Below are 144,179 nucleotides of genomic sequence, written 5' to 3'. Positions count from 1 at the left end.
TTATTTTTTTCAGGAAGAGAAGGAAAAGAGATGGAGGCAGACTTTAAAGGGGCTACATAGAATGAAAAGGAGTTGGTCAGGACAAAGCTTATTCAAATTAAGATTCAAACACTCTAAGACATTAATAAAAGAATTTGAAGAAGACATAAATAAATGGGAAGATATAGTCTATGCTCATGGATAGGAAGAACTGATATTGTCAAAATGGCCATCCTACCCAAAGCAATATACAGATTCAATGAAATCCCTATCCACTTATCAATGGCATTTTCCACTTAACTAAAGAGAATAATCCTAAAATTTGTATGGAATCACAAAAGACCCCAAATAGCCAAAGCAATCTTGAGAAAGAAGAACAAAGCTGGGATTATCACACTCCCTAATTTCAAGCTATACTACAAAGGTACAGTAATCAAAACAGTATGGTACTGGCACAAGAATAGATACATGGATCAAAGGAACAGAGTAGAGAACCCAGAAAAAAACCCATGTGTATATGACAAATAATATATGTCAAAGGAGGCAAGAATATACAACGAGGAAAAGACAGTCTCTTCAATACATGGTGTTGGGAAAATTGGACAGCTACCTGCAAGAGAATGAAACTGGATCACTGTCTTATATCATACACAAAAATAAACTTGAAATGGATTAAAGATCTAAATGTAAGACATGAAACCATAAAACTCATAGAAAGAAAATACAGGCAGTACACTCTTGAATATAAGCATAATTTTTTTCTGGGTATGTCTCCCTGGGCAAGGGAAACAAGCAAAAATAAACAAGTGGGACTACACCAAAGTAAAAATCTTCTGCACAGTGAAGGAAACCATTAACAAAATGAAAAGGTAGCTGCTTTTGATTTCCAAACAGCCCACTCTCCCATCTTGAGTGTACTTTTTATTTTAACCCAATAAATTCCTCACTGCTTTTCCTTGCTAAAAAATAAGGAAAGAAAGAAAGAAAAGGCAACATATTGTATGGGAGAATATGTTTGCAAATGATACATCTGATGACCGATGAGCAGTTAATACTTTGTATCCAAAGTATACAAAGAACTTGTACAAATCAATACAAAAAAACCCTTACAAATAACCCAACTAAAAAAGAGGTGTTAGACCCAGAGAGACATTTTTTTAGAGAAGACATACAGATGGCCAATAGGTACATGAAAGATGCTCCACATCACTAATCATCAGGGAAATGAAAATCAAAACCACAATGAGGTATCACCACACATCAGTCAGAATGGCTATTACCAAGATGATAAGAAATAACTAAGTGTTGGTGAGGATGTGGAAAAAAGGGAATCCTCTTACACTGATGATGGGAATGTAAATTGGTGCAGCCACTGCGGAAAGCAGTTTGGGGTTCCTCAAAAACATGAAAATAGAAATAGCATATAACCCAGCACTTATACTTCTGGGAATTTACCCCCCAAAAACCAGAATCACTAATTTGAAAAGATATACATACTCATATGTTTATTGCCATATTTTTTACAGTAGCCAAGATATGAAAGCAACCTAAATATCCATCAATAGGTGAATGGATAAAGAAGATATGATACATATATAAAATGGAATATTACTCAGTCATAAAAAAGAATGAAATGTTGCCATATGTAACAACATGGATAGACCTAGAGGGTATTATACTAAGTGAAGCCAAGCAAAGACAAATACCATGTTTTCACCCATATGTAGAATCTCAACAAACAAAAACAATGAATAAAAAAGAAATAGATTTATAGATATAGAGAAGAGACTGGTGATTGATATGGGGGAGAAAAAATGGAGCTGTGTGTGAAATAGTTGAAGTGGATAGAAAGGAACAAAATCCCAACTATAATATAAATTAGTCACAGGGATAAAAATACAGTATAGGGAATATAGTCAATAAATGTTGTAATATCTTTGTATTTGACAGATTAACAAATTTATTGGGGTGAACATTTAATAATGCAGGTAACTTTCAAAAAAAGGGAACTGGTCAGGACAGAACTTGTTCAAATCAAGATTTATCATTTTTCTTCCCAGGCTACCCCTTCCTCTTTCTATCTGTGGTGATATTCCCCTAGACAGCAGTGCTTTGATGACAATAGAAAATTATAGTCAGTGAGCATCTGGTAAATGCTGGTTAGAAAAGAATTGTTTGTGAAATTTTTCCAAGCTGTGGGGGTTTCTCCATTATCTTAAGTATCTTGGAGCCATAAAAGTTTGGGATCATACAATGAAAAAGAAACACTCCTTGCTAAAATGTCATAAGAAGCCAACTTCTGCAGTGTCCTTGGCCCCTGAGTGGGAAGACTACCTTTCATGTTGGACAGGGATTATATACTGACATCAGACATCTGTTTACATCTTGGAAATCAAATGTACTGATTGTTCTTCCAAGAACTGTCATTAATTCATTGTTTAATTAAACAAGTTCTGGACTTTGGTGTCTCTTTTGGTAAAGTGAGAACAGCATTTCCTACTGGCCAAAATAAGCAAAGGTCAGTACAATAAAAATTTAAAAACCAAGACATGTTGCCCTTCTTAGGTGAAAACTTCCATGTAAGTACAAAATATTGATTTATTTCTAAAATATCACTATCTTTATTAGAAACACACCAGAGGGCAAAATGCTTTGTTCACTTTGCAAATTAAAGAAAAGCACCAGTAAATATTGGCTTAAAAATGTAACTAACTGGGCCAGCTTAAAGACAATCACTCATGTCACAGACATTTGAAATAAAATAGTCATGTAAAAAGTGTTTCGGTTATTTGTGATGGGGAAGTACAAAGGTTAACTTCTTGGTCACGGAGCTTAATAAAGGTAGGAATCTGTGGATGCTTGGAGAAAGATGGGTTGACTAAACTACCTCTGGAACACTTATACTTGATATTCATTTCCACGTCTATTTTATTCTCTCTTTCATCAAACAAAATATCAGGGTTTTTAAACTTTATTACCTAGCTTTTATTATAAACCATTAGTTCTGCTCCTAAGAAGTTGCCTGGTCAAGTTCTCTCTGTATTTTATTGACTTGAATGACTTTAGTTGAATTACATTCAGACAAACTTACCAATTGTTATAGTCAGCCTGGAAGAATAAATGGTGGAGTGGGAAGCATATTGGACAAGGAATCTTAAGGACTGGGTTTGTGCCCCTGGTCTCTGGAATGCAGCTAAGTTATTTTCCTATTTGACCTCAGCTTCATTTGTCAAATAGGGAATGAATATACTACATCTATCCACCTTTGGGTGGCACTAAATGTAAAGGCAATTTTGGAAATTCGATAATGTTATACTGTAGAAGACACTAATTCATACTTAATTGCCCCTATCATGATACACATTTGTCAAATGAATTTAAACTTCATTTCCACATTAACTCCACTTTAACTCTTCAATTTCTGTCAGCAGTGGCCTACTATTCCACTAATTGTATAAGCCAGAGATTTTGTATTTATTGTTACCTTTTCCTGCTTGCTCCAATTTGTCATCAAGCATCATTATTTCTTCTCCGTGTCACAGCTCAGTTTTACTTTTTCATTTTATCATTGTTACTATCAACATGTTTTGAACCTTCTCTTCTTTAGTAGTAAGTCAGGTGGTAGGGTAGCAAGAACTGTTTTCAGCTTTTTTTCTACTTGAGAATCTTACCTCACAAAAGAGCCCTTAACTAGCTGCATTTTGACTAAATCTTCCCAGTAGAAAGCAGAGTATGGCTCCTATTTTGGTGGACGCCTTTTGGGTATACCTGAACTTTCATGAAAGGAGGACATGGTATCCAGATGTTATGGTTGCAGAGTGTATAGAAGAGACAGAGGGGGAGATTCTCAAGATGGTGGCATGAGTAGGATGGCAGAAAACTCCTCCCCAAATCATACATATTTTGAAAATACAGCAAATACAACTATTCCTAAAAGAGTGACCAGAAGATACAGTACAACAGCCAGGCTACATCTACATCTGTGAGAACTCAACATCTCACAGAAAAGGGTAAGATACAAAACCATGACCTGGCGAGACACAAGCACTCCCCCCACCCCAGCTCACTGGCGGGAGGAAAGAGTTAGAGTGGGGAGGGAGTGGAAGCACAGAACTACTAAATAACCAGCCCTAGTAATCTGCACTGGGAGCACAGATGCACATTGGATGGTGTACTGGATATTAGAGGAACCGAAAAGCAAAATCCAAGACTAAAACTGTGAACAGGTTCCCATAGCTGGCTGCCCTGGGAAAAAAGAAAAGTGGCCACTTTAAAAGTCTTAAAGGGACAAGGGTTTAGCAGATGGACAAAATCATCCTGGTACACTCAGCCCAGCAGGCTGGGAACTTTAAGTAAATTTAGGTGCCCTAACCCCCTGGGGGGTAAGGTAGCTCCAAGGACCCTCATGGCAATAAGCAGCCTGCCATTCATTTCCCCGCACCGACACTGCAAGCAAACCAGCTGACCCGCCATTGTTGCTAAACATCAGGGAGCAGCTCCGCCTACAGCAACCACACAGCTTAACACAGAGGCTTCTCCCAGTGTGTGGCTAACCGGGCCAGACTACAAGACTGCCCCCTGCCCGCAGTTGACTAGTACAGACAGCAGAGACTAGCGTAGAATCTGGAAGGCAGAAAGGGGCTTTATTCTCATGGTGAACACGTGCTGCTCACCAGCAACCCCTGCCAATGCCCTAGGCCATCCTGAGAGCTGCCCCACCCACAGCAGCTCAGGGGATTAACTCAGAGGCTTCCCCCTGTGCACAGTGGACTGGCACAGACATAGGAAGCAGACGCAGAGTCCAGAAAGCACGTAAGGGCTCTGTTATCACAGAAAACACACACTGCTTTCCTGCAACAACCTCCAGTGCCCTAGGCCATCACAAGGGCCACCCCACACAGGGAAACTCAGTGGATTAACCCAGAGGTTGCTCCCTGTGTGTGGTTGACTGGCACAGGGAGCAGAGATGGGGAACATGACCAGCAAGCAGGAAGGGACTTTGTTCTCCCAGCTGACACATGTGCTGCTTGCCAGTGACCACATCCATCACCATGAAAAGGCAGAAGAACCTTTTTCAGTCAAAATCCCTCAAACACCAGAGAGGGAGACCAAAATCACCAATCTTTCTGAAAAAGAATTCAAAATAAGAGTTAAGAGCATGCAGATAGAGCTACAGAGAAGTATAGAAGAGCTAAGGGATGAATTCCAGAGGGAGATAATAGAAATGAAACAAACAATGGAAGGATTTAAGAGTAGACTGGATGAGGTGGAAGAGATTGTTAATGGAATACAACTCAGAGAACAGGAATACAGAGAAGCTGAGGCAGAGAGAGACAAAAGGATCTCTAGGAATGAAAGAATATTAAGAGAACTGTGTGACCAATCCAAATGGAACAATATTCACATTAGAGAGGTACCAGAAGAAGAAGAGAGAGAAAAAGGGAGAGAAAGTGTCTTTGAAGAAATAATTGCTGAAAACTTCCCCAATCTGGGGAAGAAAATAGCTTCTCAGACCATGGAAGTGCAAAGATCTCCCAACACAAGGGACTCAAGGAAGACAACACCAAGACATAATAATTAAAATGGCAAAGATCAAAGACAAAGAAAGAGTATTAAAAGCAGCCAGACAGAGAAAAAAGATCATCTACAAAGGAAAACTCATCTGACTATCATCAGACTTCTCAGTAGAAACCTTACAGGCCAGAAGACAATGGCATGATATATTCAATGCAGTGAAACAGGAGGGCCTCAAACCAAGACTACTGAATCCAGCAAGATTATCATTTAAGTTTGAAGGAGGGATTAAACAATTCCCAGATAAGCAAAAGTTGAGGGAATTTACCTCTCACAAACCACCTCAACAATGTATTTTAAAGAGAATACTCTAAATGGAAGCACTCCTAAGGCTAAATAGATGTCACCAGAGAAAATAAAACCACAGCAAAGAAAGTAGACTAACCTAATACTAACTAAATGCAAAATAAAATAAGCTATCCACAAAAGCAGCCAATGGGGAACACAAAAGAGTACAGAATAAAACACCTAATCCCATATAAAGAGTAGAGGAGGAAGAAAAATAAGGGAGACAAATAAAGAACCATCAGACTGAGTTTATAATAGCATAATAAGTGAGTTAAGTTAGATGGTTAGATAGTAAAGAAGCTACCCTTGAACCTTTGGTAACCATGAATCCAAAGCCTGCAATGGCAATAAGTACATATCTATTGATAATCACACTAAATGTAAATGAACTGAATGCACCAATCAAAAGGCACAGAGTAATAGAATGGATAAAAAAGCAAGACTCATCTATATGCTGCTTACAAGAGACTCACCTCAAACCCAAAGATATACACTGACTAAAAGTGAAGGGATGGAAAAAGATATTTCATGCAAACAACAGGGAGAAAAAAGCAGGTGTTGCAGTACTTATATCAGACAAAATAGACTTCAAAACAAATAAAGTAACAAGAGACAAAGAAGGACATTACATAATGATAAAGGTGTCAGTCCGACAAGAGGATATAATAATTATAAATATATATGCACCCAACACAGGAACACCTACATATGTGAAACAAATACTAACAGAATTAAAAGATGAAATAGAATGCAATGCATTCATTCTAGGAGACTTCAACACACCACTCATTCCAAAGGACAGATCCACTAGACAGAAAATAAGTAAGGACACAGAGGCACTGAACAACACACTAGAACAGATGGACCTAACAGACATCTACAGAACTCTATACCCAAAAGCAGCAAGATACACATTCGTCTGAAGTGCACATGAAACATTTTCCAGAATAGACCACATACTAGGCCACAAAAAGAGCCTCAGTAAATTCAGAAAGATTGAAATTCTACCAAACAACTTCTCAGATCACAAAGGCATAAAACTAGAAATAAACTGTACAAAGAAAACAAAAAGACTCACAAACACATGGAGGCTTAACAACATGCTCCTAAATAATCAATGGATCAATGACCAAATTAAAACAGAGATCAAGCAACTTATGGAGACAAATGAAAACAACAGCACAATGCCCCAACTTCTGTGGGATGTGGTGAAGGCAATACTAAGAGGAAAGTACGTTGAAATCCAAGCCTGTTTAAAGAAGTAAGAACAATCCCAAATGAATAGTCAAAATTCACAATTATTGAAACTGGAAATAGAAGAACAAATGAGGCCCAAAGTTAGCAGAAGGAGGGACATAATAAAGATCAGAGAAGAAATAAATAAAATTGAGAAGAATAAAACAATAGAAAAAAATTAATGAAACCAAGAGCTGGTTCTTTGAGATAATAAAATAGATAAACCCCTAGCCAGACTTATTAAGAGAAAAAGAGAATCTATACACATAAACAGAATCAGAAATGAGAAAGAAAAAATCAGTATGGACACCACAGAAATACAAAGAATTATTAGAGAATACTATGAAAGTCTATATGCCAACAAACTGGATAACCTAGAAGAAATGGATAACTTCCTAGAAAGATACAACCTTCCAAGACTGACAAGGAAAAAACAGAAAATCTAAACAAACCAATTACCAGCAATGAAATTAAATCAGTAATCAAAAAACTACCCAAGAACAAAACCCCTGGACCAGATGGATTCACTGCTGAATTCTATCAAACATTTAGCAGAGACATAACACCCATTCTCCTTAAAGTTTTTCACAAAATAGAAGAGGAGGGAATACTTCCAAACTCATTCTATGAAGCCAGCATCACTCTAATACCAAAACCAGGCAAAGACACCACAAAAAAAGAAAACTACAGACCAATATCCCTGATGAACACAGATGCAAAAATACTCAACAAAATATTAGCGAACCAAATTCAAAAATACATCAAGAGGATCATACCCCATGATCAAGTGGGATTCATCTCAGGGATGCAAGGATGGTACAACATTTGAAAATCCATCAACATTTATTCACCACATCAACAGAAAGAAGGACAAAATACACATGATCCTCTCCATAGATGCTGAAAAAGCATTTGACTAAATTCAACATCCATTCATGATAAAAACTCTCAACAAAATGGGTAAAGAGGGCAAGTACTTATACATAATAAAGGCCATATATGACAAACCCACAGCCAACCTCATAGTTAACAGCGAGAAGCTGAAAGCTTTTCCCCTAAGATTGGGAACAAGGCAAGGATGCCCACTCTCCCCATTTTTATTCAACACAGTACTGGAGGACCTAGCCATGGCAAATAGGCAACACAAAGAAACAAAAGTTTTCCAGATTGGTAAGGATGAAGCCAAACTGTCAGTGTTTGCATATGACATGATATTGTCCATCAAAAAGCCCTAAAGAATCCACTCCAAAACTACTAGAAATAATATCTGAATTCAGCAAGGTTGCAGGATACAAACTTAATACACACAAATCTGTTGCATTCCTATACACTAATGATAAACTATCAGAAAGAGAAATTAGGAAAACAATTCCATTCATAATTGCATTAAAAAGAATAAAAAACCTAGGAATAAACCTAACCAAGGAAGTGAAAGACCTATACCCTGGAAACTACAAGACGATCTTAAGAGAAATTAAAGAGGACAATAATAAATGGAAATGGGTGGGAAGAATTAATATTGTCAAAATGGCCATCCTGCCTAAAGCAATCTACAGATTCAATGCAATCTCTCTCAAAGTACCAACAGCATTCTTCAACAAACTGGAACAAATAGTTCTAAAAGTCATGTAGAACCACAAAAGACCCCAAATAGCCAAAGCAATCCTGAAAAGGAAGAATAAAGCAGGGGAATATTGCTTCCCAACTTCAAGCTCTACTACAAAGTCACAGTAATCAAGACAATTTGGTACTGGCACAAGCATAGACCCATTGACCAGTGGAATAGAATAGAGAGTCCAGATATTAACCCAAGCATATATGGTCAATTAATATATGATAAAGGAACTGTGGATATACAATGGGGAAATGACAGCCTCTTCAACAGCTGGTATTGGCAAAACTGGACAGCTACATGTAAGAGAATGAAACTGGATTATTGTCTAACTCCATACACAAAAGTAATCTCAAAATGGATCAAAGAACTGAATGTAAGTCATGAAACCATAAAACTCTAAGAAAAATTATAGGCAAAAATCTCTTGGACATAAACATGAGCAACTTCTTCATGAATATATCTCCCCGGGCAAGGGAAACAAAAGCAAAAATGAAGAAGTGCTACTATATCAAAGTAAAAAGCTTCTGTACAGCAAAGGACACCATCAGTAGAACAAAAAGGCATCCTACAGTGTGGGAGAATATATTCATAAATGACATTTGTGATAAGGGGTTGACATCCAAAATATATAAAAAGCTCACACACCTCAACAAACAAAAAGCAAATAATCCCATTAAAAATGGGTGGAGAATCTGAACAGACACTTTTCCAAAGAAGAAATTCAGATGGCCAACAGGCACATGAAAAGATGCTCCACATCACTAATCATCAGAGAAATGCAAATTAAAACCACAATGAGATATCACCTCACCAGTTAGGATGGCTACCATCCAAAAGACAAACAACAATAAATGTTGGCGAGGATGTGGAGAAAGAGGAACCCTACTACACTGCTGGTGGGAGTATAAATTAGTTCAACCACTGTGGAAAGCAGTATGGAGTTCCTCATAAAACAAAATAGAAATACCATTTGAGCCAGGAATTCTGCTCCTAGGAATTTACCCTAAGAATGCAGGAGCCCAGTTTGAAAAACACATATGCACCCCTATGTTTATTGCAGCACTATTTACAATAGCCAAGAAATGGAAGCAACCTTAGTGTCCATCAGTAGATGAATGGATAATGAAGAAGTGGTACATATACACAATGGAATACTATTCAGCCATAAGAAGAAAACAAACCCTACCATTTGCAACAGCATGGATGGAGCTAGAGGGTATTATGCTCAGTGAAATAAGCCTGGCAGAGAAAGGCAAGTATCAAATGATTTCACTCATATGTGGAATACAAGAACAAAGAAAAAAGTGAAGGAACAAAACAGCAGCAGACTCACAAAGCCCAAAAATGGACTAACAGTTACCAAAGGGAAAGGAACTGGGGAGGATGGGTGGGCAGGGAGTGATAAGGGGAAAAAGGGGCATTAGGATTAGCACACATAAGGTAGTGGAGGGGGCATGGGCAAGGCAGTATAACACAGAAGACTAGTAGTGATTCTATAACATCTTACTATGCTGATGGACAGTGACTGTAATGGGGTATGTGGTGGGTACTTGATAATGGGGGGAGTCTAGTAACCATAATGTTGCTCATGTAATTGTACATTAATGATACCATAATAAAAAATTTTAAAAAAAAGAGTTACAGGGAAAATGTTGGCATTCATGGTTGGAGAAGGGATTCTTTAAAGAACTGGCATTGTGCAATTCACCAACAGAGTATAACGTTATAAACCCTAGAAATGGTGTTGATATTTGGAAATCTGGAATGGGAAATAGAACCAAGGAAATCTGTTACCAGGGAGCAGAGGCTCAGGCAGTGAGCAGGAATCTAGAGCCTGGGAGAGGGAATGTTAAGAGCTGGTAGTGTTTCCAGCTGAGGATGAGGGATTGAGTGTACAAGAGTTTACCCAGCTATTAAGAATAAACAAGACCAGAGATGGATATCAAGTTGTTGAATTGAAAAGAAGCCAGGTTATCAGAATGGGAGAAAACAATGTAGCATCTTCTTTAATTCCAAGTGAATGATGCCAACCAAGTTCTACACTTTTGATTCAAAGTTCATGAAATCCTCTCTCCTTAAAGTCAGGTTTGCTTAGGCAGTGAGATGTTGCTGAGGCTAATTCAGCTATTCTCTAGAAGCTGGAAGTGAGGCAAGTTTGGCTGATAGCTGAGTTGTCAGGGAACGAAAACTGGCTTTGAAATCAAGATACCTGCATTCTTGCCCCATCTCACACCACCCTGTGACTGTGAGCAAGTTACTGAATTTTTCTGAGAATCAGTTCCCTCATTTATAAGGTGGGGATGATAATGTCTATGTAATAAAGGTTATTGTAAGACTTAAGTAAAATGTTATATAGTTTTGAGAAGTACACAGGACTATATATTCATTGACATTCTCATTGATTTTAAAAATGGTATTTGTATTACTTTCATGTGTGAGACAAGAAAAGAGGATTACAAAATTTTTTGAAACTGTATGCAAGAATGGCTTGGTTTTGGTTCAACTTACTCCCTTTGGGAGTCAGTTTCTTGAACAAAATTCAGTGGTTTTTTGAGCAAATGCTAACAAGTTATCATTTTATTCAATAAGCATCTTATCAATGAGTATCTGCTATATGTGAGGCACTGTTCTAAGTGCCTGGAACATTTCATAAACAAATCAAACAAAACTGTTAAAATGGAGCTTGCATTCTGTTGGGGAGAGACAGACTATAAATAATGAGTATAATACATATAATACTTGTAATACATACAATATACTATATATAAACAGCCTGTAGCATACAATATATTAGAATGTGTGAAGTGCTATGGAAAACACAAAGCAGGAGAAATAGCGAGTTGGATGATGAAATGGAGTAGTTAGGGTAGGCCTCATAGAAAAGATGATACATGAACAAGGTCTTGTGGAGGGTGAGTAAGCCATGTGGAGATTTGGAGGCAGTGTTCCTGGCAAAGGGAACAGCTGGTGCAAAGGGCCTTGAAGCGGGAGCTTCCCTGCCACGTTCTAGGGCAGGTATTAGAAATCTACAGCCTGAGAGCCACTCTGGCCCACCAACTGTTTTTGTTAATACATTTTATTGGCACACAGCCATGCTCATGGTTTTTTTAGTGCTGCAATAAAGCAGATGAGTAGCTGCATTAGAAAACTTAGAGCCTTCAAAAGCTTAACTATTTACTATTTGAAAAACTTTACGAGTTTGCCAACCCCTGCTATAGAAGACAATGCCTGTGTGAAATGAACAAATAATAAATTGCAACCTTTTCTTTTTTTGTGAAGGGAGGGATTTTTGAGAAACATTTCATTTATTTGCCATCGTTTTTAATGAAAGATCCTTTTTAGCTTACATAAACTTTGTCTAAACAAAACACATTATTAATAATATATATTAATATAAATGCATTTTTTTCAACAGACCAAATAAGGGACTTTACTACCTTTTATCACCTTTATTTTCCCTAACCGTGGCATTTATGCTTTTCTTTTTTCTTTAAATTTAGGTCATGAAAGGAAAATGCCTAGCTTTTTCGCAAACACTAGAAAAGGGTGAACAGAAGCGCGATACCAGAGTAGTCCAACAGGTGGCTGTATTTCTCAAAGTTTAAAAACTAGCCTGATGGCTTATAGTGTGCAAATTTAGATCTCAGTTTGCAGTTACCTCACGTTAATTCTGCAATTTCAAGATCATTAATTTTATGATAAAGGGCTAAGTAGTGGGAAAAAAGAAAGGTCATTACATAGCCAGAGATTATTTCATTGACTTTGTCCAGATCGGTGCTTCTACTGCTCATTCAACAGATGCATAACCAACATGTGTGCGTATCTGTGGTACTCTCTCAAATTACGTGAGGAATACACAGAAGAGCTGGGATACTGAGTGAGGCCCTGGAATCATCACATAGCAACTAAATGAATTTGGAAGTTTTTTGGTTGCTTGGAGTAATTTGATCAGTGGGACTTTAATAATAATTCCTACTTCATAGTATCTTCAGAGGCTTTATATAGGATGTTGGTGATGTTGGTGAAAGTCTTTAATTTTTATCAGGAGGTTTTCTATTAAATGTTATTATTACTATTCATTCTTCTTTTCTCTCTTCTTAAGTGCTTTTCACATTCTATTTTATTCTGTCAGAAGATGTCTAGATCTTAACAACTTTGAGTGATTTTTAAATGATTGTGTTGACCTTATTGTTAAAAGATTTTGATTCATTCTTAATCCCTCAGTGCCAGCATGTGGACATATGAGGCCATATCCTTCCTAATTATTCCCTAGGTATTTTCTCTTGAATGTTCCTATACTTGTGCTTGTCTCCTACACTGCCTCTGTCCAAAATGGAATCTAGGTTTACTTCAATTCACTGTTTTAAATATTTTGTTCAGGTTTGTGTGTCTTTCATCAGACATAGCCTTTCCAATCCTTATAAAATAATGCTATCCCAGACCATTATTTTGATATTATAAGTCAATGTATAAAAACTGAGATTCAGCAATTTGTAAGTTATGTATAAGACACTGTGCAAAAAGTTTTGGTATATAAAATTCTAACTCCAGGAAGGTAACACCAAATGGGAAATAGAGTACAAAAAGGAAATATTCTATGCTACAAGTCAGTGTGATCTTTTATTTTTTCAACTCACTTCATTACCGGATATCTACTTCCCATATTGCTCTTTCTTTCTTTACAAAAAAACTGAAGGCCAGTTGGTGGACATGAAAAATGTTGGCAGGCTGTCTGTCTACATTGGATTCATTCCTAAACATGTCAACTCACCACACAGCCCACATGCTCCTCCATAACCCTGTGCCTTATGGATTAATCATGAAAGAGAATTTTATTATCCAATCTATAGGGAAGTGAGTTCTACATTTCTCAGCCTTCAGAACACTGTGGCTTGCTCTGATTTTACTTACTACAGAATTTGAAAAAGTACAAAGACTAATCAAGGGCCCGTATTGCTTACAATTTCTTTTCAGTGTTAAAAGATACTGTCTGAATGAAGAACAAATAATGACTCTATAGCATCTTACTGAACTGATGACTGCAATTGGCAGTGTGAGTACTTGATAATATTGGTGAATGTTGAAACCACAATGTTCTTCATGTGAAACCTTTAGAAAATTGTTTATCTGTAACTCTGGGGGAAAAATTGTTCCAAGCCTGGGAAGATAACTTTTGAAGCTGAAGTCAGCAAAGGGAGAAATAAAGTGGGAGAAACCCGTTTATTGCATAGAAGCAGTGATCTGCTGCTCACACATATCACTTGGGACCTGACTGCAAAAAGACCCCAAAAACAGCTCTCCAGGTGTGCACTCACTTCCCACACCCCTTGTAATCACCTATTCATATGGAGATGGACTACTTCTCTTCACCCCTTGGAAACACCTATTGGTATGAAGATGCACTAAGGCCAGGCAAGAGATTCTGAAAATACTGCAATTTTTACCCGCAGCCCACACCTCCAGAAATCTCACTTCACAATCTACTTACTCTCTATCTTCAGCAATGGCCCCTGTGTGAGAAAAGTGGAACACTATAACCAGACTAAAAACATACAATAACAACAATAAAATCATGATAATCCTCAAGCCAGAGGGTTCAGCTAAACTTAAAGTCCTATGCAGATTAAATCCATAGCTTGCCCATCCCACAAGAGACCAATAGCTGAAAGGGTAGGGAGTTCAGGGCATTCATCACGCAGCAGCTGCAGACAAGGGGTGGGCCCAGGGCATATACATGGTAGAAGAAAATAATCTTAAGGGCAATAAGATACATGTTTTAATGGCACAGGATAGGCAAATTTTGTCTGTCAGGTAGGATGCATGCAAGAGAGTGGTCATGTGATAGAACAGTGGCAGGAATGGAATCTCATCCTGGTCTAGTACACCAGACTTTCACCCTCCCAGTATAAACACTCTCCAGTAGCCCCAAAGACTCAAAAACTCTTGTAATACTGCCACAGTGGTAGGGGTAGGGAAAGCCTGGACCTTGGCTATGACTGCTTCTGAGATAACTTGAGTTTTACCAGACTGAACAACCCTCAAAAACTACTGACAAACCAGGACCCTGAACCTTGGTGCCATTTACAGACCATCCTTTTTCCTGTAGATTGACCTTCTAAGGGGCAATCTTAGAAGTCTAGGAACTGCTCCTTCTAATTCTGCAGGAGAATCAGATGTGACCATGATGTCATCAATGTAGTGATACAGCCTCACAATTTGTGGTTTCTTCCATGTGGCCAAATCCTGGGCTACAAGTCCATGACAAATGGTGGGACTGTGGAGGTATCACTGTGGAAGGACAGTGAATGTCCCCTGCTGGCCTTCCCACATGAAAGCAAACTGTCCCTGACTTTCCTGTCTATGTCAATAGAAAAGAAAGCATTAGCAAGGTCCACACACAATGACTGTTCATGACTGAGGGTGTCCATAAGGGCTGCTATAGAGGGGACAGTACCATGCAAAGGGGGGGTGTGACTTTACTCAATTCCCTGTAATCCACTGTCATATGCCAGGAGCTGTACAGCTTTTTCACTGGCCACCAGGATTAAAAGGACTATGAGTGGGCTCTGTGATGCCGACCTTCTCCAACTCCTGAGAGTTTCCTCAATTTCCTTGTGTCCCCAAGGCAATTTATTTTTCTTAGTATTTGTCACACAATGAGGTACAGGCAGAGCTACAGGGGAGTGCTTAGCATGTCCCCTCAGAACTGCCTTTACCGCACATACCCTCAGTGTGAACTCACCTGCAGTGGTCTGTAACCACGGGCCCTGCAGGATATTGACCCCTAAAATATACTCAAAGATGGGAGAAATGTAAACAGTATACTCCTTTGGCGGTAAACACCCTGTCCCCAATGGGATTTGGGCTTTCGTCACTCTAACTGCCTTATCCCTATAGCCATCTATCACAGCAAAAGTCCCAGGAAAACACTCATGGTTGCCATAAATCAGAGAACACTCAGCTTTTGTGTCCACCAATGCCAGGACACGTTGTACATTCACAGGGGACCAATAAATTGCTAATTCTACATGTGGCCTCCAGTGGTGACCTTGACCTCCTCCTCAGTCAAACTGTGATGCCCAATCATCATCCTGTGGGCGTGAGGGCCCAGGTGGATCCTGAATACTGTCCCCCAGCAATTCTTGCAGGGACACAGAAGGGAATGGGGGTTTACCTCTGGCTTCCATGTCCTGGGCCTCAGCAGCTAGAATTGCTGCTCTGGCATTAATTGGTGCCACAGTTCTTACAAGATCCTATTGGGCTGCCCATCAAGGTTTTCTTTCACTACTCCCACATCTGGGTCCTTGAGACATTCATGGGGCCCTTTGCACCTCTCCTTTCAGTCATAGCATGTACTTCCTTCTGTGTTCATATTATTTCAACCTCCTCCAGATCTGCTAAAGTATGAGTAGCCTCACTTATGGGTTGCCCTATGTGAGGAGCAAGAACAGTCACTAGGGACCCAGAGAGAGATGGGGGAGCTATAGGGAGCACCAGATTTCTCATTCCTACAGTGAATAATTCCTCATTGGAGCCCTGAGGGTCCATATTATGGATGATATTTTTCATGCCCAACTCCTGTAACACCTGCTGGAACTCTACATATGTTTTCCAGCTAGTGGGTAAGTATGGTAAATCACCCTGATTGGGCCAAACTGCCCTGATGGCTGCTGTCAGCCAATCCAGAAGTGCCTGATTCCCTGAGGTGTGATGGGCACTTTGCAACTGCTGCTGGAGAGAAGAGTGAGTCATCAGGGTAGCCAGCCTACCCATTTCAGAACCCAAAATAACAATGTTTTTCACCCCTAAATCTCAAAAGATGTAAAAACCCTGTGGGCAGAGGTTCCAACAGCTTTTGCCAAAACTGTATGCCAAAACCCATAAGACTTCCTGTGTATGGGTGAGCTCCACAACTTGGGGAGGGGGCAACTCCTCCCCATGAGAAGCCCATGGTTTTTGCGTTTTTATTTTCTTAATTACAACCGGGGGGAGGGACTCTTTAATACAGGAGATGCTGGTGCCCCGGGCAGTGGCCTCGGCAACAGCTCGGCCATTGGCCCCACCCCGTCATCCTCTCCTGACATCTCCTCTACCATCTCTGGGGCTGAACTCACCACTCTTTCCTCTCCCTCCCCCATGGCCTCCTGCAATGCAGATTCTCCTGCTGCCTCCTCCCTCACTGCTAATGTATCTTCCAGGAGCACGATCTGTCTTCTCAATAACTGTCTTTTTTCCTAAGGGCATCCCACAGGTCATTGCCCAGCTCCTCCAAGTGACAGCGTGTCTCTCTCCTCAATAACCTTTTCTAATATCTCAAGAAACAAATATATCACAATTCTGGTTGCCAAATGCCCACTCAGGGCCTTGAAGCAGTCTTCTATTTCACAGAGGGCTAATTCCACAGCTTCTGGTATCTCCACCTTTCTCCAATTCTGGGGAAGGGCCCATCCATCTCAGAGGTGCTTTACCCTAGACCAATTTCCCATTAGGGGCTCCCTAAGTGGAAGACCCATGGATAGGAGGCTCCTGGGTGAAGCCGTGCCATTCACCACTGCTGAAGGGATGAGTGAGTTGTCACCCCACACTGTAGCACCACTGGGGCCACCCCACCATCCATAGTGGGGTTTCTGGGTATCTCCCCACCATCTCTAGGGGCAGCCCACCCAAGCATTGCATCCATGAAGAAAGATTTTGGGTTCAGAGTTTCTGCCGACTATGCCAGGTGTAACTCCAGGGAAAAATAGGTTCCCAGCCCTGGGCAAATAATGTTTGAAGCCAAAATCAGTCAAAGGGAGAAATAAAGTGGGGGAAACCCATTTATTGCTTACAAGCAGTAGTCTACTTCTGCTTGTCTGTGTCTCTCAGGACCCAGCTGCAAAAAGGCCCCAAAAATACCTTTCTGGCTCAGGTGCACACTTGCTCCCCACACCCCTTGGAAACACCTATTGAAAGAGAGATGCACTAAGGCCAGGTGAGAGATTCTGGAAATACTGCAATTTTTACCCACAATATCAGTGATGCTTTAATAGCAAAAAATAAAAGATACTGGCTGAGTTGGAATATAATTTTTTATATTCATTACAAATATAAGAGCAGCTGGAACCTCATTCATTCACTAAGTTTTCTTCATTAAAGCTTGGAAGAGTTATTGTCATTCATTAATTCAACAGTTATTTAATGCTTTCTATGTGTCAGGCACTATGGTAGATGATGAGGATATAATGATCACCAATGTAGACACAATCTCTGTCCTTATGGAGCATATTAATTTTCTATAGCTGCTGAAACAAATTACCACAAACTTTGTGGCTTAAAACAACACAAATTTATTACTTTAAGGTTCTGTATGGAAGAAGTCCAACATGGGTCTCACTGGGCTATAAACAAGGTGTTAGAAAGGTTGTATTACTTTCTGGAATCTCCAGGGCAGACTCCTTCTTGCTTTTTCCAGGGCCCAAAGGCTGGGCTTATAGCCTCCTTCCTCTATCTTCAAAGCCAGAGCATGGTATCTCTCTGACCCTTCATCCTTCATTGATTCTTTCTATAACCATAAGAAAGGTTTTCCACTTTTAAGAACTCAGAACTCCTATGATTAGATTGGACCTACATAGGGTACTGTCACTAAGTCAAGGTCTGTACCCTTAATCACATTTGCAAAGTCCCTTTTGCCTTATAAAGTAATATATTCACAGGTCCAGGGGATTAGTATTGGACATCTCCAGGGGGTATTATTCTGCCTATTACATGGAGCTTACAGACCAAAGTGTGAGTAGCAAACTCAAATGCCAATAGGGCAGGCAGGTGACAGAAAAGAGTGAGATTGGCAGATGAAGACAGTGGTGACCTGCAACCAGTGGTGAACATGCTGATTGATAGAATATGGGAATACTGGCTCCATGTTGCCAGATCTTTACATATTACAGAAAAAGCTATAAATCTCGATCATATGATATCTACCAATTCTTAAAGTGTGAGCAACTGTCTTAGGTTGGTTCCCCAGAAGGCAACCTTGAGTTGAAAATTGGTATACAAGTAGTTTACTTAGGAAGTTCCTCCCAGGAAACTAGGAAGGGAGTGGGAGAATCAGGACCAGGAAGAGGAAGAATTCCAGCAAGGTGCAACCTCAGGCAATATCCTACAACCTGATCCCACAGGGAAACTCTAGAGAGATAAGTTATATTATCCCAGTGTGGAGCAAAGGAGCTGGGGCTTTCATAACTGTGCACTGTTTAGCCATTGGCTAAAAGATCCCTGAAAGGCATATAAACTGCCTGGTGTTGACTTAGATGATAACAAATAACAGTTCCTATGCAATTTTCTTACTTGGCTGATCTTTTTATGACCCTAGAGATGAGAGTGAAAACCATTGTTAGAAATATCTGTGTGTCTGGCTGACAATCCTTATTCTAAATGTCCTTCTAAATCTAGGAAAGTATGCATGGACGCTTGTAATAATATCTTGTAGGTCAGCAAAAGGCTTTATAGTTTAGTTGGTTGAGCTCACATGTTATTGTAGAGAGGGCATGAGAAGTAGAGCAGGCCAGTGTTGCTGAGAAATATTTATTCCACTCTCTTTTATCCTTTCTTGGAAACCACCATCCATTGCCTAACTACATCTAACACTTGATTTTGCTATTCAAAAGAACATCTTCAGCACCTTTGCTAGAGTTTCATGAACTAGTCTGCACTCTCCTGAAATGATGGGTTTTCTGTGTCTTCTGGAGGTCGCAACAAAGATGCTAGTTTTTATTTATATATCTATCTTTCAAAGCACTAGGAGGACCCAAATGCATTACAAAGTTGACATATGTTATTAAGACATCCAGTTATGTTGGCCACTTTTCCAGAACACACACAAAAAATCAGTTGATATTTAAAAAATATCTAAGAATATTTGTGACTCTTTTGTCACTCCTTTTTGTAAGATTTTTGTAGGAATTTTGACAATAAGCAAATTCGGTGAACACATTTAGCTACAAGTTAACCTACTCATTTTTGGATGCCTGGAAAGGGATAGGAATGGCATCAGAAAGTAATAATAAGGCAGCTGAAAATTTGGGAAGACAATATTTAAATTTTATTGTTTACAGGTTGAGTGAAATTGGAAATAGAGAGAAGCTGACTCATTATCATGCCCAAGAGAATATGTGGTGTGAGTCTGGGATAATCTCTTAAGTCTTATTAAAGAAAGGTTGTATGACTATGCATTGAAAGCTCTGGCTCAATTTTGATTATCTACACTTGACTTGGTCATAATTATATCCTCACAGTATTCTAGGTGTTGAAACCACTATCAGTTGTCTGACTGAACAATAAAATTCATTCGGACATTTTTGTCTTACGGGGCTCACATTACAATTTTTCATTTACAAAATATCTTAATTAGTTTCAGGCACCAACACTATGTACTGAAGTCTACTAGTGCACTAATTTGAAAACCAGCTTATAAAAAAAGAGTCAGAAATATTTGTATGTTAAATTCCTAGAAGTGTTCCATGAGGTCAATCACTTGGATTTGTTTTTATAGAGTTCTGTTGAATAAACTGAGTATATAATTTGCTAATATCTCTTACCTTATGCTTCATCTTTATAGTGTCATGTTCTAGGTCTCAAATAATGTCAAAACTACAAATCAAACATGGTAGAGATGGCAGGGCAACTTAGCATACATGGGGTACAGGCTATTTGTCCAAAGATGATAATGGGGTCAAAAGGACACCACTTTGGAAGTGGGGAGGCTTGGTTCTGACTTATACTACCATGTAACAACACATGAGTGTCTCAGCTTATGATTATCTATTTCTTCATCTCTAAAATGAGAAATTTAGATTTAGGTAACGTTCCAAGTTTTTTCCAATTCTGACATTCTGCCTCTGTTCCTTCATTCAGACAGGCTAGAGACAGACCAAGATGACATCACTGTCTCCTCCCTTGCTCAAATGATTTATCCCACACTTGTCTGGATATTTCCTTTCTAATCTTGAAATCCAAGTTTAGAAAATCCTAGCTGGTGTTCTGGAGTCCTTGGCCTCTGTAAAGGGAGGCACTGAACTTTCTCCTAGTCAGTCAAGCCATTTGTTCCTTCCACTAACACCATAAAAATAATCTCGCTATTTCCATTCCTTGTGCTTTGGCTCCTGGGCAGTGAAGAAAATTGCTCCCAAGATATCAGCCAAGTTTCTTTCCTCTGACCACTTTCAACTGGTGGTCCTGGTAGGGAACAGGAAGGAATTGACAAGCTGGTCTCTGGAAGATAGGGGCTATATAGTTTCTCCTACGTGCAGTATCCAGATCCTATTGGGCAGACCCTGAGGCAAGGCTCTCCACTGGGATCAGAGGTTAGGGCACACCCTTGACTTTGGAAGGAGGGGTATCCTTCTTTTCCGGGAAAGCATCTTTCTTTCTTGAACTGCAGGGCTTATTTAAATGGTTCAAAACTGTGTTCACAATAATTAAATGTTCTATTTGTTTTTTTCCCCTTGTCCCTTTGGTTCCGTGTTTTTGCTAGAACAATCTGTAAGCTTGCTTTGAGTCTGATATTCCTTTTTATGAAAGGAATGGAAGGGAAAGGGAAAGGAAGAGAGGAGAGGAGACAAAATGCACTGCTTCCACTTCTTCCCATGTCCTCTTCCTATTTTGGAAATGTATATTATGAATGGCGTACGGGGAGGGTTCTGAAAGAGATGGTCTTTTTTCCTCTCAAACCCTATTAAAACACCTATTTTTGTCCAAAAGGTCAGAGGGGATCGGGAGCTTAACCCAGGGAATCTGGCTTTCCTTGGCTCTGCTTCTAGGAATGCTACCTGGGGACCAGGTATCCAAAAGCTGCTTGAGATTGCCAGTCCCAAGATCCCACCACAATTGCTGAGCATGCATTTCCTGTCCTTGCCTCATCCCACATACTTCTTAGGCTTGAAAAACAGTCAACTGAGATAAAATAATTCTTGATTTTAAGATTGTGAGATTGGGGACCCCCAATCTAAGGTGATGTAGAGAGATGTAGGAGAGATCTAGAGGCAGATGAGTTTCACATCTTGGGGTTTCTCAGCCTTGACACTATTGACATTTGTATTTGTGCTGGATAATTCTTTGATGGGGGTCAGGAGAGTGGGGATGCCCTGAGCACTGTAGGATGTTTATTAGTGTCCTTGGGTTTATTGCCTTAGATGCTACTATCACTCCTACCACATCCCCCAAGGTTGTGACAACCAGAAACATCTCCAGATATTGCCAGATCTCCACTAGGGGACATGACCTTCCTTGCTTGAGACCACTGTCCCATCTTAAATCTTGGTGTTACACTATTCTGTCACATTTGACAGAATGGTCTCTGCTATTTGGAAGCAAGTTAATACACCCAAAATCAATTTGACAAAAGTCAGTTTCACCAAATGCTTATTTACCAAAGGATCAAATGCCAAATGAGTAATTCACCAAATTTACCATCATTGTTCAATTCATAAAGGTTCTTTTAAGGAATATTCTTCCTGAACATATTAAATGAGTTTTCATGAAGAATTCATTCCTAAGGAACATATACTCAAATTCTTTAAATATACGTAAAAATAATATCCTTAAATATATATTTAGCAAATCACCAAAGCTGACAACCATAGCAACTTGTTTTTCAAGAACTGGTTTTCAGAGAAGCTATGTTAGGGAACTTAGAGTCCTACCATATCTGTCCCCATGACAGCCAAACTGCTGTCTGTCCTTGGAAGGAATCCTAGTGACTGTGAAGGAAACGCAGTAGGCATGTTATGCACATGTGCCTCTTGAGAAGGATGGAACAACAGGTATGTTGGTGTCATTTCTCTTTGTGCAAAGAAAACCACAGGTATCTCATCTTTGGGTCATGTTTTGTGCATAGGTTCACAAAGCAAGCATATGTATCAGAGACATTTTTGAGTTAATATCATAATTTCTGTGCTTACATTAAAATAGTTAACTTGGCCTTTTTAGCTGTGGTAAGAGATTGTACCTACCCGGACGGAACTCTCCTTCTTGGCCTCCTTAATTGACATAATCTTTATAATATGCCTATATTAGTTAGAAGAGCAGCATGTATTTTGAACTGGGCCAGAGAAGCCCAGTATACCTACTGCATTCCAGTTAATGTCTGGAGATTTTATTTGGGAAGTCTGTGGGGACAGGAGAGGTATAGTTGTAGAGACATAAAGAAAGGAAAGAGAAATTTTCTAAGATTCTTCTTGCCCTGAAGCTCCACTATTAGATTAACTCCCTTGGGTTAAGTCGTAAGATTGGAAGGAGAGGGAAAACTCAAAAGTCAGACATTATTTAAAAAAGAAAGGGTTCTGGGGATTCCACTAAGATTTACATGCCCTTTAAATTCAAGAAAGGCTTAAGGTGATCAGTTTACCTAGCTGGCATCTTAGAGAAAATTTTCAGAGGGGTGACACAGCATTCAAGATATGCCTGCTTTAATGGAGATTGGTTGGAAACTCTAACTGCATAAAGCCAATCTCAAAAATCTCTTCCATTTGGATTACTGGAAGTCAGAGATGTCAACCAGTAGGTATGGGTGGTGGAGGTGGGAAGGGAGAGAATATTTTAAGAGGAAGTATATAAATAGGTTCAGGCCAAATCCTTCTTCATGGTATTTATTTTTTATTTTTTAAACTTAGAGAAGATGATTTTGAATGTTTAGATGTTTATTGATCTCATTACTGACCAGTATATTATGTGTATTATGTGTTTAGAATTGTCATAGGAAATATGTTATTGATTTCCCATCTACATCAGACATGACTGATACAGTACTTTTTCCTGATTAGCTCAGCTTCAGTTTCAGAATAATCGTAGTACTTTTAGCAGCCCCTACCAAATAATCGGAGCTGGCCAATGAGTTAAAGCTTACTTATTGTCTTTGATGCTTACAGATCAAGATATATACCTATTATTACTATACTATTATTACAAAGTTATCCTCTAAGAATCCTCTATTTTATAGCACCTACAAAATTTCTGTCAAATCCAGATCCTTGTCTTTGTTAGTGCCATGTCTTGGCATATTATTTGGACTAAACTTGGCTGGAAATTAAAGAACTTGGAAGCTTTCCCCTGATATAGTGCATCATCTCATTCTTTCACAGTACTTTGAAAATCTCAAATCTTTTATTTGATGGCAGAGAACCTTAAGCACTCAATAAATATTTGTTCATTGACTTGCTCCAAATTCTCACATCATCACCAATGATAAACGATATTTAGAGAGTACTTCATTACAACTCAATCCTCATTTTAATGAAATATTCTACCATTTTGCCCTTAGAGGGAGGTCAGGAAGCCCCTCCTCACTGGAAAGATGTGCAGCTAAAGGCCACATGATTGTTCTCATGCAGTTTGGGGTTGCTCTACCATGCCAAAGGGCTTTGTTGTGTTTGGCTTTACAAAGGCCAGGTTTTAGAAACAGGAAAAACAGCCTTTATTAGCTTCAGTTACACTGACATTTCTCTTTCAGAATAAAATTTACAACTTTGGCCCAAATAGATGCACTCATGCTTTGCTCATTCTTATATTCCATGTTTCCTTAAGAACCTTGGAAATTTTTCCTTAAACATGTCAACTGCACTTGCCTGATTTTGAAATCTTTTTGAACGTTTTCTTTTATTTTCATATTCATTATATATACACATACCTGAAGCATTTAAATATTTACAATTTCTGTGACATATGTTAGTGTTGTTCTTAGTAAGTTTGGGCTGCTACTGCATCACCACATATCGATGTATTTGTGTATTGAAGCAACATGTATTGAACCTCTCCTGAGAGCTAGAAACTGTGAGAGGAGTAACTGGAAAGATGATACTGAGAGGTTGTGGCATTTTTCCTTCTCTGGTCGATGCAGAACCAATGTCAGTGCTCTTTCATTACAATAGCTGAGGCCTCATTTCTTAATTGAGGGACCTGATTTGTTTTGTGTCCTCTTCACAGAAAAGAAATTGATAATTTATTAGGGTAGCTTTAAATTCTATTATCTAGGTCATGTTATTGCTCTATATTAGTATTAGGCTCATTGTCAATTAAAATCTTTCCATATTCTTATAAGAACTGCTATTAAATCATATTCCTTCTTTCCCGAACTCGTACAATTGATTTTCTTATTCTAAGTACAGTTTACTTCATTCTCAGAAAACTTCATGTCAATATTAGCCATAATTTTAAGCCCTCAGAGAATGTTTTGAATTTCTTTTCTGTTGATACAGATCTCCAAAATACTGGTTTTCTAAAGATATAAGCATGCTTTTGTCTTCCTAAGAGTCACTGATAAACACATGGACTAGGACAAGACCAGACACAAGCCTTGAAGCACAGTATCTCTTCAATCAGAAACAAATTCCCCTCACTCTGCCAAAACCTGGCTTGCATTTCTTCGCCTTATCTGTGAGCTGTTTTTGAAAGAGTCTGTCAAATGTTTTAAGACATTCTTCCTTACCTACAACTTTGATCCTCCAAATTGTAAATTTGGAATATCTTCGGCTTAGACCTGGGGACAGGTCATTTCCAATTCTTAAAATGGAGCAAAACTGGAGATAAAAAGACAGGAAAATGGAACAGAAGAGAGGAAGTCATTGACACTATCAAAGCAATAGGTAAGAAAGCCCCAGCTAGAATGTGAGGAGTAAACCTGGAAAGGATGGAAGAAGTCCAAGGCATACTGGAAGGAAGCTCTATAATCTATAATCAACAGAGCTTCTTGACTTTGAGGGGGATTCAAGGATGACTCTGAGGGAGTTTTTGAGGGACATCTAATATTCTAATATGTATAGGTTGTGTAAAGAACCATCAGAGTAGTTTCATTCTATCAAAACATTGTATCTATCTTATGTAGCATTTAGTATAGAACAAGAGATGTTAATTATCGATGTCAGTTCCATTTGAATTGACTCTTTCATTCATGACACATCACTTCACTTCACTTCACTTTTCTTAGCCTCCGCCTCTCCCCTCATCCCTTAGGTCTTCAGATATCTAAAACAAGTGAGTCTGCAATTCAAAATGTATGGTAACTAAAGGGTGGGCAAGAGGCCAAGGTTAGAGATGGAGTGAATGTTAGAAATCACACAGGAAGAGAAACAGATGTGAATATCATTCTTTCAGTTGAAGGGAGTAAAGGAAGAAGAGAACTGAAATAGGATTCATTGGTCAGTGGTGTAGGAGAAAGAAAATATGGTGAAGGAAAGCCAAGACAATGGTTTTTGGCAGAACTGTGAAATATAAGCAGTGTTACTCAAATGAGATATTTAGGTTTGTTTAGAATTATATTATTGGTAATTTTATAGATTGATTATAATATCTTTGAGGGATAAATAACAAATTAAAAGGAGTGACTGGGACTGGGCATTATAGTATAACAAACCCCGGGGACCAAGTTTTGTATACATCACAAGAATTTTGGCTGGTCAGGGTGCCAAATAATTCTTGGCTGAATACTATTTTTGGATGTAAATATTAAATGCTCATTGAATGGGTGTAATCTCAGTGTGGAGTCTGGAGCTGAAAGAGGAAACACAGGACCCAACTCTCATTCCTGTCCTTCTGGAAGCCTTTAGAAGACAGTGCTATGAAAATACCATATTTATTAAAGTCTGGTGGAGGGAGGCAGGGTACCAAGTTCTGTGTGGGAAACCAAGTCCCAGCTCCAGGGAGGAACAGGGAGATGGACCCCTTTGGAGGGGTCACAAGTCAACTGCCAGGCCCCATTGGTAGCTATCTGCATCAGAGGACTCTACATTCTGGCTCATATAAACTTTTTTATCAGAGCTTCCTATTCACATGTCCTGGGGCTCAGGAAATGGAATAGAGACTGTGAGTGGGGAAGGTATAAACTTACCTACCATTAATTGAAGCTGATTCTGTATTAGGCACAGTGGGTGAGCATGGAGATGACTAAGATTGGGCATTTAGGGGTCAAGCCTTATTAATGAATTCTTACACACCCTTCAGCCCCAACTCCAGTGTCCCTACTTCCTTGGCCCAGTCTACACGGGGCAATGAGTAGCTCTATCTGGCTTTATCTTGCCCACTAAGCTAGGAGCATGATGAAGGCATAGCTTGGTTCTAGGTCTCTTCTTCACCCCCAACCCTGAATCCCAGGGAAAGAGTTTTATTGCCACCAATCTGGAATATGGGGGCTCTTAACCATATGTTATCCGGTTGCCACTGACCCTGGGGGGTGGTGTCCACCCACCTTGGAGAGGGAAAAGGGAGGTTAACACTTCACTCAAAGGTATGATAAGCTGGAATGAAGAACCACGCCATTTACATCACCCCACCTGTGCCCAGGCTTTCTTCTTGCCCCCACACAACTGCAACTCAGTCCCTGTTTGAAGTGAGGAAACAGGCTGAGACCCTCTAGCCTGCCAGCAAAGGAGAACTTGTTTTCCCATCTGTAGGATTCCTCAGACAGCTGTTGTTGGGAGTTGATAAATTAGTTTCTGTATGGAAAGGGCTTAGAATAGTGTAGGCTAACCCACAAGTAGGCTGCCCGAGACAGCTGAACAGTGCAGGCACTGTACAACCCCAGGGAGCACCATTCTAACCAGAGATAATATAGATTTATTCATTTTCGCATTACCCAGAGAAGGCCTGAAGGAAGATATGCTCAGTTGGATTCACAGAAAGACATTGCAGAGCTGAGGCAGACCCACGTAGAATACGTGCTAAATAAATATTTATTATTAAATACCCAACTACTATGGGCTGGGACTTGGGTGAAGTGTGTTGAGTTTCAACAACCACCCTGTGAAATCTGGGCTGTTATTATGTATTCCTATATCCCAAATAGGAAACTCCTGCAGGCGTTATCATGTTTCCTTTAAGTAGTTCAGTGACTCAGCGATTCAAATACTCCAGGTCCCAATCCTGAACACTGATCTGATCAGGGAATTTGCTTCTGGCAGGAAACAGGCTCCCTGGGGTCTCGCTACCCCATCCCATGACCCTCCCAGGGGAAAACCCCAGGCCCTGCTCACCTGGGCTCCTCAGTGACCCGAGGGTATTATCTCATGATCCTGTGGTCTCTGGGGATGGTCAAATCCCCCCCAGGTTCTGAGGGTCAGGCTAGTGCTAGTGCTGGTGCTGGGGAAACCCTGTCCACATCTGTGTGGGGCCTGACTTCACCGTCTGCACAGACAATGCCCTTGCCATCTGTCCCCTATTGCTGTTCACCGCTGACCCGACAGATACAAGGTGAAGTTAGGGGAAATGGGTAGATTGGCAGGAGAAACAGCTGCATTGAACTGCTTGTATTTTTTGATGGGAGAGATGTGAGTGTGTTTGAAGGCAGGAGAAGAGAGGATGGTTTAGAAAGAGAGGCTGAAAATACTAGAGTTTTCCCACAGAGTTAACTGCAGGATAGAGGCATTTGTGGAGTTGAAAAGAGCTGGGATTAAAAGGACAAGAAAAATATCTTATCTTTAGAAAAGAGGGTGGCTTCTTTCTCTGAGACTGGGTGACAAGAATAAATATGAAAAGGGAAGCTGAGCCAGATAATGCCAGAGAACTTCCTCACAGAATTTCTCCAGAGTAATTCCACTGACTTGAAGTTTGACTTTCCAATAGTCACTCGTTCTCCTTGTTACCTTCATTTAAGACTTTGCTAGTTGATCTCTGTGTGATGATCAACACCCTTAATCTCCCCTGCTCCAAGACTTCTTAAAACCCCATTACAGACAGGTGTGAATGGTGAGGGTCCCCTTTGCTTGGAATCAGTTATTTTAGGATCCTAAATACAGGGTGATTCAAGGGGCACTGAGGGAGCTTCCTCTCCCTGAATAATTGTTCTATCAGTAAAGCAGAGAAGCCAACATTTTATCTTTGAGAGTTTATCTTCTGTTTTACCAAGTGTTTTTTAAAAATACAAAAATTCCTCAGGGTTTTTACATTTCAAGTTTGGCCACACTTGTTTTCATTTGAATAAATATTTGTTTAGGATTGCATTTCTCTTAGAACCTTTTCTTCCTTTGTTTCTTTCTCTCTTAATCCTTTCTCTCTATCTTCCTTCCTTTCTTCCTCCTTTTCCTTTTTTTTCTTCCTTCCCATCTTCCTTCCTTCTACAAATAATGAGCCCTCATGATGTCACAGTACTATGAGAGATTGGGGGTACAGGATAAATATAAGCTCTCAAATACATCATAGTCTAAAGAGGCACATGGATATCAAACCAGTTACAGCAAAGTGAAGTAGCAAGTACCAAGGAGGTGTGCTGGGATCAATGCACTCAAGCTCAGGAGTTTTACTGGAGGGTAAGAAAGAAGTATGATATCACTTAGAACATGCAACACTACTTAGGGAGGGTTGGGCTTGGGAGGAGAATCCTAGAAGACAACCTTGGCAGTCAGAGGGTAGCTGTCATGAGCTAGCAGAACATCGAAGCCACAGAAAATACCTGCATCTGCCTGAACACAGGAGCAGCTACGTTACAATGCCTAATTCTTAAGCTTCAGTGTCTTTGTTGCCTACCAATGAGCAATTAGTACGCAATGGTATGTGAATCCAACCCAGGGTTTGAATGGAATGTTTCTAATAAATTATGTCTCTCCTCTCAAACAATAGTATTATAAATTTGCCAAGCTGATCTTGGAAGCCAGAATGGCCAACAAAAATCAGCTTTAGTTGGGAAGGTTTAGATCTAATCTCAATTAATAATGAACTTCAAATGGGATGTTGTCTTTCCTCCAGCAGTTACCCAAATAAATACACATAATTTATGTTTTGATTTATCCACATGGCTCCCACTGTTAGGACACTGGAATTATTGTCAATGGCACAACACAAAAGGAGAAAGAGAAGAAGGGGACTGGGAAAATGAATCTAAGTCCAATTTTTTCTTACTAAACACTTCCTTTCTGTTCAATTTTATTATTATTCTCATAGAGCTTTTAAATGTCATGTTTAGAGTAAATGTCATTCAAAATCTAGAGGCAAATTAGAAAAATAACATCTGAATTTAATAAGAAAATATCTGCTTGGAACTGCACAAGCTGGTGGAAAGAGCATTGTCTGTGCCACCAGCCCCTCCACATGCTCCCAACTCACCCCCAGCCCCACCCTTCTCCAGAAGGACATCTAGTGACTGTGCACTGACCCAATGACACACAGCTGTCTCACTGGTCAGAATTTTATTAGCTGCTCTAATTATGATGAAGAACACTTAAGAAAAACATTGAAGTATCATTGATATATGATCTTATGTTGGTTTCAAATGTACGACACAGTGGTTCAACAGTTGCCCATAATTCTTAAATCTTCACCCCCTCTAGTGCGGTTACCATCTATCAGTGTAGAAAAATGTTACAGAATCACTGACTGTAGTCTCCATGCTGCACTACTGTCCCCATGTGTGATTGTGAATTATTGAGAACCCTTTATTTTTCCAAAAATGTTCTCCTTAGGAGACCATCCACCAAATTGGTGATTTGAGAAATTGCCCCTAAGTCTGAACATGTGCAGTCTTTCTAAATGTCAGCGATGTGTCAGACAGTACTCAGATTATAGAATTAGAGTACTCTGATTTTAGAGACGTTTTAAAGGGAAAATTTTTGTTCCAAACTGACATTAATCTACAGTAGGAAATGATTAGGCTGTTTTCAAGGGATAACTGCAATGTTCAGGTGCTCTGCTTAATGGTAGAAATCAGGTCACCACACTGTCAATGGCCCTTTGTTAACACTGATCTAATTATACTGCCCATTGTCATAGGTTTAGAAATATCTAAGATACTTGTTTTCTGTTAGATCATAGTTTGATCTGACATCTAGCTAATAATCTAGAGCTAATAATAATTCTGCCTAATTGTTTTAATTCCTTCTTCAGATCAGGGATTATCATGAACCATTAAAGTGGTGGAGTATAAGGACAGATATTCATTTAATACTTTGTTTTTTCCAAGGATTTAAAAAATAACTTAAATATTAATATATCCCCTTTATCCTTATTGATTATAATTTATGGAGCAACTATTATGTGATATTCTTTGCTGAGAATTTCATATATAGTCCCTAAACCTCTCAACAGCCTCACATGCTAGGTATCATTAATTCCTTTGTAAAGTAGCTGAAAAATGGCAGACATAGAATTTGAATTTAGATCTAGTGACTCCAAGGATCATGCTTTAACTAGATCAAAATGGTATCTCCTGTGCAAGAAATGATGACTTCACCTAGATACAGCTTTTTAGTCATACATGCAACGCAATACTCTTCCATCAGTAACATCACCCATTAAACTACAGTAAATGTAATTTACTACAGTAAATGCCATTTAAAATCCAGAAGCTAATTAGAAAAATAACATCTGAGTTTAATAAGAAAATTCCTGTTTAGAACTGCACAGTCTGGTAGAAACAGAATTCTCTGCACCACCTGACACGCTCCCACAGACATCTAATGATAATGTACTTACCCAGAGAAAGACAGCTTGCGAGTGAGGGCATGCACGTAATTAGAACTGCCCCCTGCCATCAGCAGCCTTTCAAAAAGCTGAGAATCACTGTTACCTAGGTATCTTCATAGCATTATGTTTCTCTAATTAACCACGGGCCTATATAAAAAGGGTCACCTGGAAGAAACTTACATACATCTATAAATTTACTACTGAAAATATGATGCATTGTAAGTTAATGTGTCTTTAGAGTCAATTGGATGCATTCTTTTTAGAGTCTAGTTCCAGGAAAATTTGTCTTTCCCAATGAAAGAAATAACAACAATTAAATCAGTAACAAAATATTGAATAAAAGAGCACAAAATGTGGTGAAGAGCTCATCGAAGATGAGACCACTCATGTTTTGCTTTGTGCCTTGGCTCTCAGAAAACTCAGATTTATATTTTGCTTTAAATTGCAGCACTTACCTTTATCTTAGATTGCTGGTAAAATGATCTATCTTTTGGTTGCTCCCATTATTTGATATTAGTCTTTTGCTCTTAATTTAATGTCTGGTTTTATATGTCTTTGATTTTAAGCTGTCTCAAATAACTTTTTACACAAAAGGACCAAAAATAACACAATTAAAAATAAAACAGTTTCTATTTGTCCCATTTAGGACTGCCCATGTCTCTTCTGACACTTTTTCATTCATCATTCATTTCTAATCATTCATATATTGATTCTTTCTTAAAAAAAGATCCTTTCTTTCCTTCCTCTTATTCTCACCATTTCAACAAGCAGCATTCTAATCCCAACTTCCCTCATTACTGAATTACTGAACATTCCTCAACTAATCTTCCTCTCGCCAATCTCTTTTTTTGACAGTTATTCTCCCACTCCTGTCCATAAATGGGCACTGGTCACTACTACTGTGATCCAGTTGCTGTGTACTTATGATTAATGGTGAACAAGACAGACACCAAGGACAGGCATTAAGTGAATACTATAAATGTGATGAATACCGCAACCGAAGTGTACAGGGGCTGCTCTGATCTAACGTGGAGTTTCTTAAACTCAGTACTATTGACATTTTGTGCTGGACAGTTCTTTGTTGTATTGTCTATCACACAGCAGCTGTACTGTATGCACTGACCTCCACCTCTGACCTCAACCCACTACAAGCCAGTAGCGCACCCCAGCTATGATAAGCAAACATGTCTCCAGACATTGCCAAATGCCCTCTGGGGGCAAACTTGCCTCCTACTTGAGAATCACTGCTCATCTGTAGTCTGTGTAGGTGGGGTGAGTTTAGGGTAGGAATCTACCTGGGAATAGGCCATTTGGATTGAAAGTTGAATGATGAGTAGGAATTCATAGGAATTAGGGCTGTGGAAGGAAGTAGGTTGGAAGCCTCTGGAGATGGGAGGGTCTCAGTGTTCTAGGAAGGAAGTCCAGTACATGCAAAGACCCAGAGATCTTTGGGTCTTTGAACCAGAAGTATTCCAGAAACTAAAAGAAGGCCAGTATGGATTAATACACAGTGTGCTGAGAGAGTGGCCACTGCCAAGATTGAGAGATGCACCCGTCTGGGCAGTCTGCGCAGAACATGCTCAGAACTATGAGCAATGGAAAAGACTGAATGATTTTAAGTAGGAAAATAACAAGACACTGAATTCAACCAGGATAATAACCAGAGTTGAAATGAAGAGGAAGACTAAGCCCACAAGAGTATCTTCAGTGAATGAGGTTGGCGCTGTCTAGGGGTGCTGCTGATGGCAATGATGACTGTAGCAGAGGTGTGGCTATTTGGTATAAGGCTCAGGAGCGACATGTGTATGTTTATGTATGTATTTTCATGCATGTACATATATGTGACCTTTCTATTCTAACAAGACAGTCAATTATAAAAGCATTTGGAAGGCATTTGTGGGAAACCAGTCACCCCTCCTAACCTTTGCAACCTGTGTGGAAGGGTGGTGGGCATGAAGCAGAAGGTGTGGCTTCGACTGGGAAGGGGCGCAGAGGAAGCAGTCTTACAGAAGAGAAGGAAAGAGAGGCAATGTTTGTTGAAGAGACTGAGGATATAAGTCAGTTTTCTTCTCATGACAATCCTGAGGCTACCATGGTAGGCAGGAGCATGAGAAGGTGGGGCCTGGGAAGGAGAGAGAAAAGCATACAGATTTTCCTAGAGAAGACAGCCTGGCCCAGTTTACACCTCTGTGGATCCTGCCCCCCTGGGCAATGGTCAGGGGAGGCTGGGTCTATGCCACATAGTGGACTAGTTCTGAGTGTCTTGTGGGGCAGAGTGAACACTTGGATCTGATAAGGAGACCTGGAGATTTTGGTATAATGAAATAAATCCTCCCAAAGTCCCATTTTTATAATGTTACACTCTAACACCTTCCCCCACCCCAACCCTTTCAAAAACTTGACAAACAAGTAGGCCCTTTTGCAGCCTAGTTTTTAAACTTGAATTATGCTATTGCTCCACATGAGCTTTGCTCTGCCGGGCCTGATCTTACTGTTCCTGCAGCATGCCTTGTTCTCACCCCACCCTGCCTACCCGCCATCCATGCCCCAAATCTGTTTTTTTCCTCCTCAAATCCTACCCATTTTGAAAGGCCTAGCTCATATCCTGCTTCCTTTATGGCACATTCCCAGAAGACTGTGCCCACAAATGTTGCCTTCTTTTCTTAATTGACACTTAATTAAAAACTGCCTTAGGGCTCCTTTTGTACTGGTATCTTATGTATTATTAACTTTTCATGGGTATGAATTTGTTGTTTCTAAAATTAAACTGCAAATATCTTGAAAGCCAGGAACAGGCTCTGTGTCTCTTAATATACTTCAAAAGACCTAATACAGGACTTGACACACAAAGCCACTCAATTGTTTGTTTAATTAATATGCTGATTAAGTACATATTACTTTTCTGGGACAGATGCAGAGAAGAATCAGAGTCAGTGTTATGTGACATGCAGACTCAAGTTGTGAATCTGCCTGTGCATTAGTCTTTTTCTCTTCTGCACAAAGGCTCTGGGAAGGAATCTAACTATTTTGCTCATCTAATAGAAAACCCATTGTTCTTATTAGATGACTCTGGGGTAGACACAGAGTGGCAACTTCTGGCAACTTCAAGTCTTCAGCTTTAGCACAAGAGGTGATTGCTGGGTATGGAAGGAGTGGTCAGGTACACAGGGAGGGACGTGATGCAGCCAAGGAGGACTGTAAATAAGCTGTGGTCAGGGCGGGAATATCAGAGGGAGGGACGTCCAAAGGAGCTGACTAATTTAACAATTTGCCCCAGGTGTGTGTTCTAAAGTTGAAATTGTGAACTGCTACAAGGAGCATATCAGAGAGAATGAGCAAACTTCCAGTTATCAATGAAGAGACTTTTACTTCTATAGTCACAACTGGAAATACATCTTCCCAAATTTATGTTTCTAGACTTTAGCTGAGAGCAACATGTGTGGGAAAAAGAGAGATTGGTCTCTGCTAAGAAAAGAAGAGGTGTGGTGGTGGTGGTGCGTCTCTGTGCCTGGGCACACCAAGCATTGTCAAACAAAGATGAGGCTTTAACTGTTTTGTAAAATGACAATATCTTTGCTAATTCTGGCTGTTCCTTGGCAGTTGACAGGTTTTCTGTCTCCTTCTGGGTTGGGGGTGGTAGGGCTAGTAGGGCTCTAAACAGGCACAAGCAACACTGACAAATGTCTGACTAGTGCCAAGCACAGGAGGGTGCTTTGTGCTGTCTTCCCATATTACCCTTTCAGTATTTCAGTTCGGGTTCATTTTCACCTTTAAAAATAACATGGATGTATGGCGAGTGCTTCAGCAAGCCTGAAACTGAGAACTGACTTGTTACCAGATGTGGATAAAGTGAGAGTTCCTGTGGCCAGGATTCTCACCTGGCTGTTGTTGACTAGCTCACTGCACAGCTGTGGGCAATACATGGCTGTTGACTCTATAAAAAGAGCTCCACCCAGTGTTCTGAGGGCGACACGGTGGCAGGGCTGCAAGGCTGCAGGAGAGCAGAGCAGAGGCTGGAGTGGTGGTAGTGTCAAGGACAGAGGCCCAGAGGATGGCTGTGCAGGACGACTGTGCGGACAGAGGGGCCCAGAGGCAGAGACTGGCTTGCTGCATGCAGACTCGCTCTGAGTGAACAGGATTTTAGTGATTGACCTGTCATGGGGAAATAAAGTTGGGTATAACCCTTTCACCCCAAAGAACATTCTGCTGTCAATTTCTTTGGTCACACTGAATCCATAGTGAACTTGCCCGGGGCTGAAACCCATTGGCAAGACACCAGACTTGAAGTTCGTTTCCCAGGTCTTACTGCCTCATTTGGTTAGGTTTAGATCCAAATCTAAACCCATGGCCGGCTCAGAAATTCCTACCCATTTGGAATAGGCTAAAGTAGCATATTAACCATGTCTTTTGCTTTCAGATACTCTGACACCTTGGGGCCTTGCTGACCTTGAAGGGACTGATCCTCCCAGGGTTAGCTAACTCCTAGAGCTATCAAACTAACCAGCATGCCTTTCATACACAAACCAGCCGCTCCAGGGCCCTTACCCCCAACCACTCCTTCCCAGGGCTCTCACCCTCCAGGCCACTCCCCACCTGTCCCACTCAACCCAGGACCAGCTCCTGGAGAAGGAGGGATGATCTTTATGTCCCAGAGCAGCTGAAATTATTCAAATCATCCAGCCCTAAGCCTGTTTACTCCATCTTCGTTCCTTCCCATAGAAACCATGAGAAAGGCTGTTTGTCCATGTTTCCTCCTGCTTCACAGCCTCCTGGCTGACCCCAGCACTTCCCTGGGTGACCCCTCAGGTTGCATGCCCCCTTCTCTTGGGATTTGTAACAGCTATCTTTTCAATAGCAATTGTTTCCTCATCTATTGGTCTCACCATGCCTAAATAATAATAAAACCTGTATTTTAAAACATGAGTTATGATATTGAACCCACCTTATAAACAGCATGGCCATTAATACCAGTTGGCCACATTTTTTGGATTGTATTAATCTTTCCTGTGCCACAAATATTAATATTCCCAAACCTTCACTGTACGAGCCAGCCACAGAAATAGAGATCTCATTAAATGTTAATCTCTGTTCCTAAAATATGACCTCATAATAACCCAAAGTAAACTCCAATTAATTTTTGGGGTCCTATAGAGAAAATGGAAGTTTCATGGCCAGGATTCTCACCTGGCCCTGGTCTGCTTGCCCCCTGCACACATACAGTGCTCACAGGTGCAGGCTGGCACATGTGTGGGCAATAAGTTATTGTTGACTCTATATAAAGAGCTCCACCCAGCGCTGTGGGGTTGCAAGGCTGTGCAGAGGCCGGGAAGCAGAGAGTGGTTTGGGGCATGCAGACTTGCCTTGAGGCAGAGGGGATTCTAGAGCTTGACCTGCCATCATGGGAATAAAGCTGGGTATAGACCCTTTCACCCCAAGAACTTCCTGTCGTCATTTTTCTGTCTCACTGAATCCAGAGTGAATTTGCCCAAGGCTGAAACCTTCAGGCTAGACAGGTCCCCACAGGTAATCTTTCACCAAGCTGGTATGACAGCTACAGAGAACAGTGGCATATTGTTTTTTATCTCCTGCTGTCTCTCATTAGCCCATGTCTTCTGTCCACAAAGCTCCTTTAGGGAAGCCTCATGGCTGTCTTGGCTGATAGTGTCTGTGATCAGGGCTTATATGGAGATGCTGTGGGGAACATGGAAGTTCCTATGGCCAGGACCCTCACCTGACCTAAACTACTTTATGGTGTAATTGGCCTACTGCTAGGCTACTGCTTCCACACTCTAGTCAATAAGCTTTTATTGACTGAGTCACTATATAAAGAGCTTTTTCCAGTGCTCCAGATGGAGGCAGAGATGGAGGATTACAGACCTACAGACTGCTGGATGCAGATGTGATTCTAGTGCTCTACCTATCACCAGGAGAACAAGCTAGGTAATAAACTCTTCTACTGCAAGAATGTTCCTTTATCATTTCTAGGTCTGACCAGGTCCAAGTGAACTTAATCTGGGCTGAAACCCTCAGGCAAGACAGATGCCAATAGTGTTTTCCTAGCTATGGAATATTCCCATGGCTGCTGGCTTTGAAGTGCCAGAGCTGGGTTCCACTGAGAGAGAAAGTCATAGCCAACCCAGATTTACTACTACATTCTACAGGGCCCAGAGTTCCACGAAACACCTGAGTATAGATTGGCTTTTGGGTTTCATTACTCTCACTGTGGTGGTTTATACCCAGATCAAAGAGCCAGAGGGTGATAAATTTACCATGCCACCTACTCATTCATCTCTCTCCTGACTCAGCTCTAACCTGTCTCCACCACCAAGTACCCTAATTTTCTCTAGAGGCAACACACCCACAAAACAAGTTTTAAAATATTTGAGCCCACTCATTTCTATTTCACCAGGGAGGCTTTGCCTCACCTTTATGTAAGAGACCCCTTAAGATGGTTTACCCAGAGCAAACGAATATCTACTCCAAAGGTGAATTCAAGTCCCTACGATTTCCAATGACAGGACAACTCGATGCTTTGATATTGTAGTTTTTCTTTTTACTACTTTCTATATCCAATTTTCAGAGTTCTTAGGGCTAATTTAAAGCTCAAGGCTAAGACTTTCTTTCTTTTCAATTATCTTTGAGATAAGGAAGCTCCTAATAATCCAGGAATTTGCAACCCTGGCTGCACATTACAGTCGCCTAGTGGTGGGTGGAATGGCTGTTAAAATATGTTGTTAATTGGAGTCCACCCAATACCAATTAAATTAAGGCCTGTGGGGGTAGGAGTCAGGTTCTGATATATTTTTTAAAGTTCCCAGATGATGACATTATACAACCAGGGTTAAGAACCACTCTTGTAAGCACATGACCTAGGAGTGAGGGAACTTCAATTTGAGATACTGACTGGGGAGCATCTCTTCTTTCCACCTGAGACTTCAGGAATCACTATCTTTTGCCTTGTTTGACAAATAAAGGGTTACTCAATCTAATGTGGGGAAGTTGGGGTTCCTATGGCCAGGATCCTCACTGAACTTAAATCACCTTATGATGTAACTGGCCTGTTGGTAGGCTACCACTTCCACACCTTTAGGCAATAAGCTATTATTTGCACTAAATAGAGAGCTCAGCCCAGTATTCTGGGCAGAGGCAGAGACACTAGTGCTCAACCTACCGCTGGGAGAAGAAGCTGGGTAATAAACCCTTCTACCCCAAAGGATGTTTTGCTGTCAGTTTCTTTGGTCACATTGAATCTGTAGTGCACTTGCCTGGGGATGAAACCCATTGACAAGACAATTGGCAAAAGTCAGCAGGGTTCACTGCTGACCAAGGGAAAAGACAAGCTGCCCTTATGGGAGGGCTGCTTCAGCAGTCTGCCCCTGTGAAGGGGGAGACAGTGGATTGTCCCCCAATGGGAATGTGGTCTGAGGTGGCTTGCCTCCTAGAGTACTGGGCCCCACCCCAGGACTGGAGGCAAGTGGAGATGACACCTGAGGCTGTAGGGATGGCCCTTGGTATAGTAAGTAGATCTTTTGAGAGACAGAGTGCCCGTGAGGCAGTAGGGACTATGGGTTGGCTGCTTCTCACAGTATTAAAAATGTCTACAGAAGAGAAGGAGATGCTCCCAAAAAAGACCCAAGAAATGGTGGCATGAGAACATGAGCTGCAAACTTCTGTGGATTCCCTGAAGAAGGAAATGGCGTTGATGCGAGAGGAGGGAGCACAAGAATGCCAGCAGCAAGGTGCCATTGAAGAGGTAAAAAATTCCTTACAGAATGAGATGGCAGTGCTGCCAGGTGCTCTGAAGGAGGAAAAAGGCATCAAGGAAAAAGACAAACTCCTGAGGGAGGCACAGGTGGAGGTGGCATGAGAATGCCAGCTGTGAAGTATTGAGGTGAAGCTAAGATAGCTGCTGAAGGCTAAGGTAGCATTGCTGTGAGGCACAGTAGAAAAGGTAAAGGTTGTAGCAGAGGAGGCACTCGGGGGAGAGGAGAGAAAGGCGCCATCAGCCCCAGAAATGGAGGAGCTGGAGAAGGATGAACGGGTGGTGCTGGAGGCACCTCCTGTATTGCAAGTATTGAAAGTAAAGACCCAGCAGCTGAAAGTTCCCCAAGGAGTGGAGCAGCCCTTTCCCCACATCATGGAGCACTTTATGATCCACCCCTATACTCAGGCTGAGCTGGTGGATATGAGCTGCTGGTTTAGGCAGAAGCCCTCGGAGTCAGTATCAGCTTGGCTCCTGCATCTGTGGGACTTAGGGGTGATTGGAATTGTTCTGTCGGGATCAGAGATGGGAAAGCTGGCTTCCCTGACAGTGCAGCCCACCTTGAGGCAGCGATTACAAAATTCACATCAGACCCCAGGGAGTCACTCCCTCCTCAATTGGCTGATGGCTGCACTTCATGCTGTGTGGTCCAATCTGGGTGATCTACCATCATTTCCTGTTAGATGGCAGATGTATGCTGAGCTCCAACAGATGTTATGAGAGCTAGTCATAAGAAATGCCATCTATAGTCCAGATAATTATGGCCCAGATGAAGATATGAAGATATTTTCACTACTGGGATGAGAAATATTGTGCTTCAAATGGCTCCCACATCCCTCTTTGAGTCTCTAGTGGCCATTCTTTCCCCTCACATAGGGCATCCCATAAATGAGGTGACACATACAGTAGCTGACTTAGGAGAGGCTGAGGCAATGAGAACCCAGAAAGAAATAAGATCTGCTACTCACAAGAAGAATTTAAAGTGCCCCATGAAGGTTATGAGGACCCAGATGTGGGTTGATTTAATACGGGCAGGAACAGATGGAAGGAAATTAGATGGGAAGTCAAATAGGATCTTACTAGAGCTATGGCAACAGCTGAATCCAGAGCAGCAGTTCTAGCCATTAAGACCAAAGAGGTCAGAGACAGAGCCACAATTCTGCCCTGTGTGTTTGCAAGACTTCCTGCTGGAGAGCGAGCCAACTTCACTTGAGTCCACACAGGAAGGTGATTGGGGAACACGGTTTGACTGAGGGGAAGGTCAAGGTATCTGCCCTGAGGGACTTAGGCGGGGAGAGACTGGAGGTCACATACTGAAATAGCTATCCATTGGTCCCAGGGAACATACAACGTGTCCTGGCTCTGGTGGACACAGGGGCTGAACGTTCGCTAATTCATAGTAACCCTGAGCGGTTCCCCGGGACCCCCACTGTCATAGATGGATACGTGGGTAAGGCTGTCAGAGTGAAACAAGCCCAAATCCCTTTGGAAATAGGGCATCTACCCCCGAAAGAGTATACTGTGTATATATTTCCTATCCCTGAGTATATTTTTGGGATTGATATCCTGCAGGGTCTATGGTTGCACACCACTGCAGGTGAGTTCAGACTGAGAGTATGTGTGGTGAAGGCAGTTCTGAGGGACATGCTAGGAACCCACCCATAGCTTTGCCTGTGCCTTGGTGGGTGACTATTACCAAACAATACAAACTGCCTGGAGGGCATAAAGAGATTGGAGAAACTCTCCAGGAGCTGGAAAAGGTGGGTATTATAAAGCCCACCTGTAGTCCTTTCAATTCCCCAGTGTGGCCTGTAAAAAAGCCAGATGGCTCCTGGCATTTGACTGTGGATTACAGAGAACTGAATAATGTCATACCCCTTATGCATGCTGCTGTCCCCTCTATTGCAGGCTTGATGGATACCCTCAACCATGAACTAGGAACATACCATTGTGTGGTAGATCTTGCTAATGCCTTCTTTTCCATTGACATTGATCAGGAAAGTCAGGAACAGTTTGCCTTCATGTCGGAAGGACAGCAATGGACTTTCACAGTTCTTCCATAGGGATATCTCCAAAGCCCCACCATCTGTCATGGACTTGTTGCCCAGGACTTGGCTACATGGGAGAAACCACCAACGGTGTGGCTGTACCATTATATTGATGATGTCATGCTCACATCCAATTCTCTTTCAGATCTAGAAGGTTTATCACCTAGACTGCTGCAACATCTATAGGAGAAAAGATGGGCTATGAACAGCACCAAGGTTCAGGGACTTGGTTTGTCTGTCAAATCCTTGGGGGTCATCTGGTCAGGTAAGACCAAAGTTATAGCAGAAGCAGTTATAGATAAAGGCCTTTCCTACCCCTACAGCTGTAGCATTGCTACAGGAGTTTCTGGGTCTTCTAGGCTACTGGAGAGTGTTTATCCTGCACTTGGCACAAATTCTGAAGCCTTTATACTGGTTGATACAAAAAGGCATCAGGTGGGACTGGGATGAGACATGTGCATCTGCCTTTACTACAGCAAAACAGGCAGTCAAGGCCATGCAGGCCTTGAGTCTGATAGACCCATCAAGGCCCTGTGAGCTAGATGTTCATGTGACTGAAGACGGTTATGGCTGGGGTCTCTGGCAGTGGCTTGAATGAAATTTCCAACCTGTTGGATTCTGGTCACAATTGTGGAAAGGGGCAGAGGTACAATACACTTTGATTAAAAAAACAAGTGGGGCCATGTATCACACCTTGCTGCCTACAGAACCCACCAGTGGAATCGCCCCAATACAGGTAATAAACACCTATCCCATCTTGGGGTGGGTATGAGACTGGACCCAAAAGCCAAGGAGTGGTGTGGCACAAATGCCCACACTAGCCAAGTGGGGTGCTTATCTACAGCATCGCATTGCCCTCTCTAGCAGCTGCTTGAGTAAAGAACTCCAACGTTTATTGGGGCTGGTGACATATACTAGTGAAAAGCAGGAAGAACTTACTTTTGAACAATTTGTAGCAGAGAGTCCCTATTGGGAGGGAAGGGCCCCTATACTCGAAGATGCATCATACACAGATGGTTCCAGCTGTGGGTAAAAAGGAGGGCCATAGCTTTCCATCCTTAGACTGAGGCAATATGGATGGAAGATGGTGAAGGGAAGAGCAGCCAATGGGCAGAGTTGTGGGCTGTGTGGCTTGTGATCAACCAGAAGCCCTCCCCTATAGTTGTCTGCACTGACAGCTGGGCTGTCTATTGGGGCTTGGCCCTGTGGCTACCAACCTGGTACCATGCCAACTGACTGGTTGGTCACCAACCCCTTTGGGGGCAAAAATTGTGGCAAGACTTATGGGCTTGTGGTCAGACTAAAATAATTACAGTTTATCATGTGACAGGTCATTTGCCACTGGCAATCCCAGGAAATGATAAAGCAGATAAACTGGCCCAGATATGTTGTTTAGAAGGAAAGCCTGCCTCTGATGTTGCCCAATGGTTACCTCAGGGTTGTTGCATGTGGGGCAAAAGAAAATGTGGGCTGTAGCCCATCAGTGGGGCTTGCCTTTAACCTTTGAAGAAGTTAGTAGAGCCCAGCCGGAGTGTGTTGTGTGCTACAAAAGGGACTTACACTGAGTTCCACAGCAACATGGAACAATAGCTAAGGGGCATATACCCCTCATCAGATGGCAGATAGACTATATTGGGCCTCTACCTGTGTCAGAAGAATATTGGTATGCTATGACTTGTGTGGACACAGCTACTGGGCTTCTGGTTGCTTTTCCTACCCGTTGTGCAGACCAGCAGATGACCATAAGAGACCTGGAGCCTCTCTTTGCTGCCTATGGCTGACCACAGGTAAATGAGAGTGATCAGGGCACCCATTTTACTGGACATACACTGCAAGAATGGGTGCGACAGCAGGGAATCAAATGGAAGTTTCATATGCCATACAATCCTACCACAGCAGGCACAATAGAGAAGCACAATGGCTTGTTAAAATCTGGACTAAAGTCAGATACCAATAGTCTGTGGGGACGGTCAGTCTGCTTATGGACCATGCTATAGCATTTAAACGAGAGACCCCAAAAGGGAGCCCTGAGCCCTGTAGACATGTTAACACATATGGCTGCCTTCCCTACACAACTGCAAGTACAAACCAAGGGAGAATCACTGAAGCTGAGGTTCGGCTACCAGAATAACATCTTGCTGCTAGCACCAACTGCACTGAACACTGGAGACTCCATTGAGTGGACGTGGCCTTGTACCTTTCAACACATGACCAATGATGGCTGGCTCTACTGGCACCTTGGGGACACGGCCTGGAAGCTGGCCTCCTGTATATACCTGGAATAACAGCAGAGTGGCCCCAAAAGGTCACATTAGTATATCCTGAACAGCCAGAAGGTAGGAGCATCTTACCGGGGAGTTTTGTTTTATCATTGTGGCCAGTGCATTCACCTCCAATAGCACTATATATAGACCCTTCAGTAACCCCCACGGGAAAAGGAGTAAAAGTATGGTATACAAGATCTTGAAGGGACCCCCTTTCTGCTACAGTCCTATCACAGGACCACTCTCTTGCATGCATCCTACCTGATGAAGCAGATTTGCCTATATTGGTGTCATTAAAACATGTGTCTTATCACCCCTAAAGTCTTTGTGGATTGGGAACTTCCTCTGGCTTGAGGATTGTTATAATTTTTGTTACCTGTATCAAAATCTTGTTGTAGCTTAATTGTTGTTCTTATTTGTAAGTTGTTGTTATCCTCTGTTGCTATTGTGGAATCTGGTTATAGTGCTCCAGCTTTCTCACACAGAGACCATTGTGGAAGACTGAAAGCATCTAGATTGTAAGATGAGAATCCTGGAGGGGTGGAGTGTGGGGAAGCTGGGTTCCTATGGCTAGGATCCTCACTGAATTTAAACCACCTGATGATGTAACTGGCTTATTGCTAGGCTACCACTTCCACACCTTTAGGCGATAAGCTATTATTGCACTATATAGAGAGCTTGGCCCAGTGCTCTGGGTGGAGACAGAGACCCTAGTGCTCGACCTACTGCTGGGAGAACAAGCCAGGTAATAAACCCTTTCACCCAAAGACCATTTTGCTGTCAATTTCTTTGGTCACATTGAATCCATAGTGAACTTGCATGGGACTGAAACCCATTGGCAAGACAATAAAAATTATTGCTAATTTTTATTCTCTGTGATGTGTGCTGTTCTTGAAAGGTTTGGACTTGTTAGATCACTACTCTGGTTATTTTCTTCTAGGCACTTTGTTGCTATTAGGAGACATTGTCTCCAGGTGGGCCTCTGGTTGAACCACTTTGGTTTCTCATAGATGATGTTAATAAAGGATCAAGACATTGGTTTTCTCATGAATTCCCCTGAGAACAGTACTATTCTTGAACTGGAAAAATATATATACACAAAATAAATTATATATACTTTCAGAGCAGGGATTAAGTAGGTTTAAAACAAAAACCTGTGACTAATTTAATTTGAAGTTTGTACCTCTTTATTCACTTCGCTTGTTTCACTCTTTCCCCTCCCCACCATACCCTCTCTATGGTAACCAAACAGGCTAACCAATAATGTAATATGGTAACAGTGGCTAACTACACTTGCTGTGATGTGCATTTAGTAATATATATAATTATCGAGTCACTATGTTGTACATCTGGAACAAATAAAACATTGTATATCAACTATAGCTGAATAAAAAGAAATTTAAATTTAAACTGCAAAAGTCTTTAAAAAAACCTAGATATATTTTGATTGTGCATTCACTAACTGAATTATTGTTGAACACTGCTTAATATAGTTATGGTTTTCTTATGTTTGCACAGAATTTTCTCACTCTGAATATCTTACTCAAAGTGGTTTTATGTATCAATCTCAGATGCTTTTCAAATTATGCTCTACTAGGAGTCAAAACCCCTGAAGTCTTTTTATTCAGGCTTTAGTTCTTCTAACAACCATTTACTATTTTTATAGAAAATGCATCTGTTTAGCTTTTCAGTGTCTTAGCACTTTGTCCCTATCTGATTTCAGCTGGAGAAAGCAGAAAACCACAAAGAAAAGTTATATAGCTTTTGACCTTGGTAAAACTAGTTATTGTTCCCCCTCTCATGAAAAACTTTTTATTTGAGTATCTCTCCCAGTTCTTGTTCCCTCTTATCTGGTAATTGCCAAGCACTTATGTGCCTTGGCACTCTTATTAATCAGATCTAAGCTAGAGGCATACACACTGCTTCTTGCTTAAAGCGTTACTTACAGAAGTTTTGGTTTACCAGAATAAGATAAACAGAACATGTGTTCTAAGTATTAAAAATATATTTAAATAACAGTGTGTTTTCTCCATAAACCAACAGAAATAAGACTTTTTTATTTTTAAAAATATACAGAAAGCATAATGAAAGTTTCTTAATATTCTCATATATAAAACTGTTTCCTAAAAATACCAAGATTTCTTTTTTTCCATTCTTTGGACCTTACTTAAAATGTAATGTTTTAACTCATATGATCTAGAAATTAGATGTTCATAAAAGTTTATTTAACTGACAAAGAATAGGTCAAGAATTTTCCATGTTATTATATAATTAAATATTGGTAAATGTCCACATTGGTAATGGAATAGTGTTCAGTACCCACATAAGAGAAGTATATCTTTTGAGAAGTATAAAGAGGCATCACTGAAATCACACACATAATGAAAATAAACATACAAGTCTTTAAACATGGAAGTAATGTTACCCATTATCTTTCTTATTTTTCCTCTTAGGATTGGTATAGAGCCTTCCACATAATGAACAAAAGGATATTAGGTTTTATCTTATGATTTCATTTCTATACTCAATAGAATACAGTGATTTTTTTAATGTACATGTAACAGAAGTGGAAATGAAACAAAGACTGTAACTGGCTACATAGTACACATGATATCATGATATAACATTTATTTTTGCTTACATCCTTCCTACTTAGTGGTCTCATCTATTGATTTTCATAAAAAAGATAAGTCACAAGGTCAACACAGTTGAACTCAAAACTATTGCTGTGAATACTATTATAAGTGAATGAATTGTCATAAAGATTTGTGTTTTCTAACAATTTCAGGGTGCAATTCACTTTGAACTTGCACCAAGAAATGCAGCCTTTTATATTTCTACAAAGTCCCTGTCAGTCATCTATACAACCTCATTCCTTCATATTTTCCAGTCAAACATCCATGCATGCTTCTAGGAATTGTTTTTGAGGGCATACTACAGGTAAAGCTAGATGTCCTATGGAGACAAAGACCCCTCAACACAATCCCTCAGCATTGTATATTATGTTCTAGTGTGAAGGATGAGACAAGTCCACCTTTAACTGCAATATAAGGGAAAGTATGTCAAATAACAGTAAGAAATATTAAAGCTCATAGTAGTTCAAAGGAAGGAAAAATAGCTGGCTTAGGAATTAAAGCAAATCTAATGGAAGGGATACTTCATCTGCTCATACATTTAACAAATACAGGAATGACCTTAGCATAAGATTCAAGGAGCTACAGTTGGGGGACAAGAGATGTTGAACAAACTGGGGGAATATTTCCAAGGAAAATAAATGGTGCAAAGAAGTGGTCTTGAAGGGACACTCATCAAAATGATGCATAATTTCTATAATCAGGAATTAGAGATAAAGTGTTCCTTAAAAGTTTTTATTCAATTTATTTTAATGAAAAAAATTAGTTCATTTTTCCTATCTAACCACCCCTCACTGGCAACCACCAATTTGTTCTCCACATCTATGAGCTTGATTATGATTATGATTATTTATTCATTTAGAATCACATATAAGAGAGGTCATATGGTACTTGTCTTTCTCTGTCTGACTTATTTCATTTAGCATAATGCTATCAAAATCCATCCCTCTTGTCACAAATTGCAACATTTCATTCATTTTATGGCTCAGTAATATTCCATTGTGTATATATACCACAATTTCTTTATCTATTCATCCATCGAGGGATTCTTTGGTTAATATCTTGGCTACTGTAAATATATTGCAATGAACATAGGGATGCATATATCTTTTTGAGTTAAGTTTTCATTTTTTCAGATAAATACCCAGAAGTAGAATTACTTACTCATAGGGTAGTTCTATGTTGAATTTTTTGAGGACTTTCCACAGTTCCCTATAGTTGCTGCACCAATTTTTATTTCCACCAACAATGCACATGGTTTCCCTTTTCTTCACATCCTCTGAAACTCTTGTTATTTTTTGCCTTTTTAATAATAGCCACTCTAACAAGTATGAAGTGATATCTCATTGTGATTTTGGTTTGTATTTGTCTGATGATAAATGATGTTGCATGTCTGTTGGGCATCTCCATGTCTTCTTTGGAAAAATGTCTATTCAGATTCTCTGCCCTTCCTTAAATTGGATTTTTGGTTTTCCACTATTGTGTTTTATAATTTCTTTATATGTTTTGGATATTTAGCCCCTTAGCAGATACACAATTTACAAAAATTTTCTCCCATTCAGTAGGTAACCTTTTGATTTTGTTAATTGTTTCCTTTGCTGTTCAGAAAGTTTTTAGTTTGATACAGACTCAGTTTATTTTTGCTTTTGTCGCTTTTGCTTTTGGTGTAAGATTTAAAAAAATCATCAAGACCTATGTCAAAGAGTTTACAGCCTATGTTTTCTTCTATGAGTTTATGGTTTCAGATCTTACATTCAAGTCCTTAATCTATTTTGAGTTAATTTTTGTGTACAGTGTAAGATATTGGTGCAGTTTCTTTCCTTTGCATGTTACTATCCAATTTTCCCAACACCATTTATTGAAGAAAATGTTCTTTCCCCAGTGTATATTCTTGGCTCCTTTGTCATAAATGAATTGACCATACATGTGTGGGTTTTTTCCTGAGTTCTCTATCCTGTTTCATTGGTCTATGTGTCTGTTTTTATACTGATATATTATTTTAATTACTATGGCCTTGTAATATAATTTGAATTTACAGTGGATACCTGCAGCCTTATTCTTCTTTCTCAAGATTTCTTTGGTTATTTGGAGTCTTTTGTGGTTCCATAAAGATTTTAGGATTGTTTATTCTATTTCTGTGAAAAATAACATTGGAGTGTTGATAAGGATTGCATTGAATCTGTATATTTCTTTGGGCAGTATTGATATTTTAACAATATTAAGTCTCCCATCCACGAACATGAACTATCTGTCCATTTCTTTGTGTCTTCAATTTCTTTCATTAATGTCTTAAGTTTTCAATAATAGGTCTTTTTCCTCCTCAGTGAAATTTATTCCTAGGTATTTTATTTCACTTGATGCAGTTGGGATTATTTTCTTAATTCTCTTTCTGATAGTTCATTATTAGTGTATAGGAATGTAACATAGTTTTGTGTATTGATTTTGTATCTGGCAACTTAACTTGAATTTATTAGTCCTAACAGTTTTTTGTTAAGTGTTTTCTACATATAATATCATCTCATCTGCAAATAGTGAAAATTTTACTTCTTTCTTTCTTTCCAATCTAGATATCTTTTCTTTCTTTTATTTGCCTTATTGCTCTGGTTAAGACTTCCAATACTCTGTTGAATAAAAGTGATGAAGGGGGGCATCATTGTCTTGTTTCTGATCTTAGAGGAAAACCTTTCAGCTTTTCATATTAAGTATGATAGCTGGGCTTTTTATATATGGTCTTTATTATGCTGAGGCATGCTCCCTCAGTACATGTTTTGTTAAGCATTTTTATATTAAAAAGAATGTGATTATATGATTTTTATCCTTCATTTTGTTAATATGGTGTAGCACACTGACTGATTTATGTATAATTAATCATCCTTGCATCTCTGAAATAACACCTGATATTACAAATAAATTACACCTGATAATGGTAAATAATTTTTTTATGTATTGTTGAACTTGAGTTATAAATCTTTTGTTGAAGATTTTTGCATCTATGTTTAAAGATATTGATCTATAATTTTCTTTTCTTGTGCCACCCTTGTCTGGTTTTGGTATCAGGATATAAATGCTTGACTCATAAAATGAGTTTGGAAGAGTTCCCTCCTCTTTTAATTTTTGGGAGAATTTGAGAAAGACTGGTATTAATTACTCTTTAAATGTGTGGTAGAATTTACAAGTGAATCCATCTGGTCCTAGACATTTGCTTTTTGGGAGGTTTTTGATTACTGATTCAATCTCCTTAGTAGTAATCTGTTCAGATTTTCTATTTCATCATGATTCAATATCAATAGGTTGTATGTTCTAGGAATTTATCTTTTCTTCCAGGTTGTTCTAATATTCTATAGGTCAGGAATTAGAGATAAAGTTTTAACCATAGGCTTAAGGTCTGCTTTAGGAAAGTTCTGAACTTTAAAACCAAGAGCTTAAATTTTATCCCATGCTTGAAAGAAACCCAGTGTAGATTATTGAATAGTAGAGACCATTGTTTTCAGAAAAATCGATAAGGTTTTTAAGTCTTATTTTAATTACAATAAGTAACCATCAAAGAGATTTATATGCCTATTTACATGATATAATATATATTTTAAGAAAGTCAAACTGTTAGGACTAATAAACAAATTCAGTTAAGTTTCCAGATAGAAATCAATACACAGAACTGTTATATTCCTATACACTTATAATGAACTATCAGAAAGAGAAGAAAATAATCCCATTTACAAACAAAACTGAAATAGACTCAAATACAGAAAACAGACTTGTGTGTGGGGGGATGGGTGAAATAGGTAAAGGGGGAAAACTAGACTGATATTTTGATCTAAGGGATGGCTACATGAGTGTATACATATGTCAAAATGCATCAAGCTGTACACTGAGATTTCTGAATTTTATTGTATGTACTTTAAAAAAAATTAAAAAGAATGGCAATGTGAGCTGTTTCTTACAGATTGAAGCATTTCAAAACTGGGTCACAATTTTTTGCTCTCTTTTCCCTTGCTAAGGTGAAAAAAAAAGTATACTCCTCTTGAGTATTGAAGGGGAGTTTCCTAAAATTCTCCTGTGAAATTTCATATAAACTGGCTCTCTACAGTGTAAGTAACCCATTTCCTTCTCTTATCTATGGTACTTTGATAATGCACAAGATATATTCAGCTTTGGGGTAGAAATGATTTTCTGAACTTTACAAACCTCTTTAGAGGTTGGCCAAGTAGTAGCCTGTCACACAAAATAAAGGTATTCTCATATGAGAAAAATCTAAATTTCATTTAAAAAGAAGTAAGCATCCTTCCTAAAGAGCATTGTGGTCTCAACATTCTGCCTGTGGCACAGGCTACTCTTAAAAGTGGCTCTGTTTTATTATATGTAAAAAAAACAATGTTCCAAGGAAAATAATAAATACATTTCTAATTTTGTCCTTGTGGAATTATTCCATTGGAAAAAATTATGTGAAGCCTTGGGACAGGTATCCAAAAACAGCTGGATGTTCAGAACAGTGGGGAGGGTGCTCCGCCTGAATGTTTTGTCTGCAGAATCTGAACTTTTAAAATTTTATTCCTTCTAAATTTTGTTTGAGACATCTATGTTTTCTCCAACCTTTTCCTTGAAGACATTTAACCAAATTTAAAAAATAAAGATTATTTTCATTGGCCTGCTTTACAGAGTCTTGATACAGAAAAATGTTTTTTACTTTTACTTACCTAGACATTTGTTCAATACTCTACTGGTGTGTTTAATCTTTATGGGGCTATAGATTTCCTTGAGAATATGATAATGTTGTGCTCCATCTCCCAAGAAAATTTTTTCATATATACGTGTAATCAAAGTCCCCAGACTAAGCTATTTTTTTCCAGCTATACTGAGATATAATTGGCATATAACTTTGTATAAATTTAGTGTACAACATGTTAATTTGATACACTTATATATTAGAAAGTGATTATCAACATAGCATTAGCTAACACTTCCATTACATTACATGAATATCATTTCATGTTAATGGAGCAAACATTTAAGATTTACTCTCTTAGCAACTTTCAAGTATATAATACAGTATTATTATAATCCCCATACTCTACATTAGATACCCACAACTTATTCACTTACTTATCTTAAAACTCAAAATTTGTACTCCTTAACCAACATGTTCCCCCTGTCTTCAGGTCTTGGTAACCACCATTCTAATCTTTGTTTCCATGGGTTTAGCTTTTTAGATCCCACAAATAAGAATTTTTCTCTAACATACTTGTCTTTCTCTGCCTAACTTTTTTCACTTAGCAGAGTGCCCTCAAGATCCATCCATGCTGATGTAAATGTCAGGGTTTCTTTCTTTCTCAAGGAATAATAATATTCCATTGCATGCAAAGACCATATCTTCTTAATACATCAATCTGTTGACAGACACTTAGGTTGTTTCCATGTCTTTTCTATTGTGAATAGTGCTGCAATGAACATGGGTGTGCGGATAGCTCTTTGATACCCTGTTTTCATTTCATATATATATACACCCACAAGTAGGGTTGATGGATCATAATTAACTATTTTAAATTTTTTGAGGAACCTCACATTCTGTTTTCTATAGTGGCTGCACCAATTTACATTGGTTTACAATGGTTTCTTTTTCTCCACATACTCACACTGTTATTTCTTATCTTTTTGATAACAGCCATTCTAACAAGAGTGAAGCGGTATGTCGTAGTTTTGATTTGGATTTCCCTGATGATTAGTGATACTGAGCATCTGTCTACATACCTGTTGGCCATTTGTATTTTTTTTTGGAAAAATGTCTTTTCAGTCTCTCTGCCCTTGTAAAAATTGGGTTTTGTTTTGTTTTGGCGATTGTAATGTATGAGCTCTTCATATTTTTTGGATATTAAGTCTTTATCAGATAGGTGACCTGCAAATATTTTCTTTTATTGCATAGACTGCTTTTCATTTTGTCAATGGCTTCCTTTGCTGTGTAGAAGCTTTTAAGCTTGATATAGTACCACTTGTTTATTTTTACTTTTGTTGCCTTTGCTTTAGTGTCAAATCCAAAAAAATCATTGCCAAGACCAAAGTCCAGAAGCTTGCCACCTATGTTTACTTTTAGGAGTTTTATGGTTTCAGGAATTACATTCAAGTCTTGAATCCATTTTGAGTTTTTTTATTTATGGTGTAAGCTGGGGGTCCAGTTTCATTCTTTTGCATGTGTTATCCTGCTTTTCCAGCACCATTTATTGAAGAGATTATCCTTTCTCCATTCCTGGAAAAAGTATTCCTGAATTCCTTTTCAAATATTAGTTTATGTGCACTAACTCATTCAGCAAATATTTATTGAATGCCTACTATGTACTAGACACCATGCTAGGCAATGGGGGATGTCATGCTGAATGGGACAGACACACAAAGATAATCTAGGTAGGGAGAGCAAACCAAAATTCAATAAGTAGATAAATAACTGCAAATTTTTATAAGATTGTTGAAGGAAATAAACAAGGTGCTAAGACAGAAAACAATAGGAGAGAGAAGCACTGATTTTGGTAGAAATATCAGGGAAGATTGTAAGTGGATGTGACACTTGAGATAATGTTTTAGCTGAAACTCCAGTGATGGATGTGAAGGAGATGACCACACAAAGACTGGATGCAAGAGTGAGTTGGACAGAAGGAAGGCACGTGCAAAAGTCCAGATGTAGGGAAGAGCTTGGTAAGTTCTTGAAAGTGAAAAGAGGCCAGTGTACCTGGAGCACAGTCCAGGGAAAGAATGTCAACGAGAGTTAAGACTGGAGTGGTGGACTGGGCTTGTCAGGGCCTCACGGGTTGTCTTGAAGGGCATTTGCAAATGCAGTGGGAAGCCATTGAGAGCTTTTAAACTGGAATTTACCATAATCTAACTTTTCTTAAAGATCACTTGCTTCTGACTAAGGGCTGGATTGAAAGGCAACAAGAATAGGGAGAGAGAGAACCATTAGAAAGTTTTTGTGCCGTCCAGGTTACAGATGATGTTTGCCTGGAGTAGGAGGGAGGGAGTGGAGATGGAAAGAGGTGGATAGATATTTGTTAGGCAAAAAGATTATATTACACATGTGAAAAGAGACATGAAGATTGCATCATGAAGTATAAATGCAACTCTTGCAGATCAAACAAATAACTTACAGATCATGTGGTCCAATCCTTTCATTTTATAGGTAAGTCTGAAACCCAGAGAGAAAAGGACTAATCAGTGGGAGACTCGTTATATCAAAACAACTCTTCTCATTCCCTCTTTGGCACTTTTTTCCTTTATAGAACATTACAAATTCTAAGAATAAAATTATAGGGTATTTGCCCATTTTTAATTGGATATATTTTAAACTTCTAAAAATAAAAATGGTTCCACATTAGGTAAAATCTGATGAGATCTATTTGTCCTGAACATTCTTTCATGAAGATAACTGGCTGTAACTGGGGGGTACGCATGTTCCCAGCCTGGGGCAAAATAAACCTGTGAAGCTGAAATCAGTCAAGTGGAGAAAATAAAGTGGGAGAAATCTGTTTACTGCTTACAAGAAGCCTGACTCCAGTCACTCTCTGGCTGCCGCTCTCACTTGCCTGTGTTCCTCCCATTTCCACTGGGGAGGCCCAAAAACCTCTCCTGGCCTCTCTACCCACCTCCTAATCACCTACTGATAAGGAGATAGACTACTTATCTCCACCCCTTGGAGACACCTATTAATATGGAGATGAACTAAGGCCAGGAGAGAGATTCTAGAAATACTGTAATTTTACCCACACTGATGAAATTTGTTTTGTTGTGGAGGGGGACCAGAGAACCAGTGACCAAAGTATTTAGATGATTTAGAACAGTACAGTATACCCTAAGCTTAACTTGTGAGTACCAAGAAAAGAATATTTAATGGGGTACATATATAGATCTTTAGCCTTTCTTGCAATGTAATCTAAATCAGCAGAATATATGAACAGGTAGAGAGAAAGGTAAGGCAATTAGAATGAAATGACTCCCTTACTGGGAGTCTAGCTGTCTTTGGCTTCTCCCTCCTGCTGGTAACTAAAGTTAGACCAGAGTAATCAACAATAAATAAACTGGGGAAGTAGCTGAGGTGGTGATGGTGGAAATAATGGGTGTTCCTTGGAATTTTAGAATGGTACGAGTCCCTTCCTGGGCTAACTAGTTAAATGGATGTGGGTTTGTAGATTTTCCTCACTCTCCAAATACAACCACCCACCTCTGCTGATTGGGAACATCGTCTGAAATTTTCAGATCACAAACTTTTCATATTAGTTGCCATATTATTAATCTGAATCAACCAATGTCTGCCTGCCCCATCCCAATACCCTGCTTTTCTGTGTCTGATTTAATTGAACAAATCTATTGCTTTAACTCAGGCTGTAAGTAGACTCGGGTATAATTTGTCCCTGTCATAAAAAACAGTGAACTAGACAAATGGACAATCTGGCAAAGTTAAAAGGAAAGGGAAGACAGAATCAAAACTCTGAATCATTTATCATTCTATTATTTGGTGATGATTTCTTTGGTCAACCATCTGTTTATCATTTCCAGAGATTATAGATCCATACTTAGTTGCTTCTGTTCAACTTTGAGAAAGTCAAATGCAAATATCCTGCCACAATCATAGAGAAAGTTAAAAACTTCCATGATATTTAAGTTGGAAAAACTCAAATTTCCAGGTAACTTGCATCTTAAGATGTATTCCATTTTCCTCTTATCCTGTCCCCCTCACATAGTTCCTTATGAAATAAAGGAGGTCCTATAGGTAAAAATATATGAGGTAGAAAGAAATATAGATGAGAAAACAATCTTATTCCAGTTATTACTTGAAGTAGGTTTATGTAAATCCATCACCATGTTCCAGAAAAGACTTTTTGGCATGGTGTATACCTCCTCAGTAAGTAAGATGCATTTAGTTTGTCTTGGTTTACATTAAGTTTCAGGCAAGATCAATTAAATGTATCTAAATTTTCATGAAGAAAAACATGGTGGTAATCTCTGCACATTAATGCTATTATAAATTAATTTCATCTGTATTTTTATATCTACCAGGAAGATTATGGTATTCAAACATAGGGTAAACTGCAAAGCTAATTTAAAACATTCAGTCAGTGTGTAATAATTTAAAATTAAGCCTGATGGAACAGACCAGTTCTTCTAGAAAATATTTCTAGAAGTGATCCGACAGAGATCATAACTAGTAGAGGCTTTTGAAGGTCTAATTGATGTAAATAATAACAGAAATTATATGAAAATGTGGTGTGGGTTTGTTTATAAAGCATTTTAATATCCTGGTTGAGGCAGTATACACTTGGAAAACTACTGAAAAAAGGAGGAAATTGACTGTATTTGCAATGATTTATTTCTTTGGAAAAGGAAAAAAAAAAACCCTAACTGAAGCAAGTAAAGCCAAATACACCTATTTTATCATGCTGGTGGCTACATAAGTGTCTGTCCTTATTTTTTCTATTTGCCTAAAACATTTTATTTAAAGTTTTAAGAACAGGAATGTTGTAACCATCTTTTTTTTTAACTTTTGGAAATGCAGACTGAAATATATTGGGATAAAGTGACACATCTGGGATTCTTTAAAACACTTTAGCACATAAATGAAAAAGAATGATTTTTTAGATGAGCTCTGATAAGTGAATAATAGTAATTACAGGTGGGTAATACAGAGTTGGGGGAATGACTTAAGCAGTAGGTAAAGAGGTATACAGCAAACCAACATGGGTAACACAAGCAAACAGCTGGAATTTCCCAGGAATCTAACTTGTCATTACTCTTATTCTGTGCCTATTAAAAATGAGCCAGCCAAACTTTTTGAACATCTGCTGTAAGCAAAATAATTGAAACTTGCAGAAACCCAGAACTGGTACAAAAGACTGTAGGTTAATTTATCCCCTTAATTAGTCTATGATTAATTATTTTTGTGGTCATCTAAACATCCCTGTCTCAACAGCTTTGTCCTTCATTTAAAAATATTTATGCATATGAAAACCTATCATCTGTATTCAACAAATATCAAAATTGTACTTCACTTGTTTTAGGGACAAAATGAGTAAGAGCAGGAATTAATGGGAGTTAAGTGGGGAACATTCTGAAAAGTGCATTAAAAATTGAAAGGCTATGGGGACATTCTCCACACGATAGAGTCCTGGGACTGTTGAACATGTACCACATCAACACCTATGACTAATAAGTACTTCAAATTCACTTATCAGAGCTCATCTAAATGACCATTCTTTTTCGTTTATGTGCTATTTCCTTGTTGCCTCCTGTAAACACACTTCATATAAGAAGGCACTATAATACAAAGTTAGTTTAGTTCTTGGAATTTTTGTTAAGAAAATATTTGCTCATAAAACGAAAGGACCCTGTTATTTGGAAATTAACACACATCTTTTACGCTGCCCCAAAGGCAGGATAAATCTTTTTATTGTGTTCCCTTGATTTTTCCTATGTCCTGTATATTTTGGACTTGACAGCATTGCGTTGTATCCTGTGTTGGTGTTTCTGTTTTGGTTAACCAGACTAAGTTCAAGATTCAGGACTTTTAGTGCCCATCCTAATCCATGTTAAGTCAATTATGGAGGTACAGGGTAGAAGTGAAAGCATTTCACCCCAAAGGCCCTGCTAAAGCTGTTAGATTCAATTAGGTACAAATTCCGTTTTCAGGATTAGAGTTTTATATTCCAGTCCAAAGCTCAGTTCCCTTTGGTCTTCCCTATATCCACACATACACATGCTGTCTAGGTCTGAAAAGACAATTATTCACAGCCCTCCTGAGAAGTTGATTACACTCACCAGTTGGGTTTGGAAGAATTCTGAAGGCTTCTTTCTTTGGGGGAGAAGTGGGAGAGGGCATTTTTCTGTTGGTGGTTACTACAGGAGAGATTTGGGTTTGGAGTTTTATTTTCATACCAGGGTTGGGTTGCTGAGCCGGAAATCAAATTAAAACTGGCACGTCTCTGTGGCTTCATTTGCTTTTCTTCCAGCCATGGACAAGCTGGCACCAAAGCCTTCTTTTGAAACCCTGAAATTCAAGCCTTAGACAGTCAGTGCCAGTGGAGTGAGTTGAAATGGCTTGGTCTGAGTTTCCATAGGACTGTGGAGACCCAAACAGAAAGGTTGAATGGGAGTTTGTCTCAGCATCCAGTAGAATATCTTCTTCAGGCACACTTGGTGAGGGATTCATACACTGTCTTAAAGAAGGTTTAAAAATGAAACTTGCACTATCCCTTCCTTTACTTAGTATAACATTCTGTTTATTAGCGAAAAGAATAGATGTGCAAAGACCAAAAAGACAAAACATGGGTTGTTGCTTTGAAAGAGAATTTATTTTGTAGAAGGAATAGAAGAAATTGGGTGGCTGAATTTATTCAATATGAAATGCTGAGAGAAAAATAGATGAAAACAATTTTTAGGGACATTTTTGCTGTATATCACGAGAGGAATTCTCACTGGAAAGACTTTGAGAAACTTAAGTAAAGATCTAAATTGCTTTTAAGTGTTAATCCCGCCTTTAAAGTTTGGCTTCCTTTAAAAATGAGCACTCAAGCACTCATGTAGATTAAAAAGTGACATCGGTTGGGAGTTGTACTCATAGGAATTGTACAGCTCACCTAATGTTCTAGCTTTATATTCAGGAAGAGTTTAAATCTCTCCCTTCATTATATTTTACCCAAAATTAGGATTTGTAATTGGAAATATTTCCAACCACAGGCAGGATTGATATGTTATTAATTATTAGAGGGGTCGAGCATGTAATTACACCTAGTGGACTACTTCTATGCGAAGATGAAGACCAGGGATGAGACAGTGTGAAGGCACTTGCAGCCACGAGACTCCCTGTACTCTTTCTCCCCCTCAGTGGTGTTATATATTAGAAATGTCTTAAAAAGAGTGACAGACTGTGAAACGTAGAAGGAAGAACTATAGAGAGGAGAATGTCACTGCATGTATTATGTGGAGAAGATAATCCACTAGATTGTTCACAAGGCCTTGAGTGAAGTTTGACTGGAAAAATGAAATGGAAATGCAGCTGATGTGGTTTTAAAGATTCCTTCCCAGATAAATTGCCTCTGGGTTCAATATTTACCGCTTGTTCCAGGTATAAATTTTAGAGGAGGAAAATGGATTTTGGTATTTTCTAAGGATTAATGATTTGTTTTGTTTTGTTTTGCACTTGGACAGATTTATCTAGCCTAGAGAAGCATATTGTTGCAATTCAAAAGTGTGATAAAGGTTCCTTCTTTTTCTTAAAAAAAAATCTCTCAGTTTACCTACTATACAATAAAATCAAGTTGAAAAACTTTTCATGTGTGGTGGTCTTGGTGTGAGATGTGAAGCTTTTGTTTAGTGCATCTCAACCTATAAACTCTTTATTATGATACCTTATGCAATATATTTAAAGATACAAAGGCTTAAAGGGACAGGTGATAAGAGTGTGAGCCTTGGACCAATTACACCTTAGATGATTGAACAGGGAGTGGTGCCAGCAAAACCTTTCAAATTAGGGAAGCTGAATGACATATACCATATCGTGCCAGATTTAAGAAATATAAATGTTTCTAATCCCACATCTGTATCTAATTTAATTAAACTTCCCTAGTTATTCAAGTCTGACTCAGTGTACACCGTAGTTCTACTTGTGTGCAAAGCACAGAGCTGTTGGTTTTCTCTAGCCTGGCTGCTTCATTAGTAGCTTTTGGGAGAAAAGAGCTTAACCAGGCATTGGAGAATGTTATTATTTTATTTGGTAAGAAGTTGAAGACATCACTTTAAGTATGACTGAAAGTAGTTTTTAATCAGTACATTATAAAAACCATGGTGTTTAAAAGTGGAATGAAGGAAGAAAGTTTCTGTTTATGTAGGCATTAATGTAGTCTTGCTTTCCACATCAGTCCTTAGAGAGGAAGTGGGAAAATCATGCTTAGTGCAGGTTTGAGACTATGCCCAATTTAATTTCTGTACTTGATAGATAATATCATGGCTACACTAGTCAACTTTTAGGTGAATTCAGACTTTTGTGAATTTTTGAATCAGAAGATTTCTGAGAACATTAAGGTTGAAATAAAGACCATTTTACTGAACTGATCAGAATAAAGCCAATGAATCTTAACTTCTAGGAATTGAAGGCCCCTTCAAGTTCAAGACAGTCCTCATCCCCAATTCCTGAAGACTATGCCTCAGCTCTTCCCTGTAGGTGAGGATGTGCCCAGCTCCAAAATAAAATCTGTTTCTACAGAAAAGAATTCTACTTCATTCTTCAATGAATACAAGTTATAAGGCTTTTTTTCTTTCAAAACCTGAATCCTTCCCACTTCAATGGAGTTCACAGTTAGGGGGTCATCCATCCTGGTTTGATTCTTGAGACAGAACACAAATAAGAAGATAGAATCTCTTGGACAGTATTATAAATGCACCAACAAAAGTGAAATGAGAGGAACATTTTTCAGTTTTTGAACTCCTTTTTCTTCCCAAGTGGTAAGTTATTTTGCTTGGAACAGTGTTGGAAATATAAGAACCATTCTGTTGATTAATTTCTGCCACCATGCCTCCGAGATAGTTGAGGATCAAATGAGCCAGTGTCTCTGAGAGGTTATTTTAATTTCTCTGATCCTGATGAACTGTACAATGTTGGGCCAGTCACTGAACCTCACAAGGTCTCAGTGGCTTCATCATATAAAATAAGAAGCCTGGATTAAATGATATTTAAGACTGGTTCTGGTTCTAACATTCCATGACTTCCAGGTGTTTGCTTTTCAGTTAATTCAAGTCATGTTTAAAAATAAAAGATGATCATCCCAAAGGTAGATACCCCTGCAATTGTGTGTTGAAGCCATGGGTTTGAGAACATTTGTTCAGTAGATAATAATTTCCTTTTAAAAATAATTCCTGTTCTCTTTTAACCTGGGTTATTTAGGGGAGACCTGAGGAGTCTTGTACACCTTCCTACTTCAAAAGAGGGCCAAACTTTTCTGGTGAAGGAGTCCCAAATATACACCAAACATAACCAGAAGGATCTGGCAGAATATATTTCCCACAGTGTCCAGAATTTTCAAATTCAATGCTAGTTTGGGAGATTGGTTTTTGTTAAATATTTTCCAACATTTCATTGCTCTTAATTGAACCCTGAAGGCTTTTCTTGGCAATTGATTTCAGCCTTCACTAAGTCTGAGAAGGCCCCTGAATGTGGGCAGAAGCAGCGGGCTCTTAGGATCCTTGATTTCTGTCTCAAGGCTCTGCTTAGGCAAACAGAGACCATCTCCTGATGCTTGATTGATGCCAGGCAGGATTTTCCAAGATAGAGATTGCTTGTGTGGAGGGTTGAAAACAAACCCCACCATGGATGCCAGGGAATGCGGTTTTGAGACCGGAGGTTGTGTTTTCACATATCCCTATTCCTCCTGGAGTCACTTCTGCTCTCCAGAGGGTGAGAGGAGCTGGCTAACAGAACTGAGCAAATTAGTGATTGATGGTATTTCCCCTCTATTGAAATTCATTAGTACTTTTCAAGATCTGCAAGTTGATGATTTGGAAGTTCTTCAAAATTGTGAATGGTGACAAAGTTTAGCTTCTGCTGCCTTTGTGTTTTTCTCTCATGAGACTAGATGTGGCTTTTTTTAAAAAATGAAAACATGTTTATAAGAAGATGAACAAGCATTACTTTGTATATTCGCTGAAGTAAAAGCAAGGTGTAGCACTAATGAATTTGGATATTGTTACTGGCTAAAAATCATACTATAGCCTAGATTATAGTGAAGGAAAAAAAGACCTCAGAACTCTTTACTATCATGAAGGATGTGTGATTTCTGGTAAAATGATTTCAGATCCCATCAGCAGGAGCCTTATCTCTAACAAATGATAAAGTGTCACAAGATGAGAGAAGAGGATTGGCAGAGCCCTCTGGGCTCTCTGTCACAAATAAGTTTGGCCTAAATCCCATTAGGTGACACTGCTGTGTCTATATGAGCAGTTTACTGGGCCAGGCTTCTAGTATGTGCAGCTCAAGGTCACTAGGGTCAAGGCTTGCTTGTTCTTTGTTGACTAGTGTTGGTTGCAATATAAAGTACTTTAAACATTTGGAAGAAAAATTTCCAAAACATATATAGGTGATCAAAATTTTATTTCATTTTTTAACTTTTACAAAAATAACACACTCACAAAAAGTCGGAAATTGGAGGGGAGAAAAAAAATCATGCATATTCGTACCATCCAAACAACTAACAGTATGTTCTTTCTAGCCATCTTTTTTCCTATGCATTTTCAATGATTGTAATGATATCATATGTAACATTTATTTGCCATTTCTCTTAATGTATTATTTTTACCCCAGTTTTATTGATATAATTGTCATAGGACATTGTGTAAATTTATGATATACAATGCGTTTAGTATGCATATATATTATGTCATTTATCTTAACTCAAGCATTTGTCCATTCTATATAATCTCTTCATAACCATAAATGAAATTTTAAATAATGGCTATATAACAGCATGTAATGTGGATAAACTGTAGACTACTAAACATTTATTTATTGATGTTTTAGTTTTTAAAAAATTCTCACTGTTGCAAATTACAAAATATCTTTGTAGCATAGATTTCCTAAAAATTTCTTTTTTCCCCTGATGAGAGATACCCAGAATATCACTCATTCTTTGAGTGAATGCCACTTCATTCACTCATTCATTCATTTATTCATTCATTCTTCTTCATTATCACTGAGCAATAGAACTTTAATGAATCTCAAAAATTATCTCAACTGGCATGTTCACTTTGTAAATGAAATATGTGAATGGCAGAGCATTACAAAAGAATTTTAAGAATATATTTGTCTTTCCTTTCTTGCTTGGTTTCTCTTTAAGATGACTGTATCTCTGCCCTAAAACAAGCAAAGGTGGGAGGTAGGTACTCCCTGTAGTCATAAGGGACATCTCTCAGGTAGCTGTCTTTGGCTACCCACTCAAGATGAAAACCACCCTGGGTGGAGACTCCTGATGTATCTAGTAAGCATTGTTCTGAGTTGCGTGGGGTATCAGCCCTCCTATTCGCCAGGCCTTGAGATTCCCTTACACTATATTTCTTTCCCATTGGGCACAATCCTCCTTCAGATGCTTTATACCTCCTTGCCTCTTGGGACAATGATTCCACCTGTGGAATAAGCTACTGCGTCACAGAGCAGGACCAAGGACTTGGTGTCCTTATTCCTAAATGATTAAGTTTAATGGCAAGTTGGGCATTTTACTCTGGTGTTGATTTATCTAGCTGGCAAAACACATTTTGAAAGTTAAAATTAGATTTTTATTGTTTGTTTTCAATTTTAAAGTGATTGATTTTCTTCTGTCTTCAGTTTTCATTATCTTGTTGATTTTAATGAAGAGTCTCCAAATTGAGAATTTTGGTTAATATTGGGAACTCTTGCCTTCCTCCATTTTTCTCCCTTCTTTCCTTTCCTGTATGTCAACATTTCCTTGGTTTCACATATATCCTTCCTCTCTGAAGCATTCTTTTGACATAACCAGCTATTGATTATGGGGTAGAAAAATGCTGGTCCACATTCAAAAAATGATTTTTGAGTAGTAGAGAAAGAAGATATAAAAGAAATATGAAAATGCTCAATTTAAATTGGAGATAAATTATTTGCCTTTGAATCTATGTTCTGGTACTTGCAGATGTATAACCTTGGGAAAATTACTTGACCTGTTTGTGCCTCAGTTTCCTTATCTGTAAGACTGGCTTAATACTATAACTTCCCCCACAGAGCTGTTTGAGGATTATATGACATTACAGGTAAATCATAATAATCACATCTTAAATGCTTGTTATTAGTATTTATTGCACCAATAAGACACTAATTACACTATAGACTCCAATTAAGGTTCAACTATAGCTTGAAAGTTTTCAGCTAATCAGTCTTTCTTTTTTAGGGTTCAGTTGAATTATTTTTAAGCCATGTATTAAAAATTTGAAAATACTTTTATATGCCAGTTATGGTACTAAGGACCTTCCTTACAGTATCTCACCTAATCCTCAAACCAACCTTATTATACGGATAAATTATGTACAGATGAGAAAAATGAGTCTCACAAAGGTTATTTACCTTAACTGAAGCATTTGTCCAAAGTCTATTTAGACTATTGTCCAAAGTCATTCATATAGCTAGTGAGGACCAGGATGAGATTTCTCACCCATTTGGGTTATAGCTCTTTTCAACAACTAGCCTATAGCAGTTAGATCAGAGGAAAAATAATTTTTACTGGGGTGTGAGAAGGTAGTATTCAGAAATTTTGGAAAATGTAGTCAGAAATTTTGGAAAATGAAATTCTGAATACCTAGGATTTCTAAGAGTTGACAGAAGGACACTTAAAATGTCAAGAACAGAACACCCATGCTGCAGCTGTGACCAGGTAACTCGTGTTACCTACGTGCAGCAGGGCACCAAAGTCTTTCCCGTGGCAAACCTACACAGAGTGGTGGTGGGGGGGGGTCATGTGGAATCTTGATGGCAATTTGAAAAGAGAAACCATATTAAATCATGGGGAATAATAGTAATTTAATGAATGTTAAAACATTTTATTGTAGACATAGGCATTATACAAAAGTATACTTCCATTTCTCTAATAATGCTCAAATAAGCATTTTTTAATACTTAAAGTATTTTTAATACTTAAGAAGGACCAACATTTCTTGCCCTGTTAAATTGAACAATTTATGTTTCTAAGCAGGTCCCATTTTAATGCCTTTGATCTGGGATTCTTCTATTTTACCTCCAAGAAATTGACAATTTAAATATATCCTCTAGAAATGGGGATAATACTTTCTAATGTTGCTTTTATCTCCCTTTTATGGATAAGAGCTTTCAAAATTTGCATGTTTCTTTCATGTTCTTTTCTCCTATGGTCCTTCCTGCCCTCTGCATTTCTCCCCCATCCTCTGAATAAGGGGCGTGAGTACCAGGTAGGAAGGCAGCGTGCCAGAACTCGGTAGTCTTTAGGTCAAAACGTTGTTCAGCCCATATTCTGCTGCTGTATCAAATGAGCTGAGGGGAAATCCTAAAGATGATATAAGGAGTTTCTGTGGCCACATAGACTGTATACCTGATTGCAAGATAAGAATGAATATTAAGTTGATATATTGCCTGGGGGTTAAGTTTTTTTCTCTTTTGTTCCTATATAATTGGATTAAGTCATTGGTTCCTAACTTAGAGGCCCTGGACTCTCTCCCTAACAGATTTTTATAAAAAGTCTATATTATTGAAAGCATATTAAAAAAATTAAGAAATAATGTATTTACCAAAGGCTACCTAAAAATTCAAGATTTGTTTTTTATTATCAGTAGTTGTGTTAACATTGATTCCTAATCAGTAGCTATAACTGGACGTTTTGCTTTATCTGCTAAAGTACAAAAATAATTAGTAAGTACATGCAGTTTGTTCCATGGATTCAACTACCATCTATACTCTTATGATCACAAACCCTATATTTTTTAGGTCAATCTCTTTCTTGCCCTACTTTAAAATCAACTATCCAATTACCTGGCAAATATCAACTGTCAAATGTTTTATTGTTGCTTTAAATTGAATTCATGTCTCTCCTCTTCTCCCTACTGTTCTTCTGACTTCCCTATTTTCATTAACCCACCATCCTCTTCACATTTTCTAAGCAAGTCTCTATAGAAGCACTCTATTTCCTTCTCTTTCTCTTTCTCCAAGTGCAGCATTTAACTCTGTCATCTTATTTCAGGAATATCACTCACCTCTGTCTTTCTCTCTCCATGTCTACAGGCATATGCTCCATCTGGGCAGTCAGCCCACAGTTGCTAGTATTATAAAATTGTCCTAAAGTGTCTCCTTGACTCTTTCTTCTCCTCTGTAAAGTGCGCTCAATTCATGGTCACCACAGATCTGATCACAGTATTTCTATTTTTAAAATCTGTTCCATATTACCTGAAGAGGAAGTCCGAACACCTTAGCAAGCGTATAAGGCCTTCTAATACATGTCCTCAGTCCATCAAACTGCCTCATTTCTGCTGTTTCTGATCGGTACTTTGTACTCTAACCACTCACTGAAACTCCATGCATATTCACTTTGCCAGTTTCTTTAGCCTGTATTGCTCCTCCCTACCTAATCTGTCTTGTTTAAGTTCTACTTCAGCACATTGCCACCTCTCTTTAGATTTTCTTTCAGGTTACAATTCCTTTTCACTGTACCCCCTGTATCATTTTCTTCATGTATTCATGGATTTAGTCGTTCGTTGTTCTCACACATCATCTAAACATTTGAGTGTCTTTTATGTATTCCAGAGGCGATAATAGAGCAGAGAGTAACCCAAAGTCATTACCTTCATGAATTATTATACATTTTAGTATGAAATAGATAATAAACAAATAAATAAAGGTTGAAATAATATAATTCAGGTAGTGATAGTACCAGGAATAAAAATAAAGCAGTGTAAGAGGCTAGAAGGTGACAGACGTTGGGGAGAGTATCTACACTAAATCAAGAGGTCAGGGAAGATCTTTCTAAGGAGGTGATAGTTGAGTTGAGATCAGAATTAAGTTGAGAGTCATGCTGGTAAACTTCTAATGGATTGGATGTGGGCTGGGAGAGAAAGAGGGACCAAGAATAAAATCTAGGTTCGAGATGTGGGCATTTGAATTAATGGTGGCAACATTTATAGGTATGAAGAAGAGTAAAAGGGCATAAGAGAGGATACTATGTTTATTATGCCCTTATTTATTTATAGATTTATGTCTCTCATTAGTTTGTAAGTTCTTTGAGGACTGGTACCAGTTTATCTTTGGCTTTAGACTAAATAAAGTAGGCAAAATACTTAAAAAACAGGGAGGACTATTGTGAGGGGGTGGCCTCATAAAAAGGCCACTGGGTGGCAAAAATGTTAGGGGTCACTTTACTATGTTATTTCCACAGTCAACTTCTAGCTCTATATGTATGCAACCAAGTCTTAAAATTTTAAGATGGGAAATTACCCAGTAGTTGAATACCAAATCCTTATTACCAGCAGATATTCAGAATAATATTCTCCATATAAAAAAATTCCTTTTTCTCTAGAGGCTTTCAACTTAGAATAGCATCTTCAATATAATGCTGACAAAACAATAGCAAAAAAAAAATGTTAGCTGAAATATAGTTAATAACAGAGAAGTCCTGAAGTGAAACTTCAAGCTTAATCCCATCTTTTTCATGAAGTCTTTGCTGACTCAGATCATCTCTCTCTTTTACAAACATCCATCCCATTTACAGAGCACTTATCACCTACTAAGGGCTAGGCTGTAGTAAGGACACAGGGAATGGAGAGGTAGGCTTTGGGCCTACTTCTGCCACTATTAGAACCCATTTTAAGCTCTCTGAACCTCATTTTCACAGGCTGGGAAATGGGGGTAATCATATAGGCTCTCCACATCTCATAGGGGTATGGTGGTGCTTAGCCCAAGCCACTTTATGGACTTAAAAGCTCTTCATAAACCTTAAATCTTTATTCACATCTTTACGAAATATTTGCCTTTTCCCAGGCACTACAGTCCTCAAAGATCAGTAAGACACAGCTTAACCTCCAGGAGGAAAGATATGAACATACCCAAGGAACAAGAGAGATGCACAGTGAAATGTGTCTGTTAATGTCACCTGCTCTGTAGTGATTGGTGTGCTCATTCATTTCCCATAGAGGCAATAAATTCTGAAACAGTAGAGACCATGTCTTGTATGGTATTCTTATATTCCCACTATTGGCAGAAGTTAGGAGCTCAATAAAGATTAGTTACACAAATGAAACCAAATAGGGAAGCTGGGCTGAGGAGCCATATCACTGCATATATAAACACTATAAATCTCCTGGTCCATATATACAGTTCCCATGCTCTGCCCTGTGTTTCTCTGCTTTTGGACTTTGGAATGCACTTTATGGAACTAAATTAGTTTTCTTGGGCTGTATTCCTTATCCCTGGTGTCAGGATTACTCTCTCGTGAATATTTCCAAAGACATTCCTGAAAGATATGTACCTCTATCGGCCTAAGAAAAGTCTATTTCCCATAAATGTTTTGGCAAAGTTACTTCAATTTCTTGAAGCTTACAGAAAATATGGTTTTGGGTTATAGTTCTTATTCACTGATTTTGGTATCTCTTACAATAGCTTATTACAGATGTGTTAGTAGTTACTTGTACTAAAATTCCCCAGAATCCCAGAGGAGTCATTCAGAAGCATACTCCCAGGTTACATCCTGATACCTCCAGTTTAAACTGGTTAACTTTAGTGTGGTTACAGATGCAGGAAACAGCTGCAAAATGACATACTTTGCTGGAAACATGTTTTCTATGGTCTTAAGCCAAACGTGCTATCTCTTCTGAATACACACTTTTGTGCAACGATGTCTTTCCCAAGTGCATCCCAGGTACATTGTGCCAATTTTAAAGTATGACTTAGCATGTGAGTTTGACTTGCCTGATTTCACAGAACACATGACTTATGACAGATTATACAATATAGAAAGTAACTATTTGATCATTTCTGGTATGTCATGATCTTTTCATGTCTCCTTGAGGTCATGGTACTCAGTGGATATGTCACCCAATAAGTGTACTTAGCTAAATGTTGTCAGGTCATGTTGATTTGAGTATGGAAACATGCTCATGACATATTGGGGAATTTCCCCTCTCAGAAGCTGGGAGCTAATTCTGGTCCTATGCTTGCTATTAACTAACTCAATAACTTTGGACAAACCATTTCACCTTTTGAAATTCAATATTCTTACTAGTCTATGTAGAGATTTGGACTGAGGTCCTGACTACCCTTTCCAACAGGAACATTCTTTAGTGCTAATCAGTTTTAGCATAAGATAGCATACAGTTAATTAGTTACTTAGACTAGGAAGAGCAATGTATTTTGAGAAGTTTTGAAAGGCAGAAAGCAAAGTATTTGATAAGAAAAATAGAGCATTTATATTCATCAGAAGAAAAATGTAACACTAGAAATTCCAATACAGAGAACAATTAGGTGAAAAGAGGAAACAACAGGTTAGCCTGCCCAATGTTCTAATAAGGTCACTTAATGAGTCCTGTTGGGGCCAGATCTATTCAGGTATTATTAAAAAGTGACCAAAATGAGATTAGCAAGGAAGAACTTAAACTATCCATGTTTGCAGATGACATGATATTGTACATAAAAAACCCTAAAGAATCCACCCCCAAACTACTAGATCTAATATCTGAATTCAGCAAAGTTTCAGGATACAAAATTATTACACAGAAATCTATTGCATTCCTATACACTAATGATGAACTAGTAGAAAGAGAAATCAGGAAAACAATCCCATTTACAATTGCATCAAAAGAATAAAATACCTAGGAATAAACCTAAACAAAGAAGTGAAAGACCTATACTCTGAAAACTACAATACTCATGAGAGAAATTAAAGAAAATACCAATAAATGGAAACACATCCCATGCTCATGGATAGGAAGAATTAATATTGTCAAAATGGCCATCCTGCCTAAAGCAATCTACAGAGTCAATGCAATGCCTATCAAAATACCAACAGCATTCTTCAACAAACTGGAAGAAATAGTTCTAAAATTCATATGGAACCACAAAAAACCCCAAATAGCCAAAGCAATCCTGAGAAGGAAGAAAATAGCAGGGTAATTATGCTCCCTGAGTTCAAGCTCTACAACAAAGCCACAATAATCAAGACAATTTGGTACTGGCACAAGAAAAAACCCATAGACCAATGGAACAGACTAGAGAGCCCTGATATAAACCCAAACATACATGGTCAATTAATATACGATAAAGGAGCCATAGATATACAATGAGGAAATAACAGCCTCTTCAACAACAGGTGTTGCCAAAACTGGACAGCTACATGCAAGAGAATGAAACTCAATTATTGTCTAACCCCATACACAAAAATAACCTCAAAATGGATCAAAGACCTGATTGTAAGCCATGAAACCATAAAACTCTAAGAAGAAAACATAGGCAAAAATCTCTTGAATATAAATATGAGCAAGTTTTTCCTGAATGCATCTCCTTGGGCAAGGGAAACAAAATAAAAAATGAACAAATGGGACTACATCATGCTAAGAAGGTTCTGTACAGCAAAGGACACCATCAGCAGAACAAAAAGACATCCTACAGTATGAGAGAATATATTTGTAAATGACATATCTGACAAGGGGTTAACATCCAAAATGTATAAAAAACTCACATGCCTCAACACCCAAAAAGCAAATAATCCTGTTAAAAAATGGGCAGAGGATATGAACAGACACTTCTTCAAAGAAGAAATTCAGATGGCCAACAGACACATGAAAAGATGCTCCACATAGCTAATTATCAGGGAAATGCAAATTAAAACCATAGTGAGATATCACTTCACACCAGTTAGGATGGCCAACATAGAAAAGACTAGGAACAACAAATACTGGCGAGGATTCAGAGAAAGGGGAACCCTCCTACACTGCTGGTGGGAATGTAAGCTAGTTCAATCATTGTGGAAAGCAGTGTGGAGGTTCCTCAAAAAACTCAAAATAGAAATACAATTTGACCCAGGAATTCCACTCCTAGGAATTTGCCCTAAGAATGCAGGAACCCAGTTTGAAAAAGACATATGCATCCCTATGTTTATTGCAGCTCTATTTACAATAGCCAAGAAATGAAGCAACCTAAGTGTTCATCAGTAGATGAATAAAGGAGAAGTGGTACATATACACAATGGAATATTATTCAGCCAGGAGAAGAAAACAAATCCTACCATTTGCAACAACATGGATGGAGCTAGAGAGTATTATGATCAGTGAAATAAGCCAGGCGGAGAAAGACAAGTACCAAATGATTTCACTCATCTGTGGAGCATAAGAGCAAAGCAAAACTGAAGGAACAAAACAATAGCAGACTCACAGAACCCAGAAATGGACTAACAGTTACCAAAGGGAGGGACTGGGGAGGGTTGGTGGGAAGGGAGGAATTATAGAAATCAAGGGCATTACAATTAGTACACATAACATAGTGGAGGGGACAGGGGAAAAGCCGTATAACACAAAGAAGACAAGTAATGATTCTACAGCATCTTACTTTGTTGATTTACAGTGACTGTAATGGGGTATGTGGTGGGGACTTGATAATGAGGGAATCTAGTAACCACAATGTTGCTCATGCGATTGTATATTAATGATATCAAAAACAAAATATCTGGAAAATAAATAAATAAGAAAAATTGGGGGGAAAAAAAGGTGACCAAACTGGTTATTATACTCCAAACATCAATGCACTCTGCCCCACTGTCTATTCGAGCAGAGTAGAGAAATTTGAGAATGACTGGAGCCTAAGAAGAATGAGCCGAACATTTTTTTTCCCCCACCATAGAGAAGGTAGAATACTGCTCTCTTGTGATCTTCAAATCAAGGGATGCAAAACAATCACTTCAACAGACTGGAGGAGTCAACCATAATGGGAGCCTGACATCTCATTACCTGGTGGGATGTAGGCCCAGGTGCAAGACTTGCCGAATGCCTGTGTGTCAAACTAAGCAGGGGAAAGGGAACCGGAAAGCAACCACTACAGAGACAGGGCAAGGACCGAGGCTGGGGCAAGAGCAGAGCAGCTGTGCCCCTCATTGCCACTCTGTCTTGGCAAGGTGGGTACAGTGCCTGTGGATCAAAGGCTTCCAGGTGAGGGCACCCTGAAGCAAGACCACTGGGGAAGGAGCTGATAGATATTAAAAAGGTCAAGCTGTAACAAATCTCCCATGCTGAAACTATGTAGTTAGAGGGCCACACAAGGGTCCTCTAAAGAATCTACTTGCATTCCCCCTAGAGAGCCAACACACCCAGATCAGCTCACAGGAAGGACCACTGTGGCCAAAGATTGGTAACAAGCATCTGCTTATGATCTTTCACATGTCCTCCTGAGAGGCAAAAAAGAAAGGGACCAAAAAGGGGGACAAGGTTGTTCTAGCAGCACCCCATGTCCTTTGCTCCTTCTGTATCTTCAGGTCAAAGCCAACCTTGAGCTGGGGAAAGGAAAGATATGAGGTTAAAGTTTGAAATGATTAAACTGGACTGGACTTTCTGACAACTGAAGTGACTGGAAAACTGAACATGTCTATGGACATAGACTGAGATTTCACAAAGAGGTAGGAAATGGAGATGCCAGTTGGCATAGTGAAAGCAGTATTAGCAAAATAGAAAGCCATTACATAAATATGTAATACATGATAATTTTACAGACATCAATAGGATAAAATTGAACATCATAATGTTTAACAACTTTATCTTGCTGTTACTTATAAAAATTGACATTTACAATCAAATAAGCAGCTTTAAGTCCAGGAACTGTATGAAGTTTACACTTTATTTCTATTATGGAGTTGATTTTTAGAAATTATTTTAGAGATACTGATAGTTTAATCTGTTCACAGAGTGAAAGTACTTGATTTTGAATTTCCTAGAAACAGTAATCCCATTGGAAAAATACACTGCAATAATCTATTATTCAGACATAAATTTCCTAAATATTGGGTGGATGTTATAGACTAGAGAGTTAAGACCTAATCTAGGTGCAAATTTTGAATTTTGACCCAGTGGGGTGTATCTGTAAGTGCCAGTACGATAAATTATATTCTAATGAAGCCATTAGACAGGGACCTTGGCTGGATTTAGCTGGGCAGTTGGAGGTCAAGGACCATATACCTTACTTGCCTAAGAAATGTAGCATGGAGACAAAGAGTTGGGATATGAAATTATAGGAAATTGTGAGGAGGGATGATTTATAGTGCAGAACATCACAGTACCACTTAATTTTTCCTCCTGTCTTGCCTCAGGAAACAACCCAGATCCTTAATGAGAAGGGAACAAAAATGAACTAGCTGACCTAATCAGATAAAATCTTTTAACCATTGATGAAGTGATAACACAAACTAGCATACTTTGTGATCAAGTTGAAGTTAGTTCAAGAAACACTTCTTTAGTTCTTACTTTGTACAAGGCACTGTGCCAAGAACTGGGGTTTAAAAGTTGCATAAGACATAGTTCAAGGCTATGTATGTGTGGGATTTCAATATAAAGTAGAAAGTGCAGGGAAAAGGGAGCAAAGACAGAGAGAAAGGAAACATGATGGAATCCAAGGACAACCACAAGCAGTTCAATAAGAGTAGAACAGTTGTTTTCAACGTTGGCTGCATAGTAGAATTATCCCATGAACTGTAAAAGAAATTGCCACGCCCAGACCCCACCTCAGGCAAATAAAATCTGCCTCTCTGGAGTGGACATTGGTCATTTCTTTAGCTTCTCAGGTGATGCTTGTTGCATTCAGGTTGAAACGCACTGTCGTAGTCATCAACTGTGAAGTAGGACTTCATGAGAAATGATGCAACTTGCCCATGTGCAAAACAGCGTGAATAAAACCTGCCTTACCTAGTTCATCAGGTTGTTATGAAGACATCATTTGAAAATGCTTTGCAAACTATAAAGCCTGGTAAAAATGCATGATAATTTTTAGCTCTCCTGCCAGATGGAGACCCCTTTGATTATATTCAATTATTAATTGTTTATAATTTTAATCTTTATAATATTTATTTCTCCAATCTTCCCATCATTCAGTCTCACATAGATGTCCAATATATGCTTGCTGAATGGGTGAATGAAAAAATAAATCACCAATGCAAATAATTACACACTGAACTCTTGAAAAAATAAAGTGAAAGTACTTTTTTGTGGTTTATATTCAATAGGAAAGTTTGTAGGGGTATATGAGCTTATGGAGTGATTCAAATTAAGTTGATTTATTGTAGCTTTCACATAAAATGTGAATGAAGCTTAAAAATATATACAGAACATGTCCCTAATTTTCAGTGTTCCAGCTGAAAACCCAGCTTGGTGTGTAAACAATTTAAATAGGAGAGTTCTAGAAAAAAAGTCAGTATTGGAAATCAGAACATGGTGTACCTTTTGGAAAGAAATCATGTTTTCTTTGGAGCCTCCCACTTTTATTTTTTCCATGGTCTGACTTTGAATAAAATCATAAGTGGTGTGTGTGTGTGTGTGTGTGTGTGTGTGTGTGTGTGTGTAATTGATGTGTGGATTTAGACATTATGGTGATGTTCAGATAAAATAAATCTGCAATCCAAATTGGAAAGGAAGAAGTGAAATTGTTATTTACAGATAATATGATCATATATATAGAAAATCCCACACACTTAAAAAGAAAAGTTGTTGGAACTAATCAACAAGTTGCAGGACATAAAATCGATTTAAGAAATCAGTTGCATTTGTATACACAAACAATGAAAATATCTGAACAGAAATGAAGAAAACCGTTCTATTCACAGTAGCATCCAAAAACAAAAATCCTAGGAATAAATTTAACCAAAGAAGTGTAAGATCTCTATACTGAAAACTATAAGACTTTGTTGAAAGAAAAAAAAGACATGAATAAATAAATGAAAAGACATTTCATATTCATGGTTCAGAAGAATTAATATTGTTAAAATGTCCATAGTACCCAAAGCCCTCTACAAATTCAGTGAAATCCCTATCAAAATTCCAATGACTTTTTTCACAGAAACAGAAAAAACAAGCCTGAAGTCTGTATAGAACCACAAAACACCCTGGATAGCCAAAGTACTGAGAAAGAAGGACAAAGCCACAGGTATCACATTTCCTTATTTCAAACTGCACTACAAAGTCATAGTAATTAAAAAATTATGGTACTGGCATAGAAATGGACACACAGACCAATGGAATAGAATAGAGAGCCCAGAATTAAACTCCCATATGGGTGGCCAACCAATATTTGGCAAGGGAGCTAAGAACACCCAAAGGAGAAAAGATAGCCTTCAAAAAATGGTGATGGGAATACTGGATAATCACATGCAGAAAAATGAAATTGAACCCATTCACAAAAATTAACACTGAATGGATAAAAGATTTTAAAATGAGATCTGAAATTGTAAAGCTTCTAGAAGAAAGAAGCTCCTTAACACTGGTCTTGGCAATGAGTTTTGAGGTATGATACCAAGAACACAAACAAAAGCAAAAATTAACAAGAAGGACTACATCAAACCAAAACACCCTGGCACAGCAAAAGAAATCATCAGCAAAATGAAAACACCACCCACAGAATAGGAAGAAATATGTGTAAACCACACTTAGGGGGTTAATATCCAAAATATATAAATACTCATATAACTTCATAACAAAAAAAACAAACAATCCAATAAAAAATGGGCAGAGGAACTAACAGGCATTTTCAAAAACTAGACATACAAATGATCAACAGGCACATGAAAAGATGTTCAACAACACTAATTATTAGGGAAATGCAACTCAAATCCACAGAGAGCTCCCACCTCACACGTTACAATGGCTGTCATCAAGACGACAAGAGATGACCAGTGACGCTGAGGACATGAAGAAAAGAGAATCCTTGTGTACTTGGTGATGGGAATGTAACCTGGGACAGTCACCATGGGAGACAGTATGGAGGTTCCTAAAAAAAGCACAGAACTACTGCATGGTCCAGCAATCCCACCTCTGGGTATATGGCCAAAGGATGGTGACAGCAGGATACTGAGTGGTTTCTTCACTAGCATGTTCATTGCAGCATCATTCACAGTAGCCAAGGCAAGGAAAGAACCTAATGGCTCTGGATGGATGGATAAAGAAGGTGTGTTATATTTATACAGACAATGAAATATCATTAAGCCATGAGAAAGAAGGAAATCCTGTCATTTGTGACAACATGGACGGCCCTTGAGGATATTCTGCTAAGTGAAGTTAAGTCAGAGAAAGACAAATACGGTATGATATACCATTCTATGTGAAATCTAAAAAAGCTGAACTTATAACAACATAGAGTACAACAGTGGTTATCAGAGTTTGGAGGCTGGGAGAATAGAATAAGGGTACAAACCTGTAACTAGTAGATAAATAAGTCCTGGAGACCTTATGCATTGTATAGTCATTACAGACAATAATCCTGTGTTAATAAATAAAACTTGATAAGAAAAAAAGAATCCATTTAGGTGACTCAAATTGGGCTGTAGCACCCTGATCTCAAAGTGGGGTGTACTAAAATTTCTCATATTCTTGGGTGAGGAGTAGGAGGGGAGGGCTGGGCTGGGTGTGCAGTACCAGGGGAATTGATCCCCAGAACTGGAGAGGTGGAGGAGGGATCTCTGCACTTCAGTATTCCTGTGAAGTAGTTTTCCAGGTGTGAGCCAAAAAAATTAGTAACAACTAATTGGGAGATTCCTAAAATGCTGTCTTTATTCTAGAATTCCTAATTAAACACAAAGAGCCAGAGCACTTTCCTTATTAAATTGGAGTAGATACCTACCACTTTTCAGTCAGATTGGACAGGTTTGGATTGAGGAGCCTGCCCCTTGTGTTCCCAGCTGGCTCACTGTCATGTTACTAACCTTGTAGCAATACTGTAGTTATGCAATAAATGGAATTCCATGTTTTAAAGATTTGAATTTTTGGATCTCATTATGGCACAAGACTAGATTCCACTATTTTTGCATCACCATCTGAAAGGGGAAAGGATAACATGCATCCATGCTTGATGTGTATCACCTCTAGGTCTAAGGCCCTTCTGCCCATCACGCTGTCTGGCATTACACCAGTAGAAACTTCATTTTATAAGCATCTTAGAATGTAAATACCTGAATATTCAAGGAGTTTCCCATGGTAACCCAAAGTACCTAAGGAGAGGTTGTAACTCATGCTGTATACACCTCAACTACATGGCCTCATTTAGGGTAACAAGTACCAGTTGTTGAAAACTAACTATGATCAAGGTCCTGTGCTCACCACTCCACATCTGTCATTCCTGTTTACTCCTTACCCCCCAACCCCACCCAGAGTTCTATATTATTCCCATTTTACAGATGATGAAACAGAGACGTTTTGTAACTAGCCCAAGCAGGTAAGCAGTAACTCATAAAAATTTGGTTTGACTTCGAAGTCTGAATTCTTAACCACATGCCAAACTCCATAACATAGGAGGAAGACTAGTCTCTTAATTAGGAGCTGGGGCTCTGCCCACAGCTATTTGTTAGTTGGGAAGATATGCACTGAATTAGTTTATGATGCACCAATCAACACTACTTCACTCTGTTACTTAAGCAGAAGGGTTTTGAATACTGTGACGCACTGGTATGTATTTTAAAGCAACAGAAATGTTTGTTTCAAAAGAAATCTCAAATGAGAACCAATATATAATCCAGACAAAAGCAGGACTCTGACTAGCACGTCTCAGTTTTTGGTGGCTGCTTAGGGTTGCTGATACTAGGAACTGGATATCTGGGGAGATTCATGGTGGGGCTGAAAGTGGTGAGCTCATCCTGGACCCACTGAAGTGTGGTGGCTGTGCGACATCAGGCAGAGAGGAGCAGACAGGTATGGAGAATGGCTCAAGTTCAGGCAGACTGTAGAACTGGAAACACAGATATGGAGGGTGTGGGGTGCACGTACTTGATGAGGTATAAATCAGTGTTGGGTGGTTGCAGAATCCAGGAGAATGTTATGTATAATGGAGAAAGAACTAGGGACACAATGAGGAAACACCCCAAACCCCCACCAGGCAGGAGAAAAGGAACCTGCAGAAGAATCCAGGAGGGAAGCGCATGAGAGGGAGGACCGCGATAGAGCAGAGAGCCACGCAGGCTACTCTAGAGACACCAGTCCTGTTCTCCCTGCCACCATGCTAGGGAACATGGCCACCCTACCACTGCTATGTCTGTTCCCTCAAAAGATCTCAAGCTACTGACCACAGCTGGCTGCAGATGAGGACTTGACATAAGACACAAGCTGGGCCAGGTAGATTCCTTCTCTGTGCTGGGTGTAACTGTACCCAAAGAATCGAGTCATCTTACTGGGCTTCTGCACAGGAAGTCATGCAGATCCAGCATGAGGACAGCCATGGAGTGCCAAGACAGAGAGAACAGATGTGAGGCTAAGTGATGTGATTTTCAGTGGGCGTAGGGTGTCTGAAGAAGAAATTAAAGTTGCAGGTTGTCACTTTCTGGTTCCAGGTGCAAAGAGGTTGGGTCTACATGTGGGTTCTGTTATTTAGTCTACCTCGCATGGTTTGGGTTCCCAGCAGTCAGTGATCCCAAACTGAGGTAGAAATCAAGGGAGGAAAGCATTTTAAGGAGTTTGTGGTTAAATGGTATCTAGCACTGCCTCAGTGTTAGGATGCAGTCTGGTATATATCCACCCATATAGCAAGGATTGCCCTTGCTGAGGATATATTCAGAATACTGACAGTGACAGATTTAGGTGACAGCTGGCAGAATGAATGGAGGCAATGTGGCTCTTCAGGAGAGAAGATTAAGGGGTAGGAAAGGACAGACTTTTTAAAATTAAAATGAAAGGTAGTTTGCTGGGAGCAAAGGGTAGCAGGTGAGTCTTTGCTAAAGCAATGGTCTGCTAAGTGGAGGGCATGGGATGCTGGGCACGTTAGGGGTAGAAAACAATCCACTGGGGTGAGGGAAAAAATATTAGCACTTTTTAATATTTTTCTCTTATTTGAAATTACATGTACTTTTATAATGTAATAATAGATTATAAAATGGTACAGCTGTATAATGCATAAATAAATATACATACATTATGGGTATGTAGTAGTCAATAATTTTCCTGATAAGGATATGTAACTTAGAAAGCTTGAGGCCACAGTATTAAAGAAGTTGGATGTTTATCCTCCTAAAAGCCAATACTGTAGCAGACATCACAGAGGTAGCTACAGGAAGGCAAAGGTTTTGGTAAAGTAAAAATTAAATAGTGGAAACAAGTGTGTCCAAAGCCTAAAGAAATTTTACATTTTTACCCCTTTTTGCTTTGTGCTTTCTTGAAACCTTTCCTTCTTTCTTAATGAAGTGAAGTTTGTGAAGCTGGAAACAGAGTGGAACTTAAGTATTTTTGGTTTCATTACTTTTCCAGACCAAAGACTCTTGGTCATCAGTGACCAATCATAGCACACCAAAAATAACAGGTATGAAATAAAACACTTCTGTAAAGCAAGTGCTCAAAGAATCTACTTGCATTTTTTCTTTTCAGTGGTTTTCAGATGTCCTAGCTTTCTGATTGCTAAAGGTAAGGCAATTACTCTCTGTCTCTCTTTTTACATATATTTGAGGTAGGAAAATAACATAGGACACACACAAAAAAATCTTGTTCCAAACATTGAGAAACCCTCGATCTTGCTACAGCTTATTAATAATTAAACAGAACAGACTCATCTTCATATGTTGTACCTCTTCAGGCCCCCAGGTGGTAGAATGTAAAGCCCATATGAAAGGGCAAAGTTTGCCCTTTTGTTTTTCACTAGTGCAAGAGTGGGAGTATTTAATAAAAATGTAAAGAGACAGAGATATTTGGGGCATAATGGTGTATATGAGAAGTGTGACTCACTAGTAAGGAAATCCCTACCTTACGGCTGCTCGGTGATGAAGGGAAAGCCAAGATCTTGGGAAAGGGGTGGGATGAGGAGAAATGATCAAGAGAATTGGGCTGAAAGTGAAGAGTAAGTGGAAATCACAAAGGAAAACCAGAGAGACTTAAATTGCTAGGCGATCACCTGAAGTGGATTCTATTTGAATTAAGGGAAAACCGTTGGGAAAAGGTTTTGAAAAGATTTGTATTTATATTATCTTTTAGAATCTATATGTGTGACCAGCCACATCACGAGGTTCTTTCTGGTCAGAAACCTAAGAGATTCTGTATAAATGAACTGCCAGATTCCTATCTGGTTGCAGTATTTGCCCATCACTAATTGTCATAATTAAATTAGCATATTCTGCCCACCAGAGGATGTCACCCTTTACTCCAGAAATCATTACTGTCTCCAGAGCTTCCCCTAAAATGTCTGACCTTTCCAGAGAGGGTAATCAAATCTAACCCCAAAACCTATAGTTGAATACTTAGTGTCAACATCATTTCCACACTACCCTTCATTTTTGTGGAAATTTGAATCATTTCCTTATAATGTATTATTACAGAATTTATATATGGTGTTGTTATTTTTCAATTAGGTTTGCTCTCTTTTGGCATATCTATAGGCCAGAGTGTGATCATTTCCAAATACTGTTTTCTAGGCAAAGACTAGATAAGAGGCCAAATGACAACCAGAAGTATGAGATTGAAATTAACTATGACAAGCCTATAGTTTGTACTTTATATATTTGTAGTTTTATAGTTTGCCACACTCTCTTCTAAGCATATTTAAGTGATGAAATTTTGCATTATGCATTAGGATAATGTGATGGTTGATTTTGTGTCAGCTTGGCTAGGCCATAGTGCCTAGTTGTTTGGTCAACCATCAGTTTATATGTTCTGAAAGTATGTTTTAGATATGATTAACATTTAAATCAACAAGTAGCCTGGATAGATTACCCTCCATAATGTTGGACCTCATGCAATCGTTGAAGGCCTTAAGAGAAAAGACTGAGGCCCCTAGAAAAGAAAGGAATTCGGCTTACAGACTGCTTTTGGAATTAAGACCACAACATCAATTCCTGCTGGAATTTTCAAGCTGCCAGACTGCCCTGCAGATTTCAGACTTGCCAGTGTCCACAATGGTGTGAGCCAGTTCCTTAAAATCTCTGTCTCTTTCTCCCTCCCTTTCCTCCTCATATTCATAAAGATAACATAGAAAGAAAATAATTCCAACTCCCTAAAAGATATTTTCTCTTTTCAAATTAATTGAATAAATTATATTGACATTATTTTGAGAATGAATAAAACCTCATAAACATGTGTATTCACATATCAAATTTTTCCCCAAGTAAATAGTAGGAAATGAAACAGGTAGAAATATATGTGTCCAGGGACCGTGCATTTCACCCAGCACACCAGTGAGAATAGTGGAGCCATGTCAACTTCATTTTTAAATGTCCCGTGCCCTTGATTCTGTTGTTGGTTTCAACACCTGCTAGTTAGGAGAGGCACCGCCAGGTTGGCAGTGAAATTCCCACAACGCTCGCCTTACTTCACCCAAAACATCCTCGGTGCGAGTGCAGTCCAAGCATTTCAATAGCTGGGGTTAGTCCACGATTAAAAATTAAAGCAAGATTTTGAAGATTATTAGAAGTTTTCCAGATGCTGAGCCTATATATGCATTTTATCTGAAAATCAGTCTGTTAGGTACACAAAGGTTTACCCAGTAATGACGAATGGTTTGTTTTGGCTGCTGCCCAACATAAGCAAATGTAAGAGGTTCCAGTCATTTTCTTCCTTGATGTGCTGATATTTAATAAGTTAGAAAAGTCTGTCTTTCAGCAAACAGATTTTATACCTCATCCTTTAACTCTAAGACGTCTATATAGTTAGATTGGAGTTATGGAACACCAAAAGGCTGGATAAGTTCAACTGCTACATTTAGACCTTTGGCCCCCTAGATGCAAAGTCCCTGAATTAAAAAATCATCTCCATGGTAGTTTCCCTTTTGGGGACTGTCCTTTATCCTTGCCTTGAAAAGCTGAACTAGTCTGTCTGGCTGGTCTGATGGTCAGAGAAGATCATATTGAACCACAATATTGCAATGCCTACATCTTTACAGTTTCTAATTCTGTTGTAGTTGTAGAAGCAAAGTTAGGGGAAAAAAACTGGCTTGATTTTCTATTTAATCTGGTGTAATTATGGAATAAGTAAATTCAGTTTAAGAAGAAACTAATCCAGATACTGCAGGATAAACCATGGAAATCTTCAGACCAATTGCAGCTGTTTCTTTCTCCATTTACCCCTTACTACACAGATATTCCCTGTTGTTCAGGGATCACAGTGAGAAGCCTACGAGTTGAGTGCACTGGGATACTAGAATAAAATGTGTATATGTGATGCATATTTAATCAGTCATGTCTCATGCAGTATATTTTAAATGATTTGCTTATCTTTGTAAAAGGTGCAATCAAACCCATTTCAGCTGTGCTCGGTTTCTCACATCTTTGCTTAGTATTCATATCAAAAAGGGGCCTTATGCTTTGTAGGGCCAAGATAGGAAATAGCCTACTATACTTCATTTTGTGAGGACAAAGCTGGATCAACAAACCTAGGAGGGTGAGTTTAAGTTGTCAAAAGAAAGAGACACAGATAAAAAATACCTCAGACTAAACATTTACACATCGTCTATCTGGACCTGACTTTGACCAGTCTGTTTTTAAACCTCTGGTGATGTATGACAGACAGCAGAATAAGTAGTCCCGAGGGCTGCCAGCCTCTCATCCAGGGGCGTAGGTGGCCTCCGGCATCTGACCACCATTGTCAGGATTCAGAAAGCCTGAATAAACATCAACATTTTCATAAGGAAGCTGAGGAATTCCAGATGCACCAATTCAGTAAGTGAAATGCCCTGGAAAGAAAATAGTGGCAGACGCTCCCACACCTCTGGACAGACATTCTCATTTCCTACTTGGGGGCACCCACTTACCCCCAATTGTGAAAAACTGAACAAATATCACTTTCACAACCCAGTGCAGTGAAGGTGTATTTTGATTCTGGAAATTTAGCAAGTTGACCAGGGGAGTCTACCTAAGAAAATTCCTGGCCACTTTCTCTCAACCAGAGACAAAAATGACAAGGAATCTTTTTTTCCCCTCAGGAGAAAGGAGAATCCTGCTGAGATTTAAACTCTTCTTTCTAGACAGGGTCTGGCTTCTAGAATTTTAGGCAAGACCAAGACAGTTAAAAAAAATTGTGTGTAGTAAAATCAAACACACAGAGAAATGCCATGAACATTTAAAAATATCGTTATGTAAGGTGTTTTAAAGGAAAGGGACTATATTTTTATAGGAAATATCTAGAGACCAGAATATTTTTCACATGTATTCTTTCTTCTAGGTTAACTATTACTCTTCTATTCAAACTCATTAATGTGGAACTGTCTTATTTAAATGTGGTAGAGAGGAATTCAGCTAAAAGTTGTTAATGTTGGAAATGGAAATTATTCTATCTGGAAGCTGTGGCTCAATTGCTCTTCTGCTAGTTGTCAGGTGGATTTCAGAACTGTATTTCCACATGTTCTCTTTTCACTAAAGCTGGATGCTTCCTGTATGAAGAGATGATTCCACACTGTTGTATTCTAACATGCATAAGGGCCCATCCTGAAAAAATTGTTGATAACATATGTTTCCAGATTTTTAGCAGGAAATATTCAGTCACATTTGTGTTCAAATTCAGTAAAATCAAATAGTTTTAGCAAATGTGTTAAGTTGTAAACCCTTTATGTTGAAAGTATTTCCCTTAGAGGCAGCATTCATTCAATATTTTACTGAGTGTCCTTGTATATTCATATGCATTTTAAGTCTTTACCTTCTACTTATGGGGTGAAAAGTTTTGTTTCTTAAGAATTTTCAGGCCTCTGAAAGTAGATAGAGAAATCTATACTTGAAGAAGCATAAAGAGGCCTAATCCTGAAAAGCAGCAAAGCCAATGTCCTAACCAAAATGGAATTTTCCTTGATTGGCATATGGGAGAAAAGAAGGTGCTAAGACACAAGTGTGTTATTACTGCAAATGTTTGTTTCATTTAAACTAGGATTTGATTTTACAAATGATAGAACTGCTAACTTGATTACATTTAGCCTAAACAGCCACACATGATTTGGCTTCTCTTTCTCCTCTCTCCTTTTGATGTCTGCACATTGTAAGGCTATTGATTAATCTCTTACAGTCTAATTGAAATGCAAACTTATGGCAGGAGAGCAATTAGAATACCAGAGGTTAATAAAACTCTAGGAATGATCCATATGACTCAAAATTTATGGTCTACACATTTAATAATTTAGACTAGAGTCACCAGAAAAATAGATTAGGAGCAGTTTTAAGAGTTTGGTAGACTCCGGCTCTTGGTTTTGCTTGTTTCCCTCTGCACTGTGAGGAGTATGACCTATTAACTTCAGTGGAACTCTTGTTAGCTTTCCATCATAGGACTGAGCCAGCCATTATACTGAAAGTGAAGCCCTTGTACACTTGGATTGAATGAATTCAGGACTGCCAACCATTGTGAGTTAGTAGCTGAACTACAGAGATCTTGGCACAGAGAGTCGAAAAATCTGCTCTAGCTAGTCCCCAAAGAACTGTTTTGCTTTTAGAGTACTTTGAAAACACAGCTCAAGGCAAGTCATAGAGTAAGGCCAAATGTGTGTTTGGCATAGGTTTATCTACTATATTCATTTGTATATTTTCATGGTACCTATCAGTACGTCTAAGCTTTTATACAGAAATAAAATATCCTTGAATGGAAGTGATTGGAAGAGAATCCATTTTCTCTGTAAACTGGGACTCTGCTAATGAACTGCAATGAAGGGGTCAGGGGCTGGCCAAGCTTGCAGAATGACTGGCTCTGTTTAGCATCTGGGTTTGACACAAAGAGTTATCCACTTCTGAATGGATCAGTAGCAAGGCAGGGATGCTTGTTCCACTTCACACTGAACAAAAAAGAGTCTTCCCTGGGGTGGCAGTATAGTGTTATTTTAAGAGAGCTAAACTAGGAATCAGAAAAGCTGAATTAGCCTGATTGTACAAACTCACCGTGTAACCGTGGTAGAGCACAGTCACTCTGGGACTCCTCCTTACTTGCAAATCAAAGGGGTTTGACATTCTTTAAAATAAATTCCACTCCACAGCTTTTAATCTTTAAGGGATGATGAGAGCAGAAAGGGTGGAAACAGGATTAATATGATAATTTATTAATGAGATAACTTTCCAGATTTTGTTCTCTCCCAAATGCCATGTCTTTGCCATGCAAAGATTTTTTTCATCATTCTGGAAGATCTCCTTGCTCAAGTTACGCATTCCCATAACCAGGTTAGGAGCCAGAAAGAGTGACACAAACTACCTAGATTCTAGGGTCATGATGATTGAGTCGCTTGTGAGGCCAGAAAAAAGGTTCTATGGAAATAGCTGGTTTTATAAGCATGGTTGACTTCCAGGACCATGCTTTGAATAAGCAAACTTTGACATCAAATAAACTTTAGGGAGAGATTCTTACCCAATCCAGGGTCTTAAACTTCTCAGTCACTGTGACAAAGGACCTCTGGCCTGGGCAGGCTTCATGCCTGAGATGATATGCTGTCTACACTCATTTATAAGATGAGATGCTTTCTAAACTCATTTACTGTTCTGATATCTATCAGTTATGGAATATTTGGGACCTAGGATAAAACAAAATGGTCAACTCTTCCTTCCTATACTTTTTTGCAAAATTAATTACTTGTATTAATTTTTATAATACACAATAAGCTGACAACATTGTTTACTTGTACGAAATTATCCACCTGACATCTTTGGATCCCTCCTATACTTTCAAGCCATGCTCAATGGATGTAGGCAATTCCTTTGTGCATCACTGGCTTCCCAGCTTTATTTAGCCTCCTTTAAGCCCAGAAAAATGTCGGTTCTTAAGCAATCTTTGAATTCCTATGGTTACATCAAATAATTCATTCTTTTTAAGAAAAGACACAGAGTTCTTTGTAGCAAGTAGCAATGTTAGTCAGCACTGGGAGGTAGCCATTTAAAACTAAATATGTATTGTTAGGGCTGCTAAAAAACAGAGTACCACAAACTGGGTGGCATAATCATAGAAATTTATTGTCTTACAATCCTGGAAACTAGAAGTCTAAGAACAAGGTGTCAGGGGGATTGGTTACTCCTGAGGGCTATGCTGGAGACTCTGTTCCATGCTTTTCACCTACTTTCTAGTGGTTTGATAGAAATCTGATATTTCTAGACTCATAGAAGTATCACCTTGATCTCTACCTTGATCTTCACATGGTGTTTTTTATGCATATGTGTCTATGTCCAAACTTCCCTTTTTTATAAGGACACCAGGCATACTGGATTCAGGGCCACCCTCATCCAGTATGACCTCATCTTAACTGATCGCATCTGCAACAGCTCTATTTCCAAATATGGTCACATTCTTAGTACTAGGGGTTAAGACTTCAACGTGAATTTTGGGAATTCAACCCATGACATAGAGCTTTCAATATTCTTAACACAGGGAGGATATCATTAATGATACTTGTTTTTCATTTTGTATCATTAATAATGAACTTGTATGGAAGACTCTTGGATAAAGTATCAAGATGAGTTTGCTTTTTTTAATTCTGTTACCTCCTTCTGAGGTTTTTGTCCCCAGTAGAACCTCTATCCTTAATTCTCTCATGTTTCTGCCCTTCAGAATGCAAACACAATTCATGATACTAAATTTTTGCCATAGCCCTTATTGTTTTAGGGAACATTCATTGATCTCTCTTTGCTAATTATTACAGAGTTTGGGAGTCTGTTTAGCTTCTAAGCTGGGAGAGTTATCTGATATGCTTACAGAATAACATGTTATTAGATTTAAAATGATCTATTTTTTACTTTAAACTCTTTATCTAAACCAAATTCCTCAACTTTCTCATTAGAAATTAGTCATTTTAGCAAGCTTTTCATTTCTGTGACCAGTTATTTTTTTTCTGGTCCAAGAAAAAGAACTAGAGGCCTCTTAAAATATTCTCTCCCTCCATCTCCAACATCCAACTTGTCAGTTGTTATTATAATTTGTTCTTATGACATGTCTCTCATTTCTATCATTCCTAGGGAAAGTTGTAGGCATCTGCTTTAATCAGTTTGTTTGGGGAAAATCTTTGCCTATTCAAAGAAATATTTTAAAGTTATTCTTTAAATAAAAAGGTATAAAAGAGCATAAAATACATAAAATGTAGAGGAGCAGAGTACAAAATGTAGTCCTATTAGAATGCATTCAAACTTGAGATCATCAACTTATCACAGGTTGCTATATATGTAGGATGTCACATATTAATCCCATCTTAAACACAAGCCAAAAAACTATAATAGGTACATAAAAAACAAAGATAAGGGAAACCAACCATAACAGTAAAGAGAGTTATAATGCACAAGGGAAGAGAGCAAGAGAGGAAGAAAGGATCAGAGAAGAATGACAAAAAAAAAAAAAATGAAACTAAGAGCTAGTACTTTGAAAAATAAATAAAACTGATAAACCTTTATCTAGACTCACCAAGGAAAAAAGATGACTCAAATAAAAACAGAAATGAAAGAGAAGTTACAACCAACACCATAGAAATACAAATGATTAAAAGAGATTACTAAGAAAAATTATATGGCAATAGATTGGACAACTTAGAAGAAATGGATGAATTCCTAGAAACAAAATCTTCTATGACTGAACCAGGAAGAAACAGAAAATCTGAACATACAGGTTATTAGTAATGAAATTGAATCTGTGGTAAAAAAAAAAAAAAACTCCCAAAAAACAAAACCCACGACCAAATGGCTTCACGGGAGAACTCTACAAAATACTTAAAGGAGAATTAATATCTGTCCTACTCAAACTATTCCAAAAAACTGAAGAGGAAGAAATCTTCCAAATTCATTCTACAAGGTCAGCATCACCCTGGTACCAAAACCAGACAAAAATAATACAAAAAGTACAATTACAGACCAATATCCTGATGATCACAGATGTAAAAATTTCAACAAAATATTAGCAAACTGAATTCAAAAATACATTAAAAAGATCATTCATCACAATCAAGCAGCATTTATTCAAAGTCTGAAAATCAATGTAATAGACTACATGAACAATAGGGAGGGTAAAAACCATATCATCTTAATAGATGCTGGAAAAGAGTTGGAAAGAGTTCAACATTCATGATAAAAACTCTCAACAAATAGGTATTGAGGGCACATTTCTCTACATAACAAGGGGCACATATGACAAACCCACAGCCAACATCATACTCAATGGTGAAAAGTTGAAAGTTCTTTCTTTAAGATCAGGGACAAGAATATCCACTCACACCACTTTTATTCAATAAAATACTAGAAGTTCTAGCCACAGTAATTAGACAAGAAAAATAAATAAAAGGCATTCAAAATGGTCAGGAAGAAGTAAAATTGTCACTATTTGCAGATGACATGAAACTATATATAGTGAACCCTAAAGACTCCACCAAAACACTATTGGAATAAATGAATTTAATAAAGTCATGGGATATAAACCTCAATGCATAGAAATCTTTATCATTTCTTTTTATAAATAATGAACTATCAGAAAGAGAATTTTCTAAGAAAACAACCCCATTTATAATTGCATCTAAATTAGTAAAATTCCTAGGAATAAATCGAACCAAAATGTGAAAGACCTTATTTTGAAAACTACAAAACACTGGTGAAAGAAATTGAAGATTATACAAATAAATGGAAAGCTAGCCCATACTCTTGGATAGGAGGAATTAATATCATTAAAATGTCCATACTACCCAAAGCAATCTACAGATTCAAAGCACCCTATCAAAATACCAGAGATTTTTATACAGAGCTGGAGCAAGTAATCCTAAAATTTGTATGGAACCACCAAAGACTTCAGATAGCCAAAGCTATTTTGAAGAAAAACAAAGCTGAAGGTAGGATGCTTCCTGATTTCAAATTATACTATGAATCTATAGTAATTAAAACAGCACAATGCTAGTGCAAAAACAGACACATAGATCTAAGGAACAAAATAGAGAGCCCAGAAAAAATCCCATACCTATATGGCTAATTACTTTATAACAAAGGAGGCAAGAATACACACTGGACCAAAACAGTCTCCTCAGTAAATGGTGTTGGGAAAATTGGACAGCCAAATGCAAAATAAATGAACCTGGGTTATTGTCTTAAATCATACACAAAAATAAACTCAAATGTATTAAAGACCTACATATAAGACTTGAAAACACAAAACTCCTAGAAAAGACATAAGCAGTATACTATTAAATATCAGCATAGTTAATTTTTTTCTTGATATGTCTCCTCAAGCAAGAGAAACAAAAGCAAAAATAAATAAGTGGGTCTACATCAAACTAAAAAGCTGCACACCAAGGAAACATCAGCAAAATGAAAAGGTGATCTACTGAATGGGTGAATATATTTGCAAATGATATAGCTGATAAGGGGCTAATATACAAAATATAAAGAAACCACAACTCAACACCAAAAAAAAACAAGTAATCTGATGAAAAAATGGGAGAGGAACCAAGGAGACATTTTTTTAAAGAAAACATCCTGATGGCTAACAGACATGTGAAAAGATGTTAATCAAAGCCACAATGAGATATCCCCTTACCCAGTAGAATGGCTAATATAAAAAACAAACAAACAAGAAATAACAAGTGTTGGTGAGGATGTGGAGAAAATGGAACTATTATAAACTCTTGATGGGAATATAAATTGGTCCAGCCACTCCAAAAAGCACTGTGGACGTTCCTCAGAAAACTAAGAATGGAAATACTTTATGACCCAGTAATTCTACTTCTGGGACTCTATCCAGAGAAAACAAAATCAGTAACTCAAAAAGATAAATGCATTCCTATGTTTATTACAGTATTGTTTATAATAGTCAAGATACAGAAGCCACCTAAGTCCACCAATAATTGAGTGGATAAAGAAGAGGTGTTACATATATACAAGGGAATATTACTTAGCTATAAAAAGGAATGAAATTTTGCCATTTGCAACAATATGGATGGCCCTATTATGCTAAGGGAAATAAGTCAGAGAAAGAGGAATACCACATGGTTTCATTTATATGTGGAATATGAGAAACAAAGCAAACAAACAAAACAGAAATAGACTCATAAGTGCTGAAGATGAACTGTTGGTTACCATGGAGAAAGGGTTGGTGTGGGTGAAATAGCTAAGGTACTTAAAGAGGTACAAGTTTCAAATTATAAAGTAGTCACAGGGATGGAAATATGGCATAGGGAATATAGCTAATGATATAATATCATAGTATGGTGACACACTTACAAGCATTTAGAAATGTATATAATGGTCAAATCACTGTGCTGTTCATATGAAAGCAGTATAACATTATATCTCAACGATATTTCAATTAGGAAAAACAAAAAGGATACTAAGAATAGAGTGAAAGTGTAATATGTGCAAAAAATAAAATGACACTGGACTAAAGAAACAGATACTAAAGACTAAACGCACTTTTTCTGACATGCTTTCACAAACCCACAGATGCATCATCATTATGTGTTAAATAATATTAAATAGTCCCTTCCTAATCTTAAAATTAGAGTTAAAAATAAAAACTATTCTTTCTGATGGTGGAAAGTAGGGGTACAGAAAGGGATAAAGGTTTAAGTTCTATGAAGCACGGAACACTTTGTTAGGCACTCTGCATACATTATCCTATTTGAATCGTAGAATAACTGTGGGGAATTCTTGCCTAAATTTTTATGGACAGAATAAAGACACACTAAAGAATTTGTTTTTGATTTTGAACTAATGGCCAAGAAGAAAGGAACTCTGGAGTTCTTTTCATTTCAAGAATAATTGCTGAACTTCAGTAGCATTTTGAGTGATAATACCAATGAGAGTTCATATTTATTGACTGCGTACTCTACACTAGGTGCTGGCCACAAGAACTTTGCCTACTTCATGCCATTTTATCCTCATGAAAATTCTTTGAGGAAAGTAAAAATTCAGGTTATTTTTTTCATTGAGATATAACTGACATGTAATATTAGTTTCAGGCATACAAGGGTAATGATTTGATATTTGTATGTATTATGAAATTATCACCACAATAAGTCTAGTTCCATCATGACATATAGTTACAATTTTTTTTTCATGTGATGAGAATTTTAAGATGTACTCTTTTAGCAAATTTCAAGGAACTGTAGTCACCATACTGCACATTACATCCCCAGGACTTATTTCCTCTTTATACCTTGTGATTACCTTCACCATTTCACCCTTCCCCAGCGCCCCACGAATCTGTTCATTATATCTGAATTCAGCTTATTTATTTATTTTTAGGTCCCACATATCAGTGAGATCATATGACATTTGTCTTCGAGTTTTTTTCACTTAGCATAATGCCCTCAAGGTTCACAAACCCTGTTTTACAAGATGAGAAAATTGAGGCTTAGGGAAATTAAATAATTTGACCAAATTTTCATAGCTAGGAGTCAGTAAAAAATACATTGAAACCCTTCCAGCTAGAATAAAGAACCTTCACTTTTAACCACAACACTATATTTGAAAGTGAAAATATCATACATTATTTTCTACTCAGTCACATTTTGCAAAACAATTCCTAGATCTCTTTATTAAAATTGCCACACATAAACACATTTCCCCATGGTGTCTAGCCAAGTGCTGGGCATAAAGCTTACGCCCAATACATACTTTTCCTTATAAGCAGCCTTATAAATGTTTCCTTTAAACTTGTAATAAATACAACTGAAAAAGTCATCACTGAGCTCTGGGCTGGGAAAAATACTGGACAGTTAAGGGACCTATATTCTAACCCTGTGTAACCCTGTTATACTAAATTGCCTCCTCTGTAAATTTAAAGCTTGCTTTTACTGGTTTGGTTTTGAAATGATTTTTAAATGAATACCTCATATTTTGTAGTTCTAATCATGTTTTAATTATGTTGGAAAATATTTTCACTTCTGGTCAACAGCAAAGAATATATGAAGTGTCAATTTCATCCGTGGTATTTAGGAATGCAAATTATGTGTATCAAGTCTGGCTGACCTGCATATGTGTGTCTCTGTGTGTGAGTGCATGTGAGTGTGTGTGTGTGTGTGTGTTTAGTATCAGTGGTCAGATCTAATCTGTGTATTCCCTCTGAAATACACATGTGCTCAGAGTTTAACCATACTAAGGATGAAATTATTTGGTTACAAATGTTATCTTTATTGGTATGTCCTATCTTTCTCTTCACAGTTAGTTTTTAATTCCACCCCTTAAAAATATGGAGTCAGTTAATATTTTGCAGGCACAACTATTGGCAGCAGGTGAACTATAGTATATTAGTTATATACCAGAGATCCAAACAGACAGGTTTCCTTTAAATATGTCATGATACCAATAGCTAAATTTTATCCAGCATTTAGTATTTTTCAGGCACTGTGTAAGTATATTTACCTGTATTATCTTTTTTAATCATTATAATAACCTTATGAACTAGGTGATATTAACCACTCCACCTCAGAGAAGGGAATTGAGAGAGGCCAAGTAACTTGCTCAATGGCATGTAGCAACCCCAGCATTTGAATCCATATATTATGATTTCAAAGCCCACCCATTGCCCATTCTTCAAAAGAGAAATTTAAACAAATTCCTAGTCAGTGATTTTTTAATGGAGAAAAATTCTTTATCAAAATTGCTACACTTAAACAGTAAGAGTTAAATGAGTCTTGAGAAGTCAGTTTGTAACAACAAAGTTTCAGTAAATTCTCTTTTCCTAAGCTGTTATCGACTTCAATTTAATTTTCAGATCTGTTCTTATACACACAAACATCAGAATTGGATGAGTAGGCAGCACCTTGATCCAGTCCTTTATAAAAATATTCAAATTACTGATGCAAAACAATAGATTTTAAGAAAAAAATGGGGGATTGATGACATAGATTTATTGCCCTCCTGTAAACTACCTATACTCAAATGAAAGGACAGGAACCTATGAAAACTAGTCTCATTTTCATATATTTTGTATTATTCAGGTTTATTCTATGAATTGCCTATCTATAGCCTTCATCCATTCTTTTATTGAATTTATCTTTTTCTTATTGCTATGAGTTCTTCATGTATTTTGGACACTAATCATTTGTTGGTTCTAGGCATTATAAATATCTTATCCCACCTGATGGTTTGGCATCTCATTTTATTTATGGTGTTTTCTATCAAATAAAAGAATTAAAAGTAATGCATCCTCATTCCCTTCTTGTTTTGGTTTATGTGTCTTGATTAAGTTTTCCTTTACTACTGCATGCCATGAAGATATTCTCCATTTATTTCCTTCAAAAAGTTTTTTAAACTTGGTTATTCATATTTAGGTTTTAAATAATCAATCATCTAATTTTATATGTGGTATGATGCAAGGTAAAGATGTAGTCTTATCTTTTTACCATATGAGCAGCCAATGGTTTCACATTTATATTGGATAACCCATTCTTTCCCAGAAATTAATAATGCCCAATATTTTCCAACCTCTGTGTATACAAAAGTAAGATTCTAGGCTCTATATGATCATCATTCTCTTTCTCATTTTTGCATCAACACCACATTGTTTTAATTATGGCAAATCTTATTGGCTAATAAGCTATATTTTCAAGATTTATTTTATGGTTCATCATTCTTTTTTGCTGGGGTAGGGATTTATAATCAAACAAGACAACGAATTTTCTTGTCCTCAAAAAGCTTACAGTCTATGTAAGAAACATTTTTTTCCCTTCCAATGAAACCAACTAAAATGTTTTCAAACAATACCAAATTTTGTCCATATGGTCATATCTATTCAGATTTATTTTTTAGAATGAAGAAAATCAAGAGAAGGGAATGCAGAACTGAATGCTATGATTTAGTATTTACTAAATTAATATTTATGATCTATTTCAATTGAGTGTGATTTGAGTGAAAAATAATGTTTTATCATTCTATAATAGTCTTTCTTAATTTTTAATTGAGGAATAGTTGATATACAATATTATATTAGTTTCAAGTATATAACACAGTTGTTCAAAGTTTACCCAGATTATTAAATCCTCAACCCAGCTAGTATGGTTACTATCTGCCAACATAGAAAGATGCTACAAAATCATTGGCTATACTTTCCATGCTGTACTACCATCACTATAACAACTTATATAGCGATTGAGAATTTTTGTGCCCCTTTATCATCCTCAGCCTCCCCACCCATGTTCATGATTCTTATTCATATACATTTTGTGATTCGTTTTTATGGCAAAAGTCTGTTTGGGAATTTGATTGAAATTACCTAAAATTTTAAAGGCATATACATAGTTACATATGTAACATATATATGTATGTGATTTATGTGCAAAACACATGCATTCTGGGAGCACTTGATTCTTGTGATGTGACTCTTCCCATTCAGTATGATCTCTGTCTTAAATATCTCTATGATTTGCAGTGATATTTTATTCTTTTTTCATGAAGATTTTGCACATCTTTTTTTCTGTTGACTTTCATTTATTGTAAAGGTATCCTTTAAAAATCACATTTTACAAATATTTTTAAATTTTATATAATTTTGTATATTAATCCTATAGTCAGCAAGACTTTGCTGAACTTACCATTTTTAATAGTTTGACAAAATTCACCACAATTTTTTTAATGTAAAATCATTTACAAGTACTCCATTGAACTGAAGTGGTAATACTATTCATTTTGGATTTGAAAGGTAATTTTCTTATTAGGTTATCATTTTTATCATTAACTAGTTTTTTGACTACCCCATATCGGAAGCTCTACTTCCCTGTAACCAGTGACTCTGATGATCAAGAGAGGATCAGAATCACCAGGGAGACCTTATTAGAAGTGTCCTGGGTCCTAACCCTGGAATTTCTGATTCAGTAAATCCAGGAAGGAGCTGGAAAATTCAATTTTCTAACGGTTTCCAGGTGATGATTATGCTCTCGGTCAGGGGCTCACACTGAGAAACGCTGCCACGGCTCTGTGTCACCATCACACTTAGCACCTTATGATTTGTGTTGTATACTAATGATGAGATGGTCTGTTTAGGTTCCTGGACCCAATTCCTCTGGGTGTGCATGTGTGTGTCTGTGTGTGTATGTGAGGTTTTCACATGCATGACACCAACCTTTTCTCGAACACCAGCAGGGTGTCTGAGAATTCAACTCAGTTTTGACACTATTGGGAGACAGCATCAGATTCCTCAGGTATGAACTGTGCTCTGTAAGACTGTCCCCCAACACCCCCACACCAGATGCCAGTCACAAGCTCCAGGCTGCTCCCTGTTATCTGACCAACCTGCTGCAGATTGGAGGTTCCATGACTGCCCTCTTAGTTCGATTAATTCACTAGAGTGACTCACAGAACTCAGGAAAAAACTTAAATGTTTAGGTAACAGCCTGATGAAGAGATACATAGGGCAAGGTCCCAGATAAAGGAGCTTCTGTCCTCGTGAAGCTTGGGGCTTGGCTGGGTGGCATTTGGAATGGTTCTGGTTCTCCAAGCTTGGAGGTTCTTTCTTGGACAGGGAAGCAGGGAGCAAAAAAGAGAAAAGTATCCTTCTCATGGGTTTGCTAGGGCTTCATTGCATAGTCATCATTGACTGAGTTATTGGCCGTTAGCTGATTCAACCTCCAGCCCCTCTGCCCTCCCAGGAAGTGTGGGTTGGGAATGGGGGCTAAAAGTTCCTATCCTCTCATCATTTAGTTGGTTTCCTTGGCAACTACCCTTGCCCTTGGGTGGGGTCCAAAAGTCTCAGTAACATAATACCCATTTCACCTTATGGCTCTGAAGCATTTTCTGGAACTATGAAGACCAAATACATCTGAAAAAAATGTTTTGGTTATCTGAATGACCAAATACATATTTATTATAAATCATTATGTCACAGATGGTTTTTATTTGTTCCCATTCTTATTCCAGTTTTACTGTGTCCCTTTGTATTTTATTGTGATCCTTTGGTATTGTGGGCCTTTGTTGATGGCTAGTGCCTTCAAACAGTTTTATAAATATTTGTCTAGTTTTATAGTTGTTTCCTTTAGTTGGTTTTTTATATTGTTCATAATATGTTTTATCCAATATTTTATGAAAATTTTCAAATGTGAAAATTGAAATAATTTTACATGGAACACTTGTATACCCACAACCTATTGGCTATGTCTTTGGGTTATGTTCCCTACCCTCAACCCTAATCCAGTTAGCATTCTGAATGGTTGTGGAGTCATGTGATATAAACTACAGTGACCACAAGCAAGGACCCTATTCCAAGGATGGGGGCAGGCTAATAGTTCAGTGACCTCTCATGACAACCTGAATACACTATACTGCTTGACATGCCTTATTTTTTCAATGTTAATTTGCTAAATGATTTTTTAAATACTTCATTTTATCACAGTGAGAATAAAGCTTGGTATAAGCTCCTTTTTACCCACCAACATTCCATTGTCATTTTTCTGTCTCACCAAATCCAGAGTGAATTTGCCTGGAGCTGAAACTTCCTTTAGCCCAAAACTACACCTATTACTAGCAGACTGAAACTGAGCCTCTAAGAAAAGAGTAAATCAAAGGTAGACTAGCTCAGAAAAATAAAAGGTAATAATATTACCCAAATGGGTAATAATAAGCAGCTCTAATCCAAAAGAGATATGAGACAGAGAAAAGGAGTATAGAGACAAGTTAATTCACAGGGAATAAAAAGAAAGATCTGGAGAAAGAAACAGTGCAGTAAGGGGTGGATTCCTAGGTACAGGAGATGTATATTTCCACTGGCTTCCCAGAGATGCCCTCTTATTTCTCCAGCTTTTGTGGGTCCTGAACTGTAAGATGCACTTTCCAGTTCTCCTTAATGCCTGGGAGACCATGTTCTGTCCTTCCTTACTTCTTTATCCCATCTATAAACCTTACTTGAAACCTGATCATATTTTCTCTTTGTGTGCAGAAAGAGCCTGACTAATATAAGTAGAAAGGGAACTGATTTACAATTCTATTACTTTCGACAGCTAAGGTTCTTGAAGGCAGGGACCATATGTGCACCACATTTTGGCTTACTAATAGGGCAACAGAATAAAAACAGCCTTAGTGAGTCTGTGTGCATAAATTTGCTCATTTAGAACCCTATCAGCAGAGAGGACTTCCAATACGTTGATATAACTTATCTCTTATCTTTGTATAGGTTAGTGTGTGAATAAGGCCATAAGGCATTGGACTGGGAATCAGAAAATCTCGATCATAATCAGAATTCAATCATGACAAAGAGTTGGTGACTTTGGAAAAATCATCCAAAATATCTCACCCTCAGTTTATCTGTGGGGCTCATGTGTTTTGATTTAAGGTTGTAAAAATAAAATTAGAGAATACATGTGAATGTACTTTGTAAATTTGATACACCATGTAAATATAGGTGACAAAGCTTTGGAATCTGAGTTAGAAAGTACTTTGCAGCTTCTCAGATTCAGTCTTTACCCAATTTAGAATAATTTTTAATGCTTTTTATCTTTTGTAACTCATAGTTATCCTATGACTTCCAGACTTTTTCATTTAAATATGGATGTTCTGGCATGTCTTATTCAAATGAATTTCCTGACATTCCTAAAACAACATTTGAAACAAATGATAGCTTTATTTTTTTTTCTCGAGTTCATGAAAAGAGCAGAGGGAAGAAGGGAAGGATTCACCCTCACACTCCATAAATACAAAGCTATTGAAAGGAACCATAGAAATCATCTGAATGTACTACCAGACATGTTTTTATCAGATGAGACTCAGGAGACAGTTTGATAGAGTGGCCAGCATCAATCTTTACTGACTGAACCCACCCTGAGCACCTAAGCCTGTCTCCCATCTATACCCTGTGGCAGCAATACACCTGTAATCGGACCTTTCCTCCTTTCCTGCTTTTAATGTGTGTGTCCTCTGGGCTTTACTGAAAATAACCAGAGTTAATTAAAATGCCTGTTAAGAATCTTTTTTTCACCTCGAATAACATTTGCATTTTAAAACTGCATAAGAGCTGTAAGCACCTTGAATTGAAGGAATTTGCACAAACATTGACAAGTCCAGTCAGCTGTGTGCTAAGTCCTTCAGGACCAGCCTGTGAAGCTCAAGGGCAAGAAGCAGAGTACCTCTCTGCACAAAAGATGTAGCTGTGTGTGTGTGTGTGAGAGAGAGAGAGAGAGAGAAAGAGTGAGTGAAGGAGAGAGAAAGAGAGAGAGAGGGATGAGATGGGGGAGAGACTCTGTCTTGGAAAAACAGATAGAAATTGGCTATCTCATTTTCACTATAACCCATGAATAGAATTGCCTTAAGTGATTAAATCTGCTCTATTTGAAGCTGAAGGTTGCCCAATAGGTGTCAGACAATTTTTCTAATCATTTGCAGGCCTTTTGTTGACTTAGCCAGCAGTGGCCAGGTTGGAGAAATACTGTTTATTCATGATCCAAATTCATGCTGATATCTTGTTAGGCCCAGATGTTCATGTTCCTAGATATAATCTTGACATCAGAGCCCAAATCAACATTATTCTGGGAGACTGAATTCCTCAAATTCAGCCCTTATTATTTCTACTCCATTGGGAAAATGTACATCTCCCTCCTCCCCTGCCTCCCCGTGCTCTCCAGATTACAAAGTGAACAATTTAAAAACAGTTAAATAGAAAGGAAATGCATTTGAAGCAATGGGATTTTAGGCCTTCCTTAGCAAGATCCAAGAGGCCTAAGAATCCCAATCCAGTGAAGCCCTCTCCACAGTTGAGCTACAGAGGTAATAACAGGGAAACAATTTCAGAAGAACTCAACTGCAAAAGATATAGAGAACAATTCAGGAAATAACAATGAGAATGATTAATGAGATGAAGATTAGACCAGATAGATAGAGGTTACAGGATTAAGGTTTTTTGGTGCCAGAAAAAAATCCCAGGATTTCCTATTGATTATTAATAATTGGCAGAGCTTGACTTGGGGTTCTTAAACAAATCATTATGTTAGTAGAAAGATAGACATGAGTATCCAGGGATGGGGAAGATAAAGTTCAAGGAAAAAACAGCCCAGTTAAGGGCTCCCACTTGAAAACAGCAAGGCTTTGCAGGGAGATAACTTCCTTGCCTATTGGGACCAGGCCAAACCAGTCCCAACCAGATCACAGGACAGGTGCAATTGAACAATATTAAGAATCACCCAACCACACCTCATCATAATCTCATTAAAATAAAATTGCAGTTTAGCTCCCCCCATCCATTGGGGGCATTTTGGGAAAAGAAATGTGCACCAAGAGGAATGGGTGTATAATCAAATGACCTCTCCCTGTCAGTCAAAGAGGCGCCTCCCAGACAGAATGTAATATTAAAGCCCTAACGTATGGAGGCCTTGGTATAGCTGACTCTGGCTCGCTTCTCTCTTGGAGTGTATTTAAATAAAACTTTCATTCTGCTTTGCTATTGTGTCTCTGCCTTTCAATTCTTTGTTTCAGTGGGTCAAGAACCAAGGGGAACAAACTCGACTTGTAATAATTACAAAGACATTTTCTCTCTGGCTCAGTGATTTTGGGCAAATCAGGAGCCATTCAAATGGATCTATACCTATGGTCTACTTCAAGATTTTGAAAAGCTACTTTAAACAAGTTTCTGCTACATTGTCTTCTAGTGAAAACCAAATACCAGTAAATGGACTTGTACTAGTGATTAGAAAGTTTGGCTTGATTTAAAGAAGTTGTTGATTCTAAGGGTTGATTATACACTGAGAAACCAAGTGAGTTTGGAAGGACATCTATTCCTAAAATATGCTCAAAGAGCATGTAATGTAAAAATATTTTTTATGTTCATTTTATACTTTTGTTTTATTTCCATGACTTTAACTTTACCTTTTTGGTGAAAGGGAGAATGTTGATTAGACCATTTGAATAAATCTTGAAACTGCACATACTTACAATCTTGTAGGCATAATAATGACACTTATACAATACAAATTATAATTATACATTAAAAACCAAGAATATATAATTTCTAGTAGATTATTTTGCCCAAGCGTAAATTAAACCTTCTTCCACACTGTAGAGCTTTTAATTTAAATTTCCTAATATATGCCATGAAAAGAAAATCCTAGAATAAAACTCCAGAAAAGAGTTATTAGAATTTTATTTGAGCCCAGGTTTAGGACAGCTACCCTGGAAACACAGTCCTTCGAAAGGAGAAAAGTGCTCTGGAGAGGGGAACTTTCTTAAAAGGTTATATATACTTTCAAACAAAGGGTTTAAGTCATGATGTCCATAGTTAGATTTTACAGATTAATACATATAGAAATTAACAGTACAGGGTATTTTTTTTTACCATGACCAAGGCACAAGATACTAGCACTAGTACTAGGGACCAAGGACAGGCTGCCCCAAGATGCGCCATTGTGACGTACAGATCATTTCAGAGTTGAGAACCATCAAGGCCCAAAAGACGCAGAAAGTATCTGACTTCTACCCACCAGCTACATAAAAGAATTTAGAGGACTTGCTCCAGGAAGAGAACTATCACCTTAGATAGCTGTATTATACTATACAGCAGGTGTGGTAGACTGGGAGGGATGTGGCTAAATATTAAAATTCCTCTTTGTGTCCTCTTATTTGTTTCTGTGTTGGCCCAGCAAACATTTGTTCAACATATACTCTTTTTCATTCTCCCTATCTTTGGAACCCATGTGTATGTCTCCCCCTTACATAAGTAATTTAACTTTGGTTTTTTTTTTCTCCTGTTCATCTGTCTCATGTCAATTTGAATCTTAAACCAGATAGAAGAACCTCAAAGGATAGAGGAAATTTCTTCCTCTCCAACAATAATTTCATGAAACTATTCAGACATGAAGCAGCTGTACAATGCTTACCCTACAGACCACAAATCAGGTCTTTGTTTTAGATACCCCAAGCAATAAGGCCAGGCACTTCTCAGAAGCACATAGTCCCAGCACTTTTTCTTCTTCTGATGTATACTGAGTGCCAAATTTGAGTACCTTACTAGCTAATAAGATGTGAATATCTGAGGACATTTTTGAGCAGCATTAAGAATGAAATTATTTCATTGTGTAATTACATTTAGGATCATGTTCACATTAGGCAAGCTGCATGATAGCCTCGAATGCTGGCTGCTCATTGCTGCTCAAGATTTGACCTATAAAATGCTAAGGAGTTTTCTAGTACACATTTTAAATTATGTTTCTAATTAAAACCACAAAAAATTTGATCCAAAAGCCTTTTGATTTTTCTTCTTCTTCTTATAAAAGAAATACAGGTTTGTTGTTGGATTTTAAAAATTATAAAAAGCCTACTCAAAATGTGAGTAATTCACAGATGGGCAATGTTAACATTTTTGTTTACTTTCTTTTTCAGAGGTGTATGAGTTTACATTTTGTTGTTTAATATGTTTTTCTTCACAAAACAATTTATTATGAACATTTTTTCATGCTACTAAACACATAATGACTTCAAAATAGGCATGTTTTGAAAACCAGTTTTTATTAAAAGAATACTTTCAGAGAAAGTTTGTTTTGTATTCTAAAGGAACAATGCCTATTAAGAGATAAGTAATGGAAACCTTTCTAACAGTTTCCTTTGGAGTTGTTTTGGCTATATGATCGGTTAAGTGACTTTCTCAATGTTGGTGAATTAGTTGTAAGCGATATGTACATAGGCTGGAGGCAGCTTGATTTGGTGGAAATTGTAGTAACCTAAGAATCAAGAGACCTGGATTTATCAGGGCTCTGCTGCATGGACTGACAGAGCAACACCCGGCAAAGGAATTAACCTTGATGTTGCCATTGATAATACAAGCCTGTCTAATATTGCCAGACTGTGATTCTTTATACCATGGATAAAATAAGTGCTGCTTGACAAGGATGATTCTGCATAATTTAGTTAAGAAATCCAGTCAGATTATTGCCATATTTGTGAAGACAGTTGTGACAGAATAGGGATGTAAGGATTTTATGCCTATTTTAAAGCTATTCAATCAGTCTGTTTCTTGAACCTTAGAAAAAGATTTTCAGAACATATCAGACCCTTACTACATTGACTTATTCCTATAATTAAAAGTTATATTGGACCAAATGGCATTGTCTAAAATGTAACTCTTTACAAGAAAAGTAATTGAAGAGAAATTGTATTAAGGAAAGATTCTGTAATAAAAATATCAGTAGTGATAGTTTATATCTATTTTATGTACAGCAAAATCATTTTTCATTGACTGGCTGTTCAGAAACCAGAATTCCATCTGCTTGAAACTTAGTTTACAGAAGGCTTCCATTGCTATATTAAAAATTTCTCACATATGTAAAGTTTAAAGATGGCTGTTAGGTGGAGTAAATGAGAAGTTACCAAAGGAAGGAGAGTTTGCTTTACAATAGTTTTATCTATCAAAGTTTTGACAGTATTAACCTGTGAGAAGAATCCTCAAAATATACAATCAGTCTATCTCCTCCGGTGACAGCACAGACAGCCCTAAGTATGGAAGAGAAACTCTCATTCTTTCAGAGAAGGAGATTTTTCACTAACTACATTGCTTATAAGAAATTATTCCAAACAAAATTAAGTCTCTCCTCATTTAGTTTAAACCAATTGTATTTTGTTCTATGCACATCAGAGTTTGAAAACAGCTGCCAACACTCACTGAATAAAATTCCTTTGTATAATTAAAGACTGGCATGAAATGACTAATGGATCCTTTCTTCATCAAGCTGTATAGCTCTGGCTTTATTAACCTCTCAATGTCAATCATTGTTTCCAGTCTTCTGAATCTTCTCTAAAGCTGTTCCATGGTTTTTCATGAGTCAGTTTTACTTCAATAAGGCCCCCAACTGCTAAGAAATTTGTCGGGTTTTGTATTTAATTGTCATAGCATTTTATGTCTCTCGATAGGTATTTATTTGAGAACTTCAGGCACAAGGAAAACCAAAGATGGAGCCTGCCAAGGCACAGCTTTCTTTCTTTTTTTTTGGTATTATAATATTATGATAGCTTTATCAGTAAGCCAGTGATTCTTTATTTAAGGGCATAATCTAATTTAACCAGAAACAAGGATAAAATCTTAGCTATATTGAACTCAAGATTCTAGATAGTCAAGTTTTTCACTTAGCTGATAATTTCTTCCTTTAAAGTACTAAACTCTATTAATTACCACTTGAGTGAAAAACTTCCAAAATATATTACACTTCCCTTCTTTTTACATGTTTTGGCATTTGTGTTTGATAACATAATTCAATTCAATATTTATTGAGCACTTATAAAAACAAGTATTAAGAAATATGATGGAGACTAGGAATTAAATAGAACTTCCTTAAATTCATAAAGGATATCCACAAAAAACCTGTATCACATTTAATGATAAAAATTCTTATGAGAAATACCTACAAAAAAAGCCAACCCCCCCACCATTAAACTCACTACTATTCAACACAGTTCTAGATATCACAGCCAATGAACAAGACAAAAAAAAAAAAAGGTTTAAGAATTATAAATAGTAAGGTAAAATTGTCATTATTTACAGATGATAATTTCAGAGAATCTAAAAATTAGGAAAATATTTTCTCAGGACAGCTGATGTAAGGTCAACAACAAACAAAAGTCACCATTGTTCCTATGTATTAGTTTAAAAAACATCTAGAAACTGTAGCAATTGCATAATCCTGTAATAACAAAATTTAAGGCTACTATGAATTAATCAACAAAAGACTTACAAAACATTATGGAGAAAATTATTTACTAAAGGACATCAAAGGAAACCTGAATAAATAGAGAAGAAAATAGTGTTCATGGATTGGAAGATTTAATGTAATAAAGATATCCGTTTATCCAAATAAGTGTGTAAATTAAAATAGTTTCAACACAATTCTGACAATTAATGAACTAGTAAAGAATTTTTAAAATTTCTATAAATGAAAGGTAGCAAAACTATAAAAGCAGAACTAGAAGAACAGCCCCATGAATCATAGTGCTGCTTCTGAGCACAGAGAAAAGGGAAATGGCTGGCAAAGGGAAGAAAGGAAATTTAAATCTTATCAGTCAAGTTTTATTTTTCATAATAACAATATGTGCAGACAAAGTATGAACACTGAGAAAATTCTGGCCTGAAAATCCATGATTATTTGTTTTAGTGACATCTTTACTTTTCTTTATTGCTGAAACTTCTCAAATAAAAAAGAAATAATATTGGCTTTTTATTTGACAGGATCTCCTCTGAAGTTTGGTAGACACAATATTAGACATTTTAATTCATTTCTCCTGAAATATTTAAGATTTCCATATGTCTGACTCCCAAACAGGTGAAATGCTACTCTGTTATAAAAATAAGAGGAAAATATCATTCTCTGAAAAAGCAAGCTTATGGCAATTGATTATTAACACTAGCTTTTACTATACAGAGTACACCATTAAATTTTAATGAAGGGATCCATTTACTCAGTTATGCCAAGGATGTCTAAAATCCTAGAAATCATCTTAGTTGTTTAGAGATTGATTTCAATTATCAGGAGCTAATCATAATAAAGACACTGTTTTTGATCAAAGTAAATTGTTAAAAAATGATCAAGACTATAACAGTTACACTGAAATCACTTATATACTGGTCTAGTGTTAGTCACTAAGTTAGTATTCTAAGCAATCATTTCAGCTGAAATTATTTGGATATTGTTTACTAGATATACAGCTGTTTCAATATCTACTGCATGTGTATATTCAACATCACATTGTCTAGACAGGATGACTTGTATGGTTGGTTCCTGGTTCCAATTACATTCTAAAACTTTACTACACATTTATATTACTAGGAATCAGTTTGCTCCAACTTCTATCAAAATATCAGCTCTTACTGCTATTAGAACCAGAGTTTTCTACAAGTGAGTGAATTTCATAAGGGTAACAAAATGTATTTTTAATCCAAATTAATGTTCATGTATTTAGTTACTATTGAGAATGTAAAAAAAAAACAAATTCCAAAGACTTCCATAAAGGAGAATCTCTTTGGGTAGAAAGGGGGGATTTCTCAAGAATCCATCACCCAAACTTACAGCTGAGTTTATCAAAGTTTGGGAGAGTTAACCTTGATCTCAGGCTCTTGATGGTTCACTCAGTATAATCTCTATTTGATTCAAGAGAACTTGGAGAATTTTCTTGCAGAACACAGATCACATAGAACATGTACCATCTTTACAAATTAGTATTTGCTTCTCTCATTTTAGTAGCACAGATATATCTTAGATAAAGAGTTATTAATACTTAGATAAAGATCTTAGATAAAGAGTTATTAATACTCATTTGTTCTTGTATATCTTAAAGATGCTCATTTCCATTAAGGATAGGAATGAAATTCATCAGGAAGAAAATTATATTCGTAACATGAAATTATATTCCTTAACAATATATTTCAAAGATCCTTCCTTTACCTGGACATTTTAATGTAAAGAATGCTATCTAGGGGAAGGCTTAATTGGAGTTGGTTAACCCATCCTCACCAGAGAAAGTTCCCACGGATAACACATAATAGGCAGTGTTTTGTTTAACTCATCAATTGGCTAGACTCAGGGTAATAAAAAGGGGAACAGTGGGATGCGTGACAGAGCATTACTCTGTACACTTCAGAAGAATTTATCTTACGTCACAAGGCATGGAAAATATATTTGTATGCCCTGGAGAAACTGATTCTAATCAAAGTTAAAGGGGAAATGAAATCTGTGAACTAAACACATGGTTGGAACTATCTCATATCTAGTTGTTGGGGCTTAAGAAAAGACCCAATCTAATGATGCATGATTAAAGATGAAAGGATTAGGGTTATTTGGTTTAGAGAAAGTATGACTGGGAAGTGACTGACTGTGAGTCTTTCAACATGACATTGCTGTACTCTGACCTGCTGTACTCTAGGCGCTACATGGCCCATATGTAAGAAAATTATTTAAAATAACAACAAGAGAAATATAGGCTAGAATAAATGAAGAACTTAGAAACTCTAGTATGAAGATATTGAGGGCTATCTTTGTAGCCCTTACAAGCAGCTATTAAAAATATTTAGTACTTGAGGGAGATCACATCCAGCCATACGAATCCCATAATATACTGACTGCACAAACACTTTTGATAAAATATTCATGACATTCATTTGGATTAAAAAGTAACAATTGACATGATTACATAAATTACAAGGTAATGATATTTTATATCACTATAAAGCACTAAAATAGTTGCCAGAGTGCCTATTTTTCTTTTAAATCTCTTAAGTCTTCCCCCTAATTGAGCTGAAGATGAAATCTTTCCACACTTGCTGTGATTCTTTGATCTCCTGGTCATAACAGGCATGCAACAGAGTGGAGAGAAATCACTCTCCAGATGTGTTCCCACATGTTTACATTTTTCTTAGTGACAGTTACAAGCTGAAATAGCTATGAGTTAATGAAGTCTGCGTGGTTGAGACTGATTTGCTACACTAGCAGACAAGAGACTAGGCTAGCTTGAGACACAGACAAGGAAGACCAGAAGACAGGAGTAGCACATCGACGAAGTCCTAGCATGATGGCAGAAAAAGAGGACTTAGATGGAGCCAAAACAGGGAATATAGCTTTACTCTATTTGTATATAAATCTAATATTTTAGTATGGAGGTATTATGGTTAGTAGTAGAGATATTCTGTCTTTATGTCTGTGTATTATGAGCTTTAGAAAGGTGACACAACTGATTTGTGTCATCAACTTTGAGTTATAATTTAATATAATAAAAGGCACCCATTTAAATACATTCCAATGACTGACAAGTGTACAAACCAATACAGCCACCACCACAATGAAAATACAGAATATTTCCATCACCCCAAAAAGTCATTGAAAAATCTATCATTTTCCAATGAATTACTTTGGCATCTTTGTTAAAAATAATTAAGCACAAATATAAGATTCTAATTTTGAACTTCTATTGATATACATGTCTAATTTTACACCAATTCCACATTGTCTTGAATACTGTAGTTTTATAGTTTTGAAATAGTTTTGACTATTAAAGTTCCTTTCACTTTGATATAAATTTAGAAACAGTTTAATTTCCAAAACAATTAAGAGTTGGATTAAAAAATTAAGAGTTTGGGATAGCACTGAGTCTATATATCAATTGAGGGAAAATTCTCATCTTAATATTATTGAATCTTTCAATCCACAAACATTGTATATTTCTTCATTATTTAGGTCTCTTTAAGTTTCAGTAAGTTTTGTACTTTTTGATGTATAGGACTTGAATATACTTTTTAAAAATTTTCCCTACATATTTTATATTTTTGAAACTACTTTGAATGGTATTTTTAATTACAATTTTTTTACTGTTGTTGCTAGTGTATAGAAATAAAACTGATTTTGATATATTGACTATGTAATGTAACCTTGCTTATCTCAACTCTTAATTTTAGCAATTTTTAAGGAGATGTCATTTATATGTAGACAATTATGACATTTGTGAATAAACCTATTTTTTATTTCTTCCTTTCCAATTTGCATAGCCTTTCTTCATTTTTTTGTGCTTTTTTGAAATTGTAGAACCTCCAGTACAAATTTGAAGTGTGATAGTGTGTGGGGATATTTCTGACTTGTTCCCCATCTTGGGGAGAAAGTATTCAATCTTTCACCATTAGGTATGTAAGAGTGATGTTATCTCTAGGTTGTTTTATTTTTTAATAAATGCTCAGGTATGTAATAACTCATTTAATAAATGCTTAGTTGAAAAAATTCCCTTTTTTTCCTAATTTGCGGGGGTTTATCATGAGTGGATGTTGAATTTTTCAATTTTGTGGGGTAAAAATACATAAAATTCATCATTTTAACCTTTTTAAGTACACAGTTCAGTAAGGCATATTTACATTGTTCTAAAATAAATTTCCAGAACTTTTCATCTTGCAGAAGTGAAACTCTATAACCATATAACAATAATTCCCCTTCCCCCCAGCATCAGGCCTAGTAACTGCCATTCTTTCTATTTCTATAAATGTGACTACTTTGGAATCTTCATATAAATGGAATCTACAGTATCTGTCCTTTTGTGGGTGACTTATCTCACTTAGCATCATGTCGTTAAGGTTCATAGGTTCATACATAGTGTAACATGTGTCAGGATTTCTTCTTTTATGACTGTAGTATTCTATTCTATGTAAATACCTTGTTCTGTTTATTCATTTGTCTGTCAATGGACATTTGGGTTGCTCCATTTCTTGGCAATTGTGAAAAATACTTATGAAAACAGATGTGCAAATATTTTTTCAAAAAACTGATTTCAATCTATAGTGAGATTGTTGGTTTCTACTTTTAATTTTTTGAGGAAACTCCCTACTATTCTCCATAGTAGCTGTACCATTTTACAATCCTACTAACAGTTCACAAAGGTTCCATCTTTTCCACATCCTTGCCAACTATTTTTTTTATAGTGCCATCCTAGTAAGTGTAAGGTAATATCTTACTGTGTTTTTGATTCTCATTTCTTTGAATTTTAGTAATGTTGAGCATCTTTTCATATGCTCACTGTCTTTGGAGTAAAGTCCACTCAAGTCTGCTTTCTCACTGGTTTTCAGCAGTTGATTATGAATTGTCAATGTGTGAGTGTGTGTATTTAACACTGCTTGATATTGTCCCACATGTCACTGATATATACTATTCCTTTTCTTCCCTGCCATATTTCTTTTCTTGCCTCCTTTTGGAGAGATTATGTTTTATTGACTTCAAGTTTATTGATCATTTCTTACTCAGTGAGGATCCTTCTGTTAGTGTTAGTCAGTGAAATTTTCATTTCTGATGCCATATTTTTCATCTCTACCTGTTCATGGTTCTTTTTCTAAAATCTATTTTTTTCTCATTATATTCATGTTTTCTTTTAATTATTTGAACATCCTATAATAGCTTTTGTTAATCTCTTATTTTAGTTCTTTCAGCTCTGCCATTTTTTTCCCTACATTGTTTTCCCTGGTTATGGGTCACAATTACCCAGTTACTGGCATGTCCAGTAATTTTTTATGTTGGACATCATAGATCCTACATGCCCGAATGTATAGATTTTGTTGTCTTCTTTGAAGAATGTCAGGCTTTGGTTTGGCAGGCAGAGCTAAATTACTTGTTGAAAAATTGGACCATTTGTGGGTCTATTTTTAAGACTTCCTAGGGCAAGTCTAGAGTTGCCTTTCCTCCAGATGCCAGGGCTAGTTCAGTTCTACTTCCAAGGTATCATACCTCTGGGGTCTTCATTGAACACCTGGCTTATCTCCAAGGACTCTTCATTCTGATATCAGAGCTCAGTTTCTCCTGTATAAGCTGTGGGGATTGTTTATCTTGTAATTTCTGGTTGATCTTTTCCTGGCTTTGTGGAATTTTACTATAATCACATCTAGCCTAATACTCAGAAAAGACTAAAATGAATGACTATGCACTTTTCTGGAGCTCTTTTTATGCACACTTTTGTCCTTTACCATGTTCTACAATTTCTAACAATCTCAGTTTTTCCCATGCTCTTCATCTCCTCAGTTTAGTGAGGCTACTGTGTTCTTCTTGTGCTCCCTGTCCCTCTATCTGTGGTTGGTAAATTGCCTCTAGGCAGAAAATTGGGGCAATTATATTATATACCTTGTTTGTTTTGCTTCTCTCAGTCATCACAGTCCTGTGCTGCCTGCAACCCAAAGTTTGAAAGCAGCTTTGTCATATATTTTCTCAGTCTCTAATTGTTCATTATCATGAAATCAAGTCCAGTGTTTGTCATTCTACCATGACCCAAAAAAGAAATTCATAACTGATTTTCATATTTTCAAATTAGGGAATATTTCAAATAAGCAGAAAATTATAGGAAGATATTACCATTTTAATTGGATTAGAAGCTATTTTGCTATAATTGTCCAAATCATTTAATCTGAAAGAAAAAAATGTTACAAATGTAGTTGAAGCCTCATTTCTCAAATCAATTTCTCTTTCTCCTATATGAGAGGCAAACATTGGTGTATATATTTCCCAATCATATCTTCATACTTTCATTATAAATCTATTTATCCATAAACAGTATGCAACATGGTTTTATTCAGATCTCGTCTCCATAGTAGCTGCACTCTGTTGAACATTTAAGAATCTTTTTCTGCCTATTTAGAGCCCACCCTTGGGCCAATGACCTGAGTGCAGCATCCTGATAGACTACATCCTCCCTGTACAATCTTCACTTCTTTGGTTCCCTAATCTCACAAGGTTCTACCACCATAGCAGAGTTGAACCCCTATGTTTCTTCTTCTTTACCTCACTGAGTGCTGTCTTCGCTTGGGCATCAACTTGGGCTGCATTCATCAAAGTGCCCTTAGAAGAAAGGTGGAGTGGATATAATGCTCATATTTCATATTCCCTTTTTCTCAAGGATCATAGTGTTGTACTGCTTGTTATCCATACCAGAAATACTTGAAATTTTGTTTCATCCAATTCATAGCTGTTTGTAGTAGGAGAGTAATCTGAAACTAAATCATGGCTAGAAGCAGAAGTTTCTGAACGTGCTTCAAAAAGTAGTATAACTGATTCCATTTTTTAATAATATACCAATTCTTAGAATATCTCCTGATCCAAAACTTGACTGCAGAACACAAAATTCAGATATACCAGATGAATACACTAGATACTACACCAGATGAAATAAAACCCATTCATTCTAAGTTTCCTACCTTCTGGTTAAATCAATTACTCTCAGAACTCCTCAGGATCATTTACTTCGCATTTTTTTCTGTATCTATAAACTATCTCTGTGTTATATTGCCTTTTCATCCTACATAGTTTCCATACTCTCTCACAACCTCTCTTTTGATACTATACTGAATTTTCTTGCCATATCTCTTCTGTTCCATCAACAGAGCAATCAATTACCTTTTTTATTTCCAGGTTCAGTGGACATTTTTCAGTTTCTATTTTGTCTTCCTGTATGCCATCTGATGCTATTGTTGAGACATACTCTTCCTTTAGTTTCTAAATTTCCTTCTTCCCTTACTAATAGTTCAATGTCCTTTGGTGTTCTTCTTCCTCTACTTATTCTTTGAATGTTGATGTTTCTATTCTGTCCTTTGTTCCCACTCACTATCCTTGAGCAATCACTTCCATGCCAGTATTTATAAGGGTGACAATTAAGTTAATATAAAAAGACCCTACAAAATCTAATCACTTGAAGAACAAAGACATTTTTTTCAATGTCACACAATAGTCCGTAGTAAATACTTTAGGTTGGAAGTGAGTTTGTTCCAGGCACCTATGTTTCTTCTAAATCTCTGCTTCACCATTCCATAGGGCATTGCTCTGGTCTCCTTGGTCAAGTATAGGTTGTTTCAGGTCCTAGTTATCTACCCATTGGAAAGGAGAAAAAAATAGAGAGAAGATATCTTAGCTGCTTTTACACTAGTTCAGGAAACTACTGTCTTCATTCTCTCAATTATGATTCCCACATCTACCATCTTGGTCAATTTTCTACACATCATCCAGGCTTACCTTTTAAAAATACAAATCCCATCATGTTACTTGAAAGCAGTAATTAAAAAAGTGGAGTCCCAACTCCTTAACCTCATTTATAAATCTTTATACACTCTAGCCCTTAATGCTCAGCTGTATCCAGGGTCACTGTTTAATATTCTTGAACTCTAGTCCAGCAGTATTGAGTTAATCTTGATATAACAGTTGCTATTTCATCTGCTTTTTTTGTATATGCCATTCCCTTTGTATAGTTAATATTTTGTCCTTGGCTCTTTTCCACCTTTCACTCATTCTTCAAGTTTCAGATTAAATTTTACTTCCTCCAGCATGAAAAGATGTCAATATAGATAATCAGGGAAATAACGGAGAGAGATTCTATAAAATGCAATATGAAATGGTAATATGATCTCTAACTTGGGAAGCTATTGTGCATGCACTATTGGCTATAATTTTCAGTATAAGATCTATTGTAGATGGCTGGTGTGTTTGGCCAAAAAAAGAACCAAAATTATCACATAGTTACAAACATTTGTACTTATATCCCTGTATCTGAATGTGGTAGTATAGAGGAAACTTACAATATTTTCCTTGCTCAATTTCCATGTTTTTTGGTGCCCTCAAAAAGATTTTTCATAATATGGTATAGCTAGTGAGACTTATATAATGTTAGTTCAATAAATATTTTCAAAAACTGAAATCTGTGTCTGTCCTATTGTTCTCACATAGAAATAGGTAGTTTGGCATGGCTATCTTGGCACAAACACTTAATTTTTTTATTTGACTCATCTCAAATTCAACTTGAAAAATTGCCTATGTCATTGAAACTGCTAAATATATTTAATCAAAGTTTGTACTTTATCAGATTCTAAGAAAGTCAGAGGAAAATTCTGATTATTATTAGGTGGTTCCAGTAATTTCAGGCCTGGAAGAATTTCTGAAATTTTTTTCTTTTAAGACTGATAACCTTATTAAAATGTTTCAGTATTAAAAACATCCATCCCAATAATCTCCATCAGCTATTTTGGCATTTGCCATACTACTTTTTATTCAGAACTTCTTTATGTATCTCTTTTGTCTTGTACAGAATTGATTCTAAATTCCCAATTTCTCAACTAATTACTCCATGACCTAGAGGGAAAATACTTGCTTTACATTTCATATAGGACAGTGTATAGCACACAGTAGGTACTCAGTAAATAACAGAGAACTAAGAAGTCTACAGATACCGGTGAAATGACCAATAGGGATATTTCTTAAATTACTTAAAGAAAAGATGTAAGGATTTACATACTGCCATCTGAAAGTATATTTATTGTTTTCTTCCAAGGAGAACCATTTCCTAAATTAATCTCTACAGGTTTTTTATTTTAAGTAAATAAATGCTAATAAAATAACTTAGATGATGGTGAAAAAAGAAACAAAATATTAAATGCTATGTATTGTGATTGTTCCTATGAAAGAAATTACCCACGTGTCTATATAATGGGATTATAACAGATAGTAAGTAATGTGTTATCTGCTCTTTAATGCACCCAAATAGTCCACCAAATTTCTGGTGGTGCAGTGAGGACCAAAATTTTCTACAAAGGAGCACAGTGAAAGATTCATAGTATAGTAAACAAATATATTTCTTTTCAGGAGGACTTACAAGGGAGGAAGTAACAGAAGGGTTGAGTCAGAAGACTCTACATGAAACGAGAAAATATCAGGCTAACTACCAAAATAACACCACTAGGGGAAGGGAGGCTGGAGATGGTGATGTGGAACAGAATCATGTGGAACAGAGCATAAGCCCACACACTTCTTCATCCCACTGAGCATGTATGCCTGTTTTACACAAAATCATAGGAGAAGGCAGGTCTAGGGTGCTTTGAAAGTACTGGCCTTGGAAATTTCAAAGGAAGCTGAGAAAAAGGCAGTCATCTAAATTCCCTACAATTTTTTCTGGAAATCTCATTAAGAAAATAGAACAGTAAAACATAATTTTTTCTCTTTGTTAAAACATATTCAGTGCATGTCAGTTGAAAAGTTTGCAATTTTGCCACTTGATGATGCTCTTGCATTTTCAGCAAGGCAAAATAAAGCTTGAATTATAGTTCAACTCTGGTCAGGATGCAACAAATGATATGATCATAATGGCAATTTTGAAAGTAAGTATCTTTTAGGAAAAAGCATAAGAAGAACTAAACGGCAAAAATGTGAAGTGTACAGATGACTATATTTTATTCTGATGTAAGTGTAAATGCTGTGGTTGAGATGATATTTTGATCTAATAACCATGTGGGCTTTTGTTGCCATTGCTCCTAATAATGCTTTCATTTATGGACCCATGGCTCTCAACATGCAAAACAGGCTATGGGAAATCATTGCTTCAAAGACATATTGTTACAGTACAATCAGATCATTTAAAATTCATGCTCTTAGCTTTTAAATTTGCAAAAGGCAAAGTCCATAAGAAAGAGGGCAAAAAATTTTGAAGACAAATGCTTATGATCACTCAGAGGGTCCCTTTTCCTTCTCATCCTAGGGGACTATACTGGGTTGTACAGTTGGAGAAGGAGGAGGGATGGAGGGGAAACAGTATTTGGGGCAATAAATATTTTTTTGATATTGGAGAAGAGGAAATTTTATTCCCTAAACAAGGATGATAGAAGGAGATGGGTACAAGATGGCAGAGTAGAAAAAGCCTGAACTCACCTCCTTGTACATACATACCAATTCTACACCTACACACATAGCAATTCATCCTAAGGAAGAAATAAGGCCTGAATGACAATCTTCTGCACAAGGGGTCAAAAGACCACATACAAAGTGGCAGAAGACACAGACATGGTAACAGAGGGAGCCTCACCACCAGTGCAGGAGGACAGATATCACTGAAGAACTGGAACCCAGATTCACCTGCTCCAGGAAACAGAAAAATTGCCACAATTTAAAGGACAACCACATCACTCTACAAGTGAAATAAACTTATTTTCAAGACTAAATCATTTGACAAATGGCAAGGTAACTGAGTGAACTCTCTCCAGAACTGGAGGTTCTGGTAAGAGCCATTGTGTACATTCTCCTACACATTGACATTGTGGATGGGAGCAGGGTGAGTACCATTGTTTATGTTCTACCTGCACATGAATAGTGCAGACAAGATCAGGGTCAGAGTGCACACACCAGCTTCATGCATGTCTGAGGCAGCTTTCCAGCCCATAAACAAAATCACACTTGCCAGAGATCCAGCAGTCCCACCCAGGCAGCAGTAGCCAGGTGTTCACACAGACTAACCCTACTCAAATCCCTGCCATCCACAGACATGGTGTTAGTGTGGCTTAACACCTACACAGGAGACCCCTGGAACATGCCCTGTGGGCCCTGGAATGTGGAGAATAGGCCCCCACACACCCAGCCTTCAGTCAGCTAGCCAAAACCTCTGGACACATGTAATCTAGTCAGGGGATGCTCCAAGCAAGGCTGCATCTTGAAGACTGAGAGAGTCTTTCACCTAATCCATAGAAACAAACACAAACAGTCAAACAAAATGAAGAGGCAAAGGAAAATGCTGACACCAAAGAACAAGACAAAACTTCATAAAAAGGACGAAATGAAAGAGAGTTAAGCAATCTAATGGAAAAAGAGTTCAAAATAATGGTTATAAAAATATTCACTGGAATTGAGAGAAAAATAGAAGAACTCAGGGAGGACTTTGACAAGTAAAAGTATAAAAAAGAACCAATGAGAGATGAAAAAAATACAATAAATGAAAAACACTAGAGGGAATCAACAACTGATTAAAAGATGCAGAAGAATAAATCAGCAATTTGGAAAACAGAAAAATGGAAGAAACTCAAGTTGACTAACACAAAGAAAAAAGAATAAAAAGAAATTAAGATAGGTGAAGGGGTATATATAGGATAAAACTGAACATCCTAATTCACATTACAAGAATCCCAGAATGAGAAGAGAGACATAAAAGGGTGGACATTTATTTGAAGAAATAAAATTTCCCTAACCTAGGTAAGGATACAGACATGCACAGAAGCACAGGGAGCCACATACAAAACGAACTGAAGGAGGTCCACACCAAGACACATAATAATTAAAATGTCAAAGACCAAAGACAAAGACAGAATCTTAACAGCAGTGAGAGTAAAGCAACAAATTACATACAAGGGAAACCCCATAGAGCTATCAGCTGAATTTTTAGCAGAAAATCTATAGGCCATGCTGAAGGGAAAAACTTAAAACCAAGAATACTCTACCCAACAAGTTTATTCAGAATTGGTGGAGAAGTAAAGTTTTCCAGATCAGAAATGAAAGGAGTTCACCACCACTGAAGTGGCCTTACAAGAAATGTTAGTGGGACTTCTTTAAGAGGAAAAGAAAAGCCTACTAACAGGAAGCAAGAAAACTATGAAAAGAAAAAAAAATCAGTAATAAAAGTAAATACAGCAAAAGTAGTAAATCAATTACTAAAAAGCTAGTGTAAAGGTTAAAAGACAAAAGTAGTAAAATCAATCACATCTAAAAATTAGAATCACTAAATAAAAATTTGTAAAAGAAGACATCATCTACATAAAAGGTGGAGGAGAGGAAGTAAAAATGTAGTGCTCTTACAATGCATTTGAACTTAAGCAGCTATCAACTTAACATTGACTGCTATATATGTAACACATCATATATAAACCCCAAGGTAACTACAAACCAAAATCATGTAATAGATATGCTGAAAATGGAAAGTATTACAACAATAACACTAAAGAAAGACATCACCCACAAGGGAAGAGAGAAAGAGAAAAAAAATTATCAGAGAAGAACAAAACCAACTAGAAAGCATTTAACAAGATGTCAATAAATACATACTATCAATAAAATAATTACTTTAAATGTCAATCAACTAAATGCACCAATCAAAAGACATAGAGGGTGACTAAATGGATAAAAAAAAAAAGACCCCTCTATATGCTGTCTACAAGAGACTCACTTCAGACCTAAACACATATAGAATGAAACTGAAGGGATGGAAAAAGTTATTCCATGTGACTAGAAATGAAAAAAAGGCTGGAGTAGCAATACTTATATCAGACAAAATAGACTTTAAAATAAAGACTGTAACAAGAGACAAAGAAAGATATCACAAAATGATTAAAGGCTCAATCCATCAAGAATATATCTACACACCCAAATGAGGAGCACATAAATATATAAAGAAAATATTAACAGACATAAAGGGAGAAATTGACAGTAACACAATAATAGTAGGAGACTTTAAAACCCCAATTACATCAATGGATAGCATACAGACTGAATATCAATAAGGAAAATGGATCTGAATGACACATTATACCAAAAGGAAATTATTTGCAGAATGCTACATCTGAAAACAGTAGAATATAATTCTTTTCATGTGCATGTGGAACATTCTCCATAGGTGATTGATCACATGTTAAGCCACAAAAACAAGTCTCCATAAATTTAAGAAGACTGAAATCATATCAAACATCTTTTCTGACCACAACAGTATGACACTGGAAATAAATTATAAAAAAGAAAAAAAAACATGAAGACTAAACAGCATGTTACTAAACAACTAATGGATCAATGAAGAAATCAAAGAGGAAATAAAAAAATCCTTGGGTAATAAAAAATACAAAAGACCAATGAAACTAAGAGCTGGTTGGTTCTTTGAAAATATAAACAAAACTGATAAACCTTTACCTAGACACACCAAGGAAAAAATAAAATAAACATAAATAAAATCAGAAATGAAAGAGAACTTATAACTTACATCACAGAAATGCAAATGATTATAAGATATTACTAACAAAAATTATGTGCCAACAAATTGGAAAACCTAGAAGAAACAGATAAATCCCTAGAAACTTTCAATCTTTTAAGACTGAAACAAGAATTAAAAAATCTAAACAGACCAATCTGTAGTAAAAAAAACTCCTAAAACAATTCTAAGACCAAATGGCTTCACAGGCGAATTCTACAAAACGTTTAAGAATAGTTAATACTTACCTTTCTCAAAGTATTCAAAAAAGTTGAAGAGAAAGGAAAGCTTCCAATTCATTCTACAAGACCAGTATCACCTTGATAACAAAACCAGACACTAACAGAATATAAAATTATAAACAAATATCCCTGATGAACATAGATGCAAAAATTCTCAACAAAATTATAGCAAACTGAATAAAAAAATACATTAGAAGCATCATTTACCATGACCAAGTGGGATTTATTCCAGAGATGCGGGGATGCTACAATATCTATCAATAAATCAATGTGATACACCACTTAAAAAAAAGGAAGGATAAAAACCATATGATCATCTCAATAAATGCTGAAAGAGCATTTGACAAAATTCAATACTCATTCATAAAATCTCAACAAAGTGGGTAAAGAGGGAACATATCACAACATAATAAATGCCATATATGACAAACCCACAGCTAACATCATACTCAATGGTAAAAGGCTGAAAACTTTTCCACTGTCAGAAACAAGATAGGGATACCATTCCCACCACTTTTATCCAACATAGTACTGGAAGTCCTAGCCACAGCAATCAGAAAAGAAAAAGAAATAAAAGGTATCCAAATTGGCAAGGAATAAGTGAAATTGCCACTATTTGCAGATCACATGATACTATATATAGTATACTCTAAAGACTGCACCAAAAAACTATTAGGATTAATAAATGAGTTCAGTAGTAATGGGATACAATATCAATATACAGAAATATGTTGCATTTCTATATACAAATAATGAATTATCAGAAAGAGAAATTAAGAAAACAATCCCATTTACAATTGCATCAAAAGAATAAAATACTTATGAATAAATCTAACCAAAGAAGTGAAAGATATATACTCTGAAAGCTATAACACTGATGAAAAACCTAAAGTCACAAATATATGGAAATCTATTCCATGCTCATGGAGAATATGAACTAATATTGTTAAAATGGCCATACTACTCATAAGAATCTACAGATTCAATGCAATCCCTATCAAAATACCAACAGCATTTTTCAGTGAACTAGTCCAATAATCCTAAAACCTGTATGGAAACCCATAAGACCCTGAATAGCCATAGCAATTTTGAGAGGAAACAAAGCTGGGAGTATAACACTTCCTGATTTCAAACTACACTACAAAACTACAGTAATCAAAACAGCATGATACTGACAAAAATAGATATAAAGCTCAATGGAAAAGAAGAGAGAGCCCAGAAATAAACCCACTCTTATATGGTCAGTAGATGGCAAAGCAGGCAAGAATATACAATGGGGTAACAGCCTCTTCAATAAATGGTATTGGGAAAACTGGACAACTATATGCAAAAGAATGAAACCGGATCACTATCTTATATCACACCCAAAAATAAACTAAAAATGCATTAAAGATACATACATAAGATATATATAAAAATATAAGATGTGAAACCATAAAAATTTTAGAAGAAAACATAAGCAGTAAACTCCTGGACATCAGCGTCAGTAATTGTTTTCTGGATATGTCTACCTAGGAAAGGAAAGGGAAATAAAAGTAAAAATAAATAAGTGGGACTACATTAAACTAAAAAGCTTCTGCACAGAAAGGAAACCATCAACAAAATGTAGAGGCAACTTGCTGTATGGGAGAATGTATTTTCAAATCATATATGTGGTAAGAGGCTAATATCTAAAATATACAAAGAACTCATACAACTCAACACCTAAAAAATGAATAATCTAGTTAAATAGTGAGCAGAGGCCTGAATAAGCATTTTTCCAAAACAGACATATAGATTGCCAGCAGACACACAGAAATATGCTACAAACCGCTAATTATCAGGGAAATGCAAATCAAACCTCAATGAAATATCACTTCACACCAGTCAGAGTGACTAATATCAACAAGATAAGAAATAAGTGTTGGCGAGGATGTAGAGAAAAGGGAACCTTCATATACTGCTGGTGGAATTGTAAATTGTGCAGCCACTACAGAAAGCAATATGGAGTGTTCTCAAAAACTAAAAACACAAATACCAAAAAAATGGGTAATTCCACTCTGGGAATTTACCCAATGAGAACAAAATCACTGATGAAAAAATATATATATATACATGCCTATATTTATTGTAGGATTATTTACCATAGTCAAGATATGGCAGCAACCAGTGTCCATAAATAGATGAATGGATAAAGAAGAGGTGGTGTGTACAAATAATGGAATATTATTCAGCCATACAAAATAAAGAAATCTTGCCATACGCAGCAACATGGATGGACTTAGAGGGTACTGTGCTAATTGAAATAAGCCAGGTGGAGAAAGACAAATATGTAGAACCTAAACAAATGAACAAAACAGTAACAGACACATAGTGAGAAGTGACTAGTGGTTACTATGGGCTAGGAGCTGAAGTGGGTGGGTGAAATAGGTGAAGGGGATAAAGAGACACAAAATTTAAGTCATATATAAATTCGATATGGGCATAAAAGTAGAATATAGAGAATATAATTAATAATTTTGTAACATTGAGTGGATGGACCTAGAGGATATCATGCTAAGTGAAATAAGTCAAAGACAAACACCATATTTCACCTATATGTGGAATCTAAAAAACAAAACAAAAATACTCATAAATACAGAAATTAGACTAGTGGTTGCCATAGGGAGAGAGAGAGAGGGATGGGTAAAATAGGTGAAGGGGAAAATAATTAGTGCAAATGTTATCTTAATCTGATTGATGGTTCTACGAGTGTATACACATGTCAAAATTCATTGAGCCATACAATGAGATTTTTGCATTTTATTTTATGTACCTCAAAAATTAATAAAAACAAAAATAAAACTCTAAGAAAGATAATCACAAAGATGCTGTCATGAGGCCCAAGAAAGGGAGATCCAGGTGAGAGAAATGTTCCAGCTACACAGATCTTTGAATCAGGAGGCTGGAAGTCTGCAGGAGAGAGTTATTTCTTGCAAAAGGAGATTGAATGAAATATAAAATATGTTTAAGAATTTGGAGAAAAAAGTATGAGGGAGTATTACAGTTTGAAGCACAAACCTTGGAAGCTGACTGGTTGTGCTGGAATCTCACCCCTGCAGGTTACACATCTCCACAGTATGGCCTTGAGCATGCTACTTAACTTCTCTTTCCCTCTCTTTCTTCAGTTGTAAATTGACCATAGTAACTACCTATCTTATAGAGATGTCATTAGTTACACACAATAATATGTATTGTTATGCATTGCTTTGTTACAGATTACTGGAAAATTTAGCAGCTTAAAGTCATGATAAGTATGTATTAAATCTCACAATTTCTGTGGGTCAAGAAGATAGGAGAGATTTGGCTGGAAAGACCTAACTCAAGGTGTCTGATTGTGTGTCAGTCAAGATGATGGGGACACACTGGATGACAAGTTAGTGCTGGCTGTTGACAGGAGGCTACGGTTCCTAAGCCTCTCCAGGTGATGCTGAAGTGTTCTTATGACACACAAGCTGGCTCCTCCCAGAGGAAAGGACAAATTGCTTGGCGAAAGCTATCCTCTTTATGGCTTAGCTTCAGAATCACATAGCATCACTTCTACCCTATTCTACTCACTAGAAGAATCATTCTGTTTGGTCCACACTTGAGGGAATGGGAATTCAAAGGGAGGAGCATCAATGAATGTAGGCATATTTAAAAACTATTATGTATGTAAAGTGTATGGAACAATCCCTTGATATAAAATAAGTAATATAAAAGTGTTTGGCAGTATTATCTTTATAAAAATTATAAATTTAAATTGTTCAGCTGCTTGGTTCTTGGTGTATAGAAATATGTTCGACCTTTGTGTATTTACTTTATCCATTATTTTGAAAACCTGTGTTATTAATTCAAACAATTTATTTATGGATTTGCGGGGAGGCTTTCTATGAATTCAACCATTGAATCTTCAAATAAAGAATATTTTATTTCTTATTTGCAAATTCTCACATATTTTATTCCTTCCTCTAGTATGGCTGTATTTGTTAGTATTTCCATCACAATGTTGAAAAGAGTGGTGGCAACAGGAATTCTTTGTTCCTGGTATTCAAGGACATACTTTCAACCTTTTAATTGTGATGTTGTCAGGATGCTTTTTGTAAATGCTCTTTGTCAGTTAAGAATGTTTTCTTCTGGAGACAGCTTTCTAAAAGCTTTTCTAAATCATGAATGGATACTGAATTTTATTTTATTTTCTGAGGCTGCTGATTTTCTTCTCTTTGAATGTAAATGTAGTAAATTACATGTTCACATTTCCTCATCTTCATTAGATCATTCAGAGCTAAGTAAAGTACTATCCTGAGGTTTCTGTGTGAAGTAGACCGGGATTCACAGCCATGTCAACTCTGAACATAGACCTTTGGTATTGGGCAGTTTTGTCTCTTGCAAATTCCTTTGTAGGAGGCAAGTTTTGAGAGATCAGGATATGAATTTATTTTAAGCATTCTTTTATGGGGGTTAAGTTCTTCCTACTTTGTATTTGGTAAAAATATCTTCTCAGTGTTTTGCGAAGAGTTCTTAATAATGAGCCTTCCATAGTATACTTCCCAATCAATGAAATAGTTAATTGTGTCTTTCTGTAGAAAATACCATAAAAGAATTGATATGGAAAAATCACCATTTCTTTTTTAACTTGTTTGAAACAATGTGTTCAAATATACAAACATGCACACACAAACAAGTGGTAACTGAATTTAAGTACAGAAACAGATTGGTTTCCTAGATAAATCATTCAGTTGATATATTTCACAATTATTAGTTGTTTTTGCCTTAAGTAGGAAAGTATGCACATGGAGAAGTATGAAGTCTGTTTTTCCCTCAGGGCTCCTGTGAACAAAACAGCATCATAGAGCTGAAACAGGCAATATATTAGGCTGCATTCAGTAAAGTGGAAACAAAGCCTTGTTATGTAATTTTTCTCCTAGAATTAAAAAAAAAGAAACTAGCTTTTCTGTTTTTCCTTGGAATTGAGCCCTGTTGATCTCAAAGATTTTACCCTTTCCCCTATTTAACACTACAGAAGTAAGAAGGGTGGTACTAAGCCAGCTGGAAAAGTAGGACAGCCTCCCCTGAAACTCTTTCCTTCTCGTTTTGACTATTCTGGAAGTGTCTTGTTCTCTGTCCAGCAGTCAGGATTCTCAGAACACCAGGGCTGCTATCACAAGCAGTTACAGGTGTCAAATACCAATAAATGTCAAACAAGTTGTTGAGTTCACTCATTTTGCATCCTGTGTCTCCCTAGCAGAGTGAGCGTTGGTTTAAAAAAGAGGGTGTCTGGGAAAAGCTGGCTACATCTTTGTACATGTTGGCAAGGCATTAAGAACGGCAAAGCTGGCAAGAGACAGAACAATAATTACTACCATGCTTGGAGTGCGTAGTATATGCCAGGCACTTCTAAACATAATTTCATTTATTCTTTTACCACTCTAGGGAGCAAGAATTGTTATCTCCAGTTTACACATGAGACGTCAATGTTCAGAACAGTAAATTTTACTTCAGTTAGTGACTGAGCGAGGTTATGAATCCAGTTCTTTCCAAGTCTGAAGTCTGCACTGTCCCTTCCAGTGGAAGGCCTTAGTCTTTCCAGACAATACATTTTCATTTACACTTCCTTTTGCTTGAATACATTCCCAATGGTACATATTTAAAAGTGTAAGTTTTAACAGTTAAATATAATAGTAAATGAACTAGATAACCAACCATATGTTCAATAGGTTGTAGATTTTAATAAACATTCCTTTAGGCCAAAAGCAACATAATTTTTTTTATGGATTATTAAAAACAACATTATGGTATAGAAGAGCTTTCAGATTTTGTAAGTTTGATTGATTGTCTTATGCACCAGTTCCAACAATTTTATTAATTTCACATGATACCACCTGCATTAAAGCTGCTGGAGAAGTAACAGACCTCCTTTCAATAGATGCTTGGACACTGGTTGCTACATTTCCAAATTTATGCTTTTGAAAAAATCTTTCTACTTTATTTCTACAAGCAATGCTTTTTCTCTGAATAGCTGTGAATACAGGCCTTCTAGAATTTATAGAGAAAATTTCACAAAAGAGAGATACATAGATGATACACAACAGCCTAATTTTATGGACTTCCAACTTTGTTCTGATGAAGTTATAAGAAGCGAGGAGAAATTGGTTGCATCCAGAGGGATTCCTCCATAATAGTGTATGGATAAAATTGAGGATGGTATTTCTACTTTACTCGGGAGGTAAACACTATTAAAGTAACCTTGAATTTGGAATAACTATATATATATGTAACCAAAGAGGAAAACTATGATTTTATTTAAATAGCTTCCACAATTTTATTTCATGCCTTCATTCCTTTAGTCATATGTTTGTTGATATCTAACTCACTCAATGAATGTTATCAACAACTGACAATTTCTCAGGATATAATAAAAGGAAATTTTTGCTTTTATGGAAAAGAGGCAGAAAAATGACTTGTACAATATATAGAACACATAGGAAGTATAAAGTAGCATCCTGTAAGGAGAAAATCTAAGTCTTCTGCCCAGTCTAGTTATAAGAATATACCCTCTCAATTAATTTGTGGATTCATTAGTTGCCACATAATACTTAGAAAGCATTCAAGCAATTCAAATATATATAAAGCAAAATGTGAAATCTCCTAATTTTTTGCCCAATTCTCATAATTTTAATTGTGTATAGCTATTCAGACTTATTCTATGCTTATAAACACACACATATTTAAAATACTTTACAAAAATGGAATATTATACGTATTTTCCTGCTTCATTTCTATTATATAATTATGTTTCTCTTCCTTTATCAATGTATTAAAATTCACCTATTTTTTAAACAGATGAAGAGTGTTTCATAATATAGATATATCACAACTCACTGAACCATTGACATATTCATGGATATTTATAGAGTTTTCATTTCCCACCTTATTTTGAAGAACTTCTTATTCCTATCCATATCATAGGCTTATAATTTTCTTCTCCCAAATCAACACTGAAGGAACTATAGTGGGAAACATGGACTCAATTTCTTTAAAAATATGAGACAATCTTCAGAAAATGAGGGCTGCTTTGAATGATGTGGGGAGATTGCTATAGGGGTAAATGGCATCTATTATGAGTGTGAGGATCTCTGTTACTGAAAAGTAGTTGACTGTCTTGTTTTGCTCCCTTTCTGCAAAAATCTGTGTCAATGGTCTGGACTGGTGCAGGATCCATATAGCAGCTCAGAAGCCTTGGCGAAGTGAGCAGCTGGATAAACTCTTGTGCTCTGATTAACCTTTGACATTAATGCCTCCACTTCCCCCTTTTAAATTCTGAGGGTAGATGGATTTTCATCTAATGACACTTCCTCCTTTCCATGCTATTTCCCCTTGGAGGTTTAAAAATGAAACCCTGACCTAAAGAGTTACTTAATGAGAAGATAGAAAATGTGAGTAATTAGTGATGCTCCACCTTACAAATGCTGTAATCCTCTTCTCTTCATAGAGCTAACATACCTAGGGTATGACTTTCTGCTTGTTCCAACACATGTGATAGACAGAGGAGCTGATATTTTCAGAGAGAATATGAGCTCCTAGGCCGAAATAAGAGGAAATCTGAAGAGAACAACTATCTGAAAATAAAATGCCAAGGTAAAAAACATAAGCCAAAAAATGCAGTAGTATAACAGGTGGACCAAAAATTGAAGGTAACTATGCTAAAAGACATAAAGGGAGAGATTAAAAATATGAAACAAGAACAAAAAAAATTAAAAATAGCCATATGGAAACATTAGGCATGAAAGTTTAACTGTTAAAAAAGAACACAATGACTATGACAAATAATGGAATAATACACAACTAAAGAATATACTATTAAGCCAGAGCATCAGTCTGGGGAACTCCCTGAGATTAAAGCAGGGAAAATGAAGAAACTGAAAATTAAAATGAAAAGTTAAGAGATATAGTAGAAGTTCCAACATCCTCATAATAGGAGATCAGAAGGAGAGAAATAGAAATGGAACAGTATGAATATTTTCTAAGAAAAGATGAACAAACTGAGATTGAAAGGTGACATAGGTGCAAGGAGAGAGAAGAAAAATCTAACACATAGGTAAATATTAGTTAAATCTAAGAATGTAAAAAATAAAAAGAAGACAATGACAAAAAAAATAGAAATTCTGAAAGCCTCTAGAGTAAAAGAGTGGATCACCTACAAAGGCGTAAGAATCAGCTTGATGCCAGACTTCTCCACAACAGTGAATGCAAGATGACAATGGCACAATATTCGAAAAGTATCAAAGGAAAAGAATTTTCAGCCTATGGTTTTATATTTATAAAAGTTGTTATTAGAATGTAAACATCTAAAACATTTTAGCACACAATGCCTCAGAAATTTGCTATAAAATAACTCACATTGAAAATGCCTCAGAAAGAAGTACTCAAATAAGAGAAATAAATATTAGAGGAGTTGGGATATAAGGTAATCATAAGTATTAGAAGAGTTTGTAGTTATTTTTTAAATGGTTAGGGCAAAATAAAAGGAAGTGAAGAAGTATTTCTATAATAATTCAATTAATATTCTAGAGAGTATCAGTAAGATAGTGGGCAGGTGGGATGTGAAAAGGTCAGGAGAGCATAAGAAAGTTCCTGCTGGGGAAACATATGAATGCTATTTCAAGTCACAATTTAGAAAGCAAGAAAGATGGGTATAAAATCAAACAATATACAAAATGTGGAGCAAATTTTTAAAAAAGGAAGACAGTGAAAAGTCCAAACATACTAGCAATCACAGTAAATATAAGAGAAGTAAACTCACCAGTTAAAAGAGATTGTCAATGGATAAACATCCATCTATATGGCATTTACAAAAGTATGAGGACACAGAAAGACTGAAAGTAAAGGTGTTTAAAAAAGATATAACGGCAAATACTAATTATAGAAAAGCTGAAGTACCTATACTATTATAAGATATACAGACTAGAAGGCAAGAAGTAGTCAGTTCATAAAAGATACCATATGGTTATGAGATATAAATATTTACTAGTGTAAATTTACACTTGTGAGTTGATTGTTGAAGTAAATGCTACACATCTGTTAGCAGTTCAATTAGAATCATTTGTGGTGGAAAACGGATGGGTCAGACTCACTGATAATCCTGCTTGCTGATCAACATTTGCTAGAAGAGAGTGCAGTTACTTTCTCTTTCTTTGTGTAGGTACCAGGGATGTACTTTCTTTCTGTATTCAGGTAGTAATGCCAGTGCCCACAGTAGTTTGACCAGATAGCAGTCTTATGACATACAGGTCCTTTTCCTTACTAACTTGACACTTCATGAGTGAGTTTAAAGGGTTTTCTGCTTGTTCCAACATACATGAGCAGACATTACATACAGAATTCCATATGTAGAAAACAGAAACCCCTTGGAAACCCTAACTTTCCACTACAAATGGTAAGCAACTGATCTTTAAGAAACTTGTAGCTCTTGAAGAAAAAGGAAGTAAGAGCCGTCTCCTGCTCAAACACCCCAGCAATATAGCACAGCTTCTCTTTAATGTCATCTTCAGCTCCATTCTCAGCTATGGTAGTAAACCTTTAACCACCTTCTGCATGAGGTAGCCTGCCAAGTCATAGCCAATCCAATCCAGATTTAGGATGGCATGTGGCAGGTCATAATCCTCATATATGAGCCCCGTGTCAGTCCCTAAAGAGTCCCTAAAACTATGGTGGTATGAGCAAAGGTTTCCTGGGAAAGCACAATCTATAAAGCAATGTATATAGAGGTTCCATGAAACATAACCTGTGACATCTCCACTTTGTTGACTATGAAGTTCAGGGGAGCTTCATTCAGGCTCATTGTAGAAGGTATTTGCCAAATTTTCTCTATGTCATTCTAGTTGGTGATGCCCTCAGTAGGATACTTCAAGGTAAGGACTGACCTCTTGCCTTCTGCCTTATCATCCAGTGGTGCTGTTTAATCCCGTGACTTACATGGTATCTTGGGCATTCAACAAAATGGGGAAACATGGATCCTTCATCTTTATTTAGTGGACTCTGAGTTTATGAACTTCCTCATGAAGATCCTGATAATAAAAGGTTCTGCTTCATTACCACAGCTCAGAGAATTATTGTTATGACTTGAAGAAGCTAAGATATGGGGCAGAGGTGGGGAGGTCACATCTAGAAAAACCACGTCTGCCTGTTCCAGAGTCATTGTTGTAACTGAGCGCAGGAATTCTTTCTCTGTTTTGATCTAAGGCAGTTACCGTGTTGGCTGAGGAGAATCTGGGCAGAGAGCACACGAAAGCATAAGAATCTCAGATTTAATTTTTTCCATTATAATTTTGGAATATTTAAAGTAAACCCTGGATTGTAGCAATGAAAAACTATTATTGCTGGAAATAATGTGTCATATCCTTAGAGCTAACAAGGATATATGTGTTTGTGATGTCTTCCTGCAATTATAATGTCCTGAACACATGGTAAATGCTTAAAATGTGTTTGTTAATTTACTGGAAAATTATCCATATCATAAAGAATGATCATTTTATACACTGGTAGGCTATTTAAATGTGTTGCTAAACAATTTATTTCCAAATCAATTAAGACACATTTATTAAAAAATGAAAATAATATCACAGAAATTTTCAAACTACTCATGCTTCCACTTACATGTTAGTGCTGGATGGGTTTAAGTAATTAATTTAAAAAGTATTTGGTTCTGACAAGTATCCTGGTATTAAGCAATTAACACAAACATTAGCATTTGTGAATTTTAGAAATCCTGCCAAACAGCAAAGCTGTTGAAACAAATGAGATGTTTTGGTTGTTTTATTTCTTTCTCTTTTTTAAATGACAAATACTCATAGTTAACACAATTAAAGAACAGCCTTTCATTGCAAGCTATAAACAAGATAGAATCAGTGAAAAAGTGATTGTATATATAAACGTGCCCTTATTTTATGGGTCTGTAATCCAGTCATGAAAATAAGCTCTGGTCCATGTCCCCAGTGTCTAAAGAAATCAAACCACCAGATCTAAAGGAAATTTAATACATGCATGTCCCCTTGTTACTGCCTTTTTGTTTGAATTTATTAGGTATTTGTGTTTAAAGGAGCACTTCCAGTACATTTGTTAAGGGGAAGAACTTAAATTTTCTTAGTCTAGGTAAAGACAAGTACAAGAAACAAGTGAATGGGAAGTGGGTGGAAGGGAAATGAGAATATAAGCTTAGGTTTTTTTATAACTGAATCCTTGCATTTACATTTATGACTTTTTAAGCTACCACCATCTTTTTCCTGGTCTGACGTGGTCTTCTAACTGCTTCCCCACATGTATTCATTCCACCTTTACACAGCAGCCCAGATGATATTTCTCACACAATTACATCCCTCCAGTTTTATTTCTTTTTCTTCTTTAAATGACAAATACCCATATTTAACACAATTAAAGAACACAATTAAAGAAAGTTGTAGCATGTATCAGCACTTCGTTCCTTTCTACGGCTGAATAATATTCCATTGTATGATGTAACACACTGTGTTTATTAATTTGCCAGTTGATGAATGTTTGGGTTGTTTCCAGTTTTTGGCTATTATGAGAAATTCTGCCATGAACATTCATGTATAAATTTTTGTTTGAAAACTTGCTTTCAGTTTTCCTGGATTCCACCCAAATGGAACTATTAGGTCAGGTGGTAATTCTATGTTTAACTATTTAAGGAGCTTCCAAATGTTTTCCACAGTGGCTGTATGTTTACATTACAGTAATGTGGGAAATTCCAGTTTCTCCTCACTCTCACCCACAGTTGTTATTTTCCATTTTATTATTATTTTTATTCTCCTAATAGGCATGATGTTCTCTCACTGTGCTTTATTTGTGTTAATGACTAATGATATTGAGTATCTTTCCATTCTCTGATTGGCCATTTATATATCTTCTTTAGAAAAATATCTACTGAAGTCTCTTTACCCCCTTTTAATTGGATTGTCCTTTGTTCAGTTGTAAAAATGCTTTATATATTGTGGATACCAGATCCTTATCAGATACTTCATTTGCAAATATTTTCTCTCATTCTGCGGGTTGTCTTTTCATTTTATTGATTGTGTCCTTTGATATACAAGCTTTTTATTGTGATGAAGTCCATTTTATTTTTTCTTTTGCCATTTGTACTTTTGGTGTCCTAAGAATCCATTGCCAAACTCAAGATCATTGAGATTTACCCCAATATTTTCTTCTAAGAGCTTTATGGTTTTAGCTGTTACATTTTAGTGTTTGATTCATTCTCAGTTTATTTTTTGTACATGTATATAGTAAGGGTTAAACATCATTCTTTTGCATGTAATTATTTAGTTGTTTCAGCACTGTATGTTGAAAAGACTATTCTTTCCATGCTGAGTGGTTTTGGCACCCTTGTCAAAAATTAATTGAACATAGATGTATGAGTTTATATCTGGACTCCCAATTCTATTCCATTGGTCTATATGTCTACCCTTGCCAATACCACACCATTTTGATTACTGTAGCTCTGTAGCAAGATGTTTGAGTCCTCCAAATTTGTTCTTTTTCAAGATTGTTTTGGCTCTTTGGAGGCCCTTGCAATTTAATATGAATTTAGAATTAACTTATCTATTTCAGCAAAGAGGGAATTGAAATTTTGAAAGGAATTACATAGAATCTATAGATAACTTTGGGAAGCATTGTTATCTTAACAATATTAAGTCTTTTACTCTGTAAACACAGGCTATCTTTCCTTTTATATAGAATTTCTTTAATTTCTTTCTTCCACCAATAATCTCATTACCCAGCTTTTTCTGTCAAGCTTTTCAGTTTGTCTATATTTGCCCTGCTATTCCTTGCCCCAGGTGACAGCTGCTACTTCATTTTGCAAGTGTTTGATAATGCCCTTCGAGTAGCCACCTGACCTGTGGATTCTTCTGAGTGAGGCAAGATAAAACAAGCCCTTTGAGCTAATCCTTCACGGAACTACAGATGGGTCAAAACAGCCACAGTTCTTTGAGAGTAAATTCTGTTTTATTCCTTCTGGTACCAGTAATGTTGCTTACTGTTTCCAAGGCTGTATCTGAGCTGAGAAGTAGGGAATTGAGATGTGTAAATTAAAATGCACAGACCTCTCTTACTGACACTCAGATGATTTTTTCTTGATCAAACATACACCTGGTTGTTATAAACCCTTGATTAGTTTCCAGAGTTCAGTTAAAGTCAATTCAAACAGTTCTTGCCAGTTTATTCATTGCTTTTGTGGATGGACAAATTTTTGGAGATCTCTACTCTCCCATTTTCTTGGCATCACTCTGAGACTAGGTTTCTGTTAAGGTAGCAAACATTCCCCAAATTTCAGTGGATCAATGCCATGGGGAGATTCATTTCTTGCTTATAATTGATGTCCATGTCCAGAGGCTGGGCTCTGTTCCACATCCATCTCTACCTCCAAACTCACATGACAGAACAGCTAGAATCTGAAACTGCCAAGAGAAATGGCTGAGGAAAAGGGAATGTGTCAATCATCCACTACTCGTAAAGCTTCCATGTAGAAGAGACCCATTCACATTTCACTGATCAAAACAATTCACATAGCCATGTCACCTCTAAGGGTGTAAGAAAGGGCACCCTTTCTTCTCTGTTTTTTTTTTTTCATTGGCCCTGTATCTTTATTGTTGGAGGAAACTTTCCAATCTTGGTAATAACTCTTGCACACTCTGGGATTTATTCCTGATTAACAGTTTACCAGAGACAAAAATTTTTATCAACCAGTAAACTGAGAATTGTCACATTACTTAGAAACAAACAGAATTTTGCCAAATAATAGTTTTTAAGATTATTACAAATATGTTCAAATAAGTCATGACAATATTGTTTTTAGTAGTTTCTGCTTGATGTTGAGTGAGAAGATTAAAAAAAATATAACAGCGATGAGAAAATCTCATTACATCAAAAGGATCTCAGAAAATCTGAATCTGGTGTTGAAAGATAAATCACTACCTCTTCACCCAAAATGATGGTCCTGTAATTCATGTGACTTCAGCACTGAAAACCCAGTCATGGTGTGCTTACCAAATGGGTAAGCAGAAAGAGAGGGAACTGAATGTTTGTAAACAGAACTATACAGAGAAAGTTTGAGGAGATTCCTGTTGAAGTTATAATTAAGAGTTTTTACATTAAATTATCTTGAGCCTCATAATGAAGTAAATACTAAGTTAATTTGCTGTGAGTACAGGAGGTAAGGAATACACGGGGGCCATGAGACTATGTAGAACAATTATTATATGTAATCTAATACAGTGGTGTTAGCAGCAAGATAAGATATGAGTGGGTGGAAGGCAAATAAGGTGAGGGGAGCCCACTAAAAGGGACTCAAAGAGTTAACCAGAGAGCCAGAAAGGATTCCCAGAGTTAATGAGTTAATTAAAGTTCCAAAGGCCAGGAGCAACTTGGAATGTCTGGATATTCCTCACATAAAAAAAAGTATCCCAGTGCAGCCATGTCTTCATTGTACCAATTAGATCACATCACTGTAAAATCTACTTAGCCTGCAAAAAAAGGCCCAGCTTATTCTTTAACTTAACCTATACGCTATTCCTCCTCTTCTTCCAGCCCCTAATCCAGTAACTGGTTACTAGAGCAGAAGACAGGCCTCCAAAGTGCAAATAAACCAATGCGGATAAAGAATGCCAAGGTTCAACCAACACAGTAACCTAAATAATGCTATTCTTAAGACACTACTTCAAAGGAAATATAAATCACCTATATTCATCATGCCTTATGCTGGCTTTTACTCAAAAAAGTCCTGTAAAACCCCAGACCTGCAACCCTTAAGCACGCATCCTCTCTGAGGTTGCCCACACTTCCCTTTCTTCAAGTGTGTCACTCTCCGTTCTACTCCAGATAAACAGGGAGGGGCTGCTGAGAGCTCTGATTTGGGTTTGCAAGTTCCCATTGCCTGGGTGACCTGGGCAGGACTGCAGCTGTATGATCATGCTCCTTAGTAGCCTGCCTGAAAAAATCTCCTTTCTTTGCCTTTGGGAAGTTCTCAGAACATAATCTCACTCCATGCAGTGCTCTGCAATCCTCCAAATGCTGGGGTGGTGGGGGCTTAGTTCCCACAGCATGCAGATCCAAGCAAACCCACCACCCTGGCCTTAGCGGTTGGCAAGGGATTTGCCCAGGGCTGAGCAGGAGTTCAATGAACTTCCCTTTCTTGCCTTTGTCTACCTTGACTTGGCCTGCTCTCCCTTTCTTCAAATAAAATTTTCATTCTGCTTTGCTACTGTGTCTCTGATTTTCAATATCACAGTGGGGACAAACACTGAGGAGAATAAACTCAACCCCTAACAGTGGTAATTTAAAAATGAAAATTGTTGAGCAATGTTGAAGGCTTTCCTGAAATTAGCTATGTCTTCATAAAGCATCTAATCATTACAGTCTCCAATAATGCTTCATAACTCAAGACAAATAAAATATATTTAGCATTATAGGGTGGCCAACAATATAACATACTGCTAAAATAGAAATAAATGCCATGCTTGAGTTTGGGTAATTGTGCTAATTTGAGATGCATTTTATTTTCTCCCCATTGGCTCCTGTAATATTTTGGACAGTTCAACCTCATTTATTCAATTTTGAATGAATCCAAATGTAATGAGGTGAAACCTATGAAGGAAGACTTCCCAGTAGCTTGGCAAGATGACCTGCCCATGAATTACTGACAAGATATAATTCTTGGCCTCTGACAAGAATATTTAAAATGTTTTTCATCTTAAAAAATGCACATGTGACAGTGAAGGGTCCCCACCAGTAAGATGGCAAACTTCCAGCTTCTCTTCGGGGTCCTCGGTTCCCGCCGGCGCCACCTGAAGCCCAATCACCTCTCACCCCCCTCCCAATCCCAGCACCTAGCCAACAGCCAACAGCCCCGTAGAAGTAACACAATCACCCTATGCCCCTTCCTATATAACCCAGCACCTTTCCCTAATAAAGTGGAATTCTCTGGTGAATTGCTGCTGTGTGTCACTCCATTCCTTTCATTGGTGCCGAAACCTGGGAGACAGGACACCCCAACTGGGCCCCATCTTCCCCCCGACACCAGCAGCAGCTTGCCCTCGTCCTCTTTTTCCGGTGCTGGCTCATCACACTCACCACTCCTCTCTGGCCTTTAGGTAAGTTTCCCCCCCGGAGTGGGCCACTCTTCCCCGAGCTATTGCAGTGCCATTGACCGTGATCGTCTGGCAAGGCCCTGACACTCGGGGACGAGGAGGGAACTCTCCCCGCCTCAGGCCTTCATGGCTGCGGTGGACCCTCAGGCCCCTCCTCCAACAGCCATAAATCCCCACCTCAGGCCTTAAACTTTTTAAGCAAAATTTCCCCGGGGTGGGCCACTCTTCCCCGAGCTATCGCAGTGCCATTGACCATGATCGTCCAGCAAGGCCCTGACGCTCAGGGACAAGGAGGGAACTCTCCCCACCTCAGGCCTTCACGGCTGCGGCAGACCCTCAGGCCCCCCTCCAACAGCCATAAACGACGTGACTCCTTTGCGGATGAGAACTCCCTTATCCCCCCCTTCTGTTACGTCTGCCAAAATCTGTTCTGTCTGCCAAAAATTCCTAGTGCTAGGTACCTCGTGACTCCGGCAAACTGCCTTCTTAGGGAAGTCTGGGTGACGACCCACACTTCCTAAGAAATTCCGACTCGTATACGAGTTTCCGCAGACCACCAAGGATCATCGGGGATGCCCTTTGTCTCCTTGCGGTCTGCTTCCAGTCCGAGGAGCTCCGTTCGTCTTCCCCTGTTTGTCTCCTTCTCTGTCCTTTAGCCATGGGAGCCTCCTCATCCCTCCCTGAAAGTTCACCTCTTGAATGCCTGCTTAAACATCTGGCTACCCTCTCCCTGACGCCTGATATAAAACCAAAACTTCTCCGTAAATATTGCTCCCAAGATTGGCCGACATACCCCCTAGACAATAACAACCAATGGCCCGCAGGGGGAACTCTTGATCCTAACATCACTCGCAATCTCTTTAACTACTGCCAGCGCCTGAAAAAATGGAAGGAGATTCCCTATATCGAAGCTTTTCGCCTCCTAGCTCAAAATCCCAGCCTCTGCACCACCTGCTCCCCACCCCAAGTTCTCCTAGCCTGCAAGCCATCTCCCTCCCCTCCACACACTCCCAGTCCCTCTTCGATTACCTTTGACCCGGCTGACGAGCCTCCGCCATACAGGCTTCCCCCTTCGGCCCCTCCCCTTCCTACAACCCCTCCACCCTCTGCCGCCACCACTGCCTCTTTCCCCGCGGAAGCCTCCCGTCCTCTCCCTTCCCCTTCTTCTCCTACAACAGCCCCTCCCCCTTCCTCTACCGCCGCCGCCACTGCCTCCACCCCCGCAGAAGCCTCCCATCCTCTCCATTCCCCCTCCTCCCCTCCCTTCACCACCATCTCCTCCCCCACCTCACCCCCTCCTCCTCCATCCCCCTCACCTCCCCTCTCCCGCAGATCGAGCCTGAGCCTTTCAGCCCCCCTCTAACTAAGTTCCAGGAGCCTCCTCCATCTTTGCCCCCTCAGACTCAGTCCCGAGGGCCTCCCAAAATTATCGTGGCTTTGCCCCCATCACCTGTTTCCCCCACACAGACTGAGCCAGAACCCTTCAGTACCCCTCAGACCCAGTCCCGAGGGCCTCCCAAAATTATCACCGCCCTCCAGGAAGTAGCAGGATCTGAAGGCATCGTGCGCGTTCACGTCCCTTTCTCCTTAGGAGATTTAGTCCAACTAGAGAAACGCCTAGGTTCCTTTTCCACTGATTCCACGACATACATCAGGGAGTCTCAATGGACCCTCCAGTCTTACAGCCTCACGCATCATGACATTTTCATGCTCCTGGCCAATACTCTCCTCCCTGAAGAGCATAGACAAGTTTGGGACTTCGCCCAAATGCATGCTACCGAAACCCAGAGGACTGACCCCACCTATTCCCCTGGCCCCACTGCTGTCCCCGAACAAGACCCACACTGGGATTATAACACCACCATGGGTCTCCGCTCTCGAGATATTTTTGCCTCCTGCTTAACAGCAGGTCTGAAAAAGGTAGCTCGTAAAGTAGTCAATTTTCAAAAGCTCCAAGACATAATTCAAAAGAGAGACAAAACCCCCTCCGAGTTCTTAGACAGACTCACTCAAGCCCTATTACAGTATACCAGCCTGGACCCAGAAACACCTGAAGGAAGACATGTCCTTATGACATACTTCCTAGCTCAAAGCTACCTGACATTAAAGCTAAACTCAAAAAGTTAGAACAGGGCCCCACTACCCCACAGACTGAGATCCTAACAGTGGCCTTTAAAGTCTTCCATAACCAGGAGGAGGAGAAAGAATGCCGTAAACAAAAGGCTGATCAGGCCAATTTCCAGATGTTGGCCCAGCTGATAAAACCACAACCTGGGCGCCCCTCTACAAACAAGCCCACCCCAGGAGCTTGTTTCAAGTGTGGAAAAGAGGGACATTGGTCAAGGGCGTGCCCCTCCCCCAGATCTCCTACCACCCCATGCCCCAGATGCCACAAAAAGGGCCACTGGGGGTCTGATTGCCCAACCACCTGAAGGGGAGGCTGGACGAACAACCCCCATCCTAAGCCTGCCGTAGTGGGGCTGGCAGAAGAAGATTGACGGGGCCCGGGGGCTTCTCACCCGACCATTTCCATCACCAAACAGGAGCCCAGGGTTACTTGAACAGTAGACGGTTGCCCCATCTCCTTCCTCCTAGATACAGGAGCCACCTTCTCAGTCTTGCAAGAATACCGGGGCCCTACCACACCAGCCATTACTCCTATAGTCGGGGTAGGAGGTAAACAGATTTTCCCATTAAACCTCCCCCCCCTTTTATGCACAATCCTAGACAATCCCATACCTTTCTCCCACTCCTTCCTGGTTATGCCCCAGTGTCCCATCCCTTTACTAGGATGAGACATCCTTTCCCTCCTCCACGTTTCCATAACTATATCCACTCCCACAGCCCCCAGTACTCCCTTTCTGATGGCCCTCATAGCCGACAACCCCCCTCTACCCAATGAAAGCTCCGGTTACACCCTCATACACCCTGTAAATCCCAAAGTTTGGGACATTACAAGCCCCTCTGTGGCCCTATGTCCCCCTACCTCTATCAAATTCCGTGACCCCTCTCAGTGTATCTGTCAGGCCCAATACCCCCTAACCACTTCAGCCCTCATAGGCCTCCAACCCATCATTCAAGATCTCTTAAACAAAAATTACCTCAGACCCACTCACTCCCCATTTAATACCCCCATATTAGCTGTTAAAAAAACCAACGGATCTTTCCGCCTTGTCCAAGACCTTCACCTTATCAACATGGCTGTTGTCCCTATCCATCCCTTAGTTCCAAATCCGTACACCCTTTTATCACAGATCCCGGCCTCAGCATCCCACTTCTCAGTCCTAGATCTCAAGGACGCATTTTTTTCTATCCCTCTAGACCCCTCCTCCCAAGATTTTTTCACCTTCACCTGGATGGACCCATGCACCAGACATTCTGAACAACTTACTTGGACAGTTTTGCCACAAGGCTTCCGAGATAGTCCCCATATTTTTGGATAAGTCCTAGCTCAAGACCTCAAACAGTTTCATCATGATCACCCCAAGTCCACTTTATTACAATATGTAGATGATCTTCTACTCTGCAGTCCCTCGTGGGAACAGTCTCAACTTGACACTGCGTCTCTACTTAACCTTCTAGCTTCCAGAGGTTACCGGGTATCCCCCGTCAAAGCTCAAATCTCTTCCCCTTCTGTCACTTACCTTGGATTCCTTCTGTCTCAACAAAGAAAGTCCATTACCTTAGACAGAAAACGACTCCTCTCTGACCTGCCCATTCCCAAAACCAAGACAGAAATCCTTTCCTTTCTAGGCCTGGCTGGGTATTTTAGAGCGTGGATCCCTAACTTCTCCCTGTTGGAAAGACCCCTATACGACCTCAGCAAGGGCCCCCCTGAAGAACCATTATCCTCCTCACCCCGACACTCCTTCTTTAAGCTCCGTCAAGCCCTTGTGGAAGCTCCAGCTCTCCATCTCCCTGATTTGTCAAAACCCTTCTCATTATACATTCATGAGAGGTCCAGTCAAGCTCTAGGAGTCCTAGGCCAATATTATGGCCAATCCTTTGCCCCAGTAGCTTATCTCTCCAAGCAATTAGACCCCACAGTTCGGGGATGGGCCCCCTGCCTACGAGCATCAGCCGCTGGACAGCTCTTGCAGAAAGCAGCTCATAAACTAACATTCGGAGCGCCCCTTACCATTCTGTCCCCACATCACCTAAAAGATCTCTTAACCTACAAAAGTTTACAGACTCTCCCTCCCTCCAGACTCCTGACCTTACTATCCTCTTTCCTCCAAAATCCAAACATTTCTTTCCTCCTCTGCCAGCCCCTGAATCCGGCCACTCTTCTTCCTCTACCCTACTCTCCTCATACTCCCTCACATGATTGCCTAGAAGCCCTTCACAACTTCCTTCCGTGCCACTCCACGATCTCCGAAGAAGCCCTCTCACACTCTGACCTCATCTGGTTTACTGATGGGTCCTCCTTTAAACATGAGGGCACCCACTACTCAGGATACGCAGTAGTGTCCCTCGAAGATGTCATTGAGGCACAAGCCCTACCCCCTGGTACAACCAATCAGCAGGCCGAACTCATTGCAGCCACCAGAGCTTGCACTCTGGCCTGGGACACGTCTCTCACATTGTACACTGACTCCAAGTATGCATTCCACATTCTCTTGTCTCATGCGGCAGTATGGAAAGAACGAGGCCTCCTCACCACAAAAGGAAATTCCATAACTAATTCAGCCTTAATTACTAAACTTCTAGAGGCTTCACAACTCCCACACCGACTAGGCATAGTCCACTGCAAATCACATCAAAAGGATGACTCCCCCATTGCAAGAGGTAACAACAAAGCCGACAGAGTAGCCTGGTCAGTTGCCCTATCAGAAGACACACCAGACAACAATCCATCTGCCCTTGTGGTTTTAGCCTTATCACAAGACACCCTCTGCTCCCAGGACAAAGAGTCTCTCTTCCGCCTCTTACATGATCTGTTCCATCCCAGCCCCCAATCCTTGATCCATTTTTTACAATCTTTTTTTCCTCTCTCTCCTGAAGACAAAACCCTACTTAACCAAATCACCTGCAAGTGCACCATCTGCCAACGCACTAACCCTAATACCCCCCTCAAGGCCCGACCCTTCCCGGCTCATCAAGCAAGGGGTAATGTCCCCGCTGCAGATTGGCAAATAGACTTCACTAACATGCCCCCTGTACGGCGTACCAGATACCTACTCGTGTTAGTAGATACATTTTCAGGATGGGTCGAAGCTTTCCCCACCACTAACAAACAAGCGTCCGCGGTTGCCTCTATCCTCCTCACCCAGATCTTTCCTAGGTTCGGGATGCCCACTTCCCTCCAATCAGATAACGGCCCTGAGTTCACTGCCCAAATTATCCAGAACCTCTCCAAGTCGCTCTCGCTCCCCTGGCATTTACATTGTCCTTATCGACCACAAGCTTCAGGAAAAGTAGAAAGAGCCAATAAGACTCTAAAAGACATCCTGACCAAACTATCTCTAGAACTACACCTTGACTGGGTTCGCTTACTTCCCTTAGCTCTACTCCGCATTCGAGCCCTCCCAAAGAAACCTTCCTTCTTGTCGCCCTTTGAGATCATGTACGGCCGCCCGATTCTACCCCCAGGGCTCCCTTCCCACAAAGGACCAATTCCTCCCAATATGGCCCTTCCACTACTCTCTCTCCTCCGCACTGAATTGTGGAAATATCAGGATTGGCTCCTTCCTGATCCATCCACCTCCTGTCTTACAGCTCAGCCAACTAGTGTTTTATAAGCCACCAGAGGATCGGCCGTCTCTCACCCTGAAATGGGAAGGTCCACACCCAGTTATTGTCTGCACCCCCTCAGCCGCCAAGCTCTCACTGCCTGATAACTCTGTCACCCCTTGGATTCATATCTCCAGGTTGAAACCAAATACCCAGGACCCACCTTCTCTGGACACCCAAGACCCATCAGTCACAATCCAGAGTCCTTCGGATACAGCCCAAGATGCTGTCTACTCTACCACGCCTCATCCCTCTGATCCCTTGAAGCTCCGCATCTCCCATGCACCCCCTTTGCCATCCATACCCGAATCATGACTTTTTCCTCCTTTACTGCTCTCTCGCTTTTTTTCCTCATTCCTATTGTCTTCCCCGCCACCCCACCCTCCTTTGTATGGCGATTCAAAGTCAGACAGACTTACACACAGCATCAAACAAAAGTTACTGCCCTCATTGCCACATCAGACTGCCCTCTGAAAGGCTGCTCTGAGCCTTTGTACCTCCACTTTCCTCCCTCCACCGAAGTGTTCACTTACAGCTACCTTTATTCTCCCTACCTCTGCTTCCTCTATGACCAAAGACAAGCCTATTGCAAGTGATGGCAAGACACCTACGGGGGGTGTCCCTACTGGTCTTGCGCCATTCACTACATGGGTGGCTTCCAGTACCCACAGTATTACTCCTCCAACCGTTTCATGAAATATTCCAACGGTTCATTCTCCTTATCAATCCCAGATCCCTGGGACTCTCGATGGGCTGCCGGAGTCACAGCCTCAGTTTACTATGGGGGGTCCTTGACCCCCCATGGTACCCTTCATATCTCTCGGGAGTATGTTCCCTCTCACTCCCAGATCTCTCAAGTTGCATTAGATAGCAGACATTCCGAAAAAGTCATTATCCAAACTCTTGATGGCGCCTCTTCATCTTCTTATTCCTCCTACTCTTGGTTACAGCTCATTCAAGACACCACCATCTTTCTCAACCACACCCTCAACACCACCAATTGTTTCTTGTGCGCATCACTACAGCACCCACTGCTGGCCGCCGTGCCGCTTAATATTTCCAACTACTCCTTCCATGCAGAAGGACAACCCCTCCGCCCCCTGGCAGACATACCCCTATGGGAACCAGAATACGCAGATAATCTCACCATCCACCACTGTGTAGGCCTGACTCCACCTCCCTCCAGCGCACTTCACTGCCTCTCTATCTACACCCCTACCTCCAGCTCTAAGAGTTTTACACAACCGGGACACTTCTTTTGGTGTAATGGCAGTCTTTTCAACTCACTGCCTCTCAACTCCGATACACCCTGCATTCTCATCACCCTAATCCCACAGCTTATACTTTACAGCATGGCAGAATTACTTGAGCTCCAACCTCCCTTGCCCTCGCGCACAAAAAGGGCTTTTTTCCTTCCCATCATGGTTGGTATCTCTTTGATCACCTCAGCCATTGAGGCAGGGTTTTCGGGAGGAGCCTTGGGTCACTCTCTATGGGCAGTTAGAGATCTCGACGCCAAACTTGAGGGAGCCCTAACATCCACTGCCAATTCCCTAGCCTCTCTCCAAAGACAGGTCACTTTGCTAGCTAAAGTCACCCTTCAAAACCGGCGGGCCCTAGATCTGCTTACAGCCGAGAAGGGCGGCACCTGCGTCTTCCTCCAGGAAGAGTGCTGCTATTACATCAACGAATCCGGCATTGTAGAAACTGACATCACCAAACTCACCGACCTTGCCTCCAGTCTCCACTCTGCTTCCAATTCCAACCCATTCTCTTCAATACTAACAAACCCCCTCCTCACCTGGCTCTGGCCCATTGCAGGCCCCATAACAGTCATTCTTCTCATCTGTCTCTTCTTACCGTGTATAATAAAGTTCATCAAATCCCAAGTCGGAAAAATCTCTAATCAAGCTTTCAATCAGCTTTTACTCAGGAACTACCAGCTTCTGGCCACAGAAGATCCCTCACCCTCACGTGACCTCCTCACCACACGCTGAGATGGACCCCTCTCTCCACTGGAAACTGTTCCTGGAAACAATGGCCGCAGACGCCTGGCTCCTGACACCCATATCCTCTTAGCACCATTGGAATCAACAGGTCCTCGACCTATGGTTACAGGGAAGCTTCATTGATTTCCAAACCTGAAGAAGTCCACATCTACTCATCCTTACTGTGGGGAGTCCTATCAACCCTTTCCTCCCAATCCTCAAGCCCTCACTCCCTTCTCCGCCCTGTTCAGCAGGAAGCAGTCAGAGAGAAAGCAACGTCCACAACCCCATAGAGGAGAAAGGGGGAATGAAGGGTCCCCACCAGTAAGATGGCAAACTTCTGGCTTCTCTTCGGGGTCCTCGGTTCCCGCCAGCGCCACCTGAAGCCCAATCACCTCTCGCCCCCCTCCCAATCCCAGCACCTAGCCAACAGCCACCAGCCCCGTAGAAGTAACACCACAATCACCCTATGCCCCTTCCTATATAACCCAGCACCTTTCCCTAATAAAGCGGAATTCTCCGGTAAATTGCTGCTGTGTGTCACTCCTTTCCTTTCAGACAGTTTCTACTGTTTCACTTTCAGACGTTTATAAGAGGTTTGGGAAACAAAAAGGAATGATAAAGGAAATGATTATTTGTGGATTGAAGACAAAAAGATAAGAGGTTTAAAAATTGGTTATCTGGTATTCTCTATTAGCATAAGAATGAAAAGAGACAATTTGATTACATGACATAGAACTAACTACTCCTTTGAAATATTAGATGGGGTGGTAGGTTAAATTCGGACACAGGCAGGGATGCCCTAGTGATGACAGCTCTGGGAAAATTCTGAGAGGTTAATTGTTAAATGTAGGAGGAGTAAACTGGCCAGTTGATGGTAAAACCAAAACCAAAACCTAGAGAATATAAACAGATAGCTGTTTAACCCTTACCGTCGGTGCTATGCTTGCTGTGACCTACAAGACAATATTAAATGGGAGGAAAGTACATAGGGTCCTACTTCTAAAACACCACCAGCCTTGTTCACCCATCTGCAAACTTCAGCCCCTTTACCTTCTCTTGGGTAAAGCATAAATAAGATAGAGGCAACTGAAAGAGTAAACGTAATCTTAACAGGCTTTTAAGAGGGCTGTAAAAGGAAGTTTCCAATACTTCTAATGAAAGTGCTTGAAAATAAGTTGACAGCAATCTGTCTTGAAAGCTATAGATTCTATTCCATATAAAGACTGATTTTATTAATTCAATAAACTTTTATTGAGTCCTGCTGAGGATTAGTACCACATTAGTGACACATAAGAAGCATGCAGTTGAATAACAAGTGGTCACTGTTCTTATGAACTTCATAATACAGCAAAGGTTAAAGGAGTAGTTACAGACCTCTAAAACTAGAAAGAATATGATAAAACCTACAAATAAGGCAGAAACAATGCCAGGGGAGTTTCACATAAAGCAATGTTCACATTAGTTGGGTGGGTGGACCAATTTTCAACACATTGAAAAGAGGTATTATTCCAGGATGTAAACATAGATGAAGGCATAGGAGTTATTTTCTGGATATGCAGTATGCCAGTTTAACCAGAGAAGACAGAGCTATTGAGCAAAGGAGATATGGTTGAGAATGTTCATAGGAGTTAGACTATGTAGAGCCCAGAATGCTAGGATGTGGAGAACGTGTTTTAATTAGTTGACAATGGAACACACTCAAGGCTTCAGAACTCTTCAATGATATGATCAAACTATCAAACTGTGTATGAGAAAGATATCATTCTGTTATCTGGAGTAGCTTGGAGTGGGTAAAGTCTGAGGTCAACGTAACTAGTTAGACTGCTTCAATAGCCCGAGGTAAGATATGAAGAATGAATATGGTGACAGAGAAAATGAAAGCAGCATCCAGATGTAACTGGTGAGACTTGGCATGATTGGGTAGGGGGAAAGGAGAGGAGCTAAATTTGACTGATGGCTTAATGTGAGTAGAAGTCTTTAATGATACCTAATTAATAAAAAAACGAGAGTAGAAAAATGAAGGATGAGGAGGGAGGAGACACTAACTGCTCTCTAACCCAGATACACTGGGCAAGTCATCTAAATTGTCTGGGTCTCCTTAAATTTTTCCTTTACATTAAGAGAGCTGGGATTATTAAATAATTGCTAATGACCCATAGAGCTCTATGAGTTGATTTTTAGTTGAGTAAATTCATTTTGAAGTATCTTAAGTTTACAGTTCTGGGGAAGAATCCATCAGATATGTCTAGCATGCAAATTAAACCAGAGTTTGGAGTTAGAAAATAATGAAGTGTACACTACTTGAAATATATTCAAGACCATTCAGACCCTATTTTAATTTGTGCAAAATGTTGTGGAAAAATCCTTTTGGCAGAAATTGTGTACAACTGGGCTTTACCCAAAAGTTTATTTGTTTTGGAAAAAAAATTCAAATGTGTTAAACTATGTTCAAGTTAGAAGTAGGTGAAAAAGTATCTTTTACTATTGTTAAAGATCTGAAATTTCTTTTGGTGCACTGCTTATAGTGAGTTTAAAAGTTGAAACTTCACAGGTGTCGAGTTATCATGGAGGAATTTATTTAAAAAGTCACTGTTACTAGTAAAAACAAGCTTGTACAGAAAGGAGGTTATTTTCATAAAATTGTCTCAAGCAGAACAATAGGAGCTCAATTTCTTTGAACTTGACTGAGGCAAAGGGATCAGCAGACAGGGAGGAGTAATGGAAGGGAAGTGAATACGGAAACATGACAAAACTATGAAAATATATTCTTTTTTGCTCCCCTCTATGTTTATTAAAGAGGAAGTAAGAGGCAACAACTTACATTGTTTAGTGTTTAGCCCCAGACAGACATACAGCAACACCTAGAATTGGGAAAAAATAAGTTCCCTTTTCACCACAGTGCACATTCTTCTTAGTAGTTCATTTAATAGTCTAATCATGCTTTTCACAAAATGTTTTGAAATATGAGAAGCACGAGTCTAGCACTTTTTCACTTTTTTGTATTTTCATTAGATGTTTAATTTGTACACATGTATCTTTAGGTCTGTGTGTGAGTACATGGATTTAGTTTGAAAGGTTCTGTTCTCTCACAGATGATGTGATGAGGAGACTAATCTCTCCTACGGAACTCTGGAGGTGGGGTGGAGGGGTGGAACAGACGAATGGAGAGAGTCACAAGGTCTGTTCATGTGTTAATCTGATGAGTCACAATACCATTCATACTGTACATGTACCTCTTTACGGGAGCTTTGGAGCCTCTAAGATGATCCCTAATGACCCTCACCTCCTGCTATTCATGACCTTGTGTAATCCTTTCCCCTGGAGTGCAGGTTTAGGTACTACATCTAACAAGTGGAATATTGTAAATCATGACAGATTAGATTACAAAAAGACTATAACTTTAGTCTGTGGCATACTCTTGCCCCCTCCAGACCTCTCTTTTAAGGACTCCAGCTGCCATGTTGTGAGCTGCCCAGAGGAGAAGCCTACATGGTAAGGAACTGATATCTGCATTCCTGATGCCTGCCAACAGCCACATGAGCAGAACTGGAAGTAGACCTTCCTCCAGTGGAGCCATGAAGTGATGGCAGCCACTGATAGCAGATTGCAGCCTTGCGAGAGTTCCTGAGCCGAAGGCACCTAGTTCAGCCATGGCTGGAGTCCTGGTTCACAGAAATTCTTCCATAGTAAATGTGTATTGTGTTGGGGCAATGTTTTACACAGAAATAAATACAGGAACATGACAAAACTATGAAAATATATTCTTCTTTTTTGCTCCCCTCTATGTTTATTAAAGAGGAAGTAAGAGGCAACATTACATGTTGGAGTAATGTTTTACACACAAATAAAAACTAACACATTTTCTTATTGCAAAAGACTGGTGATTTCACCAACAGGAAGTAAGAAATAGATTTTTTTAAGTCAAATATGCTTCTGGAAGACCATATGATTTATCCCCAGAAGTGCAAAGGATTTATAAAGACTCAATCTCAAATGAGAAATGAGTTTTGCAAAGTAGACCTTTTCTTTTATAGAGTAGACATTACTTCTTATGATACCCAGATTTCTGAGCTCTGTTCTGACAACTGGAGAGATGTGACCATTAGGTATCTTGCAGACTTTCTGGAAATAGTATATACTGTACCATTTATTCAAGTATGACACCATACATAAATTGGCAGTACCATATATATTATTTGTGTGCACCTACTGCACTACAAATCTAGTAGACTATATACTAATCGAGTACATTCTACTCAGCAGGCCTCCTCTACTGTGATACCATAATCCTGACCTAAGTCATTACTTAGTAACATTAAATGATTTATTCAAGGCTTTTTTTGGTACAATTCAGTTTTCTATTGTAATTTTTTGTCATCTGCCTTAATTTTCTCTGAATTACACACTAAGTCTCTTCTGTAAATCTTGGAATTATCACAGTGATGGATCAACAGGGTCATGTGATCCAGGCTTCACA

This window comes from Manis javanica, chromosome 3, assembly GCF_040802235.1.
Source record: "Manis javanica isolate MJ-LG chromosome 3, MJ_LKY, whole genome shotgun sequence".
Classification (NCBI taxonomy): Eukaryota; Metazoa; Chordata; class Mammalia; order Pholidota; family Manidae; genus Manis; species Manis javanica.
This window is presented reverse-complemented; position numbering follows the sequence as displayed.